This window comes from Scardinius erythrophthalmus (genome assembly GCF_964197995.2).
Source record: "Scardinius erythrophthalmus genome assembly, chromosome: 25".
Taxonomy (NCBI): Eukaryota; Metazoa; Chordata; class Actinopteri; order Cypriniformes; family Leuciscidae; genus Scardinius; species Scardinius erythrophthalmus.
In genome coordinates this window covers 22,564,059-22,708,237 of record NC_138245.1, presented here as the reverse complement: position 1 = coordinate 22,708,237, position 144,179 = coordinate 22,564,059, and the positions used below count along the sequence as shown (strand labels likewise).

The following is a 144,179-nucleotide window of genomic DNA, read 5'->3' as shown; positions in this document are numbered from 1 at the left end:
AGTAAGCTCTAAAAATGGCTATTTGCTACATATAACATTTACGAGGCAGCATATTTGCCAATTTACAGCACTGGCGCTGCTCATCATCATCATCATCATCATCATCATCATCATCATCATCATCATCATCATCATCATCATAATTTAGATCTTTTCTAATAATGTGACCCAAGTATTTTATTTTATTTTATTTACCACATTTAACACTTGGGCACTTAAATAAAAAGTGAGGGAAAGTTTTGCTTAAGGTACTCTTTAGTTTTAACAATCACACTCTTTTTAGTATTAAATTTAATATCATACTGCACACCATAGTTTGAACATATACGAAGCAACTGTTGTAATCCAGCACTATAAGGGGACAGAATAGATCATCAGCAGCATACATCAGATGGTTAATAAGACTATCACCTATTAAATATCCAGTCTTACATTTATTTAAGTCAATAGAAAGATCATCCATATACAAAATAAAAAGAAGAAGTGACAATATTCCTTCATGCCAAACCCCATTTGTCATATAAAAGGGTCCCGATACATTCCTACCCCATGACTTGGATTGATGTAATGTAAAATCCTAATCAAATTTGGGGGAACCCCTCTGTCTTGTAACTTTATAAACAGCTTATTGTTATTCATTTTATCAAATGCCTTAGAAGCATGCATCTAAAAAACACATAAATAAAGTAGAATTGTGCCTACTTACTAACCTTCCTTTAATGAATATATGCATACATCAGTTTCATGCTTTCTTTTAAAACCAAACTGATTATCAGTATCAAATGTTCTTTGAGCCTATCCATATAGCCTATATGCTCAAATTGAAATTATGCTTGCTAAGGCAATTGGCCTATAATTTTCTATACATATAATTTTACCAGTTTTATCTTTAATTACTGACACTAATAAGACTGTTAACATAGATTGAGGTAACAACACCATGTATTAAAAATCCTGTGAAACACAAAGCAAACACTAAAATGTCTTGGCTAGCATACTTCAGATGTTCCGTTGCTATTCAGGGCCACTTACTTTACTTAATGCCAATTTCAATTGATATCATCCTAATTCAAGGTTTTCACCTTGATAATAAGAAAGTTTCAAAATTCTCATCCTCCACTATAACTTGGCCATCAGTAGCTGTGTAAATCACTGATTTTACTGAGATTTACTTCCGTTTTTGCCACCATATGCCTAGTTATACAACAGAACAGATCAAACAAATGAATTAAACATGGTTTAAAGTGTTTCAGGTATGTCTAACATTATTCAGGTACAGAAATAGAATAATCAAATGTAAAATAACACTGTATATCACCCTCTTCACCCTATAAATTAAAACAGATTAATCCTTGTTTAAGCTACAAAAGTTTTTCAGTCAATGGAGTGATCTTCTTTGTCTTTTTAGTTGTTTGATTAACATTTTTCTTTCACTTTAAGCCCTAATGCACAGATCCAATATATTGATGCATCAGATTTCTTTTTGTTTACGGACGGTCGCCGACAAAACCGACTGTGTTTACGTGAATACTCGTCAAGACGTTTGAGAAAATTGTATGTTTTTACCCATCTCTTCCACTAGAGGACAGCACTGTCCCAACGTTTTGGTCTTTCATTGATGTCCAGCACTGTAGAATATTAGAAACAGGTGTTCCATAGAGTACATTTTAAGTACATTTCCTTCAGGCAAGCACTTTTCTTCGCTTATAGCAATGTCTTAAGCTGTAGGTTATGAACACATAATAGCCTACCTGGCCGGACAGAGTTGCCTCAGCTCTTTTGGGAAACTCCATGTATTTTTGTATAGGCTACTTAAGAAACAGATGTAGGCTACTATAGGCCTATTTGTTTTCACATCTCATGATTTCAGTGCTTATTGAAACACATTTGCATAAACAACCTGCGCCACAGAATGGATAAACATAGACAGTATGGATCACGCACTAATAAGAAACGTATGCTCAAAAAGACATTACACTTGTGAAGAAAGAGCACGTGTTTGCTCGAAGCTTCCAAAACTACTGAATGTATTGACCACGAGTTGATAACTCATCAGCTTTCATCAGATCTACGAGAATCAAACGGCAACGGTTCCTCTCCAAAATCTTCAGACAATCCCACACAGAAACCCACACTAGCTAATGTGTTGTTTCGAGAGGCAGTAAGGATATCAAAGTGATGTTTACATACGGAGCAGAGAACAGGCCGTATTTTATTGTAATTTTTTTTATGTGGTTTCCATTTTCAACAAATCTCTTATCTTCAAAAAAAAAGTCAGGATTTGTAAACTAAAAAATGCTCTAAATTTCACAAGAAATGACATTTAACACATTTAATTAAATGTGATATTTTGAAGTAAAAAGACTGAAATAACAATTTTCTGTTTTTCAATTTTTCACCAGGATGATTGACAATTAGGAGGACCAATAGTATAGGTGATCCACCTGGAAATAAAAAATCCTCCGCTATACCTTTAATCTTTGAATTTCAAAACTTAAATTGAGATTGATAATATCAGGCAGAAAATTATAACTATGCAACCGTCTATTACTGTATCGCATCAGGCAGTGCATTGTAGTCTCCTTAAAGAAAAAATGTCTTCATTCGTTGCTATAGGAGAGGAAGAATTTACTAATCTCGTTAAATCCTCTAAATCGACAACATGCATGTTAGACCCTATACCGACTGCTACTGAAAGAGATGCTTCCAGAGGTCACAGATCCTCTTCTTAATATCATTAATTCATTTTTGTCACTAGGATATGTACCGAAAACTTTTAAGCTGGCTATGATTAAACCGCTTGTTAAAAAAAGCAACTTGATCCTACAGAATTAGTCAATTACAGGCCGATCTCGAATCTACCCTTTCTGTCAAAGATACCAGAAAAGGAAGTATCTTCAATGTTCCTTTTTAGAAAGAAATGACATCTGCGAGGATTTCCAGTAAAGATTTAGACCGTACCATAGTACTGAGACATCATTAGAGTCACAAATTATTTGCTCCTATCATCCGATCGTGCTTGTATCTCGCTATTAGTGTTATTCGATCTTAGTGCTGCATTTGACACTATCGACCACAAAATTTTTAAATAGACTAAGAAATGATGTTGGCATTAGTGGAATTGCATTAGCATGGTTTAAATCTTACTTATCTGACCATTATCAGTTTGAAGAGATGTCTTATCGATCACAAGTTCAGTATGGCATACCACAAGGCTCAGTCCTAGGACCGTTGCTGTTCACTCTGTACATGCTACCCTTGGGATATATCATTAGTGTGCGATACCTCGAGTTGTCCTAGACGCGGCGCGGTGCTGCGCTTCTGGTCCGGTGTGCGACCTCCTTTAGACCTAAGTTAGCCTGGGGGTAAGGTGTCTTTAGAAGAAAATAAACAAAACCCTAGGTGTTTATTTGAAATAGTGGCTAAACTAATGAAAAATAAATCTTCAACCCCAGACATTTCCAAGCAGCACAGCAGTAACTTCTTTACTAATAAGATTGATAATATCAGGCAGAAAATTATAATTATGCAACCGTCTACTACTGTATCGCATCAGGCAGTGCATTGTAGTCTCCTTGAAGAAAAAATGTCTGCATTCGTTGGTATAGGAGAGGAAGAATTTACTAATCTTGTTAAATCCTCTAAATCGACAACATGCATGTTAGACCCTATACAGACTAAGCTACTGAAAGAGATGCTTCCAGAGGTCACAGATCCTCTTCTTAATATCATTAATGCATCTTTGTCACTAGGATATGTACCGAAAACTTTTAAGCTGGCTATGATTAAACCGCTTGTTAAAAAAATGCATCTTGATCCTACAGAATTAGTCAATTACAGGCAGATCTCGAATCTACCCTTTCTGTCAAAGATACCGGAAAAGGCAGTATCTTCACAACAATGTTCCTTTTTAGAAAGAAATGACATCTGCGAGGATTTCCAGTAAGGATTTAGACCGTACCATAGTACTGAGACAGCTCTCATTAGAGTCACAAATTATTTGCTCCTATCTTCCGATTGTGCTTGTATCTCGCTATTAGTGTTACTCGATCTTAGTGATGCTTTTGACACTTTAGACCACAACATTTTTAAATAGACTCAGAAATGATGTTGGCATTAGTGGAATTGCATTAGCATGCTTTAAGTCATACTTACCTGACCATTATCAGTTTGTAGCAGTAAATGAAGAGATGTCTTATCGATCACAAGTTCAGTATGGCGTACCACAAGGCTCAGTCCTAGGACCGTTGCTGTTCACTCTGTACATGCTACCCTTGGGATATATCATTAGTGTGCAATACCTCGAGTTGTCCTAGACGCGGCGCGGCGCTGCGCTTCTCGTCCGGTGTGCGACCTCCTTTAGACCTAAGTTAGCCTGGGGGTAAGGTGTCTTTAGAAGAAAATAAACAAAACCCTAGGTAATTTGAAATAGTGGCTAAACTAATGCGAGGATTTCCAGTAAGGATTTAGACCGTACCATAGTACTGAGACAGCTCTCATTAGAGTCACAAATTATTTGCTCCTATCATCCGATCGTGTTTGTATCTCGCTATTAGTGTTACTTGATCTTAGTGCTGCTTTTGACACTATCGACCACAAAATTTTTAAATAGACTCAGAAATGATGTTGGCATTAGTGGAATTGCATTAGCATGGTTTAAATCATACTTATCTGACCAAAAAAAAACTTAGTTTCTTAGTACATTCCACTTTATCATTTTGGAAACATTAAGGGAATGTTACTTTTGAATGTTCTATGTTATTGAAACAAGAAGTAACATTTTATAAAAAGAAAAAAATTAAGCTAGATGAACTGAAATAATAACAATAATAAAAATGTTAATGAATTTTGAGAACTTTATTAAACACCTTGCCAGAACGTTAGCGAAAGTTCGGAGATTGTTCACTGTTAGCTGGGTGTTTTGTTCAATAACTTTACAGAGGGAGTTCCTTAATGAGAAGTTACTTAAGGACACCCCTTTGCTCAAACATGTTCATGCCCAAATACACAATGATGTCGCAACCCAACTTCATTGTGTCCATCTCAGTGGGTGGCATTTTCAGAAAAGGGTCTTTTGAACTGTAACTTAGCTTAACCTGCTGTGGTCTTGGCTCCTTGCAATGATAACTCAGAACAATGTACGCATACAAACAAGCAGAGCAAGTGAACTTGTAACAGCAGAATAATATGTTAAAGAAAACTAAACAAAAACCCAGGACAAAAGTCAGCGGGTCGGCTGTGATAACATGCAGTTCCTGAAATCTGACAGAATCCCAAGAAATCACATTCTCATGCTCGTCCTGATCCACACACTTCTGTTTGTTATTTTGACAATAGACCTTTCTCACAATAACCGGAAATACTTAATCGTTGTGGAAGCGGAGTTCCTGTCAAGCGTCAACACACCAGAAAAACATAAATGCGGGCAAGTTTAAAATGGATCAAAGAGTCTACACAACTTCATTAACGGATTTGCCAAATATTACATTTGCTGATGTGATGAGTCATAGAGAAAAAACTCCATCACCAAAAAGAAAAAACAAAATAAAGGGTAAAAAAAATTCTACCCGGAATTTGTCCATAAATATCAAGGTAAGTAGAGAGCGAGGCTAACCGTTACTGAACTGTTAACTAAAATGACACATCATTAGCATGTCAATAGCTCTTGCTAGTTGCTTGCGCCATTTGTTTATGTTGCCTTGACTGCGGAGGAAGTAGATTTCCACGACGATTGCGTATTTCCGGTCACAAATACGGAAGTTGTGAGAAAGGTCTATGGCATTGGACTTGGGCATGCCAATGGTGACATCTAGGGAAATTGTCCTGGGTATTCCTGAAATTTTGACAGATGGAGTCTTGTTTAGGCTTCTGTTATTTCTGTTGCTGTTACTCAGTTATTTTCATCTGCCTTTGCTGTGCTATGCTGCATTGAATTTACTAAGGCCTTTATATTGAACATCTAAGGAGGTGTTATTTTACTGCAGTTTGGGAGATTGATGTGGCCTATTCATACCCTCCCACACAAATAGCCTTTCAGTGACTCCGTTGGAAAACTGACTCCTTATTTTGAGATGAGATAAGCAACACATGTGTTTGAAAAAGGTGCATGTGTTTGTTAAAGCTAGGGTAGGTAAGATTTTTCTAAAAAAAAAAACATTCCAAATTTGTTTAAACTGTCTTTATATACCAATACATAATTAAAATGTAAGTACTCTGAAAAAGAAAGTATAAAAATCGAGTGTCTGTAGACCTCTCACGACTGTTGTAAACACAGCTCATTTTTTCCATTCACTCCACCCCCTCCCTTCTGGGCTCCTTCTAAAGCCACGCCCCCAAAACACATGAACGCGCAACGCCAAACGCTCAGGCTCAGCTGAAGACGCATTTATTTACCTGAGACGAGTGGAGAGGAAGGAGCGCAGTGCATGCAGTGACATCATGTCAGAATCACATGTAATAAAATACCTAACTTTATCACTATGAATATAAACAAATATGATGGCTTTTAGTACTCACTATCAAGCTAGCATATCGATACTGGTAAAGTTGAAAATATATTTTGTTTGATTCGGTAACGAGCTATATTTATGCTATAGGTAACGAGCTATATTTATAAGGCAAAGCTAGGTTGCATTGATACACGTTTTCCCATTACCATCAGTTAAACTATGAAGGTGAATTTCGTGTAAGAGTCATAACATATACGGTGTTTTGCATGTAAGAGTTTCCATGATGAAAACATTGTTGACTCTGATGAGGACTAACGTTACACTCCGGTGACAAGTACCGCATCGTCGGTTCGAGGACAGGTCCGGGGTCGAGGGTGAAGCAGAGGAGGTCGTTCAAGAGTGCGGGCAGGGTCCGAGGAAGTAGTTTAGCAAAGTAGCAAAGCTGGCATTGGTACTTTTTGCTGCATTTTCTCAGCCATTGTGCCGCAAACTCCTGCTTACTCGGTGTAGTGAGCTGAATATTTCCGGGAACGGTGACATGTGATGAGTGCACGCAGGGCTGTGCACGCAGTGGTGCTCGGGCATGAGACATGAAGGCATCTGATTGGTTCTTTACATTCGCACCGAATAGCAGTGATTGGTCAGAGTTTTTACTGTCCTACAGCTGCTACAGAGGTCAGATTTTTTTCATTCCTTTTTCTGAACACATAATGTATTGACTACTATCAGAATGGAAGGACCATTTCACCCAGTATGAAAAATTTTTTTTCTGAACAGGATTACCTACCCTACCTTTAATATTATTTCTTCTTTATGTTGTGCAGTTTTATGTTATGTAGTTAGCCTGAATATTGACGTTTGTCTGATGAGTTTCATACATTGCAGAACAAAACATTAGTCTTTTACAGCAATGTTTTCCACTGTTATTCAATTTATTTTCATAAATCCAAAAGGCGTTATTTTAAAAACCCACGAGAAATTCGGAGGGAACCATGATGACTCGAAAACGCTAAACTTAAAGGGGGTTTTTTGCCCTAGGGCCTACGGAATCGCTCTACCAATTGTGGTGCTGGGTAGCCCCGCCCACAGTGAAATCTCATTGGTCCAAAATTTTGCTCCACACAGACTCTTTCAACGGCTCTGGGTCCACGTACGTAGCGGTGCATCACAGATCAAATTGACAGAATCATGTCATTGAGTTTGGCGTCCTGAACGGATTTACCCAAAAATTTAAATTCTGTCATAACTTATTGGTTCACGCAACTATCACTTTGACACTTCAAAAAGTTAATAAAGACCTCGTAAAATAAATCCATTTGCACTTTAGTCCAAAATTTCTGAGGAGACCCGATCGCTTTTCACATGATGGTGAGTAGCCTAAATGATGACATTAATTTTTATTTTTAGGTGAACTTAATATCTTTTCAAACTGGAGTCTGCGGTTATGGGAGAGGAAAAACTAAACCAATATTTTTCTGTCAATTGATATTAGGCTATTACAAGTTTTGTTCTGATTTCTAAACTCTGCTTGATCATTCTCCCGAGATATCTCTCTCTGCTGCTGCTGCCACACATCACAGGGGTTGAGGCGCCTGTATCTTCAACTGATGACTGATAGCATCGAAGCTTTAGATTAGATTTAGAAAAATTTATCGAACAGGGACCAATTTTATTCTTGCCAGATGCTAAAAGGCTACTCGGCACAGAGGATCTTCTCACATTGTGCCATCCCATTTCCTATGTGGATACAGGAACACCTGCAGTCTAAACCAAAGTTTTGTTTGACTGACTGTTGGAAGACTGACGGGAACCTGGGACACTCTGAATACCGTCCAGTATCAATATAAGGAGGGGACATTGTTTGTAAGGAAGGAAAGTGTTTTCCTTTCAAGCGATAACATTTTTTTGGAGTTTGGGATTTTGGAAAAAGAGCTAAATATATCAATTCCACCCGGAGTCCCTGGCAGTATGCTGCCGGTGGTTGTGTAGCTCTCTGGAGTTCCATTAATAATCCCATTTCATGGGCAGATGGAAGAGTATGGTAGTGGAGAGGGGATTAGAGACTGTTAATTATCGCCTGATTTACTGAGGGACTGTTTGAAGGCACAAGCCAAAGCCAGGCATATACAGTAGTCACTGAGAGAGAATGTCCTTGGATTGTCTGAGGCAACTGCTGAAAGACATTTTGAGCAAGAGCAAGGTGTTCAAGGATTTCATTGAAAAAGTGTTTGATCTGATGATGAGAATGGAGGTGGAGGTTGTAAGTGGCTCTGAATCATCACCCGTCAATTCAATTTGGTCCTTAAACTTACTGACCTCTCAGTATGTAGTTAGTCAGTCATTGTTCCATCTAAGCACACAATTCATACTGTTAAAAGGATGGTACAACAAAAAAATTTAATTCTGTCATCATTTACTTACCCCCCAGCAAGCAATAGCCGTCTTTTCAACGTCTGGGTTAAATATAGACCCGATATAGTCCGGCTATGTGTAACCCACTTTTAGCCCAAATAACATTTAATCTGGATAAATGTATTTTTTTCCAAAATAACTTGTGAGATGTATGATATTCCATCATGTAAGCAAAGTCTACCGTGATTACAAGTTGTTTGGCTTACTTTATTTTAGGCTACATGTTATAGGCTGTGCGTAGCCACGATTTAGCTCGTATTCAGACCCGGCTATGCGTAACCCACTTTTAGCCCAAATAACATTTAATCTGGATAAATGTATTTTTTTCCAAAATAACTTGTGAGATGTATGATATTCCATCATGTATGCAAAGTCTACCGTGATTACAAGTTGTTTGGTTTACTTTATTTTACATGTTATATGTGTAGGCTGTGCGTAGCCACGATTTAGCTCGTATTCAGACCCGGCTATGCGTAACCCAATTTTAGCCCAAATAACATTTAATCTGGATAAATGTATTTTTTTCCAAAATAACTTGTGAGATGTATGATATTCCATCATGTAAGCAAAGTCAGATGTGATTACAAGTTGTTTGGTTTGCTTTATTTTATATGTTCTATGTGTAGGCTGTGCGTAGCCACGATTTAGCTCGTATTCAGACCCGGCTATTGTAGCCCACTTTTAGTCAAAACTGATTAATTGTAGCCTAGTTTTTTTGCCAGGCAGTGCATGAAATGGTTGATATTCCATCATGTTCGCATTGGTAATGATATCTGCAAGGTTCAATGTGACATTTTACGACATGGTCGATCTGTTGTCACGATTTAGCTCCAAATTGGACGGGCTATATGCGGTCTGCTTTAGCCCACCTGGCGAAATCAAAGCAATCTGGTCTACGTACGGCTTGGCTATAGCCCTGATTCAGACCAGCGAGCTAGTATAAGAATATTAGTCTTAAAAATGTTTTCGCTCACACAGCTTAATGTTTGCTGTCACACATAAACATAACATTCATACACAATCTACGATATGACTGTCATTTCAAATTAAATCAAATGCAGTTGCATTTCTCAACCGCTAGATGGCACAATCGAAACACTACTGAGACATGACTACTAGGACTACTGGCATTGCGCGACTAGATTACTTTAGCCAGATCTCGCGATAAACATTTCCTCCATTTTCAATTTTATTTTACACGAGGCTGCTGTCAGAGAGCAACGGGCGAGCAACACTCTGAAAACCTTCAAATTTCTACTTCGGTCTTGTAAGTATGCGTGTTATTTTTGTTATGTTCATTGTTTAAATTAGTTAGTTGTTATAATGTGTAGAAACCGTGACATTTTAACATTACCATTGCAGAGTACTATTTTTCTCCAACAAGTTAACGTTACTTGCACGTGTTATTGCAACTGTGTGCCCTTAATCTAAAATGTATCTAAATTCAAGGTGGTAAGCATGAAACTATGAAACTTATCATTACTTTTTTTTATTACTATTAAAGATACCAATATATTTTTGTTTTTAGATTGGAGTAAGAAATAATAGTTTTTGATTTAATGCAAATTTTCAAAGTATACTTTACATAAAACTTAACAGCAACATAGTGCAACATGAAAAGAAATTATAAAAAAATATTTTTTCCTTTCCAATTAATAAAAGGTAGTGGCAAACAGTAAAGTCTTTAAACTTTATTTAAAAGAATTAAAATATGCAGCATACATTCAGTTTTCAGTGAATTTGTTTCAGATATATGGTGCATAAAAACCGCAATGCTGCTTCTCCATGTTTTGTTTTGACTTTTTTTTTTTAATTTTGACTTATGAATTTGATATAAAAGTAGCTGGCTACTGTCCCAGATGACCTGAGAGGTCTGCTCTGGATGGTTCATAATGCATCAGAAGATTAGAAATTTACTTTGGCCTTAAAATGTTAATTAATTTAATAAACAGCTGTAGTATTTTGATATGAATTCTTTGACAGACATATAGCCAGTGTAAAAACCTCAGAACTGGAATGATGTAATCCACTTTATTCGATTTCAAGACAGTTTATTGCAAATTATCCAGCAATCGGTCAACAAAGTACAGCAATTGAATATACAGAACACTTGTCAATGACTACCATTAAATGTCTTGTTACCAACATTCTTCAAAATATATATTTTTTTGTGTGTGTTCAACAGAAGAAAGCCATACATGTTTGGAACCAAGTGAAAGTGAGTAAATGCTTACATGATTTTTTTTTTAGTGAACTACCCCTATAAGTATCTTTTTATGTTCATTAGAGTTATATGAGTAAGTGATAAAGAATGATTTATAGGGATAGTTCACTTTGAAATTAAATTTTGGCATGTTTTAGCTTACCTTAAGGGCATCCAAGATGTAGGTGTCTTTGTTTCTGAAGTAGTTTCAATTTTGATATTTTTAGGTCAAACTGTTCTTGTCTGTCTGTCAGTCATATAATGCAGGTCTATATGGTCACTACCTGAAAGAGCAAGATTGTTGTCACGATTTGTTATGATTTCTTTTACATTGAGCGCGCTTTTTGACGTGCCTACATTTGTAATTAAAAAATTTTGGTCAGCAGGAAAAATTGTCTAACGAACAGTTCTGTTTAAAAATACGTACTGAAATCGAACCGAAAGCCTCGTACAGAATGGTTCAATACGTGTATCGTTACACCCCTAAAATATATATGTGTGTGTATATATATATATATATATAATTAGTGCATCACCATTATGCAGGCAAAAATGTTTAATTATTGATATTAATTTATTAATAATATTGATATAAATTATATAGTCTCAATCTATATTCCGTTAACTCTATATTGGCCAGCTCTAGTGTGCATCCTAGCAAAAGTGAATGACTGTAATTAGTTAAAAATGATTGTCAACAATGCTTTTCTTGAGCAATAATTTTTTTCTTTTTCTCATTTGGCAGACGCAGTGATGACTAACTTTCCTTCGACGACTGAATGGGAAATAAAAAATGCAATTTCTGGTCATTTTAAACAAGCACCAGGAAGAGATGGGGGTGGTGGTTTTGGATATAAAGCTAATAATTCATTCTTAAAAAATGTAGTATCTTAAGTTGTTTTACATATTTTCCAATATTTTATTTGTTAATTTTTATGTTTGAATGTTGTCTAAGTTGTTAATATAATTGTTCTAAATAAATCCTTTATATTCAATTAGTTTGGATGGATTTTCATTTATGAGAACCTGTTATATTTGAGTGAAAAGAATCCTTATGCCTCATTTTGTTGTCTATTACATGTATATGTAGTGTAATTGATGACTAGTCTATTCTTGGGCTATGGTTAGACGTCTATTAGATTTTCACTGACAGCCCAAAATCAGCCTTGTTTTAGCCTAGACCCATATTGCCTGTCTATTAGACGTATATATGCAGTCGTTTAATAGCTGTCTAATTGATGACTAGTCTATTCTTGGGTTATGGTTAGACGTCTATTAGACGTATAAATATAGTCATTCAATAGCTGTCTGATTGTCTATTCTTGGGCTATGGTTAGACGTCTATTAGACGTATAAATATAGTCATTCAATAGCTGTCTGATTGTCTATTCTTGGGCTATGGTTAGACGTCTATTAGACGTATAAATATAGTCGTTCAATAGCTGTCTGATTGTCTATTCTTGGGCTATGGTTAGACGTCTATTAGACGTATAAATATAGTCGTTCAATAGCTGTCTGATTGTCTATTCTTGGGCTATGGTTAGACGTCTATTAGACGTATACATGTAGTCATTCAATAGCTGTCTATTCTTGGGCTATGTTTAGACGTCTTAGATTTTCACTGACAGCCCAAAATTAGCCTCGTTTTAGCCTAGACGTCTGGGCTGTGTTTAGACGGCTATTAGACGTCTATTAGACGCAAAATTGCTTGCTGGGCCACTTGTTCCAAACCTGTATGACTTTCTTATTTCTCCTGTGGAACACAAATGAAGATTGTAATGAAAGTCCACTGAAGGCGAGCAGAGTTGAACCCATGTGCAGTAGCTATTCATTAAATCACAACAGATACAAAGTAAATTAAGACTTGGCTTGACTTGATACATGAACTGGCCTTGAGCATGAACAGGAAACAATCACCATCAGCGGCCACAGGAAACACTAGACAAGAGACAATGAAAACATGAGGGCTATATATACGAAAGCTGCATCCGAAATCACATACTCTGAATTTTAACTTTGCAACGTTAAAAAAAGTATGTTCTATATAGGATGAATGTGTGTAGAATTAATGTAATCCAGACGTACTACATCTGCCATGTTGTCATTACCATGTGACCTACCAGTAGTGATGGCAATTTCAAAACAGTGCTTCATGAAGCTTCAAACCTTTACGAATCTTTTGTTTCAAATCAATAGTTCGGAGCGTGTATCAAACTGCCAGAGTCACGTGATTTCAGTAAACGAGGCTTCATTACGCCATAACTGTTTTGAAACGTTTCGAAACACTTCGAAATTTCAATGGTTCACTGCTTGGTGCAATGATCTCTGTCAACCCATGAATCATGGGGAGGCACTCAGAACCAATGAACAGATCAACATGAAACTGTGGGTTTTACCTGATATCTGATCAGTTTTATACATTTGTAGACATTATAATTAGATATTAGTATATAATTAAAATGAATAATGGTAGTTAATAGTCTCTTATTGGCCTGTTTAGCTGAGCCATTCATAGAACAAACAAAACAAACCCTGACAATGGAGTAAAGAACATATAGACTTGATAATCTTATTTCAAAGATATACTTTGAATAAAAATATTGTTTTTTAAAAGGTGTTTTTATGCATGTTTGGCCCGGGTTTTTGGTTGCATTTACACTGTTCTGACCACTAGGGGTCATCGTGGAGACGGGTCTTGGATTGTTTCGAAGCCTCGACACAAGACGGCACATTTGCTTAAACTTTTTCAGTGTTCCATAGGTTTGGGCGATACTGCAAATTTCGGTATCGATCTGATACCAAGTACTTTACTTTACTTTACTTTATTTCACACGTCATCATTTTAAGAACAAATACAAAATACAATAGTATATTTTGTGTGGAAAAAGGGGAAACCCCAGAGAAGCTATTAAAGCTTTTAGGAGGGGGCCCAATAACAACATACAACATAATATATATAAAAAAAAAAAAAAAAAAACTCAATCCATAGACACAAATAAAACAAATATATAAATACAGCAAGGCACAAACACTACAAACAAACAGACAATCCCAGCACAAGTATGACACTTACAAAGTGATCAAAAAGTGTAGGTTAAAAGCAATTTTCCCTTAAGTTTTTTCTTGAAAACGGAAACAGAATGCAACAATTTTAGATTTTCCTCAAGCTCATTCCAAATCTGCGGACCTCTACAGACTACACGTACATTTCAATCGTCTTAATTTACCAGTAATTAAATGTTTTTTTCCTTGTGTGATATATATGCTGGGGTCGACTGATTGGGACAAGTTCACACAATCGGCAATTTAACTTATGAACAACCTGGAATATCATACAGGCATTTTGAAAAACATTATATTCGGTAAGTCTTAATAAACCAAGACGATGAAACAATGGACGCGAGGGGGTATTTGGCTCAGACCACATTAATACCCGTATAATTTTTTTCTGTAAAGACTGTATTTTATTCAGATAGCTAGTAAAAGTATTACACCATATGACATTACAATAATTTAAATGAGACTCAAACAAGGTTTTATATAAGATAACAAGTGCTGACTGTGGAAGAAAATGTCTTACTTTGAAAAATAATCCAACGTATTTTGATAATTTTTTTATTAACTGATCAATATGATATTTAAATTGTAGACATTCATCAATAAAGACTCCAAGAAATTTAGTGGTGTTTACTCTTTCAATAATTTGTTCATTTATTTTAAGACAGACATGCTTATTTGCATGGACCGATACCGATACCAATACTTTTTCATTTTAAAAGCATGCACTTGAACTTGTATGCACTTTCCTGTGCTAGAGCAGTGTGTCATGATTTATGAGGTGAATGCATCATTAATATGCTAAATCTGATTACGTTTTCATGACTACTAAATATTTTGTGATTTGTGCTCTCAACTCGCCTGTAATTAGTCAGTGACTTTTACAAAACTACCCTAATTATAGTACTAGCCTACTAGTACTAGCCTACTGTTCAAAAGTTTGGGGTCTGTTTTTTTAAGATTTTTAATACTCTTTTGCATTTATTTGATCAAAAATACAGTAAAAACTGTAATATTACGATTTAACATAGGCTATCTGTTTTCTATGTCATAGTAAACTGTAATTTATTCATGTGATCAAAGCTGAATTTTCGGCATCATTAGTCCAGTCATGATGATAATTCATTTTAATATGCTGATTTGCTGCTCAGGAAACATTTCTTATTATTTTCATATTTATAAATAATAAGCCCCTCAATAGTTTCATATTTTTGTGGAAACCATGATACATTTTATGCAGAATTATTTGATGAACCAAGTTGAAAGAACATCATTTATATGAAGGAGATTTTTGTAACAGTGTAAAACCCTTGACTGTCACTTTTGAACAATTTAATGCATCGATCCTTGTTGAATTAAAATATTAATTTCATAAAAATTTGGTTTGTTTATTGCGAAATAATTCCTGATTGTTTCTCTGTCATCTAAGCAAGGCTTCGTTTCCCAAACGCACTGGGCCTGTGAGCTCAGCGAAGCACCAGCATCCAACGCTCTCTGTGATTGGTTTCGTCTTGTATCCAGATGACTAGGAGAAAAAGTTCTATCCTACACAATAATCCGCTAACATTCGCTTATTTTTCCACTTAGAAGCTTATTTTACGCACTGAATTGCGTGCTATTTAATAAAAATTACTGGTAAAAAAAACACACATTTGGATCGATATTTTTATGTGAGGATTGATCCTTTTCGATCCCACGTCAGTATCGATAGTATCGATACTTCAGGATCGATCCGCCCACCCCTAGTGTTCCACGAAGCCTCGATCTGCCCAACACTACCTACCAGCGTCAGTTGTGTCCCTCCACCTCCATTCATAAATCTTCTGTGGCCTCACGGGATAGTAAAGTGTCCATTGAATGCACACTTCCTTTCGGACATAGAACTCTGTTGGCGTACTGTTTTTCACATACTATATAAAAAGGAAGTATTTGATTTCGGGTGCAGCGAAAGTCTAATGACTAACAAGAAACACCTGAGCATGATCAAGACAATGAACCACTGACAAAACAGAACTGATGAACACATGACCAAAACAACCAATCAGAACATGACACATTCACAAGGGAAGCACATGGCAGGATAACATGAGGATCAAGGGAAGTAGATGAAAAACAGGAAACATGACTGAGAATTACAAAAAAAAAGTCAAGAAACCCAAAACAGATGTGACAAAGATATTTTGGGGAAATAAATCTTAGTGATTTGTTGTTGTTGTTACTGAAAATCACTGGGTTCAGACTTCAGATGTTGTTTGAGCCCCAATTTTTCCTCAAAATATCTTCTGTCGAAACTCATGCTAATAGAAAAAAAGTGCTTCTGGCGACAGTTCTGCAAAATGATAATGTCTTACTTCAAAGGGAAATTTCCAGTAAGTGCTAAAAGCGTGTTCGGTTTTATCCGAAACTGATGAATGTGAATCTGGCAACGATTTATTGCGCTGATTGTTGTATGTAGCCTATTGCATCAGTTCAGAAATGAAATGCTAGTAAGTGGCGCTAAAAGGTTAAATCGATAATGGTAACAAAAGCAAACCTGAGATGAAAATGAAGCATGTTTGCATTTGCTGAAGCAAGTTTACAAAAGCTATACAAAAGCCATATGGATCTGGTTATGTGATGCAAACGTCAAAATGTATTAGTTTATAAATCATACGTAAAAGTGTTTTGAATTCATAACATAGTATTGTGCAAGGAACCGTGCAAAATAATTATTTATGCCTCTCTTCTGAGTAAAAATGTAGAGGCACGTTTTTCCAATGAGCCTATAAGTTGTTCTTTCGTGTTCCAAAGGAGAAAGACATTTTTGGGTGCACTGTTCCTTTAAATAATAGTGCTATTGTTGTAACTGTACAGCTCATAATTTGAATTAATTCATGTGAATGCATTAACGTTGCACTGGAATTTCATAAAATAAAGCTACCATGACTGAACAGTAATATGAAGAGTAGCCTGCTGCTCTTGGATAAAGATATTATAATGAAGTCTGGCCTAATGTCCTCTTTAATTTGCTACATTATCCTGTGTAGTCACTCAATGGACATCATTCAGGTTCACCGACCAGGTTAATGGGATGTTAACAGAATTACGCAATGCATTTGAAACAAAGACAGCCAACATGAATCCGAGAGGCTGTTTGTTATGCATTCTGTGATGTGATTTACTGTCAGCTAATGAAAAACGGCGTTTACATCGGGCATCATCATTGTTGGAAGAATGTTGTGACAGAGAGGATGTAAACACAGACTCCACAACAGGCACTTTGAGAGATTTTGGTCTGATTTTATGTGTCAGCCTTCAGAATGAGTATTTTATCATAAAGGAGAAATCTGCTCTACCAAATCATGTCAACATTCTTGCGTACAAAGACAGAGCATTGATCCACCCCACCCGTCGGGATTCACTTATCAGGAAAATGCAACTTTAATAATATTTTATGTTGTAGATAAATGCAATTAAATAAGAAGATAATATTTCAAACGTCATGTCTTCCTACACCCAAATGGTTTCAAACACATTGAGCTTGTACTTCAGCATTGAATTCTTGGCTTTGATACATGACGTGTATTGTCACAATCTGACCATGGTTCTTTGTTAATGACTTAACTGTGTAGGACTAGTAGTCGTTGTAAAACATGTCTTGGATGCCATTATGGCCCCACTTTGGAATGTAATCCCATAGCCCCCAGCTTCTTTTGGTATAAATTGGTGAGGGGAAAAAGACTTGGCACTGTTTCATTTAGCATTTGGGGGGATGGTAGTAGCTTCAGTCTCAGTGGCGTGAGTGCTTGACAACTGTTATGAATGCAGAGTAGATTTAGACTTCATCCTGACTTCTGACTATTGCAATGAGTCATGACACTTTTCATGAGTATGTGGCAACTGCTATTATATTGAGTGGGCTTTTTGAAGGGCTAAGTTGGAAACTCAATGATTTTTATTATTTATTTATTCACAAGGTTAAAAATCAAACCACACATCCAATGAAGCATTGCAAATTATGCAAATTATATCAAATAAAAAAAATTATGGTGCACTATAAACCTATAGACTTATTTTAAGTATAAAAACAATATACATTAATGATGATTATATTATATCTTTACGCCAATAGGTGCCAGCAAGTGACTGTTTTTATGAGTGAATCGTTAATCATTCATTCAACGATTCGTTCAAAACACTGCACAGACTGATCAGTGTTTGGCATCAAAGTACCGCGAGAACGATTCGAAAGCATGCAGAATCGTCTTCTCTCTAATTGCTCTTGTGTTACTTTGATGTTATACACACCGATCGGTCTGTGCAGCGCCACTTCAAGTCAAACACACCTAATGAGTGTTTTGAATAAAACAGGGCTGCGTTTCCCGAAAGCATCGAAAGCATAAGTAGAACGAAAAACCATCGTCACCATGGTCTCTAATAATCAACTTGGCTCATGATGCTTTTGGAAAGTGAATCACTGAATCAGTTACTTAACCGATTTGTTATTCAATATTCATTCAAGAACGCCACGATTATACGTTTGGATCCTTGTTTGCAGAGCAAAAATAGACAAAGTAACTTGTGTCATATATATAATAATTTGTTTATTAAACTGCTCAACTGAGCTCTGTTGCAAATTGCCACATTTTTCATTGCCATTGTAACCAAATCTCATGACAAACTTAGGTGTGAAATATATTTTATGGATGAAGTTGGGCATATCACCTACTATAGACAGAGTAAATAAGTAAAAGGCCGTGAAATGCTGAACTTTTGTCATCATAAGCTCACTCTGTCAAAAAAAATAATGTTTAACAGTCTTTGGATAACAGATTTCCTTTGAAAGGTCTCAAAGTCCCTTACTTCATTATGTACGTTTCTATACATAAATGGGCCTTACATTGTTATAGAGTCAACTAAATATTATGGTCATCACAAACAACACAATGACGTCTCAGTCTAAACCAAAATATTTCACTCTGTCATATTTTGTGTTTAGTTTTTATTTCCCAGAATGGCCTGTTCATGATTAAGCCCCTCTATTGCGTGTAATGTTTGTAAAAGCATTAAACGGATGCCCTTTGTAAGTCTCTGGAGCCGTACTGTTACTGGAGAACTGTGGGAGAGAACACTTTTTATATACCATGGCCTGCTCTGTTTTTGAACATTTGTTTTCTATCACGCAGGGCACGGTACACGCTGTGCGTCTGGTGGTCCTTTTACTGCAAACCCTGATTTCGAAGATTCTTTCACTGTCTTTTTATCTCTCCCTTACAAGTCAACATGTAACCTGTTTTGACTATTGACATTTTTTCATCCTTGATGAACGTACAGTAAAGTTATTGAACAGTCTCAGCCAAAACAAATCATCACACTTAACCCTTTAATGGACACACTCAGAATAAAATTACCTACCTGAAATATATATTTTAATAAAAATAGGTGAGAGATAAAATCAGACTAGCTTACTGCATAATATAGTGCAAAACTGATAAATGTCAAACATTTATGTCAAAATCCAAATCAAGTCTCGGCCAACATTTTTTCTCATTTGAGAAGCCACTTTATATTCGCCACAATAAGGAGGAAAATACTATCGCATCTTCTGCTTTAGGCCAACTTTAAAACATGGTAACCCTAGGTTGTTAAAAATAAATTGCCATATAGAGACTATAGTGACTTTTACCTGGAATAAAACTGTAGCTACCAATAACATTGCAAATAGGGTCAGGTTGAGTTATAATGAACATGACATAATATCTAGGCTCAAAGTGTGATGCCAATGCCTATTAAAGGGTTAAAACAGAGAGGTTAAGAATGAGATGGGTAAATATTTTCATTCAGAAACCTCATGTATTCCCTGTGTTTGTGCTTTCATAATTCACAAGCTGAAAACCATAGAAAAATGTGCAAACATTAACTTGTGACATAAACACCAATACACCAATGCCAGCTGTACTGTGATTTTCCACTACATTGTGTGATTGTTAAAATTAGAGCACAAGTTCTACCAACACAGGACAATGAATGTTCAGTAAACATTCATTGTTTGACCCTGACTCTGTCTGAGTAAACACATACAATACCAGTCTGCACTCTTTGAAGAAAAGGTTCTATGTAGGATTCTGTCACCGTCAGGCGATTCCCATGGGATCATTTTATGGATTTAGTTCATTTTGTTTTAATCCAATTTTTATTTTGATTAAATCTGATAAATTTAACAGTTAGTAAATAATAATAATATCATAATAAAAAGTTTTCTCCTTTATAGAACCTTTTTGGCACAAAAAGGACACGGACACTATTGAACCTTTTTTTCTAAGAGTGTGAATGAAGGATTTACTCGCCCATCCTTCAAAAGTCATGACCATTACAAGCTTGTGGCTTTTGGTGCGAAAGCAAGAAAAGACCATGAAGGATCAGGGTTTGGGGGATGATGGATTTAGGAGGAACAGAAAACAGAATAGTGTCTTGAAATCATGCCGGGAAATCCAGTCTGTAATGGCAAAAGATCTCACTTTATAGACACGTTTCTCTACAAATAAACTGTTAGGTGTTAATTCAACTGAATGCAAACTGTGCTTGTAAATAGAAAGATTTAGTGGTTGCATAATTGTGCTTATATTTAAAAATGCAGGGTTGAAAATATTTGTTTTAAATAAAATATAAAACCTCCATCAGCATATACTTGGAAAATGACAGTACACTTTTGTATTGTAACACTATATAATTTGACAAACTAAATTAGCCTTTTAAGAATCTTCTCAAGAATGGGCTAAAGTTTTCGGTTGAATTCATTTTATGTCTTTTCATCTGTGGACTCATTTATGGCTATTTCTTCTCATTATTCTCATTATGCTGAGCTCCTATGAAGAACAAACCAAAGCAATATGTGGGGGAGGCCAAGCAGAACTGTTCCCCTTCTCAATTAATTTAAAGACTGAGGCAAAAATCACCCTGGAACTTGTTATTCTATTTGTATAAATTAAAAATGATATCCAATGCCAAAGGCTCTTAGATATCATGCTAGATCGTTTTTACAATTATTAAAGCTTGTTCACTGATATTAGTGTATAATAATTCTTTCAGGAATTCGCCTTTCTGCAATGACCTCAACTTCTTCTAAAAAACTGGTTTGTAATAAATAAGAAATGTGACCCTGGATTACAAAACCAGCTGCACAAGTATACAGCCAAAAATACTTTGTATGGGTCAACATTATTCGATTTTTCTTTTATGCCAAAAATCATTAGGATATTAAGTAAAGATCATGTTCCATGAAGATATTTTGTAAATTTCCTACCGTAAATATATAAAACATTTATTTTTTGTGAGTGGATGCAGCAAAATCGCGAACATAAATGGGCAACTTTAAAGGCGATTTTCTCAATGTTTCGATTTTTTTTTACACCCCCAGATTCCAGAATAAAATAGTTGTATCTTGTCCTATCCTAACAAACCATACATCAATTGAAAGCTTATTTATTCACCTTTCAGATGATATATAAATCTAAATAAAAATTGACCCAAGTGACTGGTGTTGTGGTCCAGGGTCACCAATGAGACAGCCAAATATTTGTGAACTGCGTGCATGTAACTACTTGGAAGTTCATTTGCTTTTGTTAGGAAAAAGGCACTGGACAGAGGATAGTATTCTTGTTTGTGTTGTGAACGTTCATCATGGCTGTCAATGACCTTTATTTTAATAATGTATTTGTAAATGTTGAAATTAATATTAACCAAGATTAATAAATGAAGTATTGAAGAAGTATTGTTCACTCTTAGTTCATGTTAACTAAGGTGTTAACTAATGAACTTTATTGTAAAGTGTTACCATGCCATTTAATTCATTAAACACATTGTATGTTATAATACAAATATATATAATAATGTTGTTTATTGCTATGTTGCTTGTAAAATTTGTTCTTCAAAATGTGTTCTCAATGTTTGGACCACGTTGGAAAATTAGCTTTTGGGTGAGGACAGAGATGACAGAAAATGACTTAAAGATTATATAACATAAAACGCTTATAAGTTATGGGAAACTCTCATAACCAATGTGTACAGTACTAATGCTTTGTCAACACACTTAAAAGCCCTCTTTTTCAATAAATACTTCATGAATCCGTCACCACTCCTCACACTTGGATATCATAAAGCAATCCAAAATAGATCAAAACAGATGATATGTTAGCAGAAGTTTCTCTGACGTATGAACACAAAATTACTGTGTTTGGTTTGCTAAACCACAATAAAGCCCACATTTAATCAAATATGGAGTTTGATCTGAAATAGCAGATGCATTGTTCGAGATGCATTGTCACTTTATGACTGCTTCTACGTTCTGAAGGCTTGTGTAAGAGGTCAGGGAGAGAGCAATAGGGGTTAAAGAAGGATATGGGTTTTGCAAAAGGGAGCATTACTGTCTTGTTGCAGCCTCAGCACTCCTTTTATGAGGGCAGCCGGCTGTCAGCTTGGCCCTGCTCTCTGGATTTGATCTGAGAGAGCAAGAGTCCATCCCAAGCCCCTTCCCCCGAAATTATTCAGCCCATTTTCGCACGCCTTACGCCAGACCTCTCAAAAAGACAGATCATGATATCAGCTCTGCAGAGGACGCAGTCTTACAGGATCCTTTCTGGGGAAGAGGGTTTGAAGAAAAAAGCGTGAGGCAGATAAAGTCGCAATGGTGCCACGTGCTAGTCAGACAGTGCCCTCATTCCCAGCTCTCAAAGATAAAGACTTCCTCTGATGGATTCACTATGTCAATCACAGCCGCTCCAAAAGAGGCTTTGAAGATGCGATCAAATTCTCTTCAGGGTCATCTGTAACTGGCACTTTCCTGCGAATATGGTATTCCGCGTTTTTTTTTTTTTTTTTTTTTCAATCAATAATCAAAATCAATAATCAAAATCCAATATGTTTCAATAATATTATAGGATAAATTTGTATTTAACATAAAATGAACCTAGCATAAAAATTTACTTTGCATTTGTCTATGCAACCGTTGACTGGATTGGTCAAGCTCAACTATTCAAGCCTATTGCCCAATTATCAAAAAATGATTTTGAAATAATCAAACAATGAAAAAAAAATAGGTTACACTTTATTTTACAGTGTAATTGATACACGTTACATGTAGTTACTGTAGTAATAACTATAAATTATGCATAATTATTAACCCTCAACCAAACTTTCATTCTAACCCTATAGTAAGTACATGCAGTAAATTATCATTACTCAGTACTGAAATGTATAATTACACTGTAACACTGACATTTTAAAATAAAGTGTTACCAAAAAAAATGTATGGAAAATATAAATAGTATCTACAAGTACAAATTCACATTTGTGACCCTGGACAACAAAACCAGTCTTATGGGTAATTTTTTTTTAAATTGAGATTTATACATCATCTGAAAGCTGAATACATAATTTTTCCATTGATGTATGGTTTGATAGGATAGGACAATATTTGGCCGAGATACAACTATTTGAAAATCTGGAATCTGAGGGTACAGAAAAATTGAAATATTAAAAAATCACCTTTAAAGTTGTCCATTTCTATTGGCGAGTGTGCTGCATCCACTCGCAAAAATATATATTTTTTATATATTTAAGGTGGGAAAATTACAAAATATCTTCATGGAACATGATCTTTACTTAATAACCTAATGATTTTTTGGCATAAAAGAAAAATCAATAATTTTGACCCATACAATGTTTTGTTGGCTATTGCCACATATACCGTGCGACTTAAAGGGATACTCCACTTTTTTTGGAAATAGGCTCATTTTACAACTCCCCCAGAGTTAAACAGTTGAGTTTTACCGTTTTCGAATCCATTCAGCCGAGTTTCTGATATTTAGAAGAATATCAGTAACCAGACAGTTTCTGGTCTCATTGACTTCCATAGTAGGAAAAAAAAAATACTATGGAAGTCAATGAGACCAGAAACTGTCTGGTTACTGATATTCTTCTAAATATCAGAAACTCGGCTGAATGGATTCGAAAACGGTAAAACTCAACTGTTTAACTCTGGGGGAGTTGTAAAATGAGCCTATTTCCAAAAAAGTGGAGTATCCCTTTAAGACTGGTTTTGTGATCCAGGGTCACATTTGGTCCCAAACAAGCTAAACTCAATATTTAACCTAATGCTTAAATGTTTACTGGTACCACTATTTGCCATAGTTTTTATACTGTATCAATGTTCATTCAATGTTTATTGCAAGAAAATATAGTTTTAAACTCTATTTGATGTGTGTTATAACAGGGTTAATAGAAATTCAAACCTCCTATAAAATTATTAGATAATTATTAGAAATAGAAATGTCAACATAATAATATTTAGTAAATAGTGCTGCCAAATCGATTACTCATGATTTATTGCATCTTACATAAAAGTTTTTGTGTGTGCATGTATGTATATATATAGCCTATATATAATATTATACAGTATATTTACTAACTTTTATGTTAGATGCGATTAATCAATTTACAGCACTATTACAAATATTTTGTATTGTTAAGCATTTCATATTTTAATAGTAATAATATTTTAGTTGAATAGCCTACATTAAGTCAGGGTTATGTTTCCCTGTTTTGTTCATGTCTGAGTTTCACATTCCTTTATTCAGTTTCCCGCCTTTGTTTAGTTTCCATGGTTACGTCATTATTAGTTAATTGGTTTCAGCTGTGTGTCATTTATTAGCTCGGTTCAGTTTGTTATTTAAACCTCACCCTTGCCTTCACTCTTTGTCCACTCTCTGTTATGTTGAGATGTGTTTGCTTGCGTTTTGAGTAAGAACTAAACGTATTAGTGTTTTGTGAGAACCTGAGTCTTCTGTCTTCAGCTTCCCTGCATGCATCATATTATTAATATTAATAAATATTAAATATTTATAGATTACATAAATTGTATATAATACATTACTATACATATTTTAATATATAAAATTATGTATTATAAATATTTATATTTCATATTTTCTGCTAATAGTTTAATTGAGGTGTCTCAAGGTCAAGCGACAACTTAAGTCGCCACATCCCCCACTGTTCCTTATCAACAGAAGGACACTAGCGCTATCAGCCTATGGAAATGAACAGCTTTGGCATTTGAATGTCAGGGTGATATAGGCAGATGTACATTATAAAAGCCGTTAGCCTTGGAGAAGGGGGTGGGGAAACTCTTGGCAAATTGTCATGTAATGCAAAATGGGTAGGTGATGATAAAGTCAACTCGACTGGGACTCCGACAGAGGTCAAAGAAGCTAAAAGAAGATGAGTTTGGGGCCATGATATCCCCTCATTTCCATAGAGGTAGTCTCTCAGGTGACATCAAATACAAATATCACATTCCCTCATTAAAGCAGCAGGCCGACCGAGAGAGAGTTTGGCTGCTTTGTCACACTCTGGGACAGACATGAGAGGATAAAAACGTGTGTTATAATCTCTAAATCATGATGTAGGACAGAATTTTGCAAGCTGCTTCCACTGACTTGCTTTACCACAAATTTGTTGCAGTCCTGCATAAGTGTTGTTTTTACGGAAATGCATCTAAACACTGTGGTCACAGTGTCATGTTGGACTCCTTTCCCATATTGCACGCTAAGGACCATTTACCGCGGCTGAGCTCGATGCGTTTCACTAAAACCACAACAGTGAATGAAAGCCACCTAAAACAAAATGACCCATGCAAAAATGTTTTTCCCAACACATTTTTCCTTTATTGTGAAATCTTTCTTGTATCGCCAGAGCTTTGTATATTTTTAATTGACTTTTGAAATGTCTGTTCTAACAGGATATTTGAATTTGGGTCCAAGTGAATAGCCAAGGAATATAAACTCTCATTTACTTCAAATCCATATGTTTGTCATTATTCATGAACTGCCAACATTCATAGAGACTCACAGACTGCTATAAACAAACAAACAACGATCACACCAACATTCAGATTCTGATTTCATTAAAATGTGAAAACATGAAAGATAAACAGTATTTCAAAAATGTACACCACATTTGGTCTGATGATCATCAAACATGTTACAGATACAGTTATGTTTCAGATCAATCAATATCAAGCATTTCCAATGAATTTAAACGTACATTTTTGTTTTGCATACAAGGGATTCCTCTAAAAAAAAAAAAAACGTGGCTTGACTAGTCCTTTGTCAATAGTAATAGTTGCTCAAAATGAGTGACTTGCTTTTGTTGGAGTTTTGAACTGGTCATCATATGCCAGTGAGGTAGATTGTATTTGATTTCAAATGTAGGAAAAAAATTGAAAAATGCTGAATGAAAGAATCCTTCGAGTCATTAACGCATTAGACTTGATGATATACACTCACCTAAAGGATTATTAGGAACACCTGTTCAATTTTTCATTAATGCAATTATCTAATCAACCAATCACATGGCAGTTGCTTCAATGCATTTAGGGGTGTGGTCCTGGTCAAGACAATCTCCTGAACTCCAAACTGAATGTCAGAATGGGAAAGAAAGGTGATTTAAGCTATTTTGAGCGTGGCATGGTTGTTGGTGCCAGACGGGCCGGTCTGAGTATTTCACAATCTGCTCAGTTACTGGGATTTTCACGCACAACCATTTCTAGGGTTTACAAAGAATGGTGTGAAAAGGGAAAAACATCCAGTATGCGGCAGTCCTGTGGGCGAAAATGCCTTGTTGATGCTAGAGGTCAGAGGAGAATGGGCCGACTGATTCAAGCTGATAGAAGAGCAACTTTGACTGAAATAACCACTCGTTACAACCGAGGTATGCAGCAAAGCATTTGTGAAGCCACAACACGCACAACCTTGAGGCGGATGGGCTACAACAGAAGACCCCACCGGGTACCACTCATCTCCACTACAAATAGGAAAAAGAGGCTACAATTTGCACAAGCTCACCAAAATTGGACAGTTGAAGACTGGAAAAATGTTGCCTGGTCTGATGAGTCTCGTTTTCTGTTGAGACATTCAGATGGTAGAGTCAGAATTTGACGTAAACAGAATAAGAACATGGATCCATCATGCCTTGTTACCACTGTGCAGGCTGGTGGTGGTGGTGTAATGGTGTGGGGGATGTTTTCTTGGCACACTTTAGGCCCCTTAGTGCCAATTGGGCATCGTTTAAATGCCACGGCCTACCTGAGCATTGTTTCTGACCATGTCCATCCCTTTATGACCACCATGTACCCATCCTCTGATGGCTACTTCCAGCAGGATAATGCGCCATGTCACAAAGCTCGAATCATTTCAAATTGGTTCCTTGAACATGACAATGAGTTCACTGTACTAAAATGGTCCCCACTGTCACCAGATCTCAACCCAATAGAGCATCTTTGGGATGTGGCGGAACGGGAGCTTCGTGCCCTGGATGTGCATCCCACAAATCTCCATCAACTGCAAGATGTTCCTAATAATCCTTTAGGTGAGTGTATAAAATCTTTCTTTAATAAGCACAGACTGTGATTTCTTCTTGTTATACTTCTAATCATTTAATTTATTTATTTTTCTGACACTTTTTGGGCAACCAATATTTGGTAACTAAAAAAGGCCAAGCTCACACAACACAACTGTCAAACTCTTCTGTTGTTATTATTCTGTACATCTCATAAACTTCATTAAAACAAGTCTCTTATGATCAACAAGGCTGCATTTATTTAATCAAAAATACAGTAAAAAATATGGAGCTCCTGAGACATAGTGATGGGGGAAAAAAATATATGTTTATGAGTTCTTTGCGAGTGAATGCCAAAGCATTGAAATATATATATTTTTCTCCCATCCCATATTTTTTGCACCACTATGTCCCTTTAGAGTCTCCATAAAAATACAGTATTATTGTGAAATATTATTCAGCTTTAAAATAGCCGTTTTCTATTTTTATATACTTTACAATGCAATTTATTCCTGTGATGGCAAAATGTCCTTCAGAAATCATTCTAATATGCTGATTTAGGTTCTTATTATTATCAATGTTGAAAACAGTTGTGCTGCTTCATATTTTTGTTGAAACCATGATACTTTTTTGATGAATAGAAAGTAAAAAAAGCTTTTACTTAAGTATAAATATTTTTTGTCACTTTTTGTCACTCTCTTTGTAACTTTTGATCAATTTAATGCATCCTTGCTGAATAAACATTTCTTTCCTTCAAGGAAAAAAGAAAAGTACTGATCTCTTGTGACAGCAGACCTCACAAAATCTCAAAGGTAAAATGCTGTAATGTGAGCTTGTTAAGCAACAATTCGTTCCATAGACAGATGGTCAATCTGCATGTTGCCTTGCGACAGAAAGCGTGATATTTTTTTGGCGTCCTTCTGAAGTAATTTTTCTGGCCAGATTTGATCTCAATTATTCATTATTATGTTCTTTAGAGAACAGCAATATCACACTCACATTTGCGCTTCTGAACTGAATCACAGCAGTTCTGATATTCAGTACACCAGCAATCTTACTTGTGCGATATCACTTGAATGGCAAGTAAAAGGAATTTACCACGTTTTACAATTTGCTTCCATTATTGCAACAGAATCTCTTCAAACTGGCCTCTTTAAAATGCCCACACATTGGTCCTGAAGTTGATAAATGCTTTAAAAACGAATCACATATCATAAAAAAAATCATAAACTCCACTTGAGAGAATCAGCTCCTGATCTAATCACGGTAGGATAAGAGATGATCTGAAGAAGAGGGGTCAGCACAGAAGCCATGTGACTGAAAGAAGAACGGCCAGCACTGGGGAGATGCGGCTGAGAGAAGAGGAGCCGGACTTTGTGCGGCAGTGGTCTTTGTTTTGGCCGATGCACGCGGCGTAGGCCATGACATGGGGAATGTAATGCTGCTCCTGGACTCCATGAAGAAGATGAGCCATGGGGCCTTTGGAGAAGATGGCCACGTCTTCACCGCCGTGAGTCTCCGAGCGCAAGGGAACGGCAGACTGAGCCAGATAGTTGTTTTGCTCTGAGGGCAGAAGAAAGAAGAGTTGTCATGATATCAAAATGACGTTTTTTTTTTTGTAATGTGTTCATATTAATCTTAATATTATATTAAAATTAAATTACAAGTAATATTAATTTAATATTTAATAAGAAAAATTACAATTAAAATTATTGCTTTCCGGCTACATACTATTGTTTAATAGTTTAAAATTACTATTTAATATTAATTGTAATTTAGTTTGAATGTAAATGTATTCATTTATAGTTATTCATTTATTTCTCTTAATTTTAGAGAGTTAATATTATTAAGAGAAATAAATGAATAGTTATATTTTATATAAAAACTTTAATATTTATGATACACCTTAGTTTAGTTAAATAGTAACGTGAATATTAACAAATCAAAATGAAATTAAATTCTCAATGATTAAGAGAAATAATTGAATAATTATAAAAAGATTATTCCAATTAATATTAAGTTTAATATATTAACATTAAAATGAAAACAATAGCATGTAGACTGAAAGCATTTCTCAATAATTAAGAGAAATAAATTAAGTGTTATATTAAAACTAAATTCCAATTCATAAAAAATAATACTGAATAAAACCCTACTTTATTTAAATATGAATATTAACAATTAATTTCTCAGTAATATAGATAAATAATTATGTTAAATTCAAATTAAATTACAATTAATATTAAGGTCAATTTATTATTAATATGATTATTAACAAATTAAAATTAAAACAGAAGTCTGTAGCCTGAAAGCATTTCATAATTATTATTGATTACAATATATGAGCAATATAAAAACCAAAATAAATAATAAAAATCACTTCATTTTTCGAATAATTCAAGTCAACAGTAATAAATAACACAGAAAAAAAATAAGAGCAGCGAGTTTTCTATATTGCTGTTTACTTGTCAATACTCAGAACTACGGATATAAAAAATTGGTACAGGTCCATTTGTCTTTGTACTGGAATATTTGACATCCCCAGAAGAATGTCAACAGGTAGGGATGACAATGAATTTTTCTTCATTGCTTTTGGATTGTGTTCTATCAGTGAAAACAGAAATTGAAAGAGCCAAACCTATGCTGTGGAATAGTAATGAGACAAACAGGGAGAGAGAGTGATGGGGAAGAAAATGATAGAAAAGAAGCCAGAACAATAGCCATAATTCTATGGCTTGTCAAACATATAGAAAAAGAGTAAGAAAAATGGGTGGTGGGAACTGAGAGAGATTCACTTTACTATTATTCAACTAGATTTTACATCTGCTCCATCTCTCTATTCATGAAGAAAACTCTGAATGCAAGGTTTTAACCTTTACAGCAATGAAACACGATGAGAGAAGCAGATCCACAAATCTAATGCGCTATATTCCCACTTGATTTCTAAGCAGGCTCTTTCCATGTCCTCAAAATGAATTGCAAGCATTTCAATCCATCAAGATTAAAATCAGAGCTGGAGTATATCTGGAGTATAGGCCTTTTACATAATGTTTTAGTGGCTATGTAACATGGCATAGAGCAATTTTAAAAAGTACATCATCTCGGTTATGAAGAAAGGAAAGGACGTCGTGACGTCGAACGTGACCGATTTAAAGAGAACTCCGCATTCCAAGTCTCCCAAAAGTAGGTCCCCGGGGCAGAAACAGGAAGCGATAAACCTGTAATTACTTACCGTAGCCCACAGTTGAGACATTTTCTCTAGAACCGTTAACCAACTTGAACCCTGGGCCATTTCCATACAGAATGGCTGTGAAGGGCTTCTGGTCAATATCACTCACAGTGGGGGCCAAACCTGTGGAAATGATATTGAAAACTCTGAGTCTGGACCATAAACCACCGAAAAATCACTAGGTAATTAAAGTGCTCCCAACATGCCTTGAGCCTTCATTGCCTACCAAAGATTGAGTTCCCCCGTGGTGTGTAGCCTCCAAAGCTGAAGACATGAGAGTGATCAGCCGTGACGACGGTTAGCGTGTCGTAAACGCTGGTGAGGAGATCAGCTCGAGTAATGGCCCGATCCATTTCCACGGCCTCGTGTAAGGCCTGCTTCGCTTTGCCCTCATGGTGTCCGTGGTCAATGCGCCCACCTGGTCAGAGGTCAGAGGTCTCATATTCATACTTTGCACGTGACGTCACAAGTACTGGCTGGCGGGCAAGAACGTCATTCTCCAGCAACGAAACCCAGTAAACTAATCAAGGACGTTGCCAGTTTTACTATACAAAAGTTGGTGTTTTGAAGTGTAAACGTCATGCCAGATAGTTGTTGTGTGATTGGTTGCACTAACCGCAGATGAGATAAGCAACCTTCACAGTATACACGTTCTGTGCAGTGATCATTCCATCACTCCATCAAAGGTCATTTCAACATTTGTTTGAATACAATGGGTGTATGATCATGTAATTAATCGTGTCTTTAAGTTACCCTGTAGTTTCGTCAATCAACACCACCAGCTGGTTCGGCGAGTCAGCTGTTTGTGTTATGAGTCTAAGCTAGGCTAACTGTACGTTCACACCGCCAAAATTCATTGAAAATGAATGACTTCCGGGCACTTTGACACTCTCGCCGGTGGCGGTGTGAACGCACAGTCACAGCTGTAGTCTTTTGCTAACAACAACAAAAGTGTGTGATAGGTTGTTTTGAGGTTTGTGATATCTATGGTTTTGAATGAGAACCGGAGATGACCCAACAGTAGAGCTAGATTATTTACGGAGGAATTATTACTGCTCGATTAACTTGATAAACCTTGTCTGCTTTACATAATTTAGCTACCTTGGAGTTAATCCTAGTCCATAGTTATGCAGCTAGCTCGCTAACAGACTTGATAGCTACTAGAAAGACCTGTAACTACAGGACACTACGTTGAAAATACCCGTTTGTTGCCCGCCAGGTATCCATGGAAGTCACGTGACTGCAAAGTATGAATTGAGCATGTAGACACACATTCATTCTGTAAATATCTTTCACTTCAATAGATGAAAGGGTTGTTATAGTGCTCGTACCTGACAGTAGTTGAGCTGTTATAGTGCTGCTTTTAAAATGCATTTAATTAATTTAAAAATATTTGTGGTTGATTTTGACATTGTCACACTGTGTATCTATGAGCAAACTGGGGCAATCAACAAATTAATTTTAATGAATTATTCCAATCAATTTATTCAACTCTGTCACAATCCAAATGTTTAATGAGACTAATATTTAAATACTGCAGTTTATACTTTGTTTGTAGTTCAGTTATATAGATTTGTGTAGCGGTGTAGTTTTTTGTTTTTTTTCTTGTTTGTTTTTTCTTTGAATTTGACATTTTTATAATCTTTTTTTGATCACCGTCTATGCTGTTTTCATGCTACATAAATGAAAACATTTGTGTGTGTGTAATATGTATATATTCCTCCAGAAGGAAACACAATACATTAAGCTGAGGGGTGAAAACTTTTGAACAGGATGAAGAAGACAAATTAAGTACAGTTTAATGCATCGTGTTTCCTTCTGGAGCATCAGTAAATGTTTGAAACTTTTTTAATAGGTGTGTTCGAGTTCCTCAATTGTCCTTGTTGTGAAAAGATGGATCTCAAAATCATACAGTCACAGCTGGAAAGGGTTTAAATATGTAAAAGATGCTGAAAAACTGAAGAATTTGCAGGTCCTAAAGGACTTTTCTGCAGAACATTGGGCAGTTTAACTGCTCAGGACAAACAAGGGACTCAAGAACAACCATCACAAAACAATAAGACAACACAGGGTGTGTAAACAGATAGATTTTTATAAATTCAGCTATTTTGCAGATTCTGCAAGGTGTATGTAAACTTTTGAGCACAACTGCATATAGAGTCGTTTAAAAAGTAGCTTCCCCAGCACTAAAAAAAAAGCCAAATAATTGATACTAGTTTAATTAGATGTTAAAATGACCTTCCGTTGCACATCGGCGGTCTAATGAATAGTGATGTACACTATATTTTACCTTCCACCAGCAAGTAGAATCCACGTTCATTTTTTTTCAGGATCTTAATGGCCACGTCTACCATCTCAGTGAGGGAAGGGTCGGTTTCTGTGTTTCTCTCAAGCTCATAGGACAGGTCCGCTGGCTCAAACAGACCTGCAGCGCAAATAGAGCAGGAATTCCGTAAAACATTGGGTTAAACTTTATTACATCTTATTTTACAGTGTCCTTGTTACATGTACTTATCAAAGAAATAACAGAAAATGATGCATAATTACATGCAACTAACCCTCACCCAAACCTTAATCCAACCCTAACCCTATAAGTACAAGTTGTTAATTAATATTGCTCAGTACTTAAATATATAAACACTGCAGCACTGTACAAGTGTAACCCTTTATTTTAAGAAGACGTAGTTACGGTGTACTTACTCAAATAAGTACTGAGTAGTATTAATTAACTACATGTTCTTACTATAGTGTTATGGTAAGTGTTAAGAGTTTTGTTTAGGGTTAGTTACTCGTAATTATGCATAATTGTCACGATTTGGTCTTGTTTTGGTCATGTTTCATGTCATTGTCATGTTTCTGTGTCTAGTCTTGTGAGTCCCTGTTTGTCATGTGATCCTGCCATGTGTCTTGTCATTGGTTAATCGTCTGTTCATTGTTCACAGGTGGTTCCTGTCTTATCATTAGTCTGTGTATTTAAAGGGGTGGTAAAATGCCCTTTTCACAAGATGAAAAATAAGTCTCTGATGTCCCCAGAGTGTGTATGTGAAGTTTTAGCTCAAAATACCCCACAGATATTTTTATATAGCATGTTAAAGTTGTCACTTTTTGAGAGTGAGCAAAAACGCACCGTTTTTGTATCTGTCCCTTTAAAGGCAAATGAGCTGCTGCTCCCGACACAGTGGACGGAGCTTCAAGAGCTCATGGCTGAGTCCCATTTCGCCTACTTATACTACGACCTAAAAGTATGTACTTTTTTTGTGATGAAAAAGTACATACTTTTGAGTGTGTAGCAAAAGAGTATGCACGTTCTGGGACATACTTCGATGACGTCATGCAACGTAAACGCGAACGTGGTTGCCTAGTTACGCACACCGCAACTGTTAACAAACATTTTACATTTCATTCATTCTTATATATCCAATATAATTTTATTTACTATTCCCAGCTTTTTTTTTTCACAATACATTTACAATGTGTTTTACCAAATTGAGGAGTGAAGCAGGGCGTCGGCGTAGATCAACCAAACGCAGGTCGTTTGTGAGGCGGCTGGTTCTGACGTTCATGTGCAAATGTGTTTAACGAAAGCTACTTATTTTCTGAGTTAAAATATTTAAAGTTTATAGTGTAACTATTGTTTAACGTATTTTATACTTAAAGCTCCAATATGTAGGAATTTTGTAATAAAATTTCAAAAAATAACTTGCACAGTGTGATATATTTCCTCCAGTTGTGTACTTACAATATCTCAAAAGTCTCCAAAGATTTTTTATTTCAGAGAAATTCCGATTTTAAATAACTGGCCGTCCCGGAAAAGAAATGTCGCGCCTCAGTGACGCAATATCCCTTTTTTCCGGTGTGGACCATGTGATAGGATATTCCACCACACCGGATTTTTTTTTTTTTTTTTTTACAACAACTTTATTGAGGTTTTTTTTCTTATCACAATAAACAATAAAGACGTCTGACAAAGAATAAAAAAAGAATAAAATAAAAAATATGACCCACCACACCGGAATATCGCATGGTCAAATGCGGAAGTGGTGGTTAAAGCGTTATAGCCATAGACTGTATGGTTATAGCTGTTATGGATCACGAACTCTTTGGCGAGTATGGAAGTGCCAACAAAACGAAAGCGTCCATATTCGGATACATTCAGACTGTGTGACAAATGGAGGAATAAAACCCAGATAAATATCGGCCAGGCGTTTTCGAGATGGAGAGAGCTGCGCGTCAATCTTGGACTTGACCGAGACTCTCTCGCGAGTGTATTGATAGACAGGTAAGACATGCAACTGTCAATAATAGCACTTATAAACAAAGTTATATTGCTCTTTGTACTTTGGTAAGGCTTTTTATCACGTGTGGTGACCGAGCTTATGGCAGTACAATTAAATACAATCGGATATGATGTTAAAAAAATATATTTAGTCATTACTTGCAAATGTTCGTTCAAATTTACTTTTAGATATTGGTTTGAACACGTTACACAACACGGCATTAACCATAAAAACGTAAAACTGCACAACATTAACCAAACAAATCATTTGACATGTTGTAACGGGATAATATAGCATAACATTTCACGTTCCTTGCAGTTCATTAATTATGATGAAATAAAATAATACGATCAGACATACAGGTAATACAAAAACGAATAAATTACCTCATCCGTGATCATGATTCATTAATTCCATGTAGATATATCGCTAGATGGTGAAAACGCATTAAAAAAAAACGACATCTCCCATCGTCACCTCCTTCATAGCGTCATCAAGCTTCGCCTTTGTTATTGTTGAAACTGCGCCCTCTTGTGGTCAAATACCAAAGTCGCATACTGGAGCTTTAATCTTATACTTAGGCTATGTATAATACTTAAAAATACCCCGATGAAAATTAACCATGCTTTTACTATAGTAAAAATGTAGTTACCATGTTTCTTTGGTTGGACTGATAAAGTTAACATTTGTACAGCCACAGTATTACTACAAATAAGTCAGACAGAAACATCAAAAGAAATACATAAAAAAGACACTTGCATGACACTGTACTAGAGCCTTTTTATTTATTGTTTTGTAGCCTGCAATGAGGCGCTCAGTATCTTCATCGGACCCTATCAGATAAACACGGTACTTTTTTGTCACAACATAAACCCATTAATATTACAAGACAATAAAATATAACTTTAATTAGGGTTAAACATTTAAATTCTTACACTTAAAAACTGAGGGTGCATCTCCACTGCCACATCCGACTGCCATGTTTACATCACCACCATCCGCAGAGCTCCTCCCTCCCTCCCGCACGCAATGGGTTGTGGGCAATATTAGCCGTTAGAGTGTGCATTGATCTGCACTTCGAATTCTAACCGGAAATAGTAGACCATCCGGGTATCTTTGGAATACTCATTTCAACATACTACGATTTGGGACGTACTAATTCTAGTTTCGCATACCTATTTAGGACGGATAGTATGCGAATTGGGACTCAGCACATGTCTTTTTACCTCACACAGACATGCACTGAAAATTTCAAAAACTTTTAGCATTTTATGTTCAAACCGGAGTCAGACAAAGGTGGAGAGACTCAAGAAGTGACAACATGTAGACAACATTTCTGAATGGTTAGTTAATGAATTTATGTACCTTATTTGTTATCTTCTAGTCATTGTTAATGTCATGATAATCTATAAATCGTGTTCAGGGGGTGGGGTTTATGTAAATTTTAGGGTTGGTGATGTCACTAACCCCTGGACGAATGTCGTGTAGTCCCTACCAGCCGTTTGTTGTAGTCCTTAAAAAATGATTTCTTTAAAAGCAAATATCTCCCTTTGCTTTGAGCATTGTAACTTTGCACGTGTTGTTTATGCTCAAACAGCAACATTAAACACCTACTAAAATTAAAAAAGTGAAAACATAATCAACCACTCCTTTAAGCCCTCATGTTTGCCATGTGTCTTTGTCAAGCATTGTTTCCTGTAGATCTCTGTTTGTAAGTCTATGTTCATGTTCCTGTCTTTCATGATCTGAGTTTTCATGCCATGCCATGTTTTTGCTTCATGTTTGATCTTGTTTGTAATAAACAGCACCTGGGTTTTCAATAAGCTTGCCTCCAATGGATCCCTATGTTGCGATAATTTACTGTAATTACTATAGTAAATACATGTAGTAACGTGCAACTAAGTCACCTTAAAATAGTGTCACCAAACATCATCTCAAAAAAGGTCACTTAACCAGAAGGTTTATAAAACTCACCCAACAGATAATCCACATTATTTGGATTCAGGGAAAGGAGATCCTTCTTGTTCCAAACATAGTAACCTCTCTGATTACACAAAGGTTAAGAGAGAAACAACAAATAGGTTAGAGAAATAGCAGTACCATCTTATATTTAGATGCTTTATAGAATGTATAACAAAGCTTTGATCCAATATCCTGCAACCAAATCTCTGTAATCCAGTTTCACAACAAGTACAAATTGTCTTCATTTTTTATTAAGTGCACAGTTGTAAAGCCTGCTTTAGAGGCCTCAAGAGCTTCAGATTCAGGGAAGTCAATAAAGAGGGCATCATCAAAAGAGCACAAATACATTGCCAGAGTCAGGCAAACACAGAGAGAAAATAAAAAAAAGATTTGTCAGCAGAGGCATAGCGTGGAATCGTTTTTCTTTTTTCTGAAATGAATTGAACATGACATTGTAAATGAAAAGATGGAATGAAGTGCCCTGTTTTCCCCTTGTTTCATCTTTCACCTTATTCTTCACTCTGTCAGTCCACTCCCCCACAAGGTTCCTGCCATCTTTGCGTGTACCGTTGTGTTTCTTGTCTCCTGGGTATTCCACATCTGGTGTGTTTTTGGGGTACATATATTTCCGCCCACCCCCCATAATTACCTGCCCAACCAAAATGAAGAACAAAAGAAAAACATCACACATTTATTGTACACACTGCGGTCTAAAAGAAAATCCAAATTAAAACAAAACAGTTTAAGATGTAGAAAATGTAAAAACAATATGATGTTAAATACAGTAGAAATATTTAAAATTCTGCACTATTCAAATTGATGCTGCTAAAATAATTTGTAATTAATAGTTTAAATATTTAATAAATATTACATAAAAATAATAGTTATTATAATTATTATTATTAATACCATATTAATAATAATAAATGATGTTACTAAAACATCTAATTTATATAATAATTAATTTTACAATATGACAATTATATTAATAATAATAGTCACATTAATAATAATAATAATAATATGTATTATTATTATTATTAATATTAAATCATGTTAATAAAAATATAATTTATTATTATTACTAGTATCATTATTATTATCAATGATTATAATAATACATTTTTAATACAAATATCATCTAATAATTATTAGACCATATTATTATTATATTATTATAAATAATAACAATAATATTTTCTGTTATTTTATTTTAAATATTTATTAAATTGTATAATACATGCTTAATAATAATAATAATAATATTTTAAGTTATTTTATTATTATTTGTTTTTAATACATTATTTGTTTAAATTTTTATTGTTATTATTATTACTAATATATATTAACAAATACCATGGTGGAATAAAACTAGGCAAAGAAACAGAATATTAACAGAAACAGATACTGAATGACCAAACACAACACTATATAAAACCAATTCATAAAACTGGGGGGGGGGGGACTCATGAGAAAACTCACATTAATGTCAGGGATATTTTCAAAGAGTTGTCTGGCAATGTCTTTGCATCCACTCTGCAGTGCTTCATCTGGCATTTCCCCGTCTGAATACCAGTCCCGATCTACACAGTGGGCATAAGCGGCACTCGGAGTGGCATGGTTCACTCGTGTTGTTGTGATGATTCCCACTGATTTGCCTGGGGAAAAATACAGATAGGTGTAACTGTTAATTGTTCCTGTAGAGACATGTCCATCACTATATGTATATTCTAGTTGATTACTTGTTGTTTTCCTCATCTATCTATTGATTAAATGACGGATATTTAAACAGACTGACTTGCAGAAGTATGCACTGCATCAGCTTAGAAATGTTGTACCGGACAAGGAAACAGCTTGATTTAAAGCCATATTGTCTGGCTAAGGTCGAGCAGTTGTATGGTACACTATTTGAATGCATTCTCTGAACACAAGCACCCAAGTGAGAGAGCATTTTCCCCTGTAGTCACATCAGGTCAGGTTATCAGTTTGACGCTGATTAGACCGTCCGCCTTTCAAACCTCTCAGCTGGATTTTAAAATGTTTATTCTGGTCATGTTGTGCAAATTCCACTCGGCTACATTCACCTCTAACTTCAGCGGAGGACTTCCGTCTTATGAAACGCTTCATTTGTTTTTATTTTCAACATGAAAATAAAATATGAGAAAGCCGCCTGCGTGCTGCGCTCATCAGTCAAACAGTCACTCTTCTCATTTATTCCTATTTCTTCAGATAAGGACGTGTTGTTCCACTTTCTGAAATCCTTTATCTGCTCAACCTGGTTTTTTTTGTGCTAGTGTCACCTTTGTTTCTCTCATGCAAAAATAAGCTAATGGATTGCTAGCAAAAAAATGAGACCAGAAACAAATAACCCATCTATATTCTGATTACAATAGAAGTCGGGACAGAGGCATTATAGCTGCTGTATGAGAGGATTCAACAAAGCATCTCACCTGAGTCTTTGGCCCATTTAAGAATGGAGGTGACCTCGTTCCCCTGAGTGGTGTTGCACTGGGACCTTACAGATGCTGCGCTCACTCCAACCGTACCCTCGTTGGCTTTGACCCCACACAGATATGCCGTGGCAGTGCCTGCACTGTCTGGTACCTGAGCATTTGTGTTATATGTCTGGGGGAAAAACATGCACAAGTTTAATAGTTGGAGGGATTGTTTCACAAGAGCACTTAGTGTAGCTCTATATTTAGCATTATTATGCATTTAGCATGATCATAAACATCCACAATGGTGATTTTTATGAGTCATAAAGTCTAAAACCACTTGCATTTTTGTGAGTTATCTTGAGTGCGGAGTGTGGTGTTCGGACCCTCGCACTTCGGTCTTGTTTTATTTCGGTTCTGTGTCGGATTCGGACATTCATGCTACGAGTGTTGACATTTTGTTGCGAGCGCACAGGATTCGCTCGTTCTCTCGCGCTCTATCTTGCAAGCGTGCGGTTTTGAGTTGGCTTGGGCCATACGCTCTTCTGTCTGCGTTTGTCGTTGTGTACGGTTGGTGTGCGGAGGAAGAGGAGAAAGGCTTCCTCCATCTTCCAAAATCTGGTGGTCCTAGAGCTTCCTGCTCTCCCCGATGGCCACAGAGGTCACCCCCCCCCCCCCAAACTGCTTGCCCTGCCGGCTCCACCCAAGCCTTCTGCCGCGACGGCTTCATCCAAGCTACATATACTGTCCGGTGCCCACTACATCAGCTGTGTCTCTCTTCGAGCTGTTATCTTTGTGGGGTTCTCCTTCCTCACCCAATGCCCCATATCTTGCCAGAGCTTGACCAATCTGGTGAGATTATTTGTCCTGGATTGATCGTCTCGCCTGATTCCAGCCGGCCCTGCCCTGATGTGTCTGCCTCACTTTCTCTGCCGATGATCCTTCTTTCTAAAATCTCCCCACTGGATCTATCGGTACCTTGTTAGTCTTGTTAGTTTGTTATTTGTTAGCTTGTTGTTAGTTTGTTATCTCCACCATGGCCTTCCACTAGGACTCCATTTAAAGTATAATACAGATGGCTTTATTGGATTAAGTGAAAAATATATATAAAGCCAAAAAGAAAAACAGCTGAATAAATCTAGGAGATAATAACTGACCATAGTTCACCATCCTCACTTTTAATAATGGTTAACATCTGTGAAAAATGAGAATCATCATCCCAGAACTGTGGCTGAATCAAACTATGATTTAAATCTGTTCTCTGTGACCCGGGGTGGGCGACAGCATGGATTATGAACACAAAGGAATGGCATGATGGGATTACAACACAAGGGATGTACCTTAGAGAGGGCAACATAGGGGAATTTGTCCATCTCCAGTTGGGTTTCCTCACCGCTCAGTCCATTCATTTGACCCTTTAGAATCCGTGCTGCTGTGACCGTAGATACACCCATACCTACCAACAACAAAAGTTGCCATGATTAAGACAGACTATTTTTAACAATAATGCCTTCCTTCAAGCACCATCTGTCATAAATAACATGGTCTGCCTATACCTGAGAAAGGAACAAGCCATTCTCAACTTAATTCTTGAAGTTTATTCAGAATAGTGAGATGAAATGACTACTTGTCACTTAACAACCTGCTATACTTAAAAGCACAAAGACCAAATTAAAGCAGGCCTACAGTTAAAAGTCTCAAGCTTGCAGAACTGTACAAAACTTTATAAGAAATGTTCAAAAAGCACAATCACATTGAAAAGAGTTCACAGAGTCTGTCTTCAAATCTTATACTCTATAAATTAAAATATTACACAAAATGTATTTACTGCAATGTGTTAATAATGCATTAAATGAGGGTTGTGACTTCAGTTGCAACTATGAATTGAAAACGTATCTGAAGTACTCTGAACTATAAAAAAAGAGCAATTAAATTTGAGTACTCTAAAAGTTTATGCAAATGCTTATTAATTTACCTTGACATCTTATGTAAAATATATTCCAATCTTCAATAAAACCATAACTTGAAAAGCAAGTAATCATTGACTCTTAAAACCCCAAGATCAATCCTGCCAGCATTTTCACAGTCAACCGACAAATTAAGTCATATTATATCCATGTGTGCAGTCTGAATTGAATGTGATGAGATGAAAAGACTGTGTACTGCAAAATAATGGCAATATACTTTTTTATTGAGTTGTCCTTGCGGGCACATAACAATGCAGTGTAGACCAATTCATGAACAAATGGCTCTTTTAATATGTTCTTTTTTAGTGAATGAAATGCACACAGTGTGCCGATCCTTTTAATGTATAATACAAATCAGTTACCATTTGAAGTCAATCCTTGAATGAACTTAACATCACATGATCGTGACTCCAAATGATTTATATCATCTACAGAATGACAAAACATATGTGAAACTTCAGAAGTCTTTTCTGAACTTGGTTGGCTGACCTCCAAGAAAATCATAAGACACATTGTCATTTTAATAATCTTAATGCATGAACCAACAGGTCAACTGATCGAAATGCTTTAGTATCTCTATTTAAACAGTCGCTTCTGGAAAATCCTGTATGTGAAATCATCCTTTTTTATAACTGGTATGTGTTTATTGTTGTTGTGGAATAAACCAACATGACAGTGGTTGAACTGAGGGTTCATAAGATATATTTTTTAGGTTTTGTCAACTCAGGTGTTTTATACCAGCATTGCTTTCCTTTCACAGGGACGTAGTGTACAATAAGCTAAATTATTTCCAATAAATATGATGATTTCTTAGCCTGGGTGCCAGCCCGAACCCCGCCCACAACATTTTTGGTCGGGTAGTTTGGTCTGGACTCGATCCGTTGAGGAGTAATTATGCTCGGCTCCCAGAAGGCCGAGCCAATCAAATTGCCAGGGCGGGCTTTAATCGATGATGGACAGATGATCTATGGTTACATAATCACACACGTCATCAAATAGCGCTTGGGTTGAATTGGTTTTCAACAAAAGATGACTGCAGCTGGAGAATTAAGATGTTTAGATTCCGCTATCGCGTCTGTTATAAAAGAAAACGACAGCGCATTAATTTTAAAAGACAAACAGAGAACTGGTGGTAGGCAGATCGAGGCTTCGTGAAACAATGAAACAGTTGAAGCAAATGTGCCATATTGTGTCGAGGCTTCGAAACAATCCGACACCCGTCTCAACGGGCGACACTTGCAGGTGCTGATCTGAAACAACCTTGATGAGTCATTAAAAATGTTTTTTTATTATTGTATTTTCTAATATGTGAAGCTTGCAACCTGTAGGCTCCTCACTGTGCATAATGTTATTTTGGTCATGAAAAATTTATAGAATAGAGAAATCAAGCCACAATGTCTCACTTTTTTAATCGATTTTTATTAAAAAATATAAATTTCTCTGCTGTGGAAGGACTTAGGCTAATTCTTTTTTTAAAGATAATTTCTCCAGCCTTTGACAAACTCCTCTCACAAAAACCCACGAGATCAAGATGCGTTGACTTCACTTTTATACAGATGTGCGAGTGTATGGTCTGTTCCCGACCCTGTTATATAAACTTTGATATATCCTTTTATTGAAACGGGTGCTTTTCTGTGCTTTTACTTTCACTTTTGCTGCAGAGACCCTTTTATGTCCTATAAATGTGTCATATTTTTGATAATCCGCGCAGATTTCAGCTGATGATTCTGTTTAAAAGTTATTAATAACAAATCATAAATGAAAGAGAACTTACTGCATTGCTCTGATTGGTTGTAGGTCTATCCAATTGAGTGCAGAGTTTTTTTTTTTCCTGGTTCGGTTAAGACACGCCTCATAATCAAAGCTCTATGGAACAGTATCAGACTCACATTCTGCCTAGTATATGACGAAGTCAGGCTAATGATTTCTATTGTTCCTGAGACTATCTTCAGTTTTAAACCAGAATAAATCAAACTGCCTCTTCCCTCCATCCTTTTAGTGCCCAAGCTCACTTTGAAACGCATGGCGCTTTCAAATTTGTCCAGAAGAAACATGACGTTCAACCTGACGTTGACTGCGGTTAATTTGCTTATTTCTCATTAACTTGATATCCATCACTGCCCGTGTTAATGCTTAATTTTGAAGCAGGTCCATACTCTGTAACGGTGCTTTTAAAAATATTTAACTCTTTTTGTTGGACCAAGTATTGCACAAACAGTTTTCGAGGCTTGGTTAAAAAAATCTAAATCAAAGTGGATTGATATTGTTTGAAAGAACAGAAATTACAATTTATTTTAATTTACGGTCCATCCTATAACCAGACAAAAATCTCATGGTAAAGATCCACAGGGATCCATGGATGGCTTGACTTACCATCACCAAGAAAAAGGATGACGTTCTTGGCAATGTTCTTGTTGAGCTCTTGGAGGGTCAAAGCAGTTTTTAGTGAGCGCTGAGCCCAGCCCTTCCAGAAATCAGGGTCCTTCTCTTGTTCTACAAGCCATAAGAAAACATGTTTATACGTTTGCCCACAAATGATACCACACAAAACCAGCAAAGATGCTCCTGCAAAACAAGATAATGATAATGGCCTTAGACAGATGTCCCCATTTAGGGATGATGAGTATGCAATCTCTCTCTAAACTAAACTGAGCTGATAACAAATTCTGGACAAGAACAACAACTGAATTTCGATTTTATGCATATCTTCTTCTGTCCACATAAGCTTCTTAAACCCACAATCACGTAAATGAACATATCTGGGACCATCTGACCTGAGGGTCCAATCTTCTTATAGAAGCTGTCGTACATTTGAAATGAGTTTTATTCTATGCCCATACTTGGAGCAAGGTCGAAAAGAAGACTATTAAACCTTCAGTTAAATAAAACTGGCTTGAGATGGTGTTACATTGTTTATGAAGCACTCATCTGACACTATGACTCTCTATGAATCAAAGACACTACAAGCAAACTATAAGGCAAGACTCATTCATGTTCCAAAAGAGCTACTTTCCTGCAGAGTTTCGTTCTAAACCTGCCTCAACATAAATGGTTGTAAATATCCTGAAGTTTTCCAGAAGATCTTGACAAGCTGGTTCAAGTGTATTTGATTTGGGTTGGAGGTAAACTTTCCTAGAAGTTAAATCTATAATGCGCATAAGTATCTAATTCATTTTTAAAGAGACAAAATGCTTATCATTGCAGAGAAAAAGTATAAAAGTATGCCATTGTCCTATCTAAAACAGGCAAAAGGCCAATAAACAAAAAGTATCTTAACTGACCTGGAAACTGAGGCTTTGCCAAACCTTCCCAAACCAGGCAACCGAGGATAAAGAGTGCAGCGACCTTCATTTTGTCACCGTTTGCAAAATAACTCACGTTCCAAGGATCTCAGAAGACTCTAGAATCTGCAGTGAAAAAAGTTTTAGTTAATGCTAAATATTTCTTCTATTCCCAATTTAAAGTTCAGAGATAACTACAAGGAAGCCGTTCATATGCTGATTTGAGCTCTGTGTCAGTGTATTTGTTAGAGCGGTCTAACATAATAATATTGGCTCAACCAATGCCGTGAGTTTGGGGCGGAGCTTCCTTTCTCCAGCTATTATAGACCTCCTTGATTTGAAAACAATCATTATTGTTGCCGTTACGTTTGGTGACAGAAATGACACACTTCATCTTTAAGCACAGAAAACAACTATTTAACATCCCAAGACTTGTTTTTTCCATTATAATATTATATTCATGTGTGAAAACAGCTGGGGATGTATGTCAAAAAACTGATATAAACAATCATTAAGTGCCATATTTGAACATTAATTTGAGAAAAAGTTCACACCTGCGTTAGTATTAAGCCTCTCTGTCTTCTTCTCTTTAGTCAAGGTCACTTTAACGGGATTGAGTGCCATTGCACACAGTGCTTTAATAGCCATGACAAAGCTGATTAACTGGACACCTCGGTTCTAAGGCACAGGACCGCACGATTTCTATTACGAACACACAATTCCTCAGCTTACTTCACATCCTTTTAACGAAGTCTTTAGTCATTGCGCAGAAAACATCAATCAACATCAAAGCCATACATTCATTCAACCTATACATTGCCCATGCTGGAGCTTTGACCACTTGGTGGGTACATTTGTAAAACTGGGGGGAAAAAGGTCACATAAAACAGTGAAATGCACAGATATAGAGTTTACATAACTGTTTTGTTGACACTTTATATTAGGTGTCATTAACTACTAAGTACTTGCATCAAAATTGTTAGGTATTGTAGGAAACTCAGACGTGAAAACCAGGAGACTCTAAAAGAGCTGTATTTTAAAGGCATTTGGTGGGCAGTCCTTAAAGTATGGACTTTACACACAGCCTTAGTGACCACTAAACAAAAGCATCTAAAACATTACAGAAACTTACACCTGGCAATGAGAGATTAAATCATTAAAGATTAAATCAATATCACTTATACACTTGACTCCCATCAAAGAGGAGAGAACTTAGAATAGAAAACACAAAAGGTTAATTGTTATTAGACTGTCTTTTAAAATTATATTTCCACAGTATACAATCCTACTTATTGTGTTCAAGTTGTATTGCAAAACAATTTAGTGACAGGCTTTAATAGTGGTGCAAAGGTTCAATAAACTCACAGTTCGGATCATATTACTGTTTTTGAATCCGGGAAAGAAGAAAGAAAGAAATTGAGGGAAGGGGGGTAATGTAACTTTGCTTTCATTTATTACGTAAAGCCCACTTTAAGTACATCGATACCACAGCAAAAATCTTGTTTTTAATAATTAAACATTATCAAAGACAAGTGAATATTCAGTAATAATGTTCATTGTATAAATTAAAGGTGGTATAAGTGATTTCAGGCCCAAAAATATTTTTATCACATTCATCTAATCTTTCCAAACAATCCGCTAGCTGCCCGCCCCATAAGCATGCCATCAAAAAACCACGTCTCTGTAGGCAGCCTAGGCTCTGAGATCTGCACACAAAAACAAGTGGTTTAGCCAAACACTCAAAACCAAAACAAATAGTGTTCCAACCAATCACCGACAGGGGGAGGGTGTTGTGAGGTTTTGTGCTCATGCACGGCTGCAAGCGAAGTCAGAGCTGAAGAAAAAGCTGGCTCAAAACCTCACAACACCCTCCCCCTGTCGCTGATTGGTTGGAACACTATTTGTTTTGGTTTTGAGTGTTTGGTTAATAATAATGACCTAGCAGCAGATATTAATAGGCTGCTGTCACTTTAAGCCCTAATGAATGAGTCCAATATAATGATACACATCTGATTTCTTTCTCAACTGTTTAGGCTCACTTATGACATAAAAATGACTGTGTTTACGAGAATACCAGCAGAGATGTGTTTTTTAACGTAACTTTTTGTGTATGTGTCTGTTCAAGCACAAGGAGACGCGAAATAGGAATAAATTCGGTGATGAGCCTCAGTTTATGCGTGCTTCGGGTGCGGGTTTTCTTTCGCCTCTTCTTGTGCTTGAATGGTTTAAAATCACTTAAATGTGTAAATTGTCAAGAAAAAAAAGTGAAAATAATAAAGGTTCACTCTAAGATGGTTAAACTTAGCAATTAATCCGCGAATCACATGCGTGCCGAACCGCGGGGCCTGGTCAGTAGTGATCACGGATCAAGTGCAACCCAAGGTTTCAAGGTATGGTTACGTTTAAGGATGGGTTAAGATGTAAGGGACCAATATTGGTCCAAACCCTTTGGTGTTTGATTATAAAACAGTTCACTACCCTAAAAATCAAGAGGCCAACAACAACAACCAACCAACGCAAGTCATTTAGAACATTTGTTTCCTGTGTTATAATCGACACACCATTGCACATCGACTTGAATCAGTAAACTTCTAAGCACCCCCACTAGTTCTAGTTCTGTTCCAGAGAGATTTTACCATGACTTGAGGCTCATTCACAAGCTCGGTCAAAAACGCAGTGGGGCTCCAGCTGGCACCACTCTTGAAGCTAGTCTGCAGGTGAAGAAACACAACAGTGCCAAAACACAAAGGAACAGCAAACCGGAGAAAAAAGTTGTCAACAAAACAGAAACTCCTTCTCGATTCATGGCATCTGAATGTAGAGATGTTATTCTCTCGGAAGAAGAAAAAAAAAATCACATTCAAAACAAAAAAAGAAAACCACCTATCCTTCCAGCACACTGGCCTGAACTACAACCGCGAATTAGAGCTGCAAGTATGTGCTCAAGAGGATTAGATTAGTGTTATTACTGATGGAGACAATCTTCCTTCATGCCTTCATCTTACAAAAAGAGACTTTACATTATTCATAGGAACATTAGTGAATAATATATTCAGACCTATCAAAATCAATGCTTTCTGTAGGACATTTCATCATTTCAGACATTTTCATGTCTACCCTAGAGTGCCATCCCACACCAAATCAGTTATGTTGTTTTGTCAGAACCTGTCTTGCTTTGTTAATGCCAGTAAACCCCTGAAGGCATAACTGCAACTCAATCGCTCTAATAAACAGGAACATTAGATCACATCATGTCACATGAATTGCATTTAACTCTAAACATCCTAGAGGCCATTCGATCACAGAACATCAAACACTGACATAAGAATTTTATTAGGCTGTACATTTTGGTAAACACGACAAAACAAAACAAAATTAATCTAATTATGCTGATGAGTCTCTCTGAACAACAAACCCTTTAAGGAAGAGCAGAAATTTTAAATGTTCTCAAGTTTATATAAACTGAGGCTGCACTGGGCTTTCTAATGGTGTTATTGTTACATCTACAACTACATTAGTATCAGTGCATACAAATCAGTCGGGCACATGATCAATAAAAAGCTAACAAACTCATATTATGTCTGGGAAGCACTTAGGAAGTTGTAAAACAAAACCTTTTATTCCTGTCCCTGCATCGCATTGTTTTCTCTTTATGCTGTTTCTATTTTTCTTCTAATTCTGTTATGCTCTGATTTAGACAAGAAAACCTTTTCTAATAGCCAACGATCACAAATATGAGAAAGCAGAGAAAGACAAAAGTGAGGCACAAGGCTGGAATTCATAGTCTGACAGAATGTCACAGACCTGTCTCAACAGTTTGATCCCTCGTCCAAACTTTCTAAAGGAATGCCAACGGAATTTTTTATAATAATTTGGAACCAATCATAATGAGATCAAACAGGAATCCTTGTTGGAATCCTTGAAAAATCCATATAAGATCCTACTTGAACAAAAATTCAGATTTTTCATCAAACATGATTTTATTGGATTCTTAGATGCCTTTTGTTTTTGTTTTATCCAGTTGGGATTGTTTCCAGATTACAATAGAAATTCAATTCATTCAGATCAGCCAGGAAAAAAAATTGCAATGGTTTAGTAGGGTAAAACAGTACAGAAAAGTGAATTTGTGCCCTAAAATGATGTAAATAAATACATTAAAGAACCATTTCCAATCCAATATACACAAAGTCTAATATACTTGGTGTAAATGAAAAAATTAAGAGTAATATTCAAAGGCATATGCATCTCTCCCTATGTAACCTCTAACAGTATGTTGTGTTTTCTTTAGACTGACCAACATGCACTTTTATGTTATTCATAAATATGTTATTCATAAATATATTAAAATTTAATTCATATAGACAATTACTTAAATACACCTCTTTAATTAACATCTTTTTAATAGGCCAACTTTTTTGCATAATCTTTTAATATTCATTATTTAAAAGTGATGAAGTGTTATAAAATAGCATTAAAATATAAGAAAAAACTTCTGACCACCAAATCAAAGTTAATGTGATTTAACCAACACGCAGGAAGCCATTATACGGTCATGTGACAAGGACACCATAAAACAGAGAGGACCCCTTCAGACCTTCGGGAAGGTGTCAAGGTCATTAAAGTTTTTTTTATATATATATATATATATATATATATATATATATATATATATATATATATATATATATATATATATATATATATCACATATTTACAGCCCAAAAACTTTGTAGCAAATGTTTTTGCCTTAAAATGAAAGTATTTTTGAGCAAGAAGGGTATTTTAGTACTTGATTGATGTATGCAACCAACATGAATGAGTAGCCTACATTTCTTCTGTTTTACATATCTCATGTCTGACATTTATTTGTCATTAACTATTTTGTCTTGCTTAGTCAGATGCATTAATTCTATGTCTTTACGGTTATAATCGTTTTCCAGGACCCCTGCCACTCTACAATGTACCAGTGTCTCGTGTGCAGTGCATAGACGGTGCAGTGATGCACAGAAAAGCGTTTCTCTTTTCAATTACATCCTTTTATCTCTTGAGATCATATACAATGTAGCCATTGGATGCCAACACGCGATTACCGCTCGACAGAACAGGAAAACCATCAACATTTCCCACATCGCTGGAGCGAGTCATTGTGAATCGCGAATTGTTTAATTGCAGTAAAGTTGAAAGAGCGACTCACCGTTATACAAACTGAGATCATTCACAACGCAACTTGTTGGACTGGGTTGAATGAATAACAGCACAACTCCCAACTCTTCCCCGCGTTGTCATTAGAACTCCAGTCACATGAGACGGTGTATGAACAGAGTCATTCAGCAGATAACCAGCGCTAAAAGTGATAATACTCACCCCTGTAGCCTACTCGTGTTCTGTATCCGTGCACCTCTGAGATTCCAGCAACATCAAGACTCACGTTCACGTACAGTTCTCTAGTCGGGCTTTTATAACGCTACACAACGCGTCAGCCCAGGAGAGAGAGAGAGAGATTGAGAGAGAGAGACCCCCGGTTAGTAGAGTCCACTATAATTAATAGCGCTATCTGAAGCGCGAGCTCCTCCTGTTGATAGGAGGCGTTTGAGTTGAAGAAGAACATCGTGTAGGATTCGATTACATATACATATCTCCTCTTTCTTCATTCCTGCATTTCTTTATTTGCTTTAAACAACAATATTTTCAAAGCAGCAGACATGCCTTAAGAATTAAGCAGTGTAAAAGTAATGAATAGATTGCAATGAAATATAAAGATATAATAAAAGTGATATGTGCATCAGTGCAGCCTTAAACATTGAAGTTGGTACTTTTTTTTAATTTCACGTGTTTATGTATCCTTTATGGTTATATAATAGGCTATATAAACCTAAACGTCAAGTGGTGTATCAAATACACAACACTAAAATGTACAAATGTTTTTGGAAATTCAGTTTTATCGCAGCAATTTAGAAAATAAATTAAAATAAAAAAAGATTAAACCTTACAGGTAATGGGGTTATTAAAAAGAAAAAAAATACATATAACAACTAATGTGTAACATAATGTGCACTCATTACCTAGAACTCATTATAAGTGTTTCTCTAAGGCAAAAACAAAAATAAGCTTACAAACAACAAGGTCTCAAGAGACTTGATGTGCTAATGATGTGTCTAAGGCTTGCATTTACCTTACATTACCTCTAAACTTTCTACCCTTACTTTCTAAACTTCATTGACATTCTGATCAGACTAACCACAAGATGTCACTAAGAACGCAACAATGCGCTTGATTGCCCATCAGAGAACTATCTCACTCATTGAAAGTCTAACGACTGGTAATCGGCTGGCCATTGACCCTACATTACTGTTGGCATTTGCTTCCCTGTGATTTCCAGCTGTGAAAAGTCTAAAGACTCACAATAATCCACATAAACCTCCTAATAACTTTAACAGCGCATTTTTAGCGATAAATAGGCTACTTAAAGATTGACATCATGTTTACACGTGAAGGATGAGGTCATTTCCGAAAGGTTTTGCGTAAAATTAGTCACCAATACTGTAATCGCTCAGAATGAACTAATGCAGACATAAAAGCTGTATTTTTCCTGATAATCTCTTCTTAAAAAGTACCTCTAAATGGTATTTACTTCATGAATGAATCATTTATGTGAACAAATCTTCCATTTGATTCCAATGCATTGACTGACGCTGAATTCAGGACCGCATACTATACTCTTAGGCTACTAGTTTTAGCATATCTTTCTATGGCAGAAATACTAAGAGTTGTAGATATTTTGGTTCCCTGTTTTCGAAAAAAGATCGACATTAAGAGGAAACCAATGTTCGAGTGCAGGCTGTAAGGGGGCATTTCATTGGTTGGGCCTGCTGAAACAGAATGGATCAAAGGTACATAGACTCTTGGGGATTTTAATAAAGCAAATCTCTCCCATGAACTGCCAGAATTCAGACAGCATGTTACAGGTCCCACCAGAGGCTTTAATATACTGGACCACACCACAATAAAAAATGCATATCACTCTGTCCCATGTGCAGCTTTGGGGCTCTCTGATCACTGTCTAGTTCATCTTATACCAACCTTCAAGCAGAAACTGAGATCAGCTAAACCTGTAATAAGGCTAATAAAGCGGAGCGGGATTTACAGCTTCGTTTGCAATGATTAGAGTGTTTTTGAAGCTGCAGCCACAGGTCTGGATGAGCTCAAAGATACCATAACATCATGCTACAACAGTTTCTGTGGAGATACATGCATTTCTATCAAAACATTTGTATCATTCAATAATGATAAACCATGGTTTACTGGGAAACTCAAACAGCTTCATCAGGCCAAAGAGGATGCTTACAGAAGTGGGGATAAAATCTTGTATTACCAGGCCAGAAACAGACTAACAAAGGAGGCTAAAAGAAGATACTCTGAAAAGCTGAAAAAACTGTTCTCAGCCAATGGCCCATCAGTCTGGACAGGTCTGAGGAACATCACCAACCAACAATGCCCCCACGACCTGGAGAATCAACAACTTGTTTTAATGTAGGTTTGAAAAGACCAGTCTCACACCCCACATCAGCTCTGATCTGAACTTCTCACATACAGTATACCAATACCTCCTGCAACCCCCCTACTGCTATTTAACCTGCAGTGGAGGACGTGAACCAGGTTTTCATAAAAAGAAGACCAGGAAAACTTAGGCCTAGACAATGTTTCACCTGCCTGTTTAAAAGTCTGCGCTGACAAACTGGCCCCAATCGCAAGACCTTCAACAGTTTCACTGGAGCAGTGTGAAGTTCCCTGCTGCTTCAAACGCTCCACTATCATTCCGGTCCCCCCAAAAAACATAATCACTGGACATAATGACTACAGACCTGTCGCTCTCACATTCATGGTCATGAAGTCATTTGAGAGACTGCTGTAGGCCTTGCTGAAAGACATCACTGGACCCGTGTTGGATCCTCTTCAGTTTGCCTACAAGGTCTGTGGATGATGCAGTCAACATGGTACTGCATTATATCCTGCAACATCTCGAAAGATCTGGGACTTACGCAAGGATCTTATTTATGGAATTCAGTTCGGCTTTCAACACCATCAGACCAGATCTACAAACTGACCCAGCTTTTTGTGGATCACCAGCTTTCTGACAGGTATAGGCATCAGCTAGTGAGACTGGGGAAACTCATATGCAGGACCCTCACAATCAGCACTGGTGCTTCTCAGGGTTGTGTCCTCTCCCCACTGCTCTTCTCGCTGTACAAAATTGACTGCACCTCCAAAGACCCCTCAGTCAAGCTTCTGCAGTTTGCAGATGACACATCAGTCATTGGCCTCATCCAGGATGGTGACGAATTTGCATACAGAAAAGAGGTTAAACAACTGGCTGTCTGGTGCAGTTATTACAACCTGGAGTTGAACACGCTCAAGAGTCAAGATGATAGTGGACTTCAGAAGGAACTGCTGTGGAAGCATTGGAGTCATTTAGGTTCCTGGGCACCACTATCTCTCAGGACCCCAGAGATGTGTCAGGATAGAGCATTACTGACAGACTGGGAAGAGTAAGTGTTTTTGAACATTCAAGCATGAAAACAAGACCCCAAAAACTAAATCAAGAAGTAAATGGCCATAATAAGTCCTATTTAAAATCATACAAGTTGACATTGATGAAAAAATAAGTTCTGCAATGACATTTGTAGGGAAATGGTTATGAACACTTGTTTTGGAGTATATTAGTAGATTTACTGGTTCTGTTTTGTTTAATAAAGAACAAAACAACTTGTTTGTGACTTGTTTCTAGAGAATCGCTTAAATCATGATTCAGTGAAAGTGACATGACGTGAAGGCCAAGTGTAGTAACCTTACAGTCTATGGTAGTAACCCATACTCAGAATTTGTCCTCTGCATTTAACCCATCCAAGTAAGTGCACACACATTAGGAGCAGTGAGTGAACACACACACAAACTGCAAACTGTGGATACACACACACACACACACGGAGAAGTGGGCAGCCATTTTGCTGCAGTGCCCGGGGACTCACTAATGCTCAAAAGGATAATATTAGTTTACCATGCTTGAATCTTATAGTGAAATATTTCAAAAGATTTGAATCACTGAGCAGATCAGATTGTGCAGTGACTGAACTACTGTTAAAGCTGAAACTTTTCCGTATAGGTCTATTTATTTTAATAATAATAGCCTACTAATAAATAAAGAAAAGGTAGCTATTATAGTTAATTTTTAATGAGAACAGAATCTGACACAAGCTTTTATGGTTGCAATTAGATTATTGTAAAAAAAAAAAAAAATTGATCATATTGCACTACCTGACAAGAGGTTCATTTAAAAAAAAGAAAAAAGAAAAATCATTCAATTCTTTCTGTAGGTGCCCATCGACCCTGTTTTCAGTGCTGGGCTGCCATCAAAGACCCGCCCACAGCTAAAACGCAATTGGTCAGAAGTAGAGAGTGGGAACCTGCTTTGGAATTTGATTGGTTGACTGAAGTTACTATTATAATCCCGACGGGTATATCTTGTAGTTCAACTGTAGTGTGTACGGCACGCTATGTCGAGTCAACAGGGGAATACAGGATTGGAGTAGTTTGTTACACCCGAAAAATATATGTAATATAGTAATTACACCAGAAAGTGGACTGCTGCATAGGAAAGAGAGAGAGCCTAGCCTAATGGTAAGGAAACGGAACTTTTTCTTGTTTGTCAAAATAACAAATGCTGGAATGTTACTGCATTGCTGAATTAGCTTAAAGAATGTTGTATATGACTACAGTAGGTAGAGCTGTATAAATGTAACAACATTATATATCAGTAGGCTATAACATGTCTCGTCTTTCTATCTTTATTATTAAACCTGTGAGTCTTTCTGTCATAAAGACATCAATTTAAAGATTGTGTGCCTATCTGGAAACTAATATTACAGAACAGTCCCTGTTGATAATGGTAATCACTTCTATTTGTTCTAATACTTTAAGTTACATTACTGTATATGCTGAGTTAAGTCAGTTCCGTGTGCTGCATTAGTTTGAACAGAGGTTACTTATTACCTATAAATCATCATGAGTGTTTCCGTATGGCAACAGTCACATCTGCACGCAGAGCAACAACAGGGCTGTAAACATGCACGGGCTGGCTTGTAACTCCTTCAGTCTTATGTTCTTTAAATAAAAGGATTAAGTTTAATGTTGATGTGCTTATGAGCAGCGTGCATCAAGGACATAAATACATTTTACTATACTGGTTTATATTAAATAGGCTACTGTTGATCAAGTAATAGCAAGTATGGTTACCAGCCTTCGGCCTGAATCCAGACACCGATTACAAGCTGTGCATTGACTGTGACATCATGTTTAGGCATGTCTTGCACCATTTCCTCTGGAGATTAAGTTGTCCAACGGTTGAAGTTTTTATCTGTAGTGTAATTCTAGAAAGGAAGACAACACCGGGGAATCTCTGACACCAGAAGTTGTGACCTTTGCCGTTATCATGAGACTTCTGGTGTCATAATGTTGTTCCAGAGCGGAGATCAGCATGTTGTTGTTGTTGGTCCTCTCGTCTGTATATTTCTGTCTTCGTAACCCTCCTTGATTCGGATGGGTTTCTACATTTAATAACACATGATTATGTCCTAACTGTTTCTGGTTGAATGACATTTGACACATTTGACATGTGTGATTTACTGGTTTGTTTGGTTAAAATTGGATCAGAGGGAGCCAGACTCTTAAAGGGATAGTTCACCCCCAAAAATGGATGAAAATTCTGTCATCATTTACCACCCTCATGTTGTTTCAAACCTGTTTGACTTACTTATACTTGACTTAAAAATAAAAAACAATCAAAATAAAATACTAAATAAAGATGAAATATTTTAAAGTATGCATGCATGTCATGTCTTGTGACTATATAACCAACACCAGATAACTGTGAATGTTGTTAAATCATTGACATATTAACATAAAATCTCATGCACTACTAAAAGTAAAAATTTAAGTTTTTTTTTTGTCAGCTGACAAAAAGAAACCCTCTAACCTGCTTTAAAATCCTGTCAGATAGGCTAATTTGACTTCAGACCACAATCCCCAAAATGTTAGCGTCTGATCCGAGTGTAATTTGAGATTGTAAATGAAACACTTGCTACTGAAAGTATTAATGGGGTGAGGATGATACTTACCACCAGGGAAAGTCCTCAAATAATGCATCACAACACTCAGATCATGTGTCAGTGTTACCAAGTATCAAACAAGTTTTACTGCTTTGCATAAAAATAAACACCTGAACTTTGATTCTCAGATTATTTTTCATATTATATGAATTATGTGGAATGACTTGTGTGAAAATATGTGTTATAAATTGGCATGTGAACAGAAATTAGGCCACATCCATGTCACTGATTCGGATGTGGAATGAAATGTGCTTTCTCTCTCACACATACTCTCAAATAGCGTGCATGCGCATTCACATATTAACACAGTGACAATCGAATGCTTTACTCATACCAGAGAAAGGCTTTCGTGCCTTATACAATTGGACGGTTCACAAGATCAGTGGCGAATTTCTGACTCATGGCTGTGGTTCACTGCCTCACTGAAAGGCAGCATTTGAGACTTAGTACAGGAATCTGGGCATATTTTGTATTGTGTCATTTACACCGTGTGACTTTCCTTTTTACCGAATCACATTCTTTATGAGCATGGAAAATGCAGGAATTGATCTCAGATCAGCTTTGTGTAAATACTAAAGCAGGGCAGGTTATAGGAAAGAGGCTATGAATCCATCACCACTGTTGATAGAATCAGCACTCAAGCTATTCTGTACACTTAGTTGCACCTTGCTTTGACCTGGGGCCGACAGATGGATGAGAAAACCCTCAAGGCAAAGCCCTAGACCGGATACAGGCAGGTCTCTGAGCCTCCAGTCAAACTTTCAGTGAGTCATGTCATTGGAAAGAGACGTAAAGGGAAGACTCCATTGTCATTGCCGGTCGCTGACATGCTGCTGGCTGCTACATGTCTGCACATCTGCTGGGGCAGACCCGCCAGGAAAGTGTCTATGAGTCTGTCTTTGGACAGAATTATGCCTGAAGTAGCCCATAAAACCCAGGAAGTGACATAACTTGAACCCTTTCCACAGCACAGCAAATGGGACGACAAATAAATAATCTTGTTCCATTTTCACGATTTACATACCATTACATACAATTATTGGAAATATTTACATTTATCAATGTCACAAACCAAGCTAGCTAGTGTGCTTAATTTAGGCTAAATTTGCAACCTGTTAAACAGTGTCATTTTTATTTCTTAAAATTAATATATTATTTATTTAATTTTTTACACAAAATTAAAAATTGTATTTAGATGTTTCAAATTTTGCTACAACAACAATATATATATATATATATATATATATATATATATATATATATATATATATATATATACAGGGTGGGCCATTTATATGGATACACCGTAATAACATGGGAATGGTTGGTGATATTAAAGTCCTGTTTGTGGCACATTAGTATATGTGAGGGGGCAAACTCCTCAAGATGGGTGGTGACCATCACATATACTAATGTGCCACAAACAGGACTTTAATATCACCAACCATTCCCATTTTATTACGGTGTATCCATATAAATGGCCCACCCTGTATATATATATATATATATATATATATATATATATATATATATATATATATATATATATATATATACAAAATATGATATGCTTGCATGTATGATTTAAGTATGGCTGTGACATTAGGTTGGGAGAGCTAAACAATCTTGAAACCTTTGGCTATAAATTCTTTTTTTTTTTTTTTTTTTTATATAAAATGAAGTATTCTGAGTTCGATGACAGAATCGTTTTAGTTCAAACTGTATCTCATAGTTTCCAAATGACATGACAAAATAGGCCCATAATACGTTTTCTGTAAATGCCAGAAAGACTTGTGCTTCCCGCGTTGGAAGAAATTCAGCCCTTTCTGTCAGTACCCTCATTTGTTAATCTCCCGCCCTGTCAGGGTCATCAAATGACAGAACTTTACCCCTCTGAGGGCGTGAGAAGTACGTCTGGCCAGCAATTCTATACAATATGCTAACTGTGCATCCCTGGGTGTGATTCTTTTTGGACTGGTCATGTTGTGCTTAATATTTTAACTCTGAAACTCTGAATTGTGTTTTATGTGCCTGGTTGAAATGGGGTTTGGCTGAAAGTGAACATATTTGTTTGCTGTTTGAGTACCACTGCTGACTCGAGCTGTTCAGATGCCACAGAAGCCTCATAGACTATTGGCTTCAACAAGACCGAAGACAATTGGTCTTTCATGAAGCCAGATGCCAGAAAGAAATTATATTATATTTTACAGAAACAGACATGCATTTTCTTCATGTCTGAAATCTTTTCATGAAATTAATAAAATGTTATGTGAATTAATTAACTTAATGATAAGAAAACCCCCATATATGTGTGTGTGTGTGTGTGTGTGTGTGTGTGTGTGTGTGTGTGTGTGTATATATATATATATATATATATATATATACAGTTCTGACTGGGACAGCAATATATGACTGTCATACTTAGAAAGTGACTTCTAATCTAGGCAGCTGAAGAACATATAATGGGCGTGACCTTGTACAAGTCCCGCCCTCTGTCCTAGAAAGTCCTATTGGTTGAATTGAAAGAGGGTGGGAACTCACCTCTAACAGTTTCCTCCCAGTTCTAAATGAAAGCCTATTGTGGAATGCACACATTCTCTCTTACATGCGTATACTCACACACCCTCACGTATGTTCACCAAGGTCCTCTCTTCTTCCTGTTTTTCACAAGTTCCTGCCTTTATGGTGACGCTAGTGTTGTCGCAGGCTAGAAGGAGTCAAGCTTCCCATGAATCCCTTGTTTAGGATTCCTAACTAGGAGGGCTGCGCTAAGGAAAGCTGAGAAGAGAGGTTTGAAATCTCTACACACGTTTGTTGTGAAGACCGAGCTGACCATGCTTTGAAGCTCATTTCCTTGGTGTAGCTGACGTTGGGGGGTTGTAAATCTGGCTTGGGAGGAGGTGAAAGCAGGGGGTGGAAGAGGAAACCCCATTCACACACAGATCAGAAGCACTCTGACACGCTGAGCAGAGAGAGCCTCCTCTAGTCCTTGGGGACGACTAGCTTCACAACCTTCTCCTGATGGAACTCACGAGAGTAAACATTCCCAGGATTCCCAAAAGCTGCTGAAACACCCTCGGAAGAGGAGATTTGGTTTAGTTATGGAATCACTGAGGGAATCTTTTCTTCATTTGACCTTTCAGATGTCTAGTTACAAACGGGCCACACTGGATGAAGAGGAGCTGTTGGACACCGACTCCGATGGGATCTACCACACCTCTACCATACCGGTGAGAGTTAATTTTTAAACTTTTTTTATAACTTCTGCTTCTTGATGTATGTGTATTGGAAAAGCTAGTGATCCGTTTGCTTGATACTTTACCAAACGTCTTTACCAAGTTACTTCCTTGTGCTTTTCATTTCAAACATCCGCTGTGTGTTAGCACTGTTGTATACAACTTTCTTCTTATACTGTTAAAAGCTTTTTTTCCCCAGAAGTGATTCTTCTGTTTGTGTTGTGTGAATACGCCTCACACTTCTGTTTACATTTAATTTTTTTTTTTGTAAAAGTCAATACAAATGCTAGCTCAAGTAAAATAATGTGCATGAACATTTAGAAATTATAAATTGTACTTGACATAATGATAGTTAAGCAAGATCAACAAATGATTTGGAAGGAATTTATTTGATAAATTTGGCAGAAACTGTAATATTGTGAAATATTATTACAATTTAAAGTAAAAAAAAAAAAAAACTTTTTCAGTAACCTTTCATTTCGAAGTTAAACAAGTAGAAGTCCAAATATGTTCTGGTCTTTTGTTTCTCGAACCAGAAATTCATTATCCTTTGACCGTTCCTAAAACATTTCTCTGGATCATCGAGAGTATTAAATGTTCTGGGTGCCTTTATTGAAAACATTTCACTCTCTTTGTTTTACTTTCTCCCTCTGCTCTCTCTTTTGGAGAGAGACCTGAGTTTGGCATTAGGGCTCATTGAAGCCACACAAAACATACCACCATGCATGTTACCTGGCATGCATCCAAACTAAGCTGAGTAATTGCACAGCTGGGCAGTTGGCCACTAAAAGTGACTTTTGAACTCTGTGAGCTCAGTAGGACTTAATCTGATTGACATTACAGAGATCATTTATTAAGTTTCTCTTGCACCTCTTCTGCCAAGAGCTGATCAATTATGAAATCCTCAAGCCTTATTTGATCAGTACAGAATCTAAATGAAAAGAGAATCAATCAGAGGAAAAGTTTAAAGCTTGAAGTTCGTAGCACATTGAACCCAAACTTTTGAACAGTAAATATGTCTATAATGTGGATAGTATGGTCTTGATAATTTTGCATAGGAGGTATACAGTGATATTCTTTTGACTTTGGTATCTAAAACTACAGTTTAGGTTATTGAGATCTTTTGAAACTAAAGGAGGCGTGCGAATGTCAATGCTAAAGGCTTCATTTGATGTAATTACTGTCTGAGAAAAACATTTGAGATATTAAAAAGATCTAGTTATGAATATTTCTTTCCAGCGGTTAGGTTTTGAATTGCACTGTGTTTGGCAGTACAGTGTTCAGACTTGGCAGTCTTTCCTAGAAGAGATCTTTTCCTAGAAAGTAGGAAGTTTATCACTGTGTTTTGTGGGTTAATTTCTCTTCTAAGTATTTAATGCTTAACCCGATGTTCATAACTGTTCCTGCTGTTCCTGGTTCAATACCAGTTATTCTCTGTGGACGGCATCTGTGCTATGCTGTCGATTACCACAGAAAATAATTGTGGTTACAGTAACACACTTACGATGAAAGTAAAGCAGGCCAGCTTTCCAGAGGGTTTAAAAGCAGAAATTTGAAGCTCATAGTTTTGTTACAAAACTTGCATGACTTTTTTGTGGGGGGTTGGGTGGGAGAATCATCCTCTCAGTCGTCATTTTTTAGGTGGGAAATATGATCTGTGTTTTGGTTTGGAGCAGAAAGACAATGATATTTGGTCCCACCAAAGTTTAATATTGTTGTTGGACATGATCATATATCATTTTCCCATTAAACATTATATAAAACCTGAAATAAAACCTGCACCACGATCACTCCTTTGGAATAGGTTTCAGTGTTATTTGCGTCATCTATGTATCATTGCTGATCTGAAGGGATATTTATTTCAGTCTTCACCTTTATTCTCTGATTATGTATCTGATTATCAGGTCGGGCTGCAGCGTGGTCTTGGTCTCCGGTGCTGGGCGGAGAAAACCCATGTTGAGAGGAAACTAGTGGTCATCGTGTGCGCTCTGTCCGTGGCCTTGTTCATCTGCATCGTGTCTTTGGGTCTGCGCTATAAAGAATGTGAGTGACTAGATCCTTTCAGTTGATGGTACAAATATTACATAAACGTGGTGTTAGTGTATTTGAAGGCAATAGCAAAACAAATACTGCATATATTACTTTATATAAGTATATTTTAATTAAATGTGTTTATAATAAGTATATAACAATGTATACTGTGTTTATAATATTATTTGAAAGTCTGCTTTTTCTGTACAAACCTGTAGTTGTTATGAGTCAAATCAGCATTTGCATAAAATAGTCCTTCCTGTTTTAGTTATCAGAGTACATACTTTTTTAATATGTACTAGGACTCTATATGCTCTGGACCTCATATAAGAAGCATTTACTCACTTTTATTGCAGCTCAAAGTTATTATTTTCAAGTGAACTGAATGCCACTTCCTGCTATTCAGCCATCCACTGTTGCCCAAGCATGACAAATCACTGTATAAAAGAAAAACGACTTTTTGCCAGACTGTTTACCTCTAATTTCCTCATCCTCTGTCAGGCCTATAGTTTCTTGGCCTTATCTCTCCAGATTAGGAGCTAGGGACACATCTTTTTGGGCCAAATGTTTTTCTTAGAAGAGCTTACAATGAATCTGTCGTAGCTGCATTCTCCACAAGCCAAATAAAACCAGTGCAAAATTATTTTCAATATTAAACTTAATACTGTAGTTGCGTAACCTCATTCAGTGGACTCATGCCCAGCCTCAAAGCCAAAGTGAAAACAAAGTAGTGCATGCTTATACATTGTTTTCTTAACATATCTTGTATATCCTGCGGGTTCGGGGTTATTTTGTACAAGCAAAATACCTTTTCACAGTTAAAGCGTGACTATTGGTGGTTGCAAATGACTAATTGCCATACACTGCTGGAGACTCATTGCATGGCCATTTGATCAGGATTCTGAATAGATACGGTCCTTTTCTCAGAAACCACATTTTGGCATTAGCCACTGATAAGTGAATAGTTCCAGATGGGCTCATGTCCTGGGATCTTCCTCAAAGAGACATTCAAAGCATATTTATGACGTGCAGCTTAAATGCAGTATGATGTACTGCACCGAAAGTGTAGCGCCCCCAAAATCCCAAGCTTTAACTTTTTTTGATTTACTTTTTCATGTAATTGCAGTGGGGATGTATATTTTAGTATTATCATGCATTGAGCCAGTACTGCACTTCATTTATGATTACCCTAGTGTAAGATATGCTGAGTGAAAGAGACATCGGGAAGACTTTCTAATCTTTTTGGCACATAAGGCATATATTGTAATGGATACAGCTGTATATTTATATACTTATATTGTTTTTAACAGCTCATCCGGGAATGTGCCTGTCAGAGCCTTGTGTTAGTGTGGCAAGTACAGTTATGGGGTCCCTCGATCGGTCGGTGGACCCCTGCCAGGATTTCTACAACTTTGCATGCGGGGGTTGGATGAGGAAAAACCCGCTGCCTGAGGGCAAGTCCCGCTGGGGTCCTTTCAGCAACCTGTGGGAACACAACATGGCCGTCATGAAGAACTTATTAGGTAAGAAACGCAGTTCAGGGAGATCAAACCACAAAGTATGGCCTGATATACTGTATATGAAACAACTTACCATTTTTATGATGTCCTCTTATGTTCTTAATTGGATTTTGAATCCTGGATTTTTTAATGGGGTCTCAGACTTTTAGGCTCTGCTGTATAAAGCAGTAATGAAGTTCCATCCTGAAAGGCTTCTACCAACTTACAGGCTTCGTTTCACTTCGCTTTAAAGGTTCTTGAAATTTAATTTTTCTTAATTTGTTGAATTCAGAGAATACCAGCATGAAGAGCCTGACCAAAGCGGAGGAAAAAGCCCAGTGGTATTACCAAGCTTGTATGAACGAGAGCAAAATCGAAGAGCTTGGGGCAAAACCACTTCAGGATCTCATCAATCAGGTGACCTTAGATACAGGAATAAACCCAGTCACTTTATTTAACAATATGAAACTCAAAAGATCTGTTGTAAATATATCAGCCTCAATGAAAACTTGCCTTTTCTATTATTCTGGGATATAATTCTTAATAACCGAACGTTGTTTTTCCAGACAGGAGGTTGGGGCTTGAAAGACCCGTGGGAGAAAGATAACTTCCAGGAGGTTTTACGGACTGTGTCAGCCAACTTCCGAACCTCCCCCTTTTTCACTGTTTTTGTCAGCACAGACTCAAAAAGCTCCAACAGCAACATCATCCAGGTGGGAACACTTATGGATATGTTTTTTATCACCATAACATGGATTCTTAAATGTCTAGGGAAACTCCTCACTGTTCTAGATACCATATTTTGATTTAAAATAGCTGTCAGAATAAATTATATCATGCTATTTATCATGATGCATGTCACTGTAGCTCAGCTTGTTGATTCCCGTTTTTCCACAGGTGGATCAGTCAGGATTGGGACTTCCCTCCAGGGAATACTATCTCAATAAGACAGCCAATGAAAAGGTAAACAAAGAGACCCAATGTTGTTCATGAACGTTGGTAGTGTTTTGCCGTGGGCTACAGCTTGTGTTGTTATTTCTTCTTTAGTATTTAAAAGCATATTTGAACTTCTTGGTGGAGCTCGGGATTCTTTTGGGCGGATCAGAGGAGACCTCTCAAAAGATGATGCTGGAGATCATAGACTTTGAAACGGCCCTGGCAAACATCACGGTCCCTCAGGAAAATCGACGTGACGAGATGAAAATTTACCATAAGATCCAAGCCAAAGAGTTAGCTGTGAGTACTGCGTGGTTACTCTACTACTGAAATCTGTGGTTCTTTACGAACCAAAAATGGTCACAGGTCTGTTCTGATAGGGTCGTAAATGGAAAGGCTAATAATTAAATGCATAGTAATGATTGAAAAATATTGCAAATGAGGACAAAATGTTTTCTATAATTTTGCTGTTGCAGACTAAAACCCTGCCACTTGGTTAAATTTGTTAAATTAGCCGGATGCTAACATGAGCAGGTTGCCTGACAATGGATAAACATTTATACTGACTACAAATTGTTTTGTACAGAAAAATTATTAAAAGTTATGAGTTTTTTTGTTCAGCGTCTACTACCATTTAAAAGTTTGTGGTCAGTAAGATTTTTTTTCATGTTTTTGAAAGTAGTCTCTCATGTAAAACAATCGAAAATACTGTAAATCAGTATTACTGTGAAATATTATTACAATTTAAATGAACTGGTTTCTGTTGTAATATATTTTAAAATGTAATTTATTCCTGTAATGGCAAAGCTGAATTTTACCATGAGACACAACATTTCTTTGTTACAAAGTCTTTACTGCATTTTTTTTTATCAATTTAACACATCCTTACTGAATAACGTATTAATTTCTTTAAAAAATGTAAATAAATCATACTGACCCAAAACTTTTGACCAGTAGTACATGTCATGTTTCGTATAGTTGTGAAGTTGTTATGGCGTCCTGTTGAAAATCTGGGTCTCGAAACAAAACCACTCAACATGCTCTCAAATGCTGTGATTATTAAAATGGGAGTAACAATTTCAGAACATTTACTCTGCTGAGCACAAATAAAGGATTCTTTCATAAGTCAAATGATGTTTTTGCCTGTGAGCTGGGATATCAGTCATGTGTTTGTGTCTGTGCTTTAGACGTTGGCACCGGCAGTAGATTGGATTCCTTTCCTCTCTGCAGTCTTCGCCCCTGTTGCCCTAAATGACTCTGAACCGGTGGTTGTATACGCTAAAGAATACCTCCAGGAAGTCTCTGAGCTCATCAGCAACACCAACAAGAGGTAAACCAACATTAGCCAGAGTTAGCCAGCTAGGCTGTGTGGGTTTGTGGGCGAGACCATTACCCCTTTTCCAACAGAATGGTTCGAAGCCAGAGCCTGTTCTTGGCCAGGAGCCTGTCGCAAACCGGGCACACGCTGACGTAAATATGCAATGTGTTGATCACTTGACTATAACCCATCTAAAAAAATATTGCGCATTGTTTGTGCAAGCAGTGCAGCTCTTCTGTTTTGCCGTTCACAGTACCGGGAGTGATTCTAGTGAACCGGCAGCTTGCATAAACTCTCATCTGGCCTTTTCAGAGATAAATTGAAACTGAAATCGTTGATTCACTCTCTCTCTCTCTCGCATGTTGGGTCTCTTTCGCGAGCATTTATATTTAGATATAAAGAGCAATGTTATTCGATTGCTCAACTAGACAGCGGCAGCATTTCTCCACCCCGGGAACCCGCACCGGAACCGTGTTGGTGGAAAATGGGTATATGTACAGACCTGTAGAAAAATCACATTCTCCTTTGTGAAATTATCTGTTAGCTAAGATCAAAGCTAATGTGTCTCCCCCAGTGTCTTGAATAACTACATGATCATGAAAGTGGTGCGGAAAATGGTGTCCATCTTAGACCAGAGGTTCCAAGATGCGGAGCAGCGCTTCCTTGAAGTCATGTACGGCACCAAGAAGGTGAGAAACAAAGATCAAAGCTGCCATCTGTCAGCCCAAGGCACCGCTGTCACTGAAAGAGTCATCAATGATCCTTCAAATATCAAATAACAAAGTCATGTTTTTCACATTTACCTTTCTTTTTCTGTTTCCCTACCTATCATACATGATTTCAATTTCCTATAGTTGAGATTTAAAGGATATTATTCATTTTATTGAATTTTTTTTATTGCATAAGTTAAAAGAAATAGTTCATCCCAAATTTTGTCATCATTTATTCCGCCTCGTGTCATTCTAAAACCATGTGACCTTCTGGACATGTTTATGCATAATCATACTGCCAAACTAGAAAGAGCACAATAAAATATCATAAAAGCGGTCCATAAGACCATGCTCTGTGTTTTAAGTCTTCTGAACTTAACATTTGCCATCTATCTATGATTTGACAGAATCCAAATGTCATTGATTGTCATCAAAATTAATACTTCTATTCAGCAAGGACCCTTAAATTGGTCAAAAGTGACAGTAAATACTTTTATTAAAAATATATATTTCAAATAAATGCTGTTTTTCTATTTATCAAAAAATAGAATATATCAAATTTTCCACTTTTTTTTTGCAGCACATCTGTTTTCAGCATTGACGATAAGAAATGTATCTAAAGCATCAAATCAAATGATTTCTGAAGGATCATGTTGTCACAAGACATGTAGTAATGTAGTATATTGTCGTACATGTAGTATATTAAATTTAAAAATGCATTAATGTTTTACAATATTACTGTTTTTACTATATTTTGATCAAATAAATGGTGAGCATTAAACAACTTTGTTCAAAAACATTACAAAATTGTACATACCTCAAACTTTTGAATGGTAGTGTAGTTGTATAAAATATATTTGGTGTGGTGCTTAGAAACACTTGAAACACAAAATTAATAAAATATTATTAATTTTGGGGGGTGAACTATTCCCCTACACTGATTCTTCGTCTTGCAAGGATCGTTTGATGCAAAAAATCATTTTATATTCTAAAACTAAATTACCCAAATATTAAACTATTCAGTGTGCTTAGTCAGCATGAAAGGCAATAGAGGGAAATGTGATCAGTTGCCCTTGTCCTCTCTCCTCTGCTCTCCGTCTTTTCATTTTCTCTACTGGTATCAGAGTTGGTGTGTATGGAGAGGCGGTGTGTTGTTCTGCAGGGAGCCTGGTTATATAGACTCTTATCAGGAGGAGATCCTGTTGTCCTGGCCTCTTTTTCCACTGGGGTCAGGCTGAAATAACAAACCAAAGACTGAGCCTTGGGCGATGTGTGTATGCGTGATGGGTTATGATAAGAGATAAAGAGAGGGTCCATAAGGACGGTCACCTTCAGCACAACTTGGTATTTTAGTGTCGCTATAACTTTTATTATTGCATTTAAAGTGATAGTTCAACCAAAAATGAAACTTCCTGTCATCATTTACTCAACCTCATGCCATTCCAAACCTGTAGGACTTACTTTCTTCTGAGGAACATAAATGTTGACTCCGCTTTCTGTCATACAATGAAAGTGAAATATGACATGGAGCTGTCAAAGCCCAAAAATGACAAAAAGCACCATAAACGTATTGTTAAGTAATCCATGTAATGTCTGTGTTGGATTCCAAAGCTCTTGAAGTCGCATAACAGCTTAAAATACTAAAAATAAGCCATTATTCACTGATAATCTTCACATCTGCTGTCATCATTTATTCACCTTGTCATTCCAAACCTGGATCACAGAATTTTCATTTTTGTCTGAACTATCCCTTTAAAGTTACTATAAAATGACTTCAATAGTTAGTTCACCTAAAAATTCAAATTCTGTCATTAATTACTCACCCTCATGTCGTTCCAAACTCTTAAGACTTTCGTTCATCTTCGGATCACAAATTAAGAATTTTTTTGATGAAATCTGAGAGCTTCCTGTCCTTACATTGACAGCCACACAACTACCACTTTGACGCTTCAAAAAGTTCATAATGAGATCGTAAAACGGATCCATAATTGAGCGATTTAGTCCAAATTTCCTGAAGATACTCAATTGCTTTTATATGATGAACAGATTTAATTTAGGCTTATTTAAGCGAATATACGTGTATATATATGGTTCACGTCAAGGGTCACCCCAGGTCACCCTTCACTCATTGCATTTTGTTCTTTTAAATGCTGTTCTTTTGAACTTTATATTCATTCAGGAACATGTATCATTGTTTCACAGACATTTTCACTTAATGTCTCATTTCCTTTAAAAACCAAAACTCCATTTTACCCACAAAGTCTTTCATTGTGAGCTGTAAGCCGTTATCTCTAGAGCCTCCGTTTCTAAACAAGAGATGGGAAGTTGAATGGGTGACAAGACATGTCCTGTTGCTGCCCGCATATGGGCGTCATATTCAAGGAACCTCTAGGAGAACAATGTAATGTTTTGCTGATGAAGTGAAAAAAAACTTCTGTTTACCTTGTTACATTCACATTTGTTAGTCTAAAATGTCTTCATTTTAGATAATTTCTTCAAATGCTAATTCCCCTGTTGCGCACATGGAAACTAGACTTTGTGTAGCTCCAGAAGTTCAAGTCTGGATGCTCTGTAGATTGTTTGTGAGATGTCACATTGAGAACATTATCGAGGATGCTAGTTGTTTATATATCACCTTTGTGTTTTCCAGAGCTGCACGCCACGCTGGAAACTTTGCGTCAGCGACACGGACAGCGCTCTGGGCTTTGCTCTCGGGGCACTCTTTGTCAAAGCTACTTTTTCAGAAGACAGCAAAGCTTTTGTGAGTATCTTGTGATGTTTTGCATGCCATCCCTGTCTTTTCCTCCAGGCCTATAAACTATATTCTCTCCTGATGTGTTTGTCAGGTTGAAGATATGGTCTCAGAGATCAAATGGGCCTTTGAAGACAGTCTGAAGACTGTCGGATGGATGGATCCCGAGACAAAAAAAGCCGCCAAAGAAAAGGTGGGAACCGACAACACGATCCCAAATGTTTTCCACCACTTTTGCCCACAGGGATGGATCTTGCTGAAATCAACACCTATCTAATACGTCAGGCTTTTCCCATTTTGAATTGGCATTAGTTTTAGAAATAGTGAATGTTTATCATTTTCATTATTTTTTGCCTGGTGGTCAATAAAAATGGCTAAAAATATCCCATAGAGATACTTTAAAGGTTGAATATAACTACCAGAATACCAGAGACACTATTTTGACCAGAGGGCTCTTTTGTCCAAGAAATCATACAAATAAATCCAATCCGTTATACTGCAAAAATCCCTACATAAAGGTTTTTATGCTTGTTGATGCTCTGTAATGCCACCTGGTGTTGAAGCCTAAACTACGCTCTTATAATGTCACTTAAAATATTTATTTCCTTTTTCTCATCTAGGCAGATGCAATATACAACATGGTTGGTTATCCAAAATTTATTATGAACCCCAAAGAACTGGACAAGGTGTTTAATGATGTATGTATACATTTTGTTCATTTCTGTTTGGTTTTGGTTCATGGAAAAATGTCTTTAATGTAGTAGTGTCTGAACTAAAATCTCGGGCCCTCAAACTGTGTATCAGTTTGATGTTGTTTCAGAGCTTTACTTTCAAAACGTCATGAATTATTACAACTTCTCTGCACGAGTGACGGCTGATCAGTTGAGAAAAATCCCCAACAGAGATCAGTGAGTATCAGTCCAACTCACACATCTCTTAAAGGGATAGTTCACCCAAAAATGAAAATGGTCATCTTTTACCAGTGTTATTTTAGTATTATTTATATACTATTATAGTACAGTCAAGTCATTGTTTTTTTCTTACGTTTCTCTCTGCGTACAGATACACAGTTTGTTTAAAACTACCCCAATGTCAGTTTATGTGTATGCCAGTGAACATTCAAGTCATTATGTTTTTCTTTCTTGCTTTTCTCTCCGCGTACAGATGGAGTATGACTCCACCAACAGTTAATGCCTACTACAACCCAACAAAGAATGAGATAGTTCTTCCAGCAGGCATTCTGCAGGCTCCCTTTTATAACCATGCTTGGCCAAAGTAAGAATCTCCCACTAACAAAACCTCACCAGCTTATTTAACCTCTTGCTTGGGTTTTTAGAAAGAGGCGGACGTTACATCACTTATCTCATCCTATTGTGTATCTGTTGTTTTCTAGAGCGATGAATTTCGGTGGTATAGGAGTGGTTATGGGGCATGAACTCACCCATGCCTTTGACGATCAAGGTAACAAAATGATTCTGAAAATGAATCAGATGGTTAGGTCTTCAGTATGTAAAATTCAGTCACTTGCTGAAGAGTCAAGTGTGCCACTGATTCATTATTGCAGAGTTACATAACCACAGGAGAAACTATATACCTGAGTGGCTGGTAATAGTGAATATGTCTCACACATCATTAAATGAGTATTAAATTACTAATAAAAAATATTAAATAAATATTAGACCATCAAAATACGTGTCTCACTATCAATCAATTTTTAGAACCTCAGTCTAGCAAGTATTATTAGTAATTAATAACATAAAAAATGTTAGAAAAAATTCTTTTTACAATATTTGTATTATCAATACTAAAAACTTGAAGAAAAAAAAATACAAAAAGTTGTGGGAAAGTATTTCCTACTTTCCTATGTTAAATATTAGTCATGCTTCAATGCTTTGATATTTTATTAATATTGATATATACATCTAATAAATTGTATTTGTTTAATTTATAATTTAATATAATATAATTGTATTGTCCTGTATGATTTGTAATACTGTCAAATTGTTGATAAGTACTTGCATCAGCTTTTATTACAGATCTATAATGCTGTAATGTGTATGTGACCATTTATCAATATGTGTGTGTTTTAAACATGTCCAACAGGAAGAGAGTATGATAAGGATGGGAATTTGCGTTCATGGTGGCAAAATTCTTCAGTGGACGCTTTTAAACTCCAGACCCAGTGCATGGTGGAGCAGTACAGCAACTACAGTATAAATAAAGAACCTCTGAACGGGAAACACACTTTGGGAGAAAATATCGCTGACAACGGAGGCCTGAGGGCAGCTTATAAGGTTTGTGAAGATCCTGTTGTGGAACAAGACTTTGCAGGAACTAGAATCGATTTAATTCAATCAACAGATTTGTTTGGTTCATCAGAGAGTTATAAAGAGATGAGACGCCAGTGGTTACTTTCCATAACACGACAACAGCCACGGCGAATGACGTATGAGAATCTGATACGAAAGGCATTACGATCTCTATATGTCTCTCGTTGGCGGCTTTGATAGCTTTGGGACCGTCGTGATCCCGTCTCACTGAAAAGCCTCGCAGTGCAACAGGTGGCTCGGAATGGGTCGCTCTACCTCCAGCCGCTCGGATTCTTTCCGTTGGCTGAAAAGTCATAGGTTACAGAGCAGATGAGCAAAGCATATGGCCGGAGAAGACCCTGCGTTAACCTCTCAGATGGAGAGGAAAATAACGGTTGACACGAGGGCGCTGTTTATTTGTGATCTCAGCATGCAGTGTAGCATGCAGAATTATTAGCGGACTAATGTTATCACACTTGCCTTGCAGGCTTATGTAAACTGGATCGAGAAGAATGGTGAGGAGGCCACCCTGCCTGCCCTTGGAATGACCAATCATCAGCTGTTCTTTGTGGGATTTGCTCAGGTTTGTGCCTCAAAAATGTTTGCTTTGAATGTTATCTGTGATGTTACACTCGTTTTAAAGGGTTTAGTTGTTTTACTGCCCACAACCTTTGCACTTCAAAGTCTCTTTTCTCTGCTTTTGAACGATTGGTTTGCTTAGGCAAGAATCAATATTTCTTTTCCTCATAGTTTGATTTGAAGATTTACCTCTGATGTGGATTGTTAAAGTGAGGTGTGCGTAGCCTATGCTATTACTTGGACTTAATAATATTCGCCTGACAGACAAAAAGAAAAAATTCTGTATTTTCATATAAAAATTGCAGACATAATTTTAAAGGTGGGACCCCATGCTTTAGGGCTTAGAATATCTCTATATTTTTTATAGGGGCTCCTTTTGGCTCAATGAGCAACAAATAAAAATATTTTGGTTAACTGTAAAAAAAGTGAAACTAAAATACATTTTTATGACTCATTATTTAAAATAAAAAAAAACATATTTTAGGCATAAAATATTATTTAATTTTATTTTTTAATACAATACATATTATAATACATCAATATTATAATACATAACCTGTGTTAAACATAAAAATGCAACAAGAGAGCAACTTGACCGTTAACTGTAAAATAAATAAATAACTGGAAAAACTTAAATTAATTTTCATGACTCAAACCATCTAAAAAATAAATAAAAATATTGTATCCATGAAATATCTAATTTGAGAGAGAGAGAGAGAGAGAGAGATCTTTCGACAAGAGAGATCTTTTCGTAAATGTTGAAGTTAACATTAACAAATGCTTTAGAATTATTTGTCATTATTAGGCATAAAATATTATATATAAAATATGATTATTTTTATGTGAACTAATTTAAACAAATGGAACCTTACTGTAAAGTGTTTAAATTTTAGTTTTTTTTTTACATATTGTATATTATAATACTTCATATCTTTAAAACCTGCCTATATTAAACAATATGCAGCTGCAGATAGTAACAACTAGACTGCGATGACAAATTTAACAGCATTAAACAATTTTAAACATTTTGAATAAGCCAGTTTAATTCAAAAATTCTACATTCTAATACTAATATTTTAAAGTATTAGTTTAAAATAAAATCAAAACTAATACTGAAACTAAAAAAACAAACTAAGAACTAACATCGATGGAGTAAAAACTAATGAAAATTAAACTAATTTCAAAATAAACATTTTAATAAAAAATAAATAAAAATGATTAAATTTTAAAATATAATACCCACAACACATCATGGCAGTCACTTTTATCTGTGACTTTTGCACAGACAAACAACACTATCTGGTTATATCCTATTGGTCTCTTTGTTTCCTTTTTTGTAGGTGTGGTGTTCAGTTCGGACACCTGAAAGCTCTCACGAGGGCGTTATCACCGACCCCCACAGTCCATCACGTTTCCGGGTCATTGGCACCATCTCCAATTCTCATGAGTTCTCCAAGCACTTTGGCTGCAAGGCAGACTCACCCATGAACCCCAAGCAGAAGTGTGAGCTGTGGTGACAGGGACTGGAGCTGGAGCGAGCAAGGTGGCGAAGCGACCGCTGTTATCACTCAAAATATGCCAAACGTCCATCTCAGGTTGCCTAATCTAGACTGCCAGAAAAGCTGGTGGACTTAAAATGGACTACATGTTTTCCAGCAATTATTTGCCTCTTAATGAGGAGTGGGTGTAAATAATGACTCCATGGACATCTATATAATGGAGTTTTATTCTTATCATTCAAAACACTGGAAGTTAGTGGTTAAATGCAATGAGAGAAGGAATTGCTACTTTTGCAAATATGTTTTGAATATGTGCCTTTTTAGCAAATGCTTTTATTTTTCTAATGGGAAATACTATTTATGTCCTCTGTATTACGTTGTTGGTGTTTTTCTTTGTCTGTAATGTTTGCCAATTCTTATGCACAACACATTGTGCAATATTGTTAAATAACTTTACTCACATTTTAATTCATGGTTAACAAGATTTATACAAGATCACGTCCTATTTGTTGAATTTGCCTGTGTAATATTAACTTGAACTCAGGCACATGATCAGATTTTATAATCCTTATTCCAATGTAATTCTAATGATGTTAATTGAAGAATACATATGTGAGCAGTTTTCCCACTGTTTTCATTGGATTTGTTTTTAGACCATTAGACCAAGAAAGTGCCTTTGAAACTATGCAAATGACTTGTTGGGAAAAATGTTTGCTTTACACACAGATTCCAACTGCCCCCTCCACAATCAAAATAAATAAGAAACGTGTGTAACAATATACAGTAAGGTTTCATTTGTTAACATTAGATTTGTGATTTGTAGTTCGTCCCTCCGTTCCCCTGCAAACATGACCGACAGATGGCGCCACATTCACACATATTAATGGAAACAAAAAAGCCTGTCAAAGATTTGCTAATGTTCTTATTATTAAGCTTATCTAAACCCAGTATACATACTCAACAACATAAGCAAGGGTATATATCTCATAAACACTGAATTTGACAAAAAGCCTTCATCAAATATACGAAATACTGCAACCAAAATCTGGGCGGGACCTTTTTTTTTCCACTTTTTTTTTTTTTTACAAAAGGTGAAATTGCAGACTTATATGCAGTAATCATATACTGCGTATGATTCATTCATTTCTTATACTGAAGATTGATGGCTTGGAATGTAACAGAGATGCCATTCATTGTGTGAAACAGTGCAGGCGAGGGGCGGGCGACTGCCTTTATGACGTCACTCTGATTGGCGTATTGCGATGTCCCATTCGCGAACGAGTCGTTCACAAAACAAAATGAATCATTCTGAGCGGCTGTCGAATCAACAACTCACGGACTAGTAATTGAACCAAGAACATATTTCGAATTTGGCTGATGTGGCAAAAAAGTTAATTTAGTAGCCGAATAGCTGAAAGATTACAAACAAAATGTACCGGAAATATGTTTATGACTTGATTTGTTTTACAGTTTTTTATCTCAACGCGCGCGCACACACATAAATAGTTTTTTTTTTTTTCAAACAAAAAGTGTTGCAGAAGCTTTAAAGATATGCACTGAAGTCTAGTCTTCTTTAAAGTATGCCTAAATGCAAATTACAGTGCTAAATTACTTTATCTTAATTAAACAAAAATTTAAAACAAGAAATGTGCTGTTTTAAAGCATGAATAAACATTAGCATTATACATGCACTTTTGTTCAAATGCAAATAATCAAAAAGAAATAAGTAACTTACATTAAAATACCCAGGGGGTAATATTATAAAAAACAGAATAATAAGAATATAATCGGGTAGAAAGATCTAAAATAAATACTTTGTAGGTCTCACAAACGTTGTCAGGGAAAACGTAATTGCGTCACGACGTGAAATAATCAGACAGTAAAAGAAATAATCACTGAATCATTTAATGAACCGTATCTTTGAAACGAACTATTCAAATGAACCGATTCGTGAAAATGAGTCGTTCTTCCGATCACTACGGAGTGGCGTAAGGTGAACCCGAGCATCTCCGAATTCACCCGACGTTTACCGAACCGTCCTTCCAGCCGGACTGCTGGAAGCAGCAGCAACAACGCCATGTTGAGTGAAATCTCCCATCTTTATGAGAAATTCCTATAATGCGACTCGTTGATGTGATGATACTACGCAAAGCGGAGCAAACAAACCCGGAGACGGCCATCTGAGGAGGCGAAGAACAATTCAACCGGGGAGATCCAGGGTGGCTGGTGGGGGATACAACCCCCCTGTCGTCCCCATGCGTAGAGCAGCTACAATCCCCGATTTCAAAGATAAAATGACATTTTTGTTACTAACAGCCAGATTTGAATGAAATCCATGGCATAAGGATATACACACGTCCCGGCCTTCGTAGAGAGAAGAGACGGCCAGATATTGTTGGAACGTGCGACCGTTTTCAGCTGCGTATTTTTTTTGTTTTGGTTTACATTTCTGCAATGAGTTTGCCACAGAAAGTGGTTCCGAAACCGACCGCTGTCTCTGTTAGTGGACATGTTACCGGACCGGCACCGCCAACGCAGCTCCGCGCAGCGCTGACCTCCGTGTCGTTACCACCGGGAGTCCAGAGCGCTCCTCCGCCGTCAGCCGTGCCGCCTACCCAGTATCCTTCACTAATAACAAAGCCCCTTGTGTCCCACGCAGATTAATGGGCAAACGAGTGCGAATTTCGCTTTGTAATCACATAACCTGACTTGTTGTTTGTTTACATTTATGTGTAACTGGTTATGATGACGTTTCATAACCTATTATTAGTAGTATAAGATTGCATTAACGTTAGTTCATATTAATATAATACAGCACCCGTTGCCAGGGTGATAGGTTTGTTTATCGATTACATCGAAAGGGATGTATCTGCATGGTTGGAATCTGTTGGCACTTGCTTTGTTCGTTGAACTTGACAATTCCAGCTTTGTGTCCAGAACAGTTTCAGATCATTCAGAATCTGTGCATGTTTTTAAGTAGTTACCTGCTGAATTTTGTGATCGAATGCTTTTCCTCCTAAAGGCCTCAGTGCACAAGTCAAAAGAGACTAGAATGGCTTATGTTGCTAGGGTGTTGTTGCTGGTTGCTAGGGCGGGACTAGGAAGTTGCTGTGGTGTTGTGAATGGTTGATCAACTGCAAGTTTAGAAAATATTATTATCCATCTGCCATCTTAAAGGGCTAGTGAAAATGAAAATTCTGTCATCAGTTACTCGCCCTTATGTTGTTCCAAACCAGTAAGACTTTCGCTCATCTTCGGAACACAATTGAAGATAGTTTTGATGAAATCTGAGAGCCTTCTGGCCCTCCATTGACAGTTACGCAACTACCACTTTGACTCTTCAAAAAGTCCATTTGAGATCGTAAAACTAATCCAAATGAATTGAGCGATTTAGTTTTCTAAAGAGACTCAATTGGCTTTTTATGACGAACAGATTTCACATTTAAACACTGATCAGTGAACATAAACACAAGTTCAACGAAAACTGCTTGACGTCTGAGAACAAACCTCATTGGTTCTTGCGGAAGCTCAAACGTGCTGCGTAACACGAGAATGAACCTCATTGGTTCTCGCACATCAAGCAAGCATGCTTGAGCTTCTGTTTAACATAACTGATTGTGTGAGTTGATGAATGTTTATATGTAAATAAAAGCCTAAATTCATATAAGCGATCGAGTCTCTTCGGAAATATTTGGACAAAACCGCTCAATTCATATGGATTAGTTTTACGATCTCTTAATGAACTTTTTGAAGCGTCAAAGTGGTAGTTGTGTATCTGTCAACGGAGGGACAGAAAGCTCTCAAATTTAATCAAAAAAGATATTCAATTGTGTTCCGAAGATGAACGAAAGTCTAGGCTAATGGGTTTGTAATGACATGAGGGTGAGTAATTAATGACAGAATTTAAAATTTTGGGTGAACTATCCCTTTAAGGGGAATTGACTTCATATTTGTACTTTGGGATGAGCTAGTTTGTTTGCTCATGCCAATCTTATTATCTAGCCTAATTCTTTGACATTCATACATTAAATGTTGCACAATGATTTCTCTGAGCTTCTCTGTTTACTAATATTTGTTTAAAAAAAAAATCAAGAAACTACTCACTTTTTAAGCTGATATGCCGTCAATCACCTACCGAGACATTTTTTCCCCTACAACTGAATAGAAAACATCAACAGCTATGAGGCTACGTCATTCTAGTCTGATTTTAAAAGTAAATCATGTCACATGAAAGTCATGTTCGCTAGTGTTGGTCAGGCTAAATATGATAAAATCTCTGCCTAATTTGATGTAACCCTGGAGTAATCGGTCAAGTAAAGGCTGTTTAGACACAGTTGAGTTAAGTAATTGAGCATTGAGCAATAGGCGTACTGCAAATCTGGGTCACCCTCTTGAGCTCTTTGAGAATTTATGTTGTTCTGCAAGTCTGAGCCATGATTTGCTGAGGAAGATTTAAAGGTGAAGTGTGTTTTTGTTTTTTTGTGCAACTAGTGTCACCAATGAGAATTGCACAAATAATGAAGATTTGAAAACAGGTTTCAAGGGATAGTTCCAAAAACTCACCCTGCTGGCATTCCAAACCTGACTTTATTTCCTCGGTGGAACACATTTTGAAGAATTGGTTTCATCCATATAATGAAAGTCAATGGCACTCACAAGTTTCAAGCTCCAAAAAGTAGATAAAGGTAGTGGTAAATTAATCCCTCCAATTCGACTCTAGCATTTTGAGTACCACTGACTTCAATCAACACGTCTGAAACCTTCTTCTTGTGCCAAAGAAAGAAAGCTATACAAGTTTGGAGCCACATAAGGGTGAGTAAATAATTTTTTTGGGTGAATTGTTCCTTTAATACTAAAGCGAAATTACTAATTTTAGCTTTATATCTTTATTGAATGCATCTGCCAAATACTTATGTAGTGGAGTGAAACTGAAACCAACTTGATATGCCTCATACTTCTTCAGATAATCACTTTCAGCAAATTGAAAGTCTCATCCAGAGCACAGATGACATCTTTTTTCCCTTGCATATCAATCAATAGACAAATAGTGCGCACTATACCTCACTCTAGTCTACATACTATGTTTATTGTGTGTATTTTTGTAACCATGGATGTGCATGTGTGATAAATGCTCAGGATATCATCATTTGTTTGCCTTCTGCACGCACTGATTTGGCTTTATTTGGCTCTTAAAGACTTGCAGTAAGGTCCAATCTAATTTAAAAGTTTTAGAAATAAACAAATTAATTTGGTAGTAATTGAATGAAGTAGAAGTAGAAATATTTAAAATGTAATGTCACTAATCAAAAAGCAACATTTTTAGCATCGACCATGCACATCTTTGTACAGAAGTCAGATGTTCTTGAACACTGCACTACACTACACATCTGATTGGCCATTACTTTCACATGCTCAACATACATATGTGTGATTGGCTACAATGCTCAACGCTAAAAAAAACCCCTGCTGTATAGGCTATATAACTTTGTACAATATCTTTGACTCTCTTTTAAGCCGGGCTTAGACTACTGGAGTTTCAGGCCGATTTAAACCCAATTTATCTCTCCTGACATTCAGAGAAAGAAATTGTGGTCGACTGGTCGCGATGTTCAGCTCAGATTATCTGGTAATGTGCGGCGTTTACAGATCATATCTTAAACCTTCCAATCTACTCACGGACATTATCAAACATGTTTGATCTTTAGGATTTTAAATCGGGATGACTACGACTATTATTACGCCAGTACTTCATAATAGCCAATGAGAGACAAGTATACAAGGAGATGGAAGTGACGGAACTTTTGAAATGGCGACCGCGAAACAACAAGCAGCTGTACAGGGCCGGTGAACAATGGAGATGGAGGAACGGCTGGTCGAAATGTGGGAACAACACGACCGCCTTTAAATGTCTCCTCAAAAGACTTTCTTCTTTTATTTTCTCGCTAAGAAGAATAAGTATTGATACAGCAAGTTGCAGTGACACAGTATCCATTTTGTTTACATGTGCTTCGAACATTGAAAAACGATTTAGATCTTGTGAGGTGCTAAATCTGGCATGATAATCTAAAGAATATCGTGTAGTGTGTGATGTGCCACGATTTTCACGATTCTCCTCAAGCCGGGAACACACTTAATGACTTTAAGGCCGATTATGAATGTAATTTGATATTTAACTGATCAGAGACAGTTGCGTTTAGTCTATGTTCACAGTCGGTGTTTAAAATCGGCTCCAGTCGTTGGAAACAGTCTGGAAGTGTGTTCATTTCAGTCTTAGAATGTTTCAGCTAGTCGTCAAGTGTGTTTCCAGCATTGTAAGACTGAACTGAACACACTTACCGTATACCGGGGTGAACACCAACGGTCTCTGACTCGGCGCGTTTGGGCACGATCAGTCGTATTGTATCAAATTACATTCATAATCGGTTGTCTCCCCGGCTTTAGGCTATGTCCAGACTGTCAGTCCAAATCCGATTTTTGTGCATATGATTGAAATCCGATCAGATTTAGCAAGTGTGAACGGCAAAAAATCACATAAAATGTTGAAATCCGTTTCAAGCTACATCCATATGTGCTTTGAAATCCTATTCAAATCTCACTTCTGGAAATGCGTTTCAGTCTGACCAGTTTGATCGGATTTCGCGTGGTTTATGTGACTTTCTCACGCCGCTGATGCTGAAAGTCGCTGCCGAAACAAGGCTGTGTTGTTTCAAAGTTCCGGACGAGCAGAAAATGACAATATAACAGAGGCATGTTTGTAAACCTACGTAGACGACAGCACGGAATAAAGCCACGCATACCAGCCTCCTACGGTTCTGCCGCTGCCTTAGAAGACGCAGTAGTCCAGCGCGGCTACACATTGTCATGTTGTAAAATTTAAACAAGACAACATCTCGATTGCAAACCCCTCCATGTTGCGGTTGTTGTTGTTTTTGGCATATTCCTACCAACGCAACAACATTGCCATAGAAACCAATGCAGATAAAGATAAATCTGAAAACTAAAGAGCTGCATGGACAAACAAATCGGATCTGAACAGTTGCGATACACTATGTGGACAGTCAACAATTTTACACTGACAGTGTGAAGGTAGCCTTACAGACTGTTTCCAACGACTGGTGCAGATTTTAAACACGGACTGAACGCAACTGTTTCTGACTCGGGGCGATTGATCAGTTGTAAGTATTGAATTACATTCATAATTGGCCTTATCGTCGTTAAGTGTGTCCCCGGCTTTATGTGCGTGATGCAACCAGATTTCACAATCGGTTTAGATTTAAAAACTCCTGTAGTCTGAGCCCGACTTTACTTGAGAGATGAAAAAGGAATGAACTTTGGTTATTGTCTTTAGAGGACTAAAGGCACACACACACACACTACAAGATAATCCGGCCGATTTTGGGTTCAATTCTCCCCTTCCGACAATCCACGTAAAGTCCCAATTATTCTTAAAAATGATGGTTTTGATTGGTTTCATTTGCCTGGAAAAAAAATCCAGATTAAGTAGAGTATTATTTTTCTTTGACGTCATGCCATCTCCATCACCTAGTGATCTCAGCATTGTGGCCTCCCACATTGAGATCTTCCCAATCAGTTTCAGACTTTAGTTCTCTAGGTTTTATAATTCCCAAAATGATTTGTTATTGCTTTGTTATTGGAAATCGTATTCAGCTGTTCAACAGTGATCGACAAACCTCAAACCTCAGCAAAAACATGTGGCTGTAGAAATGAACTATTGTGTGCACACATGGTTCCACTTATGTCAGATAGCGATGATTACATCACTTGATGCATATCAGCGTCTTCCACTTGTGGAGTGTTTATGATTGCATAAATCGCAATTACGATCCCCTCCTGTTCTCAGAAGTCACTGTATTGCTTCATCTTACAGAGAAAATCGTCACAGTTGACGGGATTCCTGTTCGCGGGATGCCTGCCTTTGGTGATGATGCTGCGTTGTGAGCTTGTGTGTAAGGCAGAGGGGGGTGTTGAAGGGAGTGGTTGCCAGAGCGACGGGTAACATATGCGACTGGCGCTGCACCCCTCAGACAATGGCAGCGCTGCTTAGCATTCAGAGTGTGAGGCTTCCCACCGCCTGCCAACAATCGCCTAGGTCAAAAAGAGTCTCACACACACCGCCTGCCGCAACCCCTTTCTTAGTTCCAACACATCTTGTCACCTGCTTTTCCACTTTTTCATCTCCTTCGTAGACTACAATCAGCCCTAAATGCTTATCAGGAAATTGCCAAACCAGTAGGGATAAGTAACTCTCATTCTAGGTGAAGTGGGTATTTTTCTTTTATCCAATCTCAGTTAAATGCATTAAAGATAACTACAAGTAAGCTATTTGTAGGAAGCTATGTGATGCTGGGAAAACATTGCTCCATTTGAGTAATTTAACAAAGTTATGGCTTCAAGGCTCAGCCAATTTCATGAAATTTGTGCGGGACTACTGTTTGAAATTTTTTTTGCGTTTCCACTGCATAAATTATATACATAACCGGCCATTTTCCTGCAGTAAGCGATTTCTGAGAATCATTGTTGAACACTGTTGATATTTGAAATCCACCCAAACAAACACAACCCTCCCTTCATTTCTCCACCCCCAAAATGCAAAAACATGCAATATAAGAGTCTCTTTATCATAGCAGAAGTGAAGCAAAATAAAGCTTCGCAAAAAATAAAGTGAAAATGACAAACGGATGACAAGGAAGAGAAAAAAAAATGCGTGTATATACAAGCAAGAGTTCGTTGTTAGTCGCCAGCAGCACACAACTCAAAACCGATGTTACTCACATATGGAGCAGAAACAACGCAACCTCAGCGTCCGTTTTCAGGCCTTCCTGCTTAGGTCTCTCAAGCTCAAGAAAGTTTTTCTAATATTAACGCAGGTCCTAAAGCTCTTGCCTAGTCATAACCCTTTTTTTCCCCAGTGATATTCCTCTGACTTTTTTCTCTTTTGCAATGTCTCTCAGCCATCTCTCTTTCAACAGTTTTTCTTCAAATCTCCCTTTTGCTCTCTCCTCCCCCATCATGAGTGGTAACGCCCCCCACTGCTAGTTTTTCAGAAATCGCTTACTGCACCGTTAGGGGCCGTTCACACAGAACGCGTTTTTCCATTCCAACACGCTACTTTTCCATTGTTTCAATACACACTAGATGAACGTGTATGACCGTTGCGCTCATGCCTCGCGTCTTTTGCATGACATTTTTTCATTCCAATGACCTGCGTCTTGAGTTTTTAACAGAAAAATACGTGTTCTGTGTGAACCGGCCTTAAGGTATAGTGTTGTTTCTGTGCTACCAGAAATGAACTGAAAAAATAAATACAAACACTACATATGCCACGCCTCAAAGTCACGCCATTGGTTGAGCCATTGTTTCAGGATAATCAAACATGCAGCAATGTTTTGATAGCACCACAAAAACACAGTGTTTAGACTGTTAGGGAGGATCAAACTACTCGTATTCACACATATAGATCGTTTGTTTTGTTCCGAAACCGGTATTTAATTTGTTACAATGTTGCTTTTTCCTCTTGGTATGGTTCGCTTTCACAAGGCAACCTTTCAAAGCGTACCAAAATGTGTTCATGCGAGTATAACACTGTCCTCTTATTGGTCAGCGTTTCCTCTGGGTCATCCATCGAAATGATTGACAAGTTCTCTCCATGAGGTTATTGTGGCTTTATTTTTAACTGTCGAGACACACACAAACACTATACTAATGTAGCCGTCATTGCCGCTGTTAAATTGTTTACTGCATTCGTATTAATACAGCAGCAAATTCAAACGTGCTCTCTCTGGATCTCCCAGCGCTGTCTAGAGGTTTACTGTGTCAAGATAAACGCAAAACTATATGAATGTTATAATGCAGCTAGAGCAGGAATCAAGTCTTCTTCGGGACGGCATTCTCGCACAGAGAAGCGCAATTACACAACATTTTAAGATGAACGTGCTCTTTTGGTGTTCAACTGTGGTATAACTAATGTGCTCACTCACAGAATCAGACACTACTGCTATTTATATAGCACATTTCCCGTTATCAATTATAATACCATTTGGTCCGTTCCGTCGGATAGCTTTTTAAACCTTAAGCGAACCGCCCCAGAGTTCGTTTGTAATCGGCGATTGTTTTGGTGCGGAACCGAGCGCGATTGCCGTGTTCACATACTCCTAAACGAACCGAACCAAGGGAGAAAACGCACCATGTTCTGAAACAAACACTCAGGTGTGAAAGCAACTATATTTGACTTTCTATATTATGCATTGAACACTGACACTTTACCTGTGAGTCACTTTCTGTGATCTCTCAAGTCAAAGTTGTGGTGTTGGCTGCAGTCTTGCTGCAGTACAGTGTACATGGACTGCATTTCATTTCATTCATTTTATATACGATTAGTGAACATATTCCTCAGAGTAATATGTCTGTTCTATGTATAACTGAGTATAATATACTGTATATCTCCAGATGAGGGTCGTAGGGTTCAGATCCTCATTTTTAGTAAAGTCAGCTATGCATCTTGGCCATAATATGTGATCATAGAAAAAGTATAGCACACTCTGACCTGATGATCACGTAGCAAGGAATAAATCTCTTTTGAGTCTGTCTCTCTCTCTCTCTCTCTCTCTCTATCTTTCCCTCTCACACACTCAGCTGTAGACCCTCTGTCTGCCACGTAGACAATCTACTTCTGGTTTATCTAACTTCTCTTCCTTCCTTCCTTCCTTCCTTCCTTCCTTCCTTCCTTCCTTCCTTCCTTCCTTCCCTTCTTTATTTCCTTCCTTTTTATACTTTAGTCATTCTTTCCTTCCATCTTTCTGATCTTTTTACTTTTCTTTCTTTTCATTTTTTTATTTCCATCCTTTTTACCTTGGTCCTCTTTCTACTTTCAATTTATCCTCACCTCCTTCCCTCCTTCTTTTGCTTCATTTCTTTCTTTCTTTGTTGTTCCTTCCTCTACTTCATTCATTTTCTTCCTTTATTCCTTTCCTTCAGTTGCTTCTTTCTTTCTTTCTTTCTTTCTTTCTTTCTTTCTTTCTTTCTTTCTTTCTTTCTTTCTTTCTTTCTTTCTTTCTTTCTTTCTTTCTTTCTTTCTTTCTTTCTTTCTTTCTTTCTTTCTTTCTTTCTTTCTTTCTTTCTTTCTTCCCACAGTCCCCTTCTCTCCATATGGTGCCTAATTGGATTTACACAGTAAGCTTCTATGAAAGTTTAAGGCTACACAGTTTTCCATCTCATCCTTTGCCATTCTCTGTAGTACTCGTTCAACTGGCAGTAATTAAAGAGACAATATGTAGAGACTAAAGGACCATCACTTTCCAGAGACCATGGCACTAATAGGATATCTTCAAAAGAGATCCTTATTAACAACTGTCTCAGTGTCTCAAGAATTCAGATGACTTTTTTAAAATGTGTAAATTCTCCTCAGATTCCCCACACCTGTGGGCACACACCTGCGTGCCGTGCCGTCAAAACACTGGCATGAGCATGCAAAGGGATTTGGTTATGCAATGCCGTGCCAAACCGTGAACACAGGAATCAGATCAGCCTGTAATTCCAGTAAGTCGTGGCTTGTGTCCTGCCAGAGTCTCGCGAGTGTCAGCTGTCAGTTTTAACCTGATCAAATAGCCTCATGGTCCGTCCCCCAAGGTGCATTCCTCAGGTGCACCCCTCTGATCTCTGATTGGGTACCGTGGATGTGTCTCTGATGACCTGGAATATAGGTTTCCAAAGTCAAATTCACTACACGGGTGCACGTGAGAATTTGGGTCGTTAGGAGTGAAGGAAAAACTCTCCACTCACATTATTATACCTCTCTTCCCGGCCTTTTTCCCCCTGCTTTTACTCCCCCCCCATCCCCCTTTTTTCTCAGAGTTTAGGTTGGCAGAAGGCCAGAGAGGTGGGGGGGGGGGGGGAATGGGAAAGAGAGTGCAAATCGGAAGGCAGGATTTCACTGTAAGACTAAAAAGTGTTCATGAGTGCATGAAGCGCATTAAGGAGGAAAGCCAGACCTCCTCCATTTTCCCCGAAACCATGTGATCTGCTCATCTCTCACTTGCGGACACAGATATCGTAACTGCCAGAACAGGTTCCTGCTCTTTTGTTTCTCTTTTTCTGTCACATACATCCATCTTTTTCGCTATACGTGTCTGTAACTGTATGTCTGTTCTGAGCGGCTCAGTCTTTTGTGTCATAATACCTCAGGCAGGTATGACAGTGCAGCATTTATTATAAACTCTCTTTCCCTGTGGGAGAACTTCCTTTAAAGAAGACCGGCTGAGTGATGTGTGAATGTAATTGTTGGTAAAATAAGGATGATATAACATTTTTCAGGTCCCATGACTCCCATGTCTTTTAATAACTTGCCACCTGTGACCTGAACATGTTCAGGTTATCATTATACATTTCTTGGTGAGCAACAGCCGTAAAGAGGGACATGAATTTTAGATCATGGGACATTTTTGGTGGTCAGGTAACACTGTTCTGATTTTCAGCGAGGAATTTTGCAGCTTACTTTTAATATTTTCTATTTGGTTAACGTGTTAGAACACACATTGTATCCAAAAGTGCACTGATCCATTTCTCACATATTTGGAATTCCATGTCAGGATTTCTGTCTGTCTGACATCTTTCTTGCTGGTTGAGGTACGGGGTGTACTGAAAGGGGGAACTGGAATTTTTAGAGACGGGTGGGAGAAAATGTGTTTGTGTTAACTTTCTCAAACCTTTGCCCTAAATGCAAGTCATTGGAGGAAGTGAACAGTAATATTAATTGGTGTGAAAAAGTCTGCACCATTATGAACTGAATGTTTGCTATTGTGAAACACAATGCTTTTTTGTCTAGTATTTCATGTTTCATGAACTTCTTGGTTTAAAGGGTTGACATTTTCAAACCTATTAGAGATTTTCTCTAACATTACCCTTCCCAGGATCCCTCGAGGACTTTCACTGGAGGAACGCATGTTTTCCCCCCACTCTGGGGTGACGGCCGTCTACAGCGTGAGTGATCACACACACATGTACACTTACAGTCATTACATATCACTATAATTCATTTACATAGACAATCCCTAAGGCCAGAAACATATTCTTATTAAGTATGCAAAAGTGTGTGGTCTCATTGTACATACTTACAGTGCGTTTAATCATTATTATTATATGCAGACGATGCCTTTATTTGTCTGATCTAGCTATATACATGTTGACAGTTAAACTAACTTTAACTAATCTGCTCAGCAAGATTTTCCCAGACTGTTGCCGCGCCATAACAGTAGTTGACCTAAAAAAAGACCATTTATTCCAGTGTGACACAAAATTATCATATATACAGTATAAGGGATGCGCCGATATGAAAATTTTGGCCGATACCTATAGTTCTTTATATATTTGATAGCTAAAAAACGATATATTGGCCGATAAATGGAAATAACAATTTTTATATCATTTTTGAGATCCTGCTTCCAAAAACAAAAGTCTCACCACTAAAAGCCATGTTCCAAGTACACAATTATAATGATTTTCTCATTATGATTTCATGTAGCTTCTATGACAGACTGCACATGTTGCACTTTACTGTTTTTTCCTTTTTGATTCCAGTCATATTTTTAAGCAATTCAAAACCATCATGGCGAACAGTATCTGTAGTATCTGAACTTGACTTGTCTAAAATGTAAACAAGCTCTTTGCTGAAAGGGGCTATGGTGTGACGCTGTGTGTAAATGTTGTTTGTGGTCATTCCACAGGTATCCAGACACCCTGTTTCTCCGTTCCCAGGTCATGACCTCAGTAAAACCCACCCAAACCTGGCAGGCACCCCTCCCGGCCACGCCACGTCCCAAGCCCTCTCTCAGGTATCAGGCCCTGCTGGCCCCTCATACCGCTTCCTCAAGGGCTGGGAGACAAGTGGAGCGGTAAGTACCAACACCCTCAGCATGTCCACATCCTCCTCTGTCTGTCTACACAATTGTTTGCTTAATGACCTGCTATTTTATCTGTTAAAGGGGTCATGAACTGCATTTTTATAAAGTTCTCTGAGGTCCACTTAATGTTATTAAGATTTTCAAATCAAAAAACATCCTAATTTAGAGATAAAATCCTGTATTTGACCCTCTCTTTCAAACACTCCGTTATGATAGGCACGCCACATTCAATACTTGGAAGTAAACGCCCACTGCTATGATTGGGTAACAGTTTTCCATATTAAAAACATTTCCATGTCCACGACATTACTCATGTGGAATTGTTTTGAAAACTTCCGATGTTGAAAAATATCCTGTTACATAGTTGAAACATTTTCCAACAATGTGAAACTTGTATGCGTATTATGCTTTATAAGTCTTGGTTGTGGCAAATGAAATTAAAGTACTAAGTTTCCACACTTATAGTTAGCTCGATAACTTGCAGTGTTTTGTGTAAACGTAGTTATGAATAGTTATTTTTCGCACTGTCGTTCTTATAGGCTATTCATCGTTTATCCTTTTCGATAAAGTGAAAAACGTATACATTTTCATTTGCAGTGTCATGTTTTTTAATAAAAGGAGAACGTGTTGTAATGTCTTTCTGATGATAAAACAGAAGATCTCTCTCACTAAAGCTTTTATTCAGGATTACAGCGAATGACTTAGATCAAAACAATAACAAAAGCAGCATTCTCTATGTGCTTTCTTCTGTATCTGATAATTCCCCGTATTAACCCATTAAATGCCGAAGCAAAGGAAAGATCAGTATCAGAACTATTCAGAGATTGACTGCGGCGCTACAGTATAAATACTCAGTACATATCAAACAATCTGTAAAAGACAAAGCAATATTAGCCGCTTTCCGACCAAGTAGTTCTAGGAACTTAGTTCTAGGAACTGTCCACTTCTAAACAGTTCTAAGAACTACTGTCCCCCAAACTCGGTTTTGCTGTTTGCGTTCGCACTGGCCAAGTGGCCATAGGAACTGGTAGGAGGGGTAAGGGAGTGACGCAAGCACGGTGACTTTTATTTTGACGGCACGACGGACCTTTATTTTGGCAGCGCAGAGAACGCCAGAGCAAACAATGCTCGCATTCTCTATGTTTATTAGTTAGCGATCTGTCTAACAGTACTGTTTAATATCTTATTAGATAGAACTGTTATAGAAAGTAGACAGTATATGAAAAATGGTTATTAGCCTACATTAATCATGTTTGGCTTGGTCCCCTCAAAGTTGCGTTGGATTTTCTCTTCAGCATTTAAGGTTTAGAGACCCATCTATCACTGTTTTCCATGTTTGTATAGTTAGTTTATGGAGTAAATATATAGGCTATAATCTGTGTGTTTACATTCTAGCTGTTTTAAAAATGGCGGGTGCTGGTGTTCCGCGTGCGTTCGGTCAACACTAACGTCACGGATAGTTCCTATAGTGCTGGTTTAGACCCTACTCTGAAGTAGGACCTAAATTAGTTCCTACAAATGGAGTTCCTAGAACTAAAATCGTTCCTAGTTACTGCGGTGTGAACACGCCGACATCCGGGTACTTTAGCCAATAGTTCTAGGAACTGTGAAAAGGTTCCTCCGGTCGGAAAGCGGCTATTGATGCATGGTAAAAACATTGTTACTCACACTTGTGTGTTGCGACATTGCTGTCGGATCCAATATAGTCGTCACTGTATCATCTATTATCATCAGTCTCTCTGAAAAGCCTGTGCCGAACGGGCTCTTTAAAAATGAAAAATGAATAAAAACTGTTTTTGGACTAACAAGAAAGTTCTGAAACTTTCAGGATATTTTAGGACAATGACCTCTTGTATGTCAAAAGATCAAGGAAAATTTGATTTCTCAATTCATGACCCCTTTAAGACAGAGGAGATTACATTTTGGTGTTGCTATATTCTAGGTCACCTTCTTTTGTACCAAAACAATATGTTTGTTCTTTGCGTTTGTTGGGTCTGAATTAACTGTGACATTTAGTATTGTGTATTACATTTAGATGTCTGATGTTTTGGCACACATACACACTATACAAAGTGTCAAGGTTTTGTGTTATGAGTGATTTTTGCACCGCTCTTCCTCACCATGGTTACCACCAGCCTGAAGGAACACTGTCGCTATTTTATAAATAGTGTTTCCAGCTGACACAGGTGCTATAATGATCCCACGACTTTCTCACATACACACACTGGACAGATATATACACACTCTACAGACACTTTTATATACACTGCTGCTGTGGATTGATTAGAGGGTAATGTATTCATCTGGGTTTTGTCTGACAAAGAAATTAACTCACACAGTTAATGATGATCTTTTATTTTGTATCCTGTGCTCTGAATGAAAACCGAGCTTCAAAAGGGAAGTTGCCTAACCTTCGCTGTCTATGATTCACTCCCTAGCCGTCATATAACCCAGCTCAGAGTGCAGGCTCCACCCCCCTGGTGTATTCGCCACAGACCCAGCCAATGAACGTACAGCCACAGACTCGGCCGGTAAGCACGGCACTCCGCTTACGTAAATGAACATTGAGACAATTTTTGTGGCCCTCGTGATTATGTCTTAATGCAATAATTACAAACATGTCTTCTTGGCATGCTAATGTGTAGTTGGTCTGAGAGGTATGATGGTTCCTGTAGTGGTAGGAATGTTTCGATTAGTAGAGAATCTGTTTTTTAAAAACAGATTTTTTTAAAATGCGACACCAAGCAAAAAACCTATTGCCTATTCTGCACATTGTCCAGCAAATAGACATTTTCAGTGTAGACACTTTGGTTGCTAATAATAGAACCATTTTGTCTGGTATAAACACAGTTTATGGTTGCCAAGCAACCATATTTATATAGAATTCAATTGATGTATTTATGATGCATTGAAAAATTAAAAACTAATTTGAGATGAAATGCATTTGAAACATTCATTTTATTTTGTGGATTATCAAAAATATGAATAAATTGTTTGATATTTTAATCATTTAATTATTAAATGATTATGTAAATAAGACATTTTTAGTTAGAATGTCTGTTATTATGATATAACTACTAATTACCCATAATATATGATTTTATTTACTCTATTGTTCAAAAGTTTGGGGTTGGCAAGATTTGCTAATGTTTTTGAAAAAAGTCTCATATGCTCACCAAAGCTACATATATTGTGAAACATTATTACAATTTCAATTTGTTTTAATTTAATATTTTTTTTAAATGTGATTTATTTCTGTAATGGCAAAGCTGAACCTTTAGCAACCATTACTCAGAATCATTCAGAAACTCTAATCACTCTAATATTCTGATTTGCTGCTCAAGAAACATTTCTTATAATAAGGAAGTGTATTCCATGTACCACACATAGTCTGCTTGCCTCATTAATATAAAATTATATTATAAAATTTAGAAGACTGGTCCTGAGGTTGTTAGGCTTGAGTTCATATGTTTTACACCACAAAAATAGTTCACCTAAAAATAAAACTTATCCCAGAATTGACTCACCCTTAAGCCATCCTAGGTGTTTGACTTTCTTCTTTAAGCCGAACACAATCAGAGTTTTATTAAATTGAGTCCTTGCTCTTCCCAGCTTTGTAATGGCAATGAATAGTGTTTGAGTTTTTGAAGCTCCAAAAAGCGCATCCATATTTTAAACTTTATAAACTATAATAACCAGCAACAGCCATATGCGCATTCACGAGTAGTGTTGTTTTTGGCGGCTTGTTTTAATTTTAGTTTTAGTCTAGTCTTTGTGTCAAGCTGTCGTTTTAGTTTTTTTTTAGTTTTAGTCACGTTCATACTCTTTTTTTAGTCTAGTCAAGTTTTAGTCGACGAAAACTGATGACATTTTAGTCTAGTTTTAGTCAATGTAATTTTTGTATTTTAGTCTCTTTTTAGTAATGCAATTCTATTTAACCCAGTCAATATAGTATTTCAAACAAGGTTATCTTATTATTTAGGGCTGTGACGGTGGCAGTTTTTTACCACCGCAGTGGTAATGGACCAACTACCGGCGGTGGTTGGGGGGTTGTTTAAAAAAATAAAAACTCGTTTTATATTACCACACAAAGACGCGTGATATAGCCTACCACTCTGTGCTTTGAGAGGGATGTACACGAGCAGGAAGAGACCATCGATCTCTTTTCTGATATCTTCATGTTTTCTACTTGATGTAAATTGGTCTGAAGAGCGAATTTTATCAAGTAAATAATAAATTATTATTTATAAAGTAAAACAAAAAATCACCCCCGCGTGTGAAACGCGCTTTACAACTAAACTTGACGTGCCTTACCATGTCTAATAACAAGCACAAACTGTGTTAAAAAGAATTTGACATGCAAGTACAAATGTAGGCTATCTGTCCTACAGCGTTTTTCTACTTTACCACAGTAAAGAATACGAATATAATAGCTGATAATCGGGTGACCAGATCGCAAACCAGAATTAAAGCCGACAAAGCTATGGGTTCACGCACTCTCTCATTCGTCGTGACGTTATAAAATTTCGTCTCGTCTCGTTTTGGTCAACGAAAATGAAGAGACATTTTAGCATAGTTTTCATTTTGTAAACCACATTTAGTCTCGTTCTCTTACGAGAGGTTCTCTCGTATTGCGTAGTTGCTTACGCTACAGGAAAGCCTTTCTTTCTCGAGATACTGAAGCCAAAAATTATCCTTAATTTTTATAATCTTGTCAACACAGTGCGGCAGCCTGCAGACCTAGGGCAGGCTTACTAGCGTGCCCATTGGCTGCCCTGCGGCAACTGCAGCAGCCTACCGCTGAGCCCTTGGCGTGACGTCACGACCAATGAGCGCGCTTGGCGCGCTTAATGTGTCACAGCCCGCGAAAAAAGGGGTGTGGCCTAGCGTATATAAACAGGGCTCGGAGGCTGCTTCTCCGATTTCTGTCTTTTCAGCGAAGCTCTACGCATCGCTGCTCTCTGAGGAAGCCGCCGTCGAATCAAGCGACCAGCACGCCGAGAATCTCAGCCTGAGGACGCCGGCCGCCTTCGCCGCCTTCAGCTTTCCCTGCCTGCTTCGCTATCCGGCGAATATATCCTTTTACTGCTCTGTGTTGTATGTGTTTGTGTGTTCGCCCCGCGACACACTTTGCATCTAAAAGAGCGCGAGGCGTTGTTGCAAATGCCTCGCTCATCCTGTGGCTCGTGCAGAGCCGCGCTCAGCGACGGAGACCGCCACGTGATCTGCGCTCTCTGCCTGGGTTTCGACCACGCAGCCCGCGCCCTTCACGGGCGGCTGCGAACAGTGTAAGGACTTGCCGATGTCGACCCTGCGGGCTCGACTCGCCATGTTTCACGATCCTCCACCTTCTCCGGCTGCCGCTTGAGTACTAAGTGTAGTAAATGTGCCCACAACTCTGTGCTCACACCTAGCTGCTGCCCGCTCTATCACACAGTTACCCCGGGTTGCAGATCCTCTAAAGCTCACATACATTCCGGCTCTGGCCGAAGGTGTCATAAGTGTAGAAAATGTGCCCACTCCTATGTGCTCACTGCTTCACACAAACATGGTCCCCATGGTAACGCGCATAGAGCGCTCTCTCATAAAGCGGACACAAGCCGCTCGAGTACTAAGTGTAGTAAATGTGCCCACAACTTTGTGCTCACACCTACCCGCTGCTCGCTCTGCCATTCAGTTACCTCGGGTCGCACACCCTCTAAGCTCCCAAACACTGGCCGTGTCATAAGTGTAAACTCTGCGCCCGCTCACGTGCACGCGCTCTCATTTTTAGACATTACAATCCCCACGCCGCTTTCGCGCCAGGGGTGTTTGTCAGCAAATCGCGCTCCATCCTCTGGGACCGAGCTACCGAACGCTGTACAGCCGGCCAATACTGTTTACCAGCCCCCGTGTTCGAGCACCAGCGGCGCGCACGCCGCTCCATCCTCTCTGATACAGGTTCCCCAATCCCGCGCAGCGCGGCGATCTGAACCCAGAGACCATTCGACCCCTAGCTATGCATGCGGAAGCATGGGAAGCTATTCAGGGCGCGTCAGAATGGGTGCTGAGTACCATAAAACACGGCTATTCGCTTCAATTCGCTCGTCGCCCTCCGCGCTTTCTAGCACAGACGGAGACGAAAGTGAGTTCAGAAGCTGCGCACCTGCTTCATGCCGAAATAGCGAAGCTGCTGCGCAAAAGGGCTATAGAACAGGTTCATCCTTCTCTGAGCGAGTCGAGTTTCTACGCTACTTCCTCGTACCCAAGAAGGACGGAGCGTTAAGACCTATTTTAGATCTGAGACATCTGAACAAAGCCCTCATGAGACGGCCGTTCAAAATGATCACAACCAGAAAAATCCTCGCGCAGATTCGCCCAGGAGACTGGTTTATCTCTCTCGATCTAAAAGACGCATATTTTCAGATCTAGATAACTCCCCGTCACAGGCCATTCTTGAGATTCGCCTTCAACGGTCGAGTATATCAGTACACAATCCTGCCCTTCGGCCTGTCTTTGGCACCCCGTACATTACGAAATGCATGGACACGGCCCTCGCTCCCCTGAGAAAACAGGGAATGCGAATACTGAATTATCTGGATGATTGGCTTATTCTAGCGCTGTCAGAGACGGAACTTGTGTCTCACAGAACAGCGCTTCTCAGCCATCTGGAGGATCTGGGTCTCTCGGTCACTGGACCAAGAGCTCGCTATCGCCCCGTCAGTCAATTTCCTTCTTGGAATAGAACTGGACTCGGTGGCTATGACGGCCAGACTGTCGGAGCAGCGCGCGCGCCGCATCCGCCTCCTCGCCGCATCCCTCCAAATAGGCAGCCGGGTTCCGCTGAGGACATTCCAGCGTATCCTGGGGCATATGGCCTCAGCTGCAGCAGTGCTCCAGCTGGGCTTACTGCGCATGCGCCCGCTTCAACGCTGGCTGAAAGCGCGCGTGCCCCACCGAGCCTGGGCGGCCGGCGGCTTGCGAGTCAGAGTGAATCAGAGCTGCATTTCAGCCCTGCAGCCCTGGCTGGCAGCCGAATGGTATCACACAGGAGTGACTATGGGAGTGATTTCACACCGGAAAGTTGTCTCGACAGACGCTTCCAACCTAGGTTGGGGAGCGCTCTTCGAAGGCAGACCGGTCTATGGCCGCTGGTCAGACCAGGAGAATCTCCTACACATAAACTGTCTAGAGATGCTCGCGGTCGAGAAAGCGCTCAAACACTTCCTCCCATTCCTCCACGGTCACCATGTTCTAGTCCGCACGGACAATACATCGGTAGTGGCCTATGTGAATCGCCAGGGCGGTGTCAGATCAAAGACGCTCTGCACCCTGGCGGAACGCCTCCTAGTGTGGGCTCAGCACTCTCTGCGCTCGCTGAGAGCCGCGCATGTGCCTGGCCACCTGAACGAGGGCCCCGACAGACTGTCCAGGGACAACGTTCCCCCTGGGGAGTGGTCTCTACACCCCCAAACAGTCCAGTCACTGTGGCACCGTTTCGGCAAAGCGAAAGTCGACCTTTTTGCGTCAAAGACAACGCTCATTGCCCAGAGTTCTTCTCGAAGAACCAGGTCATCAAGAGAATCAGGGAAGCGCGCCACACAGTGCTCCTCTTAGCCCCATACTGGGAGAACCAAGCTTGGTTCCCGGATCTAATACAGCTGGCAGACTCAGCCCCCTGGCCGATACCGGTGAAGAGAGACCTTCTCTCTCAAGCCCGCGGCTCGATATGGCATCCCCATCCAGAGCGCTGTCTCTGCATGCGTGGAGCCTCAACGATTACACGCTGATCTGCCAGACGGGGTCATGAACACGATCATACAATCTAGAGCCCCCTCTACGAGGCGGCTCTACATGTCGAAATGGTCAGTGTTTAACAGATGGTGCACTGCTAAGGGGCTCGATCCACAGACATGTGGGGTATCGCGAGTACTGTGTTTCCTTCAAGAGTTACTGGACGCGGGCAGGTCCCCCTCCACGCTCAAAGTCTATGTCACGGCCATTTCAGCGCTCTCTGTTTCAGAGCTGGGCCGCGCATTAGGAAGGAACGAGTTCGTCATCCGCTTCCTTAGAGGAGCCAGGAGGATGAACCCCCCACGACCCCCCTCGGTTCCTATGTGGGATCTTTCACTGGTCTTGGAGGCCCTGAAAGCGCATCCCTTCGAACCCTTGGAAACTGTGGATATGAAATACCTCACGCTCAAAACCGTTTTTCTGATAGCACTGTCTTCAGTCAAACGAGTGGTGGAACAGCTCTTTGTTTCGTTTGGCGGGCGCACCAAGGGTCTCGCCGCCTCGAAACACAGCCTGTCCAGATGGATAGTGGACGCTATTGCTGCTGCTTATGCGTCTAAAGACCTGCAGTGCCCATTGGGCATTCAAGCTCACTCCACCAGAGGCATGGCCTCGTCGTGGGCGTGGTCCAGCGGGATTCCCATTCATGACATTTGTGCAGCGGCAGGCTGGGCCTCCCCCTCCACATTTGTTAGGTTTTACAACCTGGATGTTCCCGCCTTGCAGGCGAAAGTGTTATCAGTCTAAGTCTCGCGTATGCCAGCCCACTATCTGTGCGCGGGCTACGTTGTGTGATTTAGCTCTACTGGTTGAGCTGCACTATGCAGGGAATTGTCAGTTCGGACCGGCCGTGCCGCTCCTAACCCCCTAGTGTGTGCTTATGTACGGCGCTAGCCCTCTTCGGGCCGCCCGGCTCTCTGCTATCACGTTCCCCGGGCTCTCCCTGGGACTCATTCAGTGGATGCTGGGCGCGCACGGCGTTGACAAGGGCGTTCCCGTAGCGTAAGCAACTACGCAATACGAGAGAACCTCTCGTAAGAGAACGTTTCGGTTACTCACGTAACCTCTGTTCTCTCTAGAAGAGGGAACGAGTATTGCGTAGCCCGCCGTGCTCGCACCACGAGCTCGTTTCGCTTCATGCGACAGAAACCAGAGAAGCAGCCTCCGAGCCCTGTTTATATACGCTAGGCCACACCCCTTTTTTCGCGGGCTGTGACGCATTAAGCGCGCCAAGCGCGCTCATTGGTCGTGACGTCACGCCAAGGGCTCATCGGTAGGCTGCTGCAGTTGCCGCAGGGCAGCCAATGGGCACGCTAGTAAGCCTGCCCTAGGTCTGCAGGCTGCCGCACTGCGTTGACAAGATTATAAAAGTTAAGGATAATTTTTGGCTTCAGTATCTCGAGAAAGAAAGGCTTTCCCGTAGCGTAAGCAACTACGCAATACTCGTTCCCTCTCCTAGAGAGAACAGAGGTTACGTGAGTAACCGAAACGTTTTTATTCGTCAACAATATTGCAAAATAAATTTATTTTAGTCATCGTCACATGACCAGCATTTGCGTTGCGTCTCGTCTCGTTTTCATCAGGTGATAAAGGTTCGTTGCCGACAATATTTCGTCATAATTTTCGTTGACGAAAGCAACACTATTCACGAGTGAGTCACGTTCCAACGTGAACGTGGGTACGGCTGTTGCTGGAAGCTAGTGATTATAGTTGAATTTTTCTTAGAAAAACCCATCACTTTGCTTCAGAAGGCATTTATAGGCTATTAGGTATTATATTTATATGGATGGATGTGCTTTTTTGAGCTTCAAAAACGGACACAATTCAATACCATTACAAAGCTGGAAAGAGCTGAAAGAAGAAATTCGTATACACTTAGGATGCTTTGAGGGTGAGTAAATTATGGGATCATTTTCATTTTTGGGTGAACTATTCCTTTAAGATCAAAAAATAATTAAGATTAAAGACCAGCCAATAGGACCACCAGCTCTGCTGACATGTTACACAACCCTGCTACACTACTCATTTGTAATGGAAATGCAAAGGCATCCAAGGTAGATCATGTGTTATCTTCACTGTCTCTCTATTCTTTCTCTTCTTTTGTTGCTCCTGATGACCTCAAACCATGCTGTTATCTCCATCAGTTTATGACGGGACCTCGGCAGACCCACCATCAGGTAAATTCCACAGACCCAATGTCTCTCTATCCTATTAGACATTTCTTAAGATGCTTATGGATTTTGCTTATGTGTATAAAGATCTGGACTGAGACCCGTAAAGTTGTAGGGTTCGAGGAAAAACAGCATCGGCTAAATAACTCATTTCAAAAGAGAATCGTACCTGTAATTTGCAAGGATGTTCGATGTTGTCTTTTGTGCCGTCAATGTCTTAAGTCATTACTTTTTGAAATACTGTTTGAAACACATGTATCCCCATCAGTTTTGCATTAGATGTATAACACCAGTAACAGCCGTGCAAATACAGTTTTGAGAATATTGGTTCACAATTTTTTTGTAATCTGAAAAACCAAACCTGATATGTCTGTTGTGGAAACGGTTTCATAAACAGTTGAGTCCGCCCTAGAAACCCCAAAGCAATTCCACTGGCTGAAAGAATTTTCAGTGGTTTACACTTGTGGTGCAGAAATTACACTCTTCAGCTTTAAAGAGGCCATATTATGCTCTTTTACAAAGTCTTTGATTTGGTTTTTGGGGTCTAGAGAGAGCAGGTTTTCATGCTTGAACATTAATTTTCACATGCTACATTATTGCAGCACCTCTCTTCCCAGTCTGTCAGTAACCCTCTGTTTAGTTTCTGTTTCTGTGAAGCCCTTCCTTCTGAAAAGTACTTTGTGCTGTGCTCTGATTGGTCAGCTGGACCAGTGTGTTGTGATTGGCTTCTAGCGTGTTTCGGAAATGTCACGCCCCTTGCCATAACCACAAGTTTAAACACACTACTAACGCAACTCAAGCAGACATTGCCACCTTTTGTTTGCACATGCCTTGGGTGGGAAATATTTAAGGGAGGAATATTGTGATGTGTTCGTTCCCGGAAGAAACCTCAAGACTACTATTGAGGCGTTTTAGGGAGTTCAGAAACAGTGCTGAATCTGATATAGAGAATCTCCATTTGGAGTGACTATGTGCTTTGTACATTTGCAGACCTTTTTCATGCTCAAACAGCAACATTACACACTAAAGAAAGTTGAAAATGTAATAACCATTAAGGACCATTATGACTAGAGACGTATACACTAGTGATGCGCGGGTCGGCTTTTTTTCCAACCCGCGGGTCCCGCTTTTATGAAATTATTTGGCCTGCCCCAGCCCGCCCCGCACCACTGTATCTATTTTTACAACCCGCCCCGCCCCGCACCCGCACCCGCGACCATTAAATAGACATATTAGGCATTGTAATGTAAATGAAAACAGCCTTTATTTCAGCCTGAAAGTGCTTGGAAACATCGCCAACTGGCAATAACAGACGATTCTGAATATGAACCATAAATCAGGTCATATTAATAAGATAATGATTTAAACATTTTCAATATTTACAAAGCAGCGTTGTATTCATCTAATTCATCATTCACCTTTTTTTCTTTTAATTATGTAAAATCCCGACCTCAATTTCTCCCGCACCTCATCTTCCATCTTCACTTTTATTTCTCCGTCTTTGTTGTTGTGGCTGGCGGCGGGAGCTGCTTGGCGCGAGCTGCTTTGCGCGAGCTGTGTCACGTGACGCCAAAGGTTTGGGGAAATCACGCAAGTTGCATTGCTACGGCGTTATCAAAGAACCTACTAAAAAATATGATTAGATTGATATTCCCAAATATTTAATATGGGCTGGACATTGCATGCAACATAAATGGATTTTTATTTTATTTTGTTTTTAATGACCCGCCCCGCAAATAAAGTGACAATTTCTTTACCCGCCCCAACCCGACCCGCGGGCTACCCGCGGGGCCCGCGGGTTATGAGACGACCCGCGCATCACTAGTATACACATTCGCATATTCATGTATTAGCTCGACTGTGTAACAAGCTTCCCGTCCTTGAGAACCAGACATTAGAAGTGTCTCCGCTGACTCATCCATTTCTTGTCTTTTCTAAAAGATTGTCTAAATAATGATGATTTGTATTCATGTTATCTGATGAGCAGATGTGCGATGATGAAGACTGACATTCATTGCCAAATCTTGTCAAGGCTGTTAGTGCACCTTTTATTAGATGAAATACTTCATCAGTGTGTCACGTTCCTGAGCAGAATCGTTGTTGTAAGTGTCTAGACGACTTGGGCTTTTGTCAGTCCTAACCAAATGCATTCAGAGGTCATTGTGATCATTAGAATGTAAGTTGCATTGCTGAATTCATTAACAGCGTTACACGTGTCTGTACATGATAGTCTATCCACTGTGCTTTGGTGTTTCATTACACGGAAAAACTTGTTTGTCATTTGTTGCTAATGATTTGTTTATGCACTTTGCGTGTAGCCACAAGTCCATCCATGCAAGTGTGTCCGTATATGCATCTGAGTCTGACCTTAAAGGAAAGTTGAGTGACTTTCTGCCCCGCCACACATCTCCTCTTCAAATGGCTGTGCTCTTCACAGAACTTAACCCTATAAAGTCTAATGTATCTGGATTTGATATGCAATTTTCTAAAGCCTCTAAATGACCAACATGATCAAAACTTTGCTGAAAAACCTGTTGTACACAATCTTCTACATCCCTTCTCTAGTATAGCAAGTAAAAGGCCTTTTAGTAAAATTCTAAAAACATAAATTTTAAGGTTGTTGTTCAGTAAACATAAGAATACATTTTATATTGTTAGTGATATTTCAAGATGAACGCTTACTGGACTAAAGAAACTGTTTTAACTTGACTTGAACCTTTTTTTTATTATTGAAGAAACATGTTAAAATGTGATGGATCAAATATAGATTAAACAGGCTTTTGAGGAATGTTTATTGTACATATCTCAATCATCATTGTATTGCATTACATTTTATGTTTTTTTGCCTCTCCTATATCATACTAAATGAGTAATAAAAACCTAATGTATTAAATATGATACTCAACAAAAAACATGTATGCAAACTTTATTATAGATAAAAAAAAAAATTCTGACTGATTTCATGTCAGGCATAATTTATTTGCACCAGAATTATAATAACAAGAAACAATGCATTACGCTTAAACATTTATTATTGATTTGTGTGCACAGCAGATAGAAAATAAGACTGATTGACATGAGGGACCGGCAGCTTAAAGATTTGCAGTACAGTACTGGGCAATAGCATTTAGAAAAGATGTTTTTCCTGCTGTCTCTAAATGACTTTTCCCCCTTGAATTTTAAGTGTGTAGCAGATGTGCTAACCCATGTGGAGCGGGCTTAGCTTGAAATGTAATGTTATAAATGTACATGTTATGTTATATTATCTTTGGTACAGCAAAAGAAACTGTTATTTGCTGGTTGAGATTATAATTGGGCACCATTACGTTAAAATGCAGTAAGGTAACTTTTTAATAATGGAAAGAGCGTCCATAATAGGCTTTATATCGAACGTCACATGAACAAACAGGAAAACCGGTCTTATCACATGCGCTTGTTGGAGAAAATGTTAACAGCAGTGAACTGACGGCGATATCTTTGGACTTTTAAGCCATCCCAAGCTAGTTATTTTTTTTATTGTTGGGGTGAAATAGCCTAGTCTAAAAGTAAAAGAAAAACTGTTAGACATCAATCTGCATATGCGATGGACATCAGTTATGCTCATCTTTGGTAGCTCCTTTGGGCATATTGTGTAAAACAGCTCTATATTTAATGAAACACTTACAAAAGACCTGAACCGAAAGCTATGCAGCCTGTTTTACAGAATACAGAAATTTGTTGCACATAACCCCAATACAAAATAAAATAAAATGGAAAGATGACTGGACTGAATGCGTCATTTTTTTTTACTTAAAGCTACACTGTGTAATTTTTTAAGTTGATTCTTAGCAAAAAACACTTTGTTCTTTCAAAATATGTGCTCATTACTTCTACCAACTAATCAAGTATTCTCGTAAACGTAGAATCTGCCATTTAGAATACATACGAGCGAGTCGCTCGAATGGCGGCAGCCATGTTGTGCCTCCATCTTGAAAATACATTAGCCAAAGAGGGACATACCTGGAAATTCAAGCTTTGCCTTTCGCGTTTTGACACTCAGTGGCACCGTGACGAATGCGAGGGGGAGATTACTTGCGACTGCCGGCAGATTTGAAATAATACGGCCACCGTAGGAGTTAAAACGCCCTCGGAATGGGAGGGGCTAGAAAGTAATATTCAGTTGGTAGTCATAAACAATTTCACCGCTAGATGGGAGAAAATCCTACACAGTGTAGCTTTAAACTGAGGTGTATTTACATTCACTGTTGTTTAGCGAATTTTTTATGGGCGAAATCCAATAGTAATCCACATGTTCGGAAATTTTGCGTGAGGAAGAATGATTTCCGCATGCAGATTTCGCAACGGGTTCAAACGTTTGACAGTTTTGCCATTTTAACCAATGGAAAGCTGCTTGGTTTTGAAAGTGACTTCATGTGCTTCATGCATCGCTATGTTATTGATGATATACCTTTTTTGCCCGTGAAATTTCACTAATATGACCACACCTCTATGCTTTTTTTTTTTTTTTGGAGGGAAAAATAGCAAAAAGCTTAACAATGTACACAGGTCTGTTCGCCCTATAGAACAGCGCTTGACTGTGTAATGTGCGACAGTGAAAGAAGCTTTGACATCTGTGCTGATGTTAAAAGAGCTGAGTTAAGGTTTCATTTCTCCCCTGTGGCTGCGGCAAGTCCCAGCTCGCTTCCACTGCAGACTGGCTAAAACTGATGCCTACAGGCCATTAGAAAACAAACAGAAATAGGAGAGAGTGGAGAGGGAGTGACACACACACACACAGAGGGTGGAATAGTTGGCTGGTGTTGAATATTGGTCAGAGGAATAGAGGGCACTTGTGATTTAAGAAAAACATTTGAATGAAAATTAATTTTTAAAATATTTAGATATTTAAAAACAATGCATTAGTTTATTCAGTTCAAGTTTCAATTCCATTCCATATAGGTTTATTTTTATTTAGCACTTTTCGCAGTACATATTGTTTCAAAGCAGCTTTACAGAAAATGCTTTAGGTTTATCATTACCATGACACATTGATTTTAATGACACTTATTACTTTTTCGAAAACCACTAGTCACAGCTGTCCTACAATACCTTACCTTAATACACAAAATTCACAATACAGGAATTTGAAATAGTTGTTTCAATAAGGGCAAAGATTAAGAATATATATATATATATATATATATATATATATATATATATATATATATATATATATATATATATATATATATATATATATATATATATTCCTTCAATAGTTGAGAGCTTTTAAATCTTGTTTTTTAAGTTCTAAATAAAAATGTATCTGTATGTTCTTCATGTGCTTAGTATGAATTATTGTTGAGAATCAGTTTATTTTAGTTTATTATTCCATGCTGACCTGATTCGCTTGCAAAGCTAAATATATATATTCAGCTTTGCAATCAGATAATTTTCAATTATTTTAAAACAGAAAATAGTTATTTTAAATTGTAATAACATTTTACAATGTTACTGTTTATTTTTGTTCAAATAAATGTGGCCTTGGTGAGCATGTTTAATATTATATGAATACATAAGAAACATTTTAAAAAGACATTTGTTAATTTAAAGTGGAAGTATGCTTTTTTTTAGATTAGATTAGATTAGATTAGATTAGATTAGATTAGATTCCGCTTTATTGTTATTGTACAAGTACAGAGACAATTAAAATGCAATTAGCATCTAATCAGAAGTGCAAATAACAATGTTTTAGAATAACAACTATTTGTTCCATTCATGTTCCATCTTCCATTTATCCCCCTCTCTCTCTTAGTCTCTCATGTTCTCTAACACTCGTTTCTGTCCCTTTCGTAGATCCACAATCTCTCATGCCCTTTTTCTTTCAGTCATTCATGCCCTTTTTCTCTCTGTTTCTGCCATTCAGATACATGCACTCATTCTTATCTCTGTCCCTCACAAACACACAGACACCAAGTCTCCGCTTCCATCCCTCCATGGCATTTCCACACACGCACACACACACACTCTCTCTCACACACACTTGTACAGCATTGTGACAGTAGTTTAGCACAGTGGTCTTCCCCTCAGGCTCCTCAGGCTGGGTTGATCCCCTGTTGGCCTGTATGAGTCACAGTGAGAGGAAATCACCCATTACACACACAAGCAAAGTTTGTTCTCCAGTGGTGGTCTTCATGTTTCTTTACTTTCTTGTTTCTTTTGTCAGGTCTCTGTTCCCACCTTTGACCCAAAAGTGGCTGAAATTCTATAAACCGATATTTATGTTAATTTTAATATTTAAAGTGATTCCAACTCAATATAGTTTCTTTATGCCATTATCGTTATAGTTGTGATGTGTTATTCTTTTTTCATTTCGAATGATTTTTAGAACTATAAGATCAGATGTTTAAGCTTTGTAAAGTTCTGTCCCTCTCATTAACTTTTTGAATGATGTGATATAGCTATCTCAAATTCTTTTCTGAGCATTTTCTTCACCAATCATCAGTGTCTTTACTTGGGTTACTTGTTGTGAGTTGCCCCAACATGCCACCCCATTACATGATCTCACACATAGTTTATCCATTTACACCAAAGCATGCCAGTCAAGACCTTTAACCACATTATTTTATAGGTTACATAGTGAAACCCAGTTTTGCTCAGTGTCTTTTATTCTGTGTGTATTTAACTTAACTTGTCCGGTTCTTCCTGAGCTTGTTGATAGCCACATAAATTATGTCCTCTCTCAAAGAGCACAATGAAACTCAACAGCAGGTTTATTGCAGGACCACTATGGTGAGCACAGACAGTTACACATAATCTCCACTCAGCTTACAGTCACTTGCGGATCAGTTCAGTGGTGTTAAATCACTTTTCAGCCAACCGTCATGGGGCGTCCGCTGGTTTTATTGTTCTTGTTTCTACACATACTTCTGGCTTTGGGAAATCTCCCCGAGGCTTGTTTAATGATAGGCCTGGATTATTCTGAGCCATGTTGTAAGATGTTTTTGGCTGTACCTGAGCCGTACAGTTAGGATAGATGATGTCTAACACCGTGTCTACACGGACGCGACAGCTGCAAAGTTACAAATAACTTGAAATATGTCAGAAATAGTGGGTTATAATAGGTTCTATTTGCTTTTGGTGCGTTGCATGTAGACACAGTGTAACATTGTGACACCTGCCTAATATGCAGTTGGTCCTTTTCATACTTCCAAAACAGCGCCGACCCGCCGAGGAATGAACTCTAGAAGACCTCTGAAGGTGTCCTGTGGTATCTGGCATCAAGACGTTAGCAGCAGATCCTTCAAGTCCTGTAGATTGCAAGGTGGAGCCACAGTGGATTGAACTTGTTGGTCCGGCACATCCCACAGATGCTCGATTGGATTGAGATCTTGGGTATTTGGAGGCCAGGGCAACACCTTGAACTCTTCATCATGTTCCTCAAACCATTGCAGTGCGGCAGGGTGCATTGTCCTGCTGAAAGATGCCACTTCCATCAGGAAACACCATTGACATGGTTCTACGCAGCGGAGTGTGATGCACTGTGTTGTGACAAATTCCTCTCATAACCATCATTTACATTTTGTGTGACTTGTTACATTTTGCAACAGTAGACTTGTTGTTGGCTCAGACCTAGTCTCAGCCTCAGACGTCACGCCCACGGAACGTTGGCTAAACGTCTGATGCATATGGCACACTTAACTGGAAACACTTCAGGAATGTCAAAGTCGTCATCTGATTGGTTGAATTTTATCGGATTTCCGGGGGGCGCGAGTGTCGCGTTTATTTTCGGTCAGCCGGGAAACAAAGCGCAGACGTGTGATTGCGGAAGAAAAACTGTTGTGTTTACATGAGTGACAATGAGCATTTATCAAGATCAGCTAAACGTAGGATTCTCAAAAGTATACGTGCACGAACAGATCAATGACTTACTGCTTGTTTTCTTCTCCTTCTTTGATTTTCTATGCTGACTGACTTGTTGCACGCCGGTCTGTTGTTGTGGGGACATTTCTACGCCCCGAAACGTGACGCTGAACGAAACGAACTGTAATTGGTTGTTTGACATGTCGGTCAAACGGCCTTATGGGCGGGCCTTGGCCAAAAAAAGCTGCTATGAATTCCAGACCTTCAGCCGTCAGTCTGAAGGTCTGGCTACGCGAGACTAGCTCAGACCAGATGGGATAGCCTTCGCTGGTAGGCTTGCTATGGTAGTCGGTGTTACACAGTGTTCGGCCGTACATCAATTACATTACTTGCTTACCATTTTGCTTTTTTATAGTAATAAAAACCATTTAGTTCAGTTGGACAATGGATGCTACAATTATAAACTGAAAGCATCTGCTCTGCTCCATACAGCACAAGCTGCAGAGTCGCAGCACACTGCACCAAGAGTCAGATTTCACTTATCACATGAAGTGAGTAAGGAGAGATGACTGACAGGGCGATGGCGGAGGATTTCGTCCCCAACAGATCCTGATGCCAGTGCCAAATAACTTGTAAAATATGCGGTCAGTACCGGCGAAAGTGAAAAGTGAGCACGCCTCCCCCGGTGTTATCAGTAATACTGGTGTCGCAAGTTTATTTACCAGTGTGAAAATTTCCAAGTCGCCGGTTTGTGGTTTGTCCCTCCTTGGACCACTGTTGGTAAATTCTCACACAACACACAAGCCTTTCCGTTTCAGATACTCTGACCCAGTCGCCTTGTCATAACAATTTGGCTTTTGTCAAAGTTGCTCAGATCTTTATTCCTGCCCATTTCTCCTTCATCCAACACATTGATTACGAGAACTGATTGTTTGCTTACAGTACCATCTAATTTACCCACACCTTGTGGCCTCATTAGGAGATGGTCAACTGCCATAATGTTTTGGCTCAGCGCATGAGTGATATTTGAATTAAGAGCACTTTTTTGGACTACTTAAAATTTTGAAAAATGAGGCTAAATCAAACGGTTTATCACATATCACATCCTGGAATAAACATCTGATCATGGCCTTAATTGACCTTCTAGTATATTGTCTTTAATGTGTGATGGATTTTGATATTGTGTGTGACGAATCGATAAGAAAGAAATATTGTGACAACAGTTTGACATTGGTTTCCTCTGTTTATTGTTGACGGTGATGAATTTGTACATAAGCGCTGCATTGATGGCTTTGGCTTTAAATAAGAGTGATTACATTTTGCTTTTGTGCTGACTATTAGGATGCTAAAGCAAAACATGTTCTCAGCACGCCAAAATGCTCTCTGAGAATTTGTCTCTAATAATATTAATATTAATAATAATTAAAATATTTAATAATTATATCAATATAGTATTTATTTGTTTATAGTTATTAATTTATAATTAATATATTTATTTTTTATTAATATTGTAAAATATTTAATTAACCTGTTATAATAATATGTTATAGACAACAAATATAAAATTATTATTATTAATAAATTCTTGGTAAGCCCAAAATAGAGACATTTTTGCAAATGTATCTATTCATTAAAATTTTATAATCTGCCCTTTTTCCTTTAAAATAATTTTAAGGACCGAAAATGTCCCCTTTTTCGAAAAATCAACCACACATATAGGCAGAGACATTTAGACTATCATTCCCATGAGGGAAATTGCATATGGTGTCGTGTGTGCATAAATAGTGTGTGTAGAATCAGAGAGAGAGAGAGAGAGAGGGGTGACCTCTCGCTCCAGTGCTGCCTGGTTGCTGGCGCCCACTGACTGGGTTTGCTGAGGTAATATTTGCAGTGCGGAGTGAGTGAGCGAGAGAGAGAGAAATCCAGGGAAAGCGGGGGAGGAAGTGATGGGGGAGGGGACGACTCCTCCAGCAGGCATGCAGTATTCTCCTGATGAATAAACCGTTGTGCCAGAGTTGTGCCATCACCCCACTACAGCAGAGAATGAGAATACTGCTCATATCTCCAGGCTGCTGTGTGTGTATGTATGTATTTATTGTATTTTGTGTATTTATATGTGTGTTTCTTTGTGTCTGTTCGAGGAGCAGAATTGATATAATTCATCAAGTATTTGTGAGATTGCAGCTGTTCCAGTGTCTGAATGTCAGATTGTCAATTAGATGCCTCATGATTTGAATAAATTGCCTGACAGGCACAGCAGGATGTCCTGAGGTGAACTGTCTATGTCAACACTGACTTGTATCTCTTCTTTCTATGTTCCTGCTTAACTCTTATTTCTTTGACTTTCTCCACAGTTCCTCCACAGGGCTCAGATGCAGACAGCACGACCCACCCTCCCTACCAACAGCCCCTCCCTTCGGCCGGGCTCACAGACCCCCACGGCTACGGTTTATTCCCCCAACCAGCCCTTCATGATGACCATGACGCCCATGCCCTTTCCTACCCAGACACACCAATACTACATTCCCCAGGTAAAGAGTCAGTGGACATGTTACTGAGAAATAGATATGGATTGCATACACACAAAAAGATATTTTCAGGGTTCCCACTGTGACAAAAAAGACACTGTGAGTTTTTTTTATTTTATAAAATGGGATGTTTAACAAAATGAATAATTTTCCGTCTCTGTATGGCAAAAATATATATAAAATTGAATCTCAAGTGTGTATATATATGTGTTTGTGTTGTGTGTGTGTGTGTGTGTGTGTGTGTGTGTGTGTGTGTGTGTGTGTGTGTGTGTGTGTGTGTGTGTGTGTGTGTGTATATATATGTATATGTATATATATATATATATGTATATGTATATATATATATATATATATATATATATATATATATATATACACAGTACTGTACATTAACATGCCTAAGACTTTTGTACAGTACTGTGTGTGCATATATATATTCATTAAATATGAATATATTTATTAAAGGTAGGGTAGGCAACTCTTTTTGTTATTCTGGTCGAAACTGTCTTCACATCCTGATAGTAGTCAATAATAGAAGTGGTCTAATTATTAAAAAAATTACATTTAACGTCTGGAAGTCTCAGTACCTAAATATGTTCGTCCAATCATTGCAATCGGTCTGAATGCAAACATACTCTATATGATTTTAAGGCTATTTACCTTTAAATAAAAATTCAGATGGGATGTTTAACAAAAGTAAAGTAATCTGCTATATATGTCTCGTGTGTGTGTGTGTGTATATATATATATATATATATATATATATATATATATATATATATTAATGAAATTCTCCACCTTTTCTCTCAGTATCGTCATAGTGCACCTTACATGGGACACCCACAGCAAATTACCATCCAGCCACCAGGGTCTGGAACCTTCTACCCAGGACCCGGCCCTGGGGAATACCCCACTCCTTATGGCAAGTACAGACCTCTCTGTAGAGCACACTGCAGTGTGAGTGTGCTTGCGTCACACTCAGCTGGTTCATATTAGCTCCAGGTAGTTTCAGTATGTGTCTGATTAGCAATGATTAGAAATGACCCCGTTTCCAGAAAGCGATTGACTCCGAGGCTGTTTAGATCTCATGTGAAAGCAGCACACACTCAGCGACATGACTCACTTTTTTTCCTTCCTTCTTTCTCTTTTGCAACAACAGCTGCCGGGCCGCCATATTACACCGGCCAGCCAGTGTATCCTCCCTCTCCACCCATCATAGTGCCTGCACAACTACCACCTCCACCAGCCAAGCGTGAAAAGAAACCAGTGAGTACCTGAAACATTCCACCTCGTTTTAGTGCCAAGTGATCCACTTATTTGTCAATTCGTTTTAGACTGATAAGGCTTGGATTTAATCCCAATGGCCCTAGCTGGCAGACCCAGATTAAATGCGAAAATGCTGTTAAAAGGGATATTCGTCAAGTCTTAGTTTTACCCCGATATTGGCTTTTTGTGTAATTATGTCATGCAAGTCTATTATATTTCCAGAATTCAAGATGAATAATAAGTATTGAATTGGTCCGGGAAGGAAGTCGATTTGTGTGCCATGCAACTACTGACATATGGTTTTGTTGCATGCTGGGAGGTTGGCATAGCCAAGGTGTTTTATCCCAAGCCAAAGTGAGAATTAAGCCAGTTAGAAATTTCACCCATCCTCCTGCAAACATTAGTGTTGGGATTTTAATGATGGGATCTGGAAAATCCTGCCACATCAGTGAGTTTGATGCCTTTTTGAAAGATTAGATCAGTAAGCCCCTCCCCTAGAAAGCAGATGATCCAATTGCAGTTGAGTATCAGTTGCACGGGGATCGGAACTCGGACATCTTTAGGTTTCAGCGCCATAGAGAGGAACATGGGAGATCTGAAGCGTTCATCGGTTTTATGGTGTTTATGCAACAAAAATGGAAAAACTATGTGCCTGGGCTACTTGTAACACTGATTCCATGTATCCTGAGAGGATGGGCATGTGTATTCATGTATTGAATCACCGTACTATGCGCGCGTTCACCAGTGCGTTTCGAATGTGTGATGAAATTTGAGCGAACAGACCAATTATCTGTGCAATACAACTGAAGCCCGGATTATTTATAATATAAATGATGTGAGCGCATTAACCTGGTTCCCTAAGGATTCATCCCCAATCCCAATGAAGATGAAAATGTTAATTTTCTGGTTGTCATACTCTCATGAAGTTACAATTAAAGTTAGTGAGTCCATGCTAACGTTCAAACCTAAATAGCTAACTGTTCTCACGTCATGTACAGTTGGTCAAAAACACCCGATGGCTCAAAAACAGCAATCTGCGATCGTGGCGAACATAACATGAGGCTTAAATCCCACTTGGATTGTGATCTGTTAACCCTTGCTTCCAAATTAATCTTGTTACCTGCCATATTTATTTTAAAATCTTTTATATATCCCTCCATGGCATATTTAAGTCCCTCTTGAATGCTCCTCGACGTGAGGTGGTCATTCTGTGTCCCAAATTTATTTTAAAAAAACATCTTCTTGGGACAAGGTTTTTTACACTGACAGCCGTCATTGTAAGACAGTCAGTACCTCTGTTTGTTTGTCCGAGAGAACAAGTCAAGTCAAGTCAAGTTTATACATATATAGCGCTTTTCACAATACAGATTGTATCAAAGCAGCTTCACAGTATTAAATTAAAATAATACATCAATGTTTGTTTCTAGTGGAAAACGTCCACGTTTGGTAATGCTGATCAATAGTATTGTTGATTGATTAATTCAATTAAATATCCCCAAATATCCCCACAACAGTAACTAAGGGGGGCGGGGCTTACCAATAGGCCAATTGGACATTTTTCATTTGTCTTTTTTTGTCTAGTCTTTTTAATTGGTTTTAATTCTGTTTTATAGTTCTTGTGCACAGGGCCGGACTGGGACACAATTTCAGGCCGGGAAATCCTACACCCATCCAGGCCATCCTATGCACCCAAATAAAATTTAGAAACACGGACAACCCTATTTTTTCCTAAATTACATTTATTGGTCTAAATCCTTAGGCTGGGGCCGTGTAAAATTAAAGGCTTTCTCTTGAATGGTATCCTCACTTCCCTTTTCCTTCTCTTCATTTTCCCTAATATCTCTCTGTCTCTCCCTTCCACCAGTATTATCAGCCTCATACACTAAGTAAAGTGGAGTACTAGTGTTATATATGTATGTATAAAGTGTGCATATCTTTCTTGTACCTATCACTTCTTCACCTGTCACTTGTTCTGGACTCATGTTGCAAACAGAACTGTCTCCACCTTGGTGTAAAACAACCACCTTATTGTAATTTGTTTGCCCAGAATCTACATTTATTTTAGTAAAAAAGCAAAGTATTATATTTATGACAATGTTGCTGTTTTTATCTAAAAATTACTTAAATATCCACCATTTAACAACACTTTTACATTTCATACAATATGTTAAAAAAATATATATATATATCTTATTTTGATTCTACATGTCATCTCACTCCCTGGCTGAATGTGTGATCATTGCACCACAGCTAGTGCAAGGTTGACTGTCTCCACCAAAAAAAGTAAAAAAGTTTTAAACCTCACAAATGGGCAGACATAATTTTCTAAATTGTCTAATAAAATGTTATTGCATTATTTTTTTTGTTGATGCCAGCACTATCACTCCTGTCTCCCTGCTCCCAGTACCACATAAATGTTCATATTTGTCTGCTAAATTACTCATTTAACTTTACACTAAATAATATTAATCTCCTTTAGCATACAGTATTTTGAGTGATGATAGTAATAGGGGCGCTATACCGCTTACATTTGCTAGCATTTCAATACTAAGTTAACGAAGAAAAAAGTACAGTATTTACAGATGAAACTGACCTGCACTTGAAGCCCTGAACAGGTCATTCATTTCGCAACATTTTGATGCTTGTTTGGGTGCTTTCTTTTTCATTGTCCTTTCCCTCTCTGCTCCACCTGGCCGTTTTCTCTCCATCATCGGGTGCTGCTCGCATTTTCTTTTTAATTGTTTAGCTGAGGCTTAAAATCGAATCGTAGCCTTGCCAGTCAAGACTAACAGATTCATGATTTTATTTTATAATAATAATTTTATTGAATGACAAATTCGAAAATGATCACTGGTAAATGTAGTAGTATAAAAAACGCTGGCTGGCAGCAGGCCAAATTAGTCAAGAGGTCCTCGCTGCAGCCTGTAGCACGATGACGTAGCTGGATCAGATCCGACACGTACTGGACGCACATGCGCGGTGGTGTGTTTTGGTCTGTACAAATAAAAAATTAAATAAAAACCTGAATTTATGTTAAATATAAATGATCACTTGAGTGACAACTGCTTGATCTGACTGCTGTGATCAGTTTGTATATTAAACTTAAATTCAGGTTTTTATTTTATTTTTATATATATATACTGTACATCATGGCATGATGTACGTCCTTAAAACTCTGTCGCTATAGAAATAAAGACGCTAAAATGCAATCATGCAATGAGCTTCTCTACTAATTGTGAAATTGATTTCTTTATATTTGCTATTAGAATTATCCATACTGCAAAATCCTTATGTTTTTATTCAACTATGTGTGGGTGGGCCTAATGAAAAATACGGGACAAATCCCGTCCCTTATTGATTTGATACGGGATGCATCATCTTACTTGTAAATACGGGACGATTCCGTATTTTAAGGTATGGGTGGCAAGAGGAACCTTATGTACAGATCACTGTGGAAAAATTAGTATAAATTAGTATAGCCATTAAAAGAAGGAACTCTTACCAGGCAAAATATCATTAAGCAATTTTTTTTCTGACAAGATTTAGTTTCTTGATGCTGTTATTATTTATGCATTTTCCCTTGAATGTGTACTGGTATTTTAAGTTGTTTACAGACCGTATTGTATTGTAGGCCTACCTCTAGGATTAAAATTACAGAGACAATTACTTGACTCATTTTTGCTTCCACTCAACAGCACATATGGCTTTATTTTAAAATGTTCGGTATACATGCATTAAATCCATCATATTTAGGTTTAAAATCATGTGATTTAAAATGTTGTCAAATTAACTATTTTGCATGTATGTAGAGAGAAACTAGGAAAGCATCACATTTATGTAAATAATTACTTATTCATCAATAATTACTTATTAGCCTTCTATTTATCAGTAGGCTACTACTAACTAGAACATCATCTCAATACAATATTGAGCACATGTCACTTAAGACCAGTGCATGCGAATTATAACCCAAACACACCTCCATCCAGTACGTATTGGATCATCCAGCTAAGTCATCGTGCTACAGGCTGCAGCAAGGGGTGTCTCAAATTAGTCGCCAGGCCACCAGGAAGTCTCCCGGTGCTCCCAATGGCCACTCCGGGCCTGCTTGTACAGCACTTTTGTTTCAACATCGGATGTTTTTAAATGTGCTTTATAAATCAATAAACTAAACTAATTAAATATGTCAGGTCATATCTAAGCATTTTTCAAAGATTGATTTTGAATTCTCAAATTTATAAAACATAAATTGAACTCTCAGGATAAAGATGCCAGTGATATATTTCAATTCTAAAGACCAAACCACAAAAAAACGAAAGTACCATTAAACATACTAATGTACTTTAAAGGGATACTCCTCTTTAAAATGAAAATTCTGTCATCATATACTCACCCTCATGTTGTTTCAAACCTGTATGAATTTCTTTCTTCTGCTGAACAGAAAGGAAGATATTTAGAAGAATGTCAGTAGCCAGACAGTTTCTGGTACCATTGACTTACATATTATATTTTTTTTCCTACTATGGAAGTCAATGGTACCAGAAACTGTCTGGTTACTGACATTCTTCTAAAGAAGAAAGAAATTCATACAGGTTTGAAACAACATGAGGGTGAGTATATGATGACAGAATTTTCATTTTAAAGTGGAGTATCCCTTTAAGTGATATATATTATTTATTACTCAACCTTTTAAAAGTTTGGGGTTGCTGAAAGTCTCTAAATGCAGTAAAATAATAAAAATAGTATTGTGACATTTTACGTTTTAAAATATCTGTTTTCTATTTTAATATTTTTGAAAAAGTAATTTATTCCTGTGATGGCAAAGCTGAATTTCTAGCAGTCATTACTCCAGTCTTCAGTGTCACATGATCCTTCCATCATTCTAATATTTTAATGATGATTTTCATTATAAATGTCTTTTATTTATTATTTATTATCTGTTGTTTTGCACCATTGTCCTCCCAGATCCGGATTCGAGACCCCAATCAGGGTGGAAAGGACATCACGGAGGAAATCATGCTTGGAAGCCGGAATCCTACTCCTCCTGCTGGGCACCCAGTCTCCACCTTAACCCCACCTGCAGGACGGCCCTCTTCGACACCAACTCCTCCCACGGGACACCTGTCCTTCACGCCCACCGCTCCACAGGCAAGAAATGCAAATTGTTCGTTGCCTCCAGAAACAGGCATCACTTCAAACAGGGCAGGTGTAGTCTAGGCTAAAATTACATGTAATTTCATAGGAAAGTGATTTATCAGGTGCCAGAATTTGTTCTTTCTCATTTATTTACACTTGAAGTAATTTTCAGTGGAGTGCGGTTCTTGATTCATTTTAACACAAGTTCCTGTGTCATGTGATTTTTTTTTTAACATGTCTTTAATAATTAGCACCACTTTAAGCTCTCACTACTCCTGTCTATTGGGTCCTTGGTTCAGCTGTTTTAAGCTCACCTGTCTAATGCTATTTTCCAGACATGTACAACCACCCACACCCATGGATTAGTTCCAGCTCACACAGTCTGCCCCCAATATAATCCCTATGAACACACTGAGAGCGTTAGGCTGTTGGCTGCACCATTATGTTTATGTTTAAAAAAAAAAAATAATAATAATCGATATAGCATGTAAATTAATTAAAAAAAAAATAATCGACAAGCAGCTAAATGTTTTGGTAGTTGTGAATATCAATGGCTGCAACATTCCACTTCCTCTTGATCATAACCAGCAGCATTATGAACCTCACAAAAAAGTACTGTGGCGGTTCACATCAGATGCTAATAGATTTGACATATACCATGGCAATGGTACTACCATGGTTTACACCTAAAAAAACATGGTAATCCATGTTACATGTCTAAAAAAACATGTGATTGCCATTTGCCTTTTTCAAAAACATGGTATTACCATGGTACATGTACAACCCCCCCAAAAAAACATTAGATTACCTTACAAAAAAAACCCATGGTATTACTATGGTACCTGTCCAGAAAAAAGCAAGAGATTATTATGTCCAAAAAACATGGTATTGCCATGGTACCGGTCTACATAAACATGAGATTGCCATGCCCAAAAAGATTGGTATTACCATGGTACCTGTTCAAAAAACATGATTAACTTGTCCAAAAATATGGTATTACCATACTACCATATGTCCAAAACACCATGGTACCATGATATCTAAAGATCATGGCTTTACCATGGTACATGCCCAAGAAAAGCCTGATATTACTAAGATGCTATCAAAAAAACATGGTATTGTCATGGTTATACTATGCAAATCTACTCAGCCCTTACATGTAAATAAAGTGCTTTTGGGCACTTCATATGTCTAAGCGTGTGATTCTGGGCCAGAATAAGTTAGACGTTGGACTAGAAGTTATGTCGAAAGTACAAGATCTAGCTCTGCAGGTTGACTGATGTGTCTGTTTTGTTCTTTCTCTCTTTTTCACCCCAAAGCAGCCAAGCAACTGTCAGACCCCTGAACAAGCGACATATGTAAACCCACCTCAGAGACTCTTAGAGAGTCCTGCATACATGGATGGCAAACCCAGCTTAGGTATAACTCTACATACAACCTTCCTTTGTGATAAGATTTGTCCTTAAAGGAATTTTATGTTATTTCATTCATGTTTTGACCCTCTTTTTGCTCTTGACCTTATAGATGACAGGCCAAAAATGGAGTCTGGTCCCATAAAGTCTGTATCTCCTGGGCCTAAGCCTTCAGAGTCCTCTTTAGAGAAAAGAGAAGCCCCAAGTCTTCCATTATTAGCCTCTTCTTCTCCAGAGGTGGCTTCCGATGTTTCCTCCCATCCTTCAAGTGGCTGCATTAAACCCACTGCTGCAGGCGAACCAGAATTTATTTCTACTACAACCACTAAGGCTCAGACGCTTCAGGTCATCTGCGGCGAGGAATCTCTTCCTGTAACTTCTCCCAGATTGTCTGCTTCGCCCTCACCGTCCCTCAAAGTGGTAAATGGCCTTGCGGAGTCTCAAACTCCCTTATCAAGCTATGAAGAGCCTGAGGTCCAGGAAGGCCTAAAGATATCATTGTCCGGTGAGGTTCAGTTGCCTACCCAGGGTACGTCATCCACGGAGAAGTCTGGTCAGGAAGTTTCAGTGGCCTTGGAGGAGCTCCAAGCAAAGCACCTCCCTTCTCTAGCTGCACATGTGCCCTTGACCCCAACCGTACAGGCCTCTTCAAGCACCTCTAGCACAACTTCTGTCCTTGCACCACCACCTGGTTTGGCACCACTAGTGCAGTCAGTTTTCCTCGAGGCACCAGAGCAAAACAAGACCTCTGACGATGTCCAACCGAAGGCTCAGGACGCTTCAGAATCACAAACTCAGAATAATTCAAAAAAGTTCACACCATCAGGTATGTGTGCTGACTTGGCTCAGGCAAAATAAAAAGTTCAATGATAAATTGCCAATTTTGTGTCTTTCTTTTTGTGATAGCCCAAGCTGTTTCTGCTGTACCAAAGTCTTGGAAGAAACCAAATGAAGAAATTCTGATGGTGGAAACACTGCCGAAGGAGAATGAGGTGAGAGAGAGTGTGCATGGAGGTTTGACATCAGTGTTAAGGCCTGTTTACACCAAGGACGATAACTATAGCAATAAAGATACAATTCTAAAAATCGTATAAGTATAAAAAAAAATAGCAGTGTCCACACCACAACGATAACTGCACAGAGAAACTGTATTGTTGGAATCCGTTTAAGAATGATTTTTCCAGTTGATGAGCGCTAAAAACATTGACTGCTAATCAGAATCCATCCTGCTTTAAGAGCTTGATCATTTAAAGTGCCAGATGACATAAATGCAGTGCACTCTTGCTTGTATAGTTACATTTATAGTTATCATTCTTGGTGTGAATGGCCTAACAAGAAAATCAGAGGAAAACTAAACTAAAATTAATTTGTGGATTGTTCTGTTTTGTTTTGGAATTTCATGAATCAAAAAATGTTACTTTTTAAATTAGTTTTGGATTTCATTTCATTTTAATTAGTAATGAAAATAACCCAAAAATCCTAAACTAATTAAACCTCTAATTAACCTTGTATTAAACATGAAAATGCCACCGGATTGTGTTGAGAAATGTTATATTTTTAAACGATACCAGTAAGTGCTTTAACTTTGGCAGCCCTAAAATACTAAACCTAAATCTGAAATAAAAACAAAATAAACAGAAACTAGAAAACTCTGACACTAAAAACTATTTTTATTGTTTTTAGAATTCTTTCAAGGTTTTCTATTTGTTTATTTAGCTTTTATTTCAGTATATGTTTTGTTGTTAGTTGTAATAACCTGTCCTTAGAAAAGGCATATTGGAAAATTGACAAAACCCCAGAACACAGCGTAAGACAGACTAATAACATTATCAAAACCCAAACCGTTATGCAGTCATTCATCTCACATAACACCTCCAGGCCCTTATGTAATGCTGCTTTTCTTCGCTCCACATCAGGAGGAGACCTCAAAGGAGAGCTCTGCTGAAGATGAGATGGTCTCACCGCTAACCTTAGGGACCTACAGCAGCCCCTTCACAGTGCCTGAGCACCAGGAGAAGCTCTCAGAAGAGAACGGTGAGACTGAAACAGAGCCTTTCAGGAACGGGGTGGAGACAGAGAGCACTGACAGTGGCGTTACGCTCGGGGACAGCAGGGGGTCCATGTGTTCCCCTACTCCACTCATGCAGGAAGGTAAGACTTTGCACAGGACCTGTCTTGTTCGTTTGGTCGTATTTTTAGAGTAAATACCTAAAGTCCCCCTGTGGTGAAAATCAAGCTTTTAATGTTGTTTATGTGTCTATGTGGTGTTTTTAATATTCTTTAAGACAAACCATGTACAAATGCATTAGTCAACAACATTGCTAAGTATTTTCTCCTTAAAACTGTAGTGAACCAAAGACAGTCTCAAAAATGCGGTTTGAAATCGCTGGGGTTTCTGACGTCACAAACTACCTTGTAACCAATCACGTCAACGTGTGATCGTCAACGAGTGGATCTCTGAGCTGGTGCGAGTGAGTGGAGGCGGGGCTAATTTGCATATTCATAGAACCGCGTATTCTAAATGAGGCAAGGGTGTAGAGTTACAATCAATCAATTTTAAGGCATGAAGACATTTTTTCAAGGAGAAATTTTGGTGATCAAAGATAAGTTAAGGGATAAAATGATTGATTACAGGGGGACTTTAAAAGTTATCTACCTTTCAGTCATTGGAGGTCACATGATTGACATATCGAAGGACTGTTTATTAAATAGCCAGTAGTCTTTGGTTTACAGCACAGCACAGCCTTGCTATTGCTAGTCAAGTTTTGATTTCAGAGAGTCCTTTTTAAAGTTTTTTTTTGTTGTTGTTTGTCACCAGGAAGCACCTTACAATTTTATAGATTTTTTGTTGATGCTTCCAATTTACTATTCTGTATAAATTCTGCAATAAATTAGTCTTGTTAACATAGTTGACCTATATTTTTGCTGTGCTTTTTCCTCACCAGGTCTTGCGCAATCTAATGGAAAGAGACAGTATGACCGGGACTTCCTGTTGGGCTTTCAGTTCATGCTGGCCTGCGTGCAGAAGCCAGAGGGACTGCCTCAAATCAGTGATGTGGTGCTAGACAAGGTGTGTTTTTGGTTATTGTTGTCTAATGTACATTGTCAAAAGTGTTGGAGACCATGTTTGGAATTCTAATGTCTTACTGTTCTTTGATTTGTTTGTAGACAAAATGTTTTGCATAATATGCATTTGAGAAATAAAACAAAAGTATTATATAACGCTGGGAGCTGATCAGCACATTCAAGGCTTTGAACACATCTTTAACCCTTGGTTAAGACTACTTTTAAACATGGGTTGAGCAACTTGTTATTTTTATTGCAGTTTTTAACCCAGCATTCAAATAAATGCATGAATTTGTATGAACTTTCTATTTATCAAAGAATCCTGAAAAAAGGTATCAGTTTCCACAAAAATATTAAATAGCACAACTGTTTTCAACACTGAACACTGAAAATGAAACTTTACGGTCATAGGAATAAATTACATTTTAAAATATATTAAAACTAGAAAACGGTTATTTCTAAATCGTAATTACTTTTATTTCACAATATTACTGTTTTTACTTTATTTCTGACCAAATTAATGCCATCCATTTACCATAGCATTGGTGAGCATAAGAGACCACTTTAAAAAATATAAAAAAAATCTTGCTGACCCTAAACTTTTGAAAGGTAGTGTATGTGAAACAATGTAATGCTTGAATGTTATGGCAAGTTGTTCAGCTAAAGAAAACTAATCATATACTATGCAATTATTGCTTCATTAAATATACATAACCATACATGCTTTGATGAAATTTTTAATTTGAACACTTTCTACAAATGAACAAGCAGTTAAAATAAGTGTCCCTTGTCCAATGTACTGCATGTGTCTTGCGGAAGAACATTGTAGGCGGAGCTACTTCTCTCTGTTTATGTCTATGACGAGTCACGCAGTTACTGGGCTACTCCACAGTGGTACCAGTCTAAAATAGTCAGAATATAAACACTTATAGGTGCACCGTAGTGATTCAGGATAAGACAAAAACGCGGTTTGGAAAATGGATTCATGATGTACTCGCTGCTTTTATCAATGTTGTAAATTTTGAACAAAAAGAAGTTACGGACTGCAGCTTTAACCTCAAAATTATGCAGAAAAGAATTCTAACCCAGGTTTTACAACAATGAACCTGACTACTCAGTTTAACGGGGGGATCCTAATCATTTTAAGTGTCAAAAGCACTTTCTTTGTCTACTTCCTAAAAAAAACCTGCAAATACGGACATAACATTTTCCTCTTTCGGTGCTTAAAACGTGAAAAGCACAGTAATGTACAAGTATGTTCCCCTGACTTCTAAACTTAAGCTGAGCTGCACTCTTCAGCCATGAAACTCCCTAGACGTCCTGTTTCCATTAAAATTGCATTACGGTTATGTCATACTTGGCAGTAGGCATCATTTAGCCTAAAGACGATAGAAAATAAATGCCCTGCCCCTGTTTGATGCATAGTCTTAAACTTTAGTCTAATCTGTTGATGTGAGAAAGTTAATAGCGAGCTTGTCATTGTCATTTGTTTATACTTTCTCAGTTACAGTTTCCGACAACACTTGTTTCTGTTGTTCTAAACATATGCTCTGTACTTTCAGTTTCCCATTTCAGTTCCTAGATTTTACTCTGCATGTGTACTCGCTCACATCTGTTTCTGGCCGTTCCTGTTCCCTCCATCACAAGATGACTGGAGCATAAATCGTTGAACATGTTGTTGATATATAAATAACAAATGGAGCTAGTCTCCATGGCAAATATTGTTTGCCCATCAGTGCTGTAGGACAAGGAAAGGCTGATCTCAAACCAGTTTCTCACATACTGATCGGGATAAAGATACAGATAGATACAGCTAGTCCAAGATCAGCATAAGCAGGAGGGGAGGGACATCTGGGGTTTCATTCATGTCACAGCTCTGTTTCTCACTGCGCTCCCTGCTGGATAAGACATGGAAATCATCTCTTCTGTTTCAGATTAACCAAAACAAGCTGCCGCTGAGGTCTGTGGACCCCAGGTTGATTTCCAGAAGCGCTCCCCAGGATTTTACTCCTGCTTTTGCTGACTTCAGCAGGCAGATGCCAGGAGGACGTGGAGCCCCAGTGAGTTATAACAACTCGTATGCTTTTTAGCAGACCGAAATACCAAAAATAGTTCTATATAAATATAAGGTTTTCTCACACAAAATATCCTAATCTTTTAAAACCCCTTCAGGCAATTTGGGAGAACATGTAGCAATTTTGTTGATGAATATATCCATATCAAGAAACCTCTGATGGAGAATATCTGGGTCATGTGTCACCCCAAAATCAAAAGATAGAATTCATGAATTGCATTTCCATAAAGTAAATGAAACCTATTTTTAGGGCTATTATGACGTTATTTTTTATAACAATTAACCACATCCCAAATTCTAATTACTGCAAAAAATCCTGTTACTAGTGAAATAAAATAATGAGATATTATTTAAATGATAAATAATATATAAAATATTATCAAATATAAAATATATATTAATGCCTTTGTTGATTACATTTTATTCTATTTTTTTTTACTGTAAAAGTATTACAATAAAGAAATAAAATCTAATGAAAATCACCATTTGAGAATGAGCTACAAATACAAACTCAAAAATTAACTTGCACTTCAATTACGTTATACATTAAAATGTGCTTAATTTTGCAAAATATTACATATATTTTTTCTTTTGATTTATAAACAAGATTTACCCGGCTATTTTCTACATTTTAAACTGACACTCTGTACAACACTTTATCCGAAGCTTATGCATGTGCGACGACCCCCTCCACGCAAGATCATTGTAAACGTTTCCGTGATCGATGACGTTCAGCTCAAGAAATCAGAGAACGCCTGGAAACCTGGGATGAAGAGAGAGAGTGTCCCAGAAGACCCGGATGCCCTGAAAACCCAGGTTTGAATTCATGTTCTTTTATTACGATTATCCGTGAGTGTAAAACATTCACAGTAAAAGAAGCACTCTGGAGTTCGAACTAGATGATGAGGTTGTCACGTGGATGCTTTTGTTCTTGTCAGGCACTGGGATTTGTTTGACGCTCTCACGTCCTTTGAGTCCTGTTTTGTCTCTTTAGAAAGCGTGTTTGTTTTGTTCTAAGGTTGTTTTGTTGTTTTGAACGCTGTTAACCGTTGTGTCGGCAATCTGTTTTCTGCCACTTCAGGAGTTGTTCCGGAAAGTTCGTAGCATTTTGAATAAGCTCACACCCCAGATGTTCAATCAGCTGATGAAGCAGGTAACAGATCTCACAATCAACACAGAAGAAAGGCTCAAAGGAGTCATTGACCTTGTGTTTGAGAAGGCCATCGATGAGCCTAGCTTCTCTGTGGCCTACGCCAACATGTGTCGCTGCCTGGCCACGGTATGTTCTATGCACTTTGACGTTAATTGTGCACATTGCAAAATTTCCATGTCTATTTTCTTCTGACTGTCCATTATTTTACCTCACATTATTCTTTTATTCAATATGTCATGGACATATCCGATCCAATTGTAGCTAAAAGTGCCCACTGCAGACAAACCTAATACAACAGTAAACTTCCGGAAGCTGCTATTGAACCGCTGTCAGAAGGAATTTGAGAGGGACAAAGTGGATGACGTCGTACTTGAGAGAAAACAAAAGGAGCTGGACTCTGCCACATCAGTAAATATTCAATAATTATTATCAAGACTTAATTTAGACTTGCTTGTTTGACTTTTTCTGTAATGATGTACTATATTCACCAGGGCAAATGTATTTAATAGGAATAATTTAATAGGAAGTTCAGCCAAAAATTTAAAATCTGTCAAGAGGTACATATTTTATATGTTTATATTTATTTTATTCTTTATTATAATCATATACTATTATAGTAGCCTATTTATTAAGATTTTAGCTACAGAAAACAATATATTTTTTGTTTTAGTTTTAATTTTAGTATAAGTTAATAATAACAATGCTGCTGGTACATTCTTCAACATTTTTTCGAAGAAAGAAAGTCATACATGTTTGGAACAACATGAGGGGGAGTAAATAATGGCATCATTCTTTTTTGGGTGCACTATTCTTTCAAAGACATCATTTGAAGCATGATGCGATTTAAATGAAACTCTCTTTCTCTCATAGCCCTCAGAAAGGGAAAGAATGCAAGAGGAGCTCGAGGAGGCGAAGGACAAGGCCCGGCGTCGCTCCACAGGAAATATCAAATTCATCGGTGAGCTGTTCAAGCTCAAGATGCTGACAGAGCCCATCATGCATGACTGTGTGGTAAAACTACTAAAAAACCATGACGACGAGAGCTTGGAGTGCCTCTGCAGACTCCTCACCACCATCGGCAAAGACCTTGACTTCGAGAAAGCCAAGGTAACTCGCCAACAGTTTGTTATTATTCATTCTGGAGCCGTATTGATTCGAATTTCGCTAGATCATTGGTGAAAATTTCTTGGAAAGGGAAATTGTAAAGGCTCATGGTGCATCCAAGGTCAAATATTTTGCTTTTTATACAAGTAATCCAATATGACCTTGATGGAGACTAGAACCACTGTAAAGCATCTCGCTAAAAGCAAAAGCATGCTCCACTTTGCAAAACTGGTCAAGAACTGCTGTCTTACACAAAACGGTACCTAATTAACAAGTAGGGTGCAAAATTAACATTCGTCAAGCACCAAATATGAGTAAAAATAGTTTTTGGTGTAACATTTGGTTGATTTAATATGTTGATTTATATGATACATAGTTAAAGTTGGATTGTAAGAGTGACAGTCTGACCCTCGCTGATAAACTGTAAGTCACTCAAGCAATTCAAATTAAACACATGCAAACCCTCTATTAAAGAAAACATCGGTCACAACTTGCACACCTTAGTGGAAAATTTTTCAGTTTATCTAATATTCTAAACATTGTCCAGACCTCCATGTGGCAAACACGCTATTGTTTAAAAGTTTGGGGTTGCTTAGATTTTTAATGTTTATGAAAGAAGAGTTTTGTGCCTAAAAAATACATAAGATGTGTTTTATATATACAAAAGCATGAGCAGTTGTTTTTGATTTAAATTAGATGTATCATGATCATATCACTACCACTAACAAATTCAATATGTATCTTCCACTTTTTTTACTGGTGCAGTTTTTACTGCAAGCTGGAGATTGACTCATGTGATTCCACAAGAACCATCTACATAACGTCAAGAACAAAATATTCACAGTATGGCTAGGTATTAGCAAAAAGGTAATTTTTAAACCTTATAGGCAAGTAAAGTGTGCAAAATTACAAGATGTTTAGGGGCAGCTAAATCTGAAATCATGTTCAGATGTTCTTCTAAGTTCCTCAAAGAAAATTCTTGAATTTCCAAAGATTCAATGCCAGAACCTTGAAAATATTGGCAAATCCTGTAATTGGTTTCACCTTCAAAGCCCAGAGTGTGGGAACAACATGTAAACAATTTTGTTTCCCAAATGACTTTTTTTCCATCGGACATTGCATGAATCCAGCCAATCAGTCTGGGGTTTGCCATTTTCAGAAAGCTTTTGACATTTTTGTGTGCAATATGCATCAGACGCTTCGTGAGCTGCCTGTGGGCGTCCTGTCTGAAGCTACAGTGTACAATGATTAGAGCTTTATTTAGAATGAGAGGACACTCAAAAGCAGAATTTTTCTATGAATTCTTAACAAACCACATAATTGCTGTTGTTCACTTGCCATTTCTTCAGCATGCCTCTGCTGTTTGTTTGTTTGTTAAAGTAGGCCACTAATAAATCAGTCCAATACCCTTGAAAGGCAGCACTCAGCAGGCCTCTCGAGCTCAAGCTGTAAGGTGTTAACTGTAAAGTGTTACATTGTGTGAAATTTAATTCTTTACAGTGTGCTCTGTTGTATACTGTACAATTTTGTCTCATCTTGGTATGTTATGCATAGAAAAAATGTGCATAGCGTGAACAATATACATAGTACATACATACTGCAGTAGTACAAGTACATGTAGGGTAGTATGTAGGATAGTATTCCGAACATAGCCTTAGGCTACTTACATGTTTATTTACTAAGATGACCAGATCTGTGTCTGTGTCCAGCTTTTTTACAGTGGTGTTCAGAGTATGGCCCAAAGGTTTGCCTGGAAAAAAAAAAATCACCAAGTTCCCCAGCACAGCTTCTTACCATTATGGCACGATTGTGTAATTTTGAGATTTTTATCTTTAATCTGATTGTGAAGATGTTGAAAAACTTTTGTCTTTTGAAATACTTAATTAAAATGCCATTAGCTCTACAAGAGGACTAAGCTGGGGAAAAAAAAGTAATTTAAATATGCTGCAGTGCAAAGCAAAAGAATGAGGAATAATCAGGCATGGGAGTGAATGTGTTCTGAACGTTGTACACACATGCAGTCTAAATGTGTTCCAGCTGGGCCCAACAGACGGCCATAAACCCTAGAGCTAAGTATTAGGCAAGAGGGTAAATGAAAATATTTTCTGTATCTATCCTTCCTTTCTCGCTGACCTTGCGGCAGGAACTTCAGGCGTTTTTCAGCTAGCAGGGAGTCAGGTTGAGAAATAGGTTCAGCGTTTATAGACCTTGTTGATTTAGGAGCTAAGTGCAGGTCTTTGTCTCAAAACATTATTTTTAGATTTAAGATGACTCCCTATATGTCCTAAATAATGGATGGGTACAGACAAGAAGATCTGTGCTGTATGATCAAACATCATTGCCACAATAAAAAAGATCTGTCTTATTTTATAATCAATATATTTTCAGAGAAGCAAGTTGTGATTGACAGGGGCCCATGGACTCATGATCTCAGTCTTTGATATTGAACTGATGTATTCTTCATCACCCTCTTCTCTGTGTCCTTGAATAGCCCCGTATGGACCAATACTTCAACCAGATGGAGAAAATTGTCAAAGAACGCAAGACATCGTCACGGATACGGTTCATGGTACAGGATGTGATAGATCTGAGACTGGTGAGTGCCGGGGGGGATTGTGATTTGTGTGTGTTTGTGTGTACTGATAGCCATTGCCAGACGTTTATAAAAGCCTGGTTTTTATACAAGTAACAGAAAGGAGCAAGCAATTTGTGTAGTATCTTTTCTCTCGTTATTTCTTTATTTAATTTTTAAGCTATTATGTATGGAAGCTTGTTTCCGCCACTGAATAATAAATAAATAATAATAATTGCGGCTTTTTATCTCATAATTCTGACTTTTTTTCTCACAATTGCGATATATCAAGTCAGAATTGTGACTTTTTTTCTCAGAATTGCGAGATATGAAGTCAGAATTGTGAGAAATAAAGTCGCAATTCTGAGAAATAGTCGCAATTGCGAGATATAAAGTCGCAATTCTGAGAAATAAAGTCGCAATTGCGAGATATAAAGTCGCAATTCTGAGAAATAAAGTCGCAATTGCGAGATATTAAGTCGCAATTCTGAGAAATAGTCACAATTCTGAGAAATAAAGTCGCAATTGCGAGATATAAAGTCGCAATTCTGAGAAATAAAGTCGCAATTGCGAGATATAAAGTCGCAATTCTGAGAAATAAAGTCGCAATTGGGAGATATAAAGTCAGAATTGCATGATATAAAGTCGCAATTGCGTGTTATAAAGTCAGAATTGTGTGATATAAAGTCGCAATTGCGAGAAAAAAAGTCAGAATTCTGACTTTATAACGCAATTCTGACTTTATATCTCGCAATTCTGACTTTATAACACGCAATTGCGACTTTATTTCACGCAATTCTGACTTTATATCTCGCAATTCTGAGAAATAAAGTCAGAATTGTGAGATGTAAACTCGCAATTGTGAGATAAAAAGTCGCAATTATTATTATTTATTTATTATTCAGTGGCGGAAAAAAGCTTCCATAATTATGAGACCCTTTCATAAGCGTTTTGAATTTATGGCTTTGTCTTTTTAAAGAAATTTATACTTTTATTCAGCAAGGACGCATTAAATTGATCAAAGGTGATAGTAGTTATAATGTTACAAATGATATCTATTTCAAATATGCTGTTCTTTTGTTCATCAAAGAATCCTGAAAGAAATCTACAAAAATATTAAGCAGCACAACTGTCAGAATATTAGAATGATTTCTGAAGATTCATGTGACTCTGAAGACTAAAATGATGATGCTAAAAAAAATTAGTTTTGGATCACTGGAAAAAATTACATTTTAAATTATATTCAAATATAAAACAGTTATTTTACATTGCAATAATGATTCTCAATATTAATGTTTCTACTGTATTTTTGATCAAATAAATGCAGCCTTTGGTGAACATAAAAGACTTCTTTCAAAAACATTAAAATATCTTACCAACCCAAACTTATGAACGTTGGTGTATGTGTGATAAAAATAATCATTTTAATATTTTAGGTCATTATTAAAATATTTTTCAAAATAAAATAAAAAATGGACAATTATACTTTATTTGAGAATTTTACAATTATAAATGTTTATAAATGCCCAGAAACAGCCAAAGGTTAAATACTGTATCAGAATCAGCAAGGTCATACATTTTGGCAATGAGAATGTTCACATCTGTTTGCCTGTAACATTGTTGAGCTTGGTGTCTCTCCCCTGCATTCCTCAGATTTAATTTTCACTTTGAAGTGATAAAAATGTGTGAAAGAGAAGAGTCAAAAAGAGGAGGGAACATATTCTTTATTGTACCCAACTTTTAAAAAATCTGAATGGTTTGTAGTGTTATATAGTTTGGAGTTGAATGTAACCATTTTCCACTGATCAATTAATCATAGACATCTGATCTCCCTGTTTATTTATATTGTTTAGCATAACTGGGTTTCTCGGAGAGCAGACCAGGGCCCGAAAACCATAGAGCAGATCCATAAAGAGGCCAAGCTGGAGGAACAGGAAGAACAGAGGAAGGTTCATCAGCAGCTTCTGTCTAAGGACATCAAGAGGAGGCCAGGTGAGATCCACAGCACACACTTACAGCTTTATAGTGTATCTCCAGTCATACCAGGCCAACTACAGCGCCATCCAGAGGACAAAACCTCATTTAAATTTCCAGGTTTACTCTGAGATAAAGTAAGAAGATCAAAACATTAATGGGAACACGTTGTTTGAACAGCAGGCTTTCCAGACAGCAAATGGCTTGTTTGTAGAGGAGAACACATTAATGGTTAACCAGGATTGATTGTGCTTTTGAATTTGTTCATGCAACAGCAACTTGACTGATTATTTTAAAGTGCCCATATTATGCTAATTTAAAGGTTCCTGATTTTGCTTCGAATGTCTCCTACAATAGGTTTACATGCATCCAATTTTCTCGTAATATACATTGCAGCATCACCTCTTTTCTCACAGTGTCTGAAACGGTTAGATTAAGGATTCAGTCTCTCTAAACTCCTCCTCTCTGAGAGCTTACTCTGCTCTGATTGGTAAGACGACCCAGTCTGTTGTGATTGGTCTACCGCTTACAGCGCACGTCAGAAACGAAATGCCCGTTGCCATATCTGAATTTCCTCTGCACTTGTTTATACAGTAACAATGGCGTAGGTTTTACCGTACCAATTCAAGTCCTCATCCATTGAAGTGCATTAAAAATGGATTTGTTTTTAAAATGCAGAAAACAGCATCTTCTCAACATGTCGATAACAAGAACCAAACTCTTCCAGGCCTCAGTTGCAACTACAGTGTTTGAGGGCGTCACTAAGGCTAAGATCAGCCAGTGGTGATGTGTCGTGACGTAACTTGTGTAACACTGTTCTGTGGCTGTGGTTACAGATCAGAGAGAACAGCGGTCGCAGAGGGAGGAGACGTGGAACACCGTGCCCACTACTAAAAACAGCAGGACCATCGACCCCACTAAGATCCCCAAGATCTCAAAGGTGAAGAGATGGGTCTCTGCACACACATTTCATATTTCACACATTTTTTGATGTGAATCAGAGCATACAATCTGAAATGTCAGCACAAAATTGATTGGAGTAATACTGCCACCTGCTGATTATAATCCCAGTTGTTAAGTGCAGCACAGAATAGGTTGACATTGACACCACATGCGCCAATGTCAACAATCAATACCATTTGTGAGTTAGTAAATGCTCTCTCTTGTACCCTCTATGATCCCTGAACCTCAACCAATCCCCCATCACAGCCTCAAATCGATGAAAAGATTCAGCTGGGTCCGCGGGCTCAGATCAACTGGATAAAGGGCAGCAGTGGCGGAGCCAAAGCCAGTGACTCTGGTGAGGAAACATCCACACATGACACACCGTTCAAAACTTTGTTAAACCTACCAACATATATCTTGAATTGACTGCCCATTCAGTAAAGTTTAGATTACTGATTTATATATTACATTAATGTACGCCCATATTTCCAGAGTTGACACGCTCTGCCAGTAGCACCCTGAACCGTTATTCAGCGCTGCAGTCGTCCACGGCTCAGTCCAGCTCACCTCCAGCCCAAATCTCTGAATCCGATTCCAGACGCTCGCTGGGAAGGTAAACAACATCTGAAAACGGATGAGCTTGAATACAAATTTACAATTGAGTTTTCTAAACGTTTGACATCTATTCATTCTGCATGTCTCTGTCAGTCGAGGCAGCACCGGTCGTGAGCGCGGTGACAAGCCGGTGAGTTTGGGGCCGTCGCGACCGGGGCCCTTCAGCAGAGGTAGCAGCGCTAAGGAACTAATGGACAACGTGGCCCCTGAGGAGACACGGAGAGAGGGGCCCGACTCACACCACACCCCTCGCAAAGCCAGCATCTCAGAGGAGAAATGTGAGATAGAGAACAACAGAGCCACAGAGATGGGTGAGGAAGGACATTCTTACACTAGTGAATGAAATTATGCAGTTTATATTTGAAATACTGAGCTTCTGCTTCATTGCAGTGAAATCAGAGACGCTGCAGGTCTCTGGTGTTTCAGAGAAGCCCGTCCTGTCCGAAGAGGAGGTTGAGCGGAAGTCCAAGTCCATCATCGATGAGTTTCTGCATATTAATGACTACAAGGTACAGCGTCACAGTGCCCTCATACTAAACCACTCATAATCAGTACCAAACACCCTTTCTACATTTACAATGAAACACAAATGGTTAAATATACACTATTGTTCAAAAGTTTGGGGTCAGTAAGATCATGCGACAGTGAAGACTGGCTGCTGATAATTCAGATTTGACATCACAGGAATAAATTACATTTAAGAATATATTCAATTAGAAAATGATTATTTTAAATTGTAATAATATTTCACAATATTACAGTTTTTACTGAATTTGCTAATAAAAAAGCATCCTTGGTGAGCTTAAGACATTTCAATTTTTTTTTTTTTTTACAATTTAACTTAAAAAAAATTAATTAATATTAATATTTGGTATAAACAGCATTCATAGGATTAACATAGTTTAAATTTATAAACTAAAATTCTGTAACCTCAAGGTAGTGTTGCTGTTTAACTAAAAAGAAAAATCCCAGATTAAAAGGCTATCATAAGTACTGTGGCATAATCTTTTCATATTGTTAATATTTTGTTGCCCTGTCCATTATTGGGCAAATCTGAATTCTGGTTTGTAGTGGTTGGAAGTCTTCAGTATGTGCCAGTTTTTGTACAATGACGCATTTGGAAAGTCTATATTTCATTGGAATATTGTCTGTCTATGTTTGTACCAGCTTTTCTTTGCGTTTGATTCAGTGTGTGTAAAGTAACTTGAATATCTGCAATATGACTGAGTGTTACTCAGTACTGTGAAGTGTTAATGTTTTCGTGTTTGTATGCAGGAGGCAGTGCAGTGTGTAGTGGAGATGGAGCAGCCCTCTCTGTTATATGTGTTTGTACGCATGGGTCTGGAGTGCACACTGGAGCGCAGTCAGAAAGCCAGAGAGCACATGGGACTGCTCTACTATCAGCTTATTCAGAAGGGCATTTTACCCCATTCTCAACTCTACAAAGGGTGAGCACATACACACATTTCATTTAGGATGTGTTCACACTTGGCAGGTTTGGTTCAATTAAAACAAACTAAAAAATCGCTCCGTTATTGCGGTTGAAGTGTGAACGCTGGCATGCGCACCAAACAAGCAGACTGAGACTCACATTTTCAGTCCTATTCCAAGGTATCAACTAAAATATGAATGCAACACAGACCAAAGACATCTAAACAAATTAAAAACAAGATGTGACCCTAAAAAGGACAGAATGCTCAAGCACTCCTGGTTTCTTTCGTCATAAGACCTACGTTGCCCATTATAGTTTGGTACAGCCGTCTGAACCGCCGTCTCCTTGCAGCAGATCTTCGTTTGTGGGCAATGGAGGAATATACTAAATATATATATAAAATATACATCATAAAAGCGTTGTTTTGGATTTTTAGATTCGGTCTCAAAAATGACTGTGAACGCTAAGCGAACCAGGACTAAATGTATCATCTTTGAACTACAAGTGTGAACACACTCTGAAATCAAATGTACTGTAGTTTGCATGTATGTACTTTCATACTATGGTATTAAAGCGCTATGGATTTTCTCTCTACAGGTTTTCAGAGATGTTGGAGCAGGCTGATGATATGGCCATAGATATTCCCTTCATTTGGCTTTATCTGGCTGAGATGCTCAGTCCTCTGTTGAGAGAGGGAGGAATGAGCATGAGAGAGCTGTTCAGGTCAGGACCCCACTGGTCACAACACTGAATGAGAAGGGTCTTATGAGTTCTGTTTGGTTCCTTTTCTGTAATTTGTGAGAAAAGGCCATTCCACCCCTAAACCCCATTTACATGTTGTCCTTAATTAACAGATTTTTTGTTCTTTTGAGGTGGAATCTCCTCTCAAAGAACGATTTAACAAATGCATGTACTGTTAAAGCTCCAGTACAAGGTCAAGATATTATGTTAGGTAACACGTAAAAACTTTAGTTTAGGGTCCAATTCTCACTATTAACTAGTTGATTATTAGCATGCATATTACTAGGATATTAGCTGTTTATTAGTACTTATTAAGCACATATCAATGCTTTATTCTGTATGACCATATTCTGCATCCCTTAACCTAAACTTAACTATCATACTAACTATTAATAAGCAGTAATTATGTGTTTATTGAGCCAGAAGTCATAGTTAATAGTAGAATTGGACCCTAAACTAAAGTGTGACCTTTTATATTATATTATATTATATTATATTAGGACTACATCTAAAACAAGAAATTATATTATATGCTTTATATACAGTATATCTGTAGGTTTGTGGGGGAATGTTGGAGCCTATCCCAGCATGTCTTCTGGCATTATATTATATTACATTACGTTATATTATATTATACATCTAAAACTTGAAATTGAGCTTCAGAATTGTGGTAAAATGCTTTTAAGAGTCAACTAAACAGAAAGAAGAGAGAATTGTAATATTCATTACAATCAATAATAAATGAATTAACAATAAGTGAGAATAGGATAATTTACCTGGGGGTAAATGCAGATGATTACGTGTGTTTCATTAAAATAATATTTATTTAACCATTTAATAAAATAAAAATACAGCATGCATTGTTACCTTGTGTCACTGTTACACTACAAGAATATTTCACCATATTTTTGAATAATTTATGTAAAAGTTTGGTTTAAAACAATCCACACACACATAACTTTTGTAGACAAGAATATATTAGTGAAGAGTCAACTGTATCCAAAGAATTTTGTGCAGTCAGAAATGTTTGCATTCTTGCAGTCAGCATGGCCTTTTTTATTATTTGGATTGTGATTTGAGACTGGTATTCCCAATAAGTTGAAACACAGAATTATAAATATAAATAATTTAAAGAAATAAAAACATCCTAAATGCCTCATTGTATTGGGTTTTCTGACTTCTGGGGCTTTAACAGTTTGGCAGTGCACAGTAGTTGCAGTCATTCCAGCTCCACACAGGCAACAGCTGTCAGGATTCAGTTTAGCGTCTAATGGAGATTTGTTTTGTTTCTACAGTGAGTTAAGTAAACCGCTACTCCCTGTGGGAAGAGCTGCCATCTTATTTTCTGAAATACTGCACCTACTATGCAAACAAATGGTAAGCTCAACTTTTGTTGACATGGTGTTTTAGAGCATTGAGTTCATCTTTATCTAGTTGATCCATCTGTGGTTTAGAGGCTCCTGCATGATGCTGCCAAAAATGATCATCTTTCATACACAAACACCTCTGCGACAGTAACAATTTGCAGTAAAGTCGCTTTGTGTATTGTTTTGGCTCCTGTGAGTTTGTGTATTTACATGCGTCTACTTGTGCTAAAGAGCCATAGGAAAGTTGGAGATTTGTGGAGAGAGTCTGGGCTGAACTGGGCCGACTTCCTGCCAGAGGGAGAACTTCTTCCTGCCTTCATCTCACAACAGGTGCGAATACAGCCTGAAAACCTTCACAAATTCAAATACTCATAAATAAATGAACAAAATTTTTCGTGAAATTAGTTCTGTTGGTTTCAAAATAGTGTAGCTTGTCCAGTAACAAACTATTATTATTTATTTTTTACGAATAGTGGTGTTGCTTAATTGTTACCACAAACTGAGGTAATAATCAAGAATGCTGGCTTCAAAAATGTTAGCTTTTTCTTTATTAGGAAGTCTGATTCATTCATTCAATTTACCAATTTATTTGATCCCTGTGCTGCATTTTATATTATTTTTTGTAGCAATATACAACACAATATTATAATTACAATGATTAAACGAAATAATAAGTCATCATTAGTTTCCGACTGAGTTATATAAATTGTGGCGATATCCTCATTGTTTTGTGCTAGACACTTATTTCATATACACTTATATTCAAAAAGATAGAAATTAATACTTTTATACAGCAGGGGCACATTAAATTGATCAAGTGGACAGTATTTATAATGCTGAAAAACATTTATATTTTAAATAAAAGTTTGTTCTTTTGAACTTTCTATTCCTGAAAAAATGAGTGCTGAAAATTCTTGTGAAAAATCACAAGAATAAATTACATTTTAAAATGTTAACATAGAAAACAGAGTTGGAGACTTCTTCAAAAACATTTTAAAATAATATTACCGACCCCAAACTTTTGAATGGTAGTGTATGTATTGCAATTAAAGATATATTTATAAATACAAATATATATTTATAAAAAGCTAAATAGCTTTAATGTAGTTCACTACCTTTTATTAGCAGCTGGTATAGAGCTGGTAAGTCCCGCCCATCCGTAAAACCCCAAGTGGACCTCTAGGTTGAAAAATCGTCAATGCAAGTGAATGGGAGAAAATAATTATTTTCTGGTCCCGTTTGAATTGTGCCATGAATGTGAACATATGTTGTCTGTGAATTTTTTATAGAATTTTTCATGTTACGAGTTTGACAGTATATGGTATGATTCTTCAGCTAGCAGTTGTGGAAAAGACATAACGAGAAAGACTACATGTCACCTATGTGACGTCACCCCATAAAGTTGACTTACCCGTGGTTTTCGCCAACCTCAACGATTTTGTCCTCTCTTCCTGAAAGAAGGCGGTGAAGTGCACCAAAGACACAGCCATGTTTAGCGGGATCCGTGAGCTAGTGTGCGAGTGGTGGTGACGTTTCAAACGCGTCGAAAGCAGCGAAGAGTTGTAGTCCACAAAGTGCTCTTACACAAAGTCTAACCGTATCAAACTTCTACCCGCTAAATTGTAGCATTCTTTACACGAAAAATTATATAAAAAATTCACAGACAACGATTTTTCGAACTAGAGGTCCAGTGGGGTTAGCGGAAGGGGCGGGACTTACCAGCTCTATTGTAACCATTGCAAATTATGAGTAGCTTGATGCTAGAAGACGCAAAATCAACCAGTCTTGTCCTTCTTTTTCCTCTTTTTCCAGAAGTTAGAGTTCACCGTGTCAGACGTCTCCCCTGTCTCTCCGGACAACGCTAAACCCAGCCTCAGTCCTGAGGAGCTCTTTAAACAACTGGAGCAGCTACTGCTTGAGGACATGGCCAGTGACGAACAGATCTTCGACTGGATCGAGGTGAGACTGATCCCACACTCACAGACCTCTCATATACAAAAAAACATTTCAAGTATATGCAGGGCTTGACATAGCCACTTGCTCACTAGCCACTATTTTGACATCGATACCATGGGGAAAAACTGCCATATAGATATTTTTTATATTATCTTATAATTTTGCAGCAGGTATATTTAGGCTGCTGCCACTTTAAGACCTGACGCACGGACCCATTATACTGTTACACATGCGTTTTCTTTCCCAAATGTTTGTTCACTTAAAACATAACTGACTGTGTTTAGGTGAATACTCGCCAAGGCCGGCATTTTTACATTATTTTGTGTGTATTTGACTGGTTAAGCGCAATTAGCAGTGAAAATGTTCTTAATTTAGTACTGATAGGAGGCTTTATGTGTGCGCACTTTGGCTGTTTGTGAGCACAAAATCTGCGGGAATGAGTACAATTATACGCAATATCTGCCATCCCATGCCGAAATTCAAGCCCTGTAACACCAACAATATTCATCCGGAGCAGATGCAACTAGTGAGTGAGTGGAGGCGGGTTTGTGTCAACAGATGAGAGAGCGAGAAAGCGTAGCTGGAATTGTGTATCTATTCTGCGGAAAATGAGTATTGGAAGCATTTCAGATATTTCAGTATCGATATGTATCGAAAAATCGATATTTTTGACAACACTACATTGCACTTGGTTTATTATTTCAGATGCCTTTTTAAAAAAATACAATTGAAAAATTTATATTATATATACATTTCAACCCACCAAAGTGGCTATTGGGAGTGACTGCGCTACACGCCACTGCTGAAATCCACCAGCATTTAGCGGGTGTTAATGTCAGAGTATATGACACATTTTCAAGAAATTGTGACTTCTCTTTTCAGGCTAATTTGGACGAATCTCAGATGAGTTCCTCTCCGTTTTTGAGAGCTTTAATGACAGCTGTATGTAAAGCAGCAGTTAAAGGTGAGCAAGCTACTTATTCGTGTGCCTTCTATTAAACAGCTTCATCTCTATCATTCTTTTGCCAATTGCTTTTATCTCTTTCTTCTCCAGATGAAAGCACGTCCTGTAGAGTGGACACTGCCATCATCCAGAGACGCCTGCCTATATTACATAAGTACCTTAACTCAGACACAGAGCGGCAGCTGCAAGCACTTTATGCTCTCCAGTCTTTGATTGTCACCCTGGATCAACCACCCAGTACGTAGCAGATGAAAGTAAAGATGCCAAAGCTGAACGAAAGATTTCTAGGATTGTAATTTTGATCTATTTCTATCCACAGATCTACTCCGAATGTTTTTCGACTGTCTTTACGACGAGGACGTTATTTCGGAGGACGCTTTTTATCAATGGGAAACGAGTAAAGACCCAGCGGAGCAGCAGGGAAAAGGCGTAGCGTTGAAGTCGGTCACTGCTTTCTTCACCTGGTTACGCGAGGCGGAGGAGGAGTCTGAGGATAATTGACATAAGCGTGTGGCCGACGCCCAGAGGCCCCCTACTGACGCAAACTATAAATTGCATACAGACTATACAAGTCTAGCCATAGACACACCTACTCCTGCCAACACAGGAACTTTGACTTTGAAACGCTGGCCAACTTGAGCTGGAACTCTCTACGACACGGAGGGAACACTAAATACTTGTATCATATATATAGAAAATATTTTTGTTTTAAAGTTTGATTTTTTTTTTTTTTTTTTTTTTTTTTTTACTTTTAAAAGAAGAGACTTAAAATAGGTTCTGAACTCTTTAATTTATTATTTTTTTAAGAGACTGCAAATATGAAGTTTTATTTAACATTTGCAGGCAAAAAGAACATTGATTGAAATAACAGAATAAACATGTATCATAACAATAATATTAATTTTGTTTAAATGTTTCAGCAGCCTCCCTGGATTCATGTGATTCACCTTAAAACAGGGTAAATATTTCCAGCGAAAGAATTAAACGCATATGTTGTTTTGGCTCGAGGTCTGGGATCGGCTGATGGTGCTGATGTTTCAGGCTGTTTGGAAAAACTCCCACCACTGGTTCTTCTGCGAACTTTGCAAATCACATGACAAACACAATAAAAAGAAATATGCATCCTGAACAGAATGAAAATAATTTAGACATCGACATTAAATACCTGTATGCATTGAAGGTGAAGCGCAAACACTAATGCAAGCCAGGATTGCTCAGTGTTCTTGTAATGAAGAACTACAGAGGAAATGTAAAGCTTGTAAATACATTAAAGAGAAAAAATGAGATTTAAAAATGACCATGATGGTGTGCTGTTTATTTTTGGAGGCATATTTACTAATCTCTGCATTCTGACATGTGGATGTCCATCTTGATGATTTGATGTTTTTACCTCATTTGAGTTTAAGGACACACCAAATTGTGTAAAATAATTGAGGAAAGACCAGATTAATTTAGCCCCGTTGCATGTTTTTTTATTTAATTATTAATAACAAATATTTCCAAATAATACTTGGGCAAACAATTAATAAATGTCTATAATACATGTGTAATTAATTAGTATGAAATGTACTTATACAGTAAGTTGATTTTCACAAGAGTTCCTTCATTTTTCTTAGTGCTTGCCTTGGACTGTTTAAGGCTACAGAACAGCATGTAAATTGCATGTATTCTCCCCATCTCTCTCTCTCTCTCTCTCTCTCTCTCTCTCTCTCTCTCTCTCTCTCTCTCTCTCTCTCTCTCTCTCTCTCTCTCTCTCTCTCTCTCTCTCTCTCTCTCTCTCTCTGCCATTATATGATCAGCTGTTCAGGGACATTTTAAAATAATACATAACCAAAGTTTTTGGATATTTTATTTGCACTATATTTTATTTTAATTTCCTAATTGGCTTTTAAGCATTACGTATAAGGATGTTTATATAAAAAAACGTTTTAATTTGATTAGTAGTGTGACCAATATTTGTTAGTGATTCTTTTTTCTAATATACAATAATCTATGAATTGAAATTTCAACGAAAACAATAAGTCGGGGACTTTTACTTTAAATCAGACAGAGAGACTTTTAATTTACTGGATTTATTCCCACAATTCCACCGTATATGCGTACGTCGTGACGTCAGACGTACAGAGCGTGTTCGCACCTCCTGAAGTCGTAAATTGGTAAGTCGTATTTTATGCAACTTCAATTGAATGAAACCCCGCTTATATTGTAACATTTGCTTACTTCAAGCCTTATTTAAGAAACGGACTCAACCCACCTTTAAAATAATACGCTGCTGCCTAAGTTATATCACGTAAAGATTTGCGACAACAATGCACTATAATAAACAACAATGATTGTGTTTTGACTCCAAGCGAGTTGACTAACGTTACCTAGACTTAGACAACATTTTGAGTATCATAGAAAGCGCCTAAGCATGTTGTTTAAGTAGTATATAAGTTAGCTCATTAGGTTTAGAAACACAAAACGACATGCATTCTGAGCGTTTCTATCTTAACGTTACTTCATTCACTTGCAGGCAGTAAGCAGCAAAGATGTTCCGACCGAAGCCCACACTGAAGGACAGACATCACCTGTACAGGCTGATCATCAGCCAGCTGCTGTATGACGGCTACACCAGCATCGCTAACAGCCTGATCAGTGAGGTGAAGCCCCAGAATGTGGTGTCTCCATCAGAGCAGCTCATGCAGCTGGCCAAGACAGGTATGAGTCCAATGACTAAACTGAACCTGTACTGAATAAGTACTTTCAGCATTTATTTTTGCATCAAAGAATAAACGAAATATTCTAAGAGGGTTGCAATACATGAAATTCTGAAATGAACTCAAGTGTATTCTGTTATCTATATTAAATTACACCCATATAAGTGTTTAACAAGCAATAGAATTAGAGCTCTTTAAATTTTTCTTTAAAATTCCTTTTTTTATTTACATGTATGAATGTAAAATGTTGCAAGGAAAGTGCTTAAATAATAAGGGTAATATGAAAAGGTTAAAAACACAAATTTCAGCCTCGTACAGAAGTTTAGGGATATATTCCTTTTAACAAAATTAAAAACGGCAATCCAACACAGTAGGCTTTAAACATAATTCCAAAATTAGTAATTGTTAACTCAAAGTGATGACACAAGTAGCAATCGGGTGAAATACTGTTATTAAACTTTATATAAAAATATAGTTTATTGGGTAATGATTATAAATCATATTAAAGGTAATTCTTGTTAAAGTACTTTTATCTGATTTTCTAGGAATGGAGAACGATGACAGTGCGGTGCAGTATGCCATTGGCCGCTCGGACAACGTGGCGCCCGGTGTGGGCATTGACCTGGAGTTTGATGCAGACGTGCAGACCATGTCCCCAGAAGCATCGGAGTACGAGACTTGCTATGTGACGTCCCATAAGGGTCCGTGCCGTGTGGCCACCTACAGCCGTGATGGCCAGCTCATTGCAACGGGCTCCGCCGATGCTTCCATTAAGATCCTGGACACTGAGCGCATGCTGGCCAAAAGTGCCATGCCTCTAGAGGTGAGTGCCACCTTTGCCTAAAGTCAGTGGTTTACGGTTGTTTTTAAAGTCAGCATGAAATGAAAATTCATCATTCATTCAAAATTCATACATCTATTTTCTAAATGCATGTTATAGATCTTATTGTGAACAATTCTGTGCATGTTTATTATTGTGTAATATTTCTGCCTGGTGACGATTTCTCCAATCATTTAGTCCGCTTAAACTCACCCCTGCAAGCCCAAGTTCATCTGCCTCCAATTTTTAATTCAATGCCCACATTTCAAAATCCAATCAACAGACTCATTTTTCAGTAATCCATTATGATCGGATGTACGTCACAATTCAGAAGTATAGATCTGCCTCTACTTTCATTTCATCGTGACTGATAACATGTCGTTTATTTTAGTTGGTGGACAATCTGAACGTGATTCTGTATGTTACAGGTGATGATGAACGAAACGGCTCAGCAGAACATGGAGAACCACCCTGTGATCAGAACATTGTACGATCATGTGGATGAGGTCACATGCCTGGCTTTTCACCCGACCGAACAGATCCTGGCCTCCGGATCTCGGGATTACACCCTCAAACTCTTCGATTATTCAAAGCCATCTGCAAAAAGAGCCTTCAAGCACGTACAGGTACACAGACAAACTAAATCAGAGGTCTTCAACCCTGCTCCTGGAGACTCACTGGCTGCGTTCCAGTCCACTTTTAGACACGCACTTGCAAAGTTCCCTAACCACTTCCCCTCGGGGGAATCCCTGCCGCCATTTTGAGGTGCGTTCCACTTTTTGAAGTGGGCAAGGGAAGTTTATATGGACAGACCCTCGTTCCCTTCATATGTACACTTCAGGCACCTATATATCCCACAATGCAGTATGATTGTGATGTCACCACATACCTCGTCTAATCACAACCACAACAAACAACTCAATGATATATTAATTATATATTATTTTATTTAAAACAACTCAAACACACCTATATACATTTGGATGCTGCATTAAATAAATTCTTAAAGGGAAAAAAAAATGTAAATAATAAATAAACTCCATAGCTGATTGCAAGTGATCAAGGGCTTAGGACGTTCCAATTCAGCCCACCGCAGTTTCCGCCAGTAGTGGGCACTTGTGCAACGTAAGCAATGACGTACATCCGTGTGAACGAGACGGAGGGAAGTTAGCGAGTGAAGGGCATGACAATTTTGGACTGGAACTGCAGAGTTTAGCTCCATCCCTAATCAAACACACCTGAAGCAGCTAATCAAGCTCTTCAGGATTGCTGGAAAATCAAAAGCTGAAGCAGGTTGGATATAAACTCCTTTGCAGGGCAGTGGGCCTCCAGGAGCAGGGTTGAAGGTTAAACTCTAAGCCTAAGGGTACGTTTACACGACAACAATGTACTAAAACCGAAACTTGTTTTCAGAAAGTGTTGTCAAAACGATCCCGTTCACACGGACGTTGAACACATAATGTTATGAGATCTTTTGTAAAGCATATACAGCCATAGGGGTCAGAAAATATTCTAAGAATATAGTACTATTCTGAGTGTGTTTTTAAAAGAAAATGAAGGTGTATGTTATATAAGCTGTACATTGGTTGAATGCATTATTGCATTAAACACTTGCAAAATAAAAAAAAATCTGCAAGGCCTGGAAGAGAGCAAGCCAATGAGTTTAAAAAGTGTTTTCTTGTGGCCCTTCATTTATTTGAGCTTTTGGCATGGATTTCTTTGGAATGCTTCTTCTTTTCATTTTCTACAGGAAGCTGAAATGTTGCGCTCCATCTCTTTCCACCCATCTGGGGATTTCTTGCTGGTGGGCACGCAGCACCCAACTCTGCGCCTTTATGACGTCAACACTTTCCAGTGTTTCGTGTCCTGCAACCCTCTAGATCAGCACACAGACACCATCAGCGGAGTCTGTTACAATCCCAGTGCCAACAGCTACGTCACCTGTAGCAAAGATGGCAGCATCAAACTGTGGGATGGAGTGTCTAACCGGTGTGTGACTACCTTTGATAAAGCCCACGATGGGGCTGAGGTCTGCTCGGCCGTCTTCTCCAAAAACTCCAAGTATGTTCTGTCCACTGGAAAGGATTCTGTTGCCAAGCTCTGGGAAATTTCCACAGGCCGGACTTTGGTCAAGTACACAGGTGAGATGGCGAATCATGCATTGTGTTAGATTATGGATAAGGTAAGGGCTTGATGGAGAATAATAATTCTACCCTAGCAAATAGGGTGTCAGTTTTCCGTTTTGAGCAATCCCGATCTCAAATTAAGCCGCAATGGATCCAAAACAATTTTTAGTGGCATGGTGAAATAAATCCTATTTTACCTCTGATGTGAATTTGAATGTGATTCAATGAAAGACAGTACTGCTGCAACATAATAGCAAAAAACATTGTTCTATTGAGTTATAGATGGTGTTGCGCACAAAAACAAAGATACAATACAACTAGTGTAGCTTGATTTACAAGAAAATCACTGAGTCGGTTCATTATATTGAATCAAAAAACATAAAGCAGGACCAGTGTAGTCTGATTCCCAGACAAACGTCTCTCATGAAACCATTTTATTTTTATTTTTGTGAATTAAAAACATATAGCACAAACAGTGTTGCCAGATTCCATAAAACACATTACTTGTGTAAGTCTTTCTTTTAATAACTGGTTTGTAAAGACTGTTTACTGGTTTGAATCATTATAAACATTACTCTGCATAATTTACAGCATTAACTAAGAGAGAATTTATTTTATTTGTAAGCAGAATGGATTTTATTACTGAAATGTATTAATATGAATCAGAATTGAACCAAATCTTGAGCTTGAGAATCTGAATCAAATTGAATCAGGAAATCTGTGTATTTTAGCAAGGCTAGAACACTGTATTGACCAATGAGCATCCAGGAATGAAACTGTTTTTGCATCAGTAAAAAGAGCTATTTGATATTTCTCTTCGTGTAGTTTTCTTGGAACTTCCATTGGCCAATTTGGGGTGAATAAACCAAAACCTTGACACACATGTTGAAAATACAGTTCCTGTCATCACGCCACCTGTCCAGTGTTTTTCGTCATTGTGACTCACACACTCTTTTGCCATCTCACCCTCGTTGTGTTTCCTGTCATGCAGGTGCGGGTCTCAGTGGGCGACAAACGCACCGCACTCAGGGTGTTTTCAACCACACAGAGGACTATGTGCTGCTGCCGGACGAGAGAACCATCAGCTTGTGCTGCTGGGATTCACGCACAGCCGAGAGGAAGAACCTGCTCTCCTTGGGCCACAACAACATCGTGCGCTGTATCGTCCACTCACCCACCAACCCCGGCTTCATGACCTGCAGCGACGACTTCAGAGCCCGATTCTGGTATCGCCGCACCACCACTGACTAAGAGACATTTGTGTGCTTTGAGACCAAAACGGTCTGAGTTTTTTATCAGCAGGTCCCAAACACAGAAATGTCCACACTGTGTATGACTTCACAGGTTCCTTTGCCAAGGCTGCGTACCATTTAACACACAAAAATGTTTTTTTTTTTTAAAGCATCAGAGACCTTATTGCCTCTTATGACTGTGGTACCTTTGTATTACTGTCGGGTGGTGCTGTTTTACAAATCATCATCTGAGATGCATTGTTTTTAGAACTTTACTTTTTGGATTCAAGGCGATTTAGTAACATCAGAACATTCAGCTGTAAACTGAACTATAAAAAAAACTTTTTTGTGTTATTTGTGTATCTGACAACAAGTAGATGAGTATTAGTCTAATGGAAAGTGCCTAGGATGACGTCTTTTCAGTTTTGATTTGTGTACTGTTGTGTACTCTTTGTTTTATATTAAAGGTCTCTGAGGGAAGTGTTTCTTGTACCGATTTTCAATAGACACATGACTGATGCGTTTGGGAATGGCACTGAATCATTAAATCATAGTTGTTAGCGGAGTTTGCTATTGCTCAAACTTTAGATTTAGGATTTGAACAAACTCCTAACCGTTAGCATTCGACTTTGTTGTTCAACTAGTTTCTAAACCATCTCAACTATGAAAAAATTCAGAGTTTAAATATCCTGTAGACTCAACACTAACATTCAAAAGTTTGGGGTCAGTAAGATGTTTATAAAAGAAGTCTCTTATGCTACCAAGGCTGCATTTATTTGATTGAAAATACAGTAAAAACAATCATTTTAATATACACTGATGAGCCAAAACATGATGACCAGTCACAGGTGAAGCGACTCATTGATCATCTCCCAACAAGGGCACGTATTAAGGTCTGGGTAGATTACATGGTAAGCAAACAATCAGTTCTCGTAATCAATGTGATGGATGAAGGAGAAATGAGCAGGAATAAAGATCTGAGCAACTTTGACATGAGCCAAATTGTTATGACAAGGCGATTGGGTCGGATTATCTCTGAATCTGCAAGCTCTGTGTTGCTCCAGGTCAGCAGTGGTGAGAATTTACCAATAGTGGTCCATGGAGGGACAAACCACAAACCGGCGACAGGGTGTTGGCTATCCCGTCTGCTCTGAGCCAACAGAAGGTCTACTGTTGCACAAGTCAAGCAAGATTTTAATGATGGTTATGGAGGAATGTGTCAACACAGGGCATCGCACTCTGCTGTAAATGGGGCTGTGTAGTGCCCATGATGACCCCTGTTCACCGTCGAAAGCATCTACGATGGGCACGTCAGCGTCGAAACTGGACCTTGGAGCAGTTGGAAGAAGGTTACTTGGTCCGATGGCGATGAGTCCCGATTTCTTTGACATCACATGGACGACCATGTACAACTGCGCCATTTACTTGGAAGTGATGTCACCAGGATTCACCATTGGACGACGACAAGCTGGTGGAGGGAATTTGATGCTCTGGGCAAGGCTCTGCTGGGAACACTGGGTCCAGCATTTCATGTGGATGGAAACATGCCACCTACCTAAAAATTGTTGCAGACCAGGTACATCCCTTCATGACAATGGTGTTCCCTGGTGGAAGTGCCCTCTTTCAGCAGGATAATGCACCCTGCCGCACTGCACACATTGTGGTGTTGCCCTGGCCTCCAAATACCCAAGATCTCAATCCAATCGAGCATCTGTGGGATGTGCTGGACCAACGAGTTCGATCCACTGTGGCTCCACCTTGCAATCTAGAAGGACTTGAAGGATCTGCTGCTAACGTCTTGATGCCAGATACCACAGGACAACTTCAGGGGTCTTCTAGAGTTCATTCCTCGGCGGGTCGGCGCTGTTTTGACAGCATGTGATTGTGAAGGACCAACAGCATATTAGGCAGGTGTCATAATGTTTTGGCTCATCTGTGTGTTTTATTCAGTGTCACATGATCCTTCAATCATTCTAATGTTCTGATGAAACATTTATCACAGTTGAAAGCATTTTTGCTGCTTAATATTTTGTGGAAGCTAGGCAAAAAAATGTTTCTAGGACATTATAAATAAATATCTTCACTGTCACTTACCCCAAACATTTGCGATCCAAACCATATTTAGGGCCTAGGAAAACAATAGAGACTTGAGAAAGAGCATCATGGTGGCATAACAAGGATCAAAATAATCTGCCTTTACTTCCTCAAATCTTTGTCATGCATCTATTTGCAGTCCTTCTTTTGACTCGATCAGTTCGGCTTGCAGCTTTCATTGGTTTTCTGCAACTGTTTCTTTGGTTTTATGTCTTCTATGTTTATCTTATTTGTGGTTAGCGCTTTGTGGCAGTGCACTCACAAAAAAGAAATGGAAATATTGACCACCACTACATAGAAACGAAATGACACAGTCATTTACAGAAGCTGCAACCACTGTTTGCTGAGCCATTCTCTGGAAAACCCTGGTTGTTTAAAAGCTGGTCTGCAATTGCTAAAACTAACTAACACAATCAGATGAATCATGTACGACATAAGCGTCATAGACTCGCGGTTCTGTGGAACTTGTCTTCAAGACATTTAAAAATGCTGATATTTTTGGAAATACTTCAGTAATGTCAAAT

The 144,179-nt window shown here is 37.9% G+C and overlaps 4 protein-coding genes across 8 annotated transcripts; 3 read left to right on the top strand and 1 right to left on the bottom strand.

Annotated features, from left to right (window-relative positions):
• Positions 1 to 25,805: 25,805 nt before the first annotated feature.
• alpl (alkaline phosphatase, biomineralization associated) lies at positions 25,806 to 55,047 on the bottom strand. Of its 4 annotated transcripts, none has more exons than XM_081358374.1 (12): positions 54,937 to 55,047; positions 44,647 to 44,772; positions 43,739 to 43,858; positions 40,739 to 40,854; positions 39,414 to 39,588; positions 38,446 to 38,621; positions 37,472 to 37,612; positions 36,976 to 37,045; positions 33,015 to 33,149; positions 30,951 to 31,142; positions 30,728 to 30,847; positions 25,806 to 29,058 (listed from the first exon to the last, which is right to left on the bottom strand). In XM_081358374.1, the coding sequence occupies exons 2-12, from the start codon at positions 44,714 to 44,716 to the stop codon at positions 28,793 to 28,795; spliced, it is 1,581 nt and encodes a 526-aa protein (XP_081214500.1). In that variant the 5' UTR covers positions 44,717 to 44,772; positions 54,937 to 55,047; the 3' UTR covers positions 25,806 to 28,792. The 4 variants fall into 4 exon arrangements, with proteins under 4 accessions (XP_081214500.1, XP_081214499.1, XP_081214502.1 ...); XM_081358373.1 differs by lacking the exon at positions 54,937 to 55,047 and adding an exon at positions 50,011 to 50,220; XM_081358376.1 differs by lacking the exon at positions 54,937 to 55,047 and adding an exon at positions 50,011 to 50,173 and having other exon boundaries at positions 39,743 to 40,854.
• Positions 54,148 to 73,456, top strand: ece1 (endothelin converting enzyme 1). Of its 2 annotated transcripts, XM_081358371.1 has the most exons (19): positions 54,148 to 54,321; positions 58,952 to 59,038; positions 60,949 to 61,087; positions 62,386 to 62,598; positions 62,867 to 62,991; positions 63,141 to 63,287; positions 63,472 to 63,537; positions 63,622 to 63,810; positions 64,698 to 64,840; positions 65,403 to 65,517; positions 68,189 to 68,299; positions 68,385 to 68,483; positions 68,911 to 68,988; positions 69,095 to 69,198; positions 69,455 to 69,565; positions 69,684 to 69,751; positions 70,394 to 70,584; positions 71,087 to 71,182; positions 72,519 to 73,456. In XM_081358371.1, exons 1-19 carry the CDS (start codon positions 54,319 to 54,321, stop codon positions 72,693 to 72,695), a joined length of 2,262 nt encoding a protein of 753 aa, XP_081214497.1. In that variant the 5' UTR covers positions 54,148 to 54,318; the 3' UTR covers positions 72,696 to 73,456. The 2 variants fall into 2 exon arrangements, with proteins under 2 accessions (XP_081214497.1, XP_081214498.1); XM_081358372.1 differs by lacking the exon at positions 54,148 to 54,321 and having other exon boundaries at positions 58,405 to 59,038.
• Positions 73,457 to 74,640: 1,184 nt separating this feature from the next.
• On the top strand, positions 74,641 to 135,980 carry eif4g3a (eukaryotic translation initiation factor 4 gamma, 3a). Its single transcript, XM_081358484.1, has 34 exons — positions 74,641 to 75,295; positions 85,604 to 85,673; positions 86,417 to 86,584; positions 89,032 to 89,124; positions 96,511 to 96,543; positions 106,734 to 106,910; positions 107,718 to 107,829; positions 108,067 to 108,173; positions 113,139 to 113,321; positions 114,632 to 114,728; positions 114,834 to 115,547; positions 115,628 to 115,713; positions 116,638 to 116,872; positions 117,667 to 117,791; positions 119,722 to 119,847; positions 120,528 to 120,677; positions 120,943 to 121,140; positions 121,276 to 121,422; positions 121,885 to 122,121; positions 124,610 to 124,714; positions 126,544 to 126,682; positions 127,501 to 127,604; positions 127,874 to 127,964; positions 128,102 to 128,222; positions 128,318 to 128,535; positions 128,615 to 128,733; positions 129,500 to 129,672; positions 130,254 to 130,379; positions 131,693 to 131,774; positions 131,996 to 132,094; positions 133,577 to 133,723; positions 134,603 to 134,684; positions 134,775 to 134,921; positions 135,004 to 135,980. The coding sequence occupies exons 1-34, from the start codon at positions 75,132 to 75,134 to the stop codon at positions 135,183 to 135,185; spliced, it is 5,157 nt and encodes a 1,718-aa protein (XP_081214610.1). The 5' UTR covers positions 74,641 to 75,131; the 3' UTR covers positions 135,186 to 135,980.
• Positions 135,981 to 136,718: 738 nt separating this feature from the next.
• cstf1 (cleavage stimulation factor, 3' pre-RNA, subunit 1) lies at positions 136,719 to 142,041 on the top strand. Its single transcript, XM_081358485.1, has 6 exons — positions 136,719 to 136,840; positions 137,200 to 137,384; positions 137,929 to 138,206; positions 138,632 to 138,829; positions 139,954 to 140,344; positions 141,321 to 142,041. The coding sequence occupies exons 2-6, from the start codon at positions 137,216 to 137,218 to the stop codon at positions 141,578 to 141,580; spliced, it is 1,296 nt and encodes a 431-aa protein (XP_081214611.1). The 5' UTR covers positions 136,719 to 136,840; positions 137,200 to 137,215; the 3' UTR covers positions 141,581 to 142,041.
• The last annotated feature ends 2,138 nt before the right edge of the window (positions 142,042 to 144,179 follow it).

Excerpts from the sequence above, each read along its gene's own strand:
- cstf1 (XM_081358485.1), top strand. The coding sequence starts at position 137,216 with ATGTTCCGACCGAAGCCCACACTGAAGGACAGACATCACCTGTACAGG. Across the intron at positions 138,207-138,631 it reads AAAGTGCCATGCCTCTAGAG|GTGATGATGAACGAAACGGC; the intron begins GTGAGTGCCACC and ends TGTATGTTACAG. Across the intron at positions 138,830-139,953 it reads GAGCCTTCAAGCACGTACAG|GAAGCTGAAATGTTGCGCTC; the intron begins GTACACAGACAA and ends CATTTTCTACAG.
- eif4g3a (XM_081358484.1), top strand. The coding sequence starts at position 75,132 with ATGAGTTTGCCACAGAAAGTGGTTCCGAAACCGACCGCTGTCTCTGTT. Across the intron at positions 127,605-127,873 it reads AGATCCCCAAGATCTCAAAG|CCTCAAATCGATGAAAAGAT; the intron begins GTGAAGAGATGG and ends CCCCCATCACAG. Across the intron at positions 134,685-134,774 it reads ATGTAAAGCAGCAGTTAAAG|ATGAAAGCACGTCCTGTAGA; the intron begins GTGAGCAAGCTA and ends TTTCTTCTCCAG.
- alpl (XM_081358374.1), bottom strand. The coding sequence starts at position 44,716 with ATGAAGGTCGCTGCACTCTTTATCCTCGGTTGCCTGGTTTGGGAAGGT. Across the intron at positions 43,859-44,646 it reads GGCAAAGCCTCAGTTTCCAG|AACAAGAGAAGGACCCTGAT; the intron begins GTCAGTTAAGAT and ends TATGGCTTGTAG. Across the intron at positions 40,855-43,738 it reads CATCCTTTTTCTTGGTGATG|GTATGGGTGTATCTACGGTC; the intron begins GTAAGTCAAGCC and ends TGTTGTTGGTAG.
- ece1 (XM_081358372.1), top strand. The coding sequence starts at position 58,910 with ATGGAATCACTGAGGGAATCTTTTCTTCATTTGACCTTTCAGATGTCT. Across the intron at positions 68,989-69,094 it reads TGGACAAGGTGTTTAATGAT|TTTGATGTTGTTTCAGAGCT; the intron begins GTATGTATACAT and ends ACTGTGTATCAG. Across the intron at positions 69,752-70,393 it reads CCATGCCTTTGACGATCAAG|GAAGAGAGTATGATAAGGAT; the intron begins GTAACAAAATGA and ends CATGTCCAACAG.